Source organism: Mercenaria mercenaria, chromosome 11, assembly GCF_021730395.1.
Source record: "Mercenaria mercenaria strain notata chromosome 11, MADL_Memer_1, whole genome shotgun sequence".
NCBI lineage: Eukaryota > Metazoa > Mollusca > Bivalvia > Venerida > Veneridae > Mercenaria > Mercenaria mercenaria.
The window spans coordinates 59,966,534-60,073,869 of NC_069371.1; the positions used below are offsets into that span (position 1 = coordinate 59,966,534).

At 33.7% G+C, this 107,336-nt stretch overlaps 7 protein-coding genes and 1 non-coding gene across 10 annotated transcripts; all 8 read left to right on the top strand.

Annotated features, from left to right (window-relative positions):
* The first annotated feature begins 2,273 nt into the window (after positions 1 to 2,273).
* On the top strand, positions 2,274 to 21,396 carry LOC123531723 (solute carrier family 23 member 2-like). 2 transcript variants are annotated; one of them, XM_045312939.2, is made up of 13 exons: positions 2,274 to 2,679; positions 12,638 to 12,795; positions 14,339 to 14,439; positions 14,823 to 14,896; positions 15,299 to 15,480; positions 16,003 to 16,123; positions 16,566 to 16,722; positions 16,964 to 17,111; positions 18,458 to 18,563; positions 19,051 to 19,215; positions 19,817 to 19,925; positions 20,116 to 20,211; positions 20,784 to 21,396. In XM_045312939.2, the coding sequence occupies exons 1-13, from the start codon at positions 2,509 to 2,511 to the stop codon at positions 20,999 to 21,001; spliced, it is 1,806 nt and encodes a 601-aa protein (XP_045168874.2). In that variant the 5' UTR covers positions 2,274 to 2,508; the 3' UTR covers positions 21,002 to 21,396. The 2 variants fall into 2 exon arrangements, with proteins under 2 accessions (XP_045168874.2, XP_045168875.2); XM_045312940.2 differs by lacking the exon at positions 2,274 to 2,679 and adding an exon at positions 8,527 to 8,827.
* A 1,586-nt stretch (positions 21,397 to 22,982) lies between these two features.
* On the top strand, positions 22,983 to 30,450 carry LOC123531724 (uncharacterized). The gene is made up of 7 exons (XM_045312941.2): positions 22,983 to 23,361; positions 24,536 to 24,626; positions 25,763 to 25,896; positions 26,664 to 26,748; positions 27,405 to 27,487; positions 28,089 to 28,215; positions 28,917 to 30,450. The coding sequence occupies exons 1-7, from the start codon at positions 23,192 to 23,194 to the stop codon at positions 28,971 to 28,973; spliced, it is 747 nt and encodes a 248-aa protein (XP_045168876.2). The 5' UTR covers positions 22,983 to 23,191; the 3' UTR covers positions 28,974 to 30,450.
* Positions 30,451 to 39,855: 9,405 nt separating this feature from the next.
* LOC128546902 (uncharacterized) lies at positions 39,856 to 45,754 on the top strand. Of its 2 annotated transcripts, none has more exons than XM_053518307.1 (6): positions 39,856 to 40,204; positions 40,570 to 40,672; positions 41,535 to 41,668; positions 43,799 to 43,895; positions 44,433 to 44,696; positions 45,310 to 45,754. In XM_053518307.1, the coding sequence occupies exons 1-5, from the start codon at positions 40,017 to 40,019 to the stop codon at positions 44,694 to 44,696; spliced, it is 786 nt and encodes a 261-aa protein (XP_053374282.1). In that variant the 5' UTR covers positions 39,856 to 40,016; the 3' UTR covers positions 45,310 to 45,754. The 2 variants fall into 2 exon arrangements, with proteins under 2 accessions (XP_053374282.1, XP_053374281.1); XM_053518306.1 differs by having other exon boundaries at positions 39,858 to 40,204; positions 44,433 to 44,692; positions 45,310 to 45,747.
* A 9,170-nt stretch (positions 45,755 to 54,924) lies between these two features.
* LOC128546604 (uncharacterized) lies at positions 54,925 to 64,835 on the top strand. The gene is made up of 7 exons (XM_053517525.1): positions 54,925 to 55,277; positions 55,617 to 55,734; positions 57,503 to 57,636; positions 59,484 to 59,580; positions 60,184 to 60,299; positions 62,299 to 62,355; positions 64,108 to 64,835. Exons 1-6 carry the CDS (start codon positions 55,084 to 55,086, stop codon positions 62,351 to 62,353), a joined length of 714 nt encoding a protein of 237 aa, XP_053373500.1. The 5' UTR covers positions 54,925 to 55,083; the 3' UTR covers positions 62,354 to 62,355; positions 64,108 to 64,835.
* Positions 64,836 to 69,347: 4,512 nt separating this feature from the next.
* On the top strand, positions 69,348 to 88,648 carry LOC123531016 (uncharacterized). Its single transcript, XM_053518125.1, has 14 exons — positions 69,348 to 69,583; positions 70,063 to 70,159; positions 71,753 to 71,862; positions 72,369 to 72,444; positions 73,710 to 73,819; positions 75,948 to 75,975; positions 77,046 to 77,619; positions 83,056 to 83,242; positions 83,556 to 83,658; positions 85,024 to 85,157; positions 85,809 to 85,905; positions 86,682 to 86,782; positions 87,388 to 87,514; positions 88,230 to 88,648. Exons 1-14 carry the CDS (start codon positions 69,414 to 69,416, stop codon positions 88,284 to 88,286), a joined length of 1,971 nt encoding a protein of 656 aa, XP_053374100.1. The 5' UTR covers positions 69,348 to 69,413; the 3' UTR covers positions 88,287 to 88,648.
* Positions 72,693 to 72,765, top strand: Trnat-ugu (transfer RNA threonine (anticodon UGU)). Its single transcript has one exon. It is a non-coding gene; the product is annotated as a tRNA-Thr (tRNA).
* A 531-nt stretch (positions 88,649 to 89,179) lies between the features above and the next one.
* On the top strand, positions 89,180 to 97,925 carry LOC123532653 (uncharacterized). The gene is made up of 7 exons (XM_045314172.2): positions 89,180 to 89,714; positions 91,627 to 91,726; positions 92,248 to 92,381; positions 94,157 to 94,253; positions 94,903 to 95,012; positions 96,439 to 96,565; positions 97,198 to 97,925. The coding sequence occupies exons 1-7, from the start codon at positions 89,539 to 89,541 to the stop codon at positions 97,264 to 97,266; spliced, it is 813 nt and encodes a 270-aa protein (XP_045170107.2). The 5' UTR covers positions 89,180 to 89,538; the 3' UTR covers positions 97,267 to 97,925.
* A 493-nt stretch (positions 97,926 to 98,418) lies between these two features.
* LOC123532140 (pancreas transcription factor 1 subunit alpha-like) lies at positions 98,419 to 104,692 on the top strand. Its single transcript, XM_045313499.2, has 2 exons — positions 98,419 to 102,430; positions 103,633 to 104,692. The coding sequence occupies exons 1-2, from the start codon at positions 101,986 to 101,988 to the stop codon at positions 103,875 to 103,877; spliced, it is 690 nt and encodes a 229-aa protein (XP_045169434.1). The 5' UTR covers positions 98,419 to 101,985; the 3' UTR covers positions 103,878 to 104,692.
* Positions 104,693 to 107,336: the final 2,644 nt, after the last annotated feature.

Genomic DNA, 107,336 nt, shown 5'->3' on the forward strand with positions numbered 1-107,336 from the left:
GGTACTGAAGCGGCATTCTTCTCCCTAATTTGCTGTTCGGACAAAGTGTCTCCAAATCTAGTAGCGACTGAAATAAAAAACAAATCTTATAAACTATGTAAAACAATGGCACGGAGAAATGTGCAAAAATTAATACATTTGTACTATCCAGAAAGTAATGCAACACGGCAGAAAGAGAAAAGGAAACTGAATTTCGTGTTAGTGTATTTAGAATGCACGGATCGATGAAATCCTAAACATGTAGTTGCACATAAGTTTTAGGGGCATTTTCCCTTTAATACATTAAACAAAGTTACTGTTAGACGGATTGGTAACTGTTGCAGGCGGATTGGATATTGATGCTTGGTAATCGCAACTGATGGTTGATAATGGCTTACGTTCGACAGTGTTGACACAGCTGCACAACTGAAGGCTTCGACTGCACTGTCGTGGTCCACAACAGTAACAGGTTCTGCAGATCAAACAAGAAAATGCATTAAAGTTTCATCATATGGCTGTCTAATTTGTAAAATCTCTGACAAAATGGTGGCAAGTTTCAAGAACATTGTAGTATTCGGCTGTGTTACTGAACTTTAGAATAACTTTTTTGTTTCACTTGTGCAAACAGCAAATGACAAAAAAGAAGAACTATTGATGGAAAATGGGTAAAAATCAAAATGACTATTTCGTCAAGCGATCCTGTGACCACGGAGGAAGAGACTCATTGTAGGAAAGTGGAGTGTTTAACAGCGAACCTGCTATAGGTCTTAGTAATTAGATCTTTTATTATAACGGTAAACTGTTGGTTTTTGTGGCTTCCATGAACACGTCAATTGTCAGGCTTCACAATTTGAGATAATGGAAGACAAGGAACAGAAACGGCATTACATTCTGTTCACTCCTGTCCAACGTAAAAAAGCACAGGGTGGGATCAAGGGCCGGAAATATATCCAACAATAAGTGCGACATTACGAGCAGCCGGATAGGCAGCACAATTTATTGAGCTTATATGAACGGTATCTATCACTTATCCCAAAAGAAAGTCCTTTGTACCGGAAGCCACTTGAGGATTTGGATGAAAACAACAATTCGAAGTTTAGTTCCAGTACAATCTCTCACAATGGAATTAAATCTATGTTGAAACGTTTCTTTACAGAAGCTGGAAGTGACGTAAGTGTCCATAAAATTACAAATCACTCGGCAAGAGTTACACTATGAACTACACTATACAACAAAAAGTTTGCATATAAAGCAATAACAAGCCGCAGCGGTGCTCTGGAGCCGGATACTAAAAAAACTGAAATTGAATTACCAGTCACCGCTCCGGCGGCAACTGTTTCTTCTGTGAAAGATGATAATGTCCTCGTCGTAAAGTCCGAACAAGTCTCTGAAATGCCGGAAATGGATCAACAAGTTGTGCCACGTAAGGATTGCGTGAATGATGCGTTAGTGATAAATGTTCCTAACTGTGCAAACAATCTAGTCATTATTAAAAATTACGGGAAGAAAGTGATCTTTGAAGTATTAATATTGTACTCTTGAACCGTTGACAGTTTAGTTGACCTGTTTTGATTTTTAAAGTTATAGTTTCTGCATTGCGCTGAGAAGGTGACACTAACATGTTCTTTTTTTCGGGTGCCCCTTTTCCGTTGTGGCAATTGTGGACTACAGCAAGTGTTTTTCACTTGTAATTGTCGGACTGAGATTACTATTGCTGTAATTTAACTAGATCTACTGTTTCGTAAGCAGACATTCAGTTGGTTTGTTTTCTTTTTTTTTTTTAAATTGTGACGATTTTGCATTATATTTAAACTAGAAAGCGTTTTAATTTCTGTCTACCTCTGTCAACAGAAAGCGTTTGTGTTTACGCTTTAGCTATTTTCCCAATCTGTGTAACATTTGAATTAGACCAACTTAGCATTGTAAGGTCCCTATGTGGAATCCGATTAAAATGGGTCGATCGCGGATGACGTCAGAGCGAGTAAAATCAATAACACGCCTCTTGCCCCTCCTATATGTAAATCGTTTCAGTTAAAAGTATGCGACTTACCGGATTAACAAACGACTGGAAGTTTACCAAAATAAATGTCCCGATAATTTGAAAAAATACTGCAATGCCATTGGACAAAAAATACTTTCAAACATGAATTTTCGGTTAAACATCCGTTTCAACAGTATTTGAATCAATCTTTTATAAAACCTTGTAAAACTCAGTCATGTGGTCAACATAAATAAGTTCATTCAGTTTATTTTACCGACTTGTAGCGTAAATTAACCTTACCTCGTATCTGAAAGGGCGGAGTTACCTGTATTAGACGAGGTTCAAAAATAGCTTCAGCATCGCCGCTTCTGTGACTCAAAGGTAAAATTCTATCGATTTAAAAGGTTGATCTGCAAACAGTAGTAATAAAAACCTTCACCGTAGCAATACTTTTGTTCTGGTCTACTTCATGTAAAAGTGGTTTACCTGCAAATATATTGAATCGGAATGTGATAGTAGATGTCTTCTGTGTACCTTTCCTTCATAAAATGGAACCGAATGGAGAGATAGAAAATATAAATTTGGAAAATGAAACTGACACAATTAGCGAGATTGAAACTTTTATCAAAGTGGAAGAGGAAAATAGAAGCAAATATTTGATTTATGGAGTATTAAGCGAAACACCCCCGATACATATAACTGTACTATGTGCATTGCAGGTAGGACTTTTTAAAACGTCTGTATCTATTTATTTGGATGTTAATATTAATGGCAATTTCATGTATTATTCTGATTTTGAGTTAAGATTTGGTTAAGTATGATTCAAATAGATATCATTAGTAAAGTTAAAATAATATATTATAATTTTAATAAAATGATTACAAACTGACAAAGTTCGTTATCTATGATTATCATAAAAATAATTATAAAACTCTGAACAAAGTTCGTTATCTATGATAAACGTAAAAGTGATTATCAAAATTTTTAGAAATGTTCGTTTTCTATGATTATCGTAAAAGTGAGTATCGATATCTGAACTTTACGTAATTTTACTATTATTTGTATTACTGACATAAAATTACAAAGTTAATTATGTATCTAAAACATATTTATAAAACTCTAAAAATTACGTTATCCTTAAACTATTTATCAATTTAATGTTGTATCCTATTTATTAACTATTATACGATTATTGTAACTACAATTTCCTTTACTGTATACATTCAAATATTAAGTTACCTATAAATTTCATATTAAGTTACGTTACCTGTATACATTTACATATTAAATTACGTTACCTGTATACATTTACATATCAAGTTACGTTACCTGTATACATTTACATGGTAAGTTACGTTACCTGTATACATTTACATATGAAGTTACGTTACCTTTATACATTTACATATTACATATTAAGTTACGTAACCTACATACATTTTCATATTAAGTTACGTTACCTTACATTTACATATTAAGTTACGTAACCTACATACATTTACATATTAAGTTACGTTACCTGTATACATTTACATAATTAGTTACGTAACTTATACACATTTAATACATGCATATACATTCACATATTAAGTTATGTAACCTATATACATTTTCATATTAAGTTACGTTACCTTTATACATTTACATATTAAATCATGTAACCTATATGCATTTATATATTAGGTTATTTAACCTATGTACATTTACATATTTAGTTTAAGTACGGCTGCGTTAATTTGTTGTTACACCACAACTCCACAAATTAGAAATGAATGGTTCTTAACTTGTTTGCTCTCTATTCTGAAGCAAAACATTTAGTACCTGGTGACTATTTTCTGTTAAATCAAAACATTCTGTATGAATAAAATCAAACGATGGATTTTTAAGACTATGTTAGATAGAATGTGGATAATCTCTGAGTTATTTTCTCTCCCTGATTACTGCATAGAGCATGGTCTATATGGAGTTATAAATAAAACTTGTTTTAAAACAATTATTATTTTGTTGAAAAGACGTCACTGAGCATTGCTGAAAGTTTTGCTACATGTATATGTTTTTACTAGCGAGCACTTTTAAGGACTACCACAGAACTTACATTAATATTTGTTTGGTCGACTTTAAAGTTGATCCTCCTCTATATTCGGTATTTGGCTTTAAAAATAACCCGCATATGCGATTTATTTCGAAATATTGCGATGGTATACTAATATACGTATATATACAAAAATGTACAAAATGGTGCATTCTGACGAAATCATTTTGTTTATGAAGACATTTTATTAAATTAACAATTTAGTATACACAAAGTTGTAGTTGTAGAGGTTCTCTTTTTTTTGTAATTTGAATATGTTTTCTTGACATACGATTACCATTACCTTAAAACTTTTTATTAATATACTGCCACGCTAACCTTATCTACATGTATGCTCAAAACTTCCGTACCAGTTAAGACTAATTTAACACTAGCAAGAAGTAATTTGAATATCAAATTTCAAGATTCGTAAAATAGCCAGTTAACGCTGTGAATTATCAGATCCTCCAGCGGCTATTTTGTCTTAATTTCTTTGCAGTCATTTAGACATCTGTAAAAACATTCGGATTCACACCCGGTGTCGGCCCGGTATCATTTCTCCTTCTTTGCTGTATAGTGAAACAAGCATTTTTGGATACGAATAGAGAATTTCACAACATAATTACAGCAATGGCATTTCTAAAGTTCAATACTATTAAACTCATTTATGACTAGAAAACAATTGTATTCAACAATGAACATTTTTGCTACATTTCAATGTTTACAATGACCGTAAAATTCCTCATGCGCATCTGTCAATGCCGTCTGGTTTGAACAGTACTCTTTTAATCCTGCCGCACGTTAAACTGGTCCAGCACAACTGTTAAAGACATCAGAAATGGCACAAAATTTACACAATGTCAATAAATACATTTGAAATGTAACCAATCAAAATAGGGATGGCTTCAAAATGGAGACGAACTACTTCCTAGGATACAACGACCCAGAAGTACTTAAATACCAGGATGACACCATCTTTGCATTCATGTTGACTGCAGATAAAATTCACACATTCTGAAAATTAACACTTGACAATTTGTCGGATGTTCTAAGCCATTTTTGTATGATGGGAAAGAGTAACTGCGTGAAATTTGCAATTAGTTACACTCCACTGCATTTTTATTTGTTTTTGTACTCCGTCTCAAATTTTCAGTATAGCTTACACATATTACCTGTACCAGACAGAGAAAAAAGATATAAAAGATTATTATTAGCATTATTATACCACATGTAAATAGCACGCTTATCGTGCACATATGTACGTTCGAAACATCATTACAGAATATAAAAACTGCCTTATTTAATTAACAAAACCTGTGTAAGAATACATTACAAAACAAGATAATTTTTAAGAACTGAGTGTTTATTGCTTGTGCATTTATGCAGTCTGATCCACACTGGGACTTCTGGCAAATCCGTTAATCGCGCAAGTCTTTCTTGTATGATTCACCAGAAGTCCCATTGTGGATTTTACCTGAAGGTACAATGCCTTCATTTTTTTTATCTTTACAATAATAGATAGAACAGCAAAAGCAACAACCAAAGTTAAATTGTAATTCGCCGTCCGATAAAAATATAGTTTCTGATTTAATACATTCGCACATATCAGAAGTCTACCATGGTTCCCTGGTTGAGACAAACCTCTGGAGGATAATGATTTTAATATAAAATATCTTTATTTTGAAGGAAAAATCGAAAAGTCGTGTCCGTTCAGTTTTGATATTAACCGCGAGAAGAGGCGTTTCAGCTATCATGGCAAATGCTTTTTTGACATTTTGATTGCCGATTTTCAATGTTTGTTTTTTTTTTTTTTGGAATGACGCTATTTTGTTGATATTTTGTGAACGACGTCATGACTGCACCAATATTGTTTATATGAAAATAGCTGTCGTTTAGTTTTCTAAACAACATACATAGTGAATGTAAATATTATAAACTAAATGACTTATAGGATAAAGTACTGTTCTACGCATTCATATGAAAAGTTTTATCAGCCAGTTTGCAAAATGCTGTACAAGTAAATGGGTTTTTACTTTTAAAGGCAGCATGTAGGCCTCTCTAATCTTGACGAGAAGAGGTTTACAAAGCTTAGGGCAGTGAACGAAAAGCTTTTATTGCCATACATCAAAGTTTTGTTGAGTTCAAATGTTGAGTTCTGCTCAACCCGGAGCTAGAGAGCGTGGACGATAGCTTGCATTTCCACTACCCGTTCATTAACAGGCTCAATCAAACCGAGCCTGCAACATTTTCGTTTATGTCGTGTTGGGCGACCTGTGGTTTTCCACTTTTTTATTTTACTCTTTAGCACATCTAGTGAAACCATCTCTTGTGACCTTAGGTTTCCCACCCGTCTGTGCACTTCTATCATACATTTAATAAAAGAGCCTTATAGGTGCGGGTAAGAATTTTGTAGTGTACCTTGTATTTTACTGGTAATCAGTGGAGCTCCTTCAGTGCGAGTGTAACATGATTTGGACAAACACTATTATTATAATCACTAAAGGCCGCCCAAAATTTACTTGAAGAGACAAATAAGATGTATGAAAGCTAACACATACTCAAACATGTGTATCTATTTTAACCTGCTTGATATTTTGGATAATGTACATTATTAATATTTTATATTGTACATTACTTTGACTAATGTTGCCACATAAAGTGACATAAAAATTTGATATAGACGCTTTTATACATACATATAAATTGTTTACATTTTATACATACATATAACTTGCAGCAGCCACTTTTAAGTGCACCGTAACGACAGCCTTTTCTGTCATCATTATAGACCATCAGTTCTTCACTGAAAGTCTTAAAACGAAGGTTAAAAAGAGCACTTACCAACATTTTAAAACTACTCGTCCACAATTTGGGTGAAATTTTTCAACATGTTCTGATGATGTCCACCAAGATTGGCATAGAATGTACCCGGTATATATGACACTGAAAAATGATAAAAGTGGGTGAAAATAAATGTTAGATATTGGTAAAATGCTGAAAGAATGTAAATTTTCTGCATTATTTCAAAACCGTTGCAACGGTTTACTGCCTTCTGCACAACATTTCGGGTTATTTATAAGAATATTTTGCAAAAATTTTATGTCAATAAGTTTGTACCACTAGTCACTTTCAGAGTACTCACTTTTCTTATGGATTTTTGAGAGAAATTATTTTTCGTCTAGTAAAATGAGTTGGTCCCTTTAAATGAAACAGTTTCTACGGAAGAATTAGAAATAACGACGTAATATATCTGATACCTACTTGAAATGACAGCCTACGTAAAACCTGTGCTCACGAATAATAAACTGTGGGAGCACAGCTACCTGTACTGATAAGCCCCCAGTAGTAAATTTCTACGTTTTTGTGATCAGCTTTTATAGCGGTGATACATTTATATTATATAAAGTCGCAATACAGTTCAAAACAAAAAACTAATAAATCATCTTTTGAATATAGATTTAAAAAGTTGAAAAAATCACACACTCTGTTACACACGATAGGAAAATATAAGAAAACTAAGCTACCATTATTTTGTACGAATAGGTACTGGCCAAGATTAGATACCTTGTGTAGGTCTCAGGTCGTTCTGGAGTATCATATAAGACGACCGGGCGGTATATTCAATCTCAACGAATAACATGATTTAATCATGTTTAACTCTGGAATGTTAACGACCCTGTTTGAGCAAGTTTGACTTGATATGATTGACATACTCCTTGAACGTGTCGTTACATGTCCTGGCTACCCTGTGTGACCAAAATCAGGCCCCTTGAGGTAGTTCTAGACCCTACGGAGAGACCATAGAAAGCTGTGTTCGAACAGAGACTTTTTTTACTGTTTTGACCATATATGCTGGTTTGAGTCACATATCATTTCGATATTATACATTTTTTATGTATTGACCAGCGTGATAGTACATTTCATGTTTCTGTATCAACAGGTATATTCTCACTGACAGTGAATGAGTAGGTTTCTAGCATACCTTGTGGAAACTGAACGATGTTCACAAAATATGTTTTGGTCTCAGGTGCGTTCGAGTTTAAAATCTTGATTTTAAAACTTCAAGATTAACTTCCAAATGAGACTGACCATAAATACTGAATAGTCACTTCAAAATAGTTATGAACTTAAAATTTAGTTTTAAACATGCAATTCAGAAATAAATTGCAAATAAAGTTTCATTATCAAACTCAGCTGAGACTAAAATGTTTTGTGAATACGGGGATTGATGTTCATAGATATAATTCATTCACGTAGTACTTAAGATTCGGTGCTTTCCATAATTAAAAGTTTGATCAAATATTGCGCACCAAGTTATACAACTCAGAAATATTGAGCAGAATCTTAAGATAAGTTAAGATGTGTAATGGCAGTTATTTATGCGATTAAGCCTGTTCACCTATTAGTTACCAAACTTAAACGTACGCGAAATATATCAAGCTTATTGTATTTTTTTTATTTTATGTTTAAATTAGCTGAAGTATGTGGTGAAAATGTTGACACCACATTTCGGTAATGAGCTGTTGGATATGCACAAAATATAAAATCATTTGTGTTAAACTTTACTGATTAGGAAATTTTGTTTTGTTTCTTCAAATCTCATTAATTACTCCACAAGATAAGGTGTACTTAAAATGTTAAAACAAACCGATATTGATAGAATAAGTGACAAACAAGATGCAATCACAGAAGAGGAAAATGAAACTTTAGTAGAAGTTACTGCAAACAAATATTTGCTTTATGGAATACTAAATAAAACGCTACCGTGTCACGTGACAATTCTGTGCGGACTACAGGTATCACAACATTTATTTCTTTTGACGTTATATAAGAAATGATAAACTGTATATTTTTTTACCATTTGCAGATTTGTAATGATATCATTATGTCCTGGTAAGGGGATTGTCTTACCTACTTAACCTTTAGCCTGCTAAATTTCTATAATGGACTGGTCCATCATTCAATATGGGCAGTACCATTTATCATTTGAAGGCCATCTGATAATTTACTGACTAAATAGCGAACAGTGCAGACCATGATCAGCCGGATGTGCAGGCTGGTCTTGGCCTGCACTGGTCGCAAAGGCAATATCACCTGCCGTCAGCAGGCTAAAGGTTAAGGACAAGACGTTTCAGTGCAACCTTTTGCAGATTTTAAAGGCACAATAAATCGTGTACATTTCCAGCTAATCGTCACAGAAAAGTGAATTTAGTACCATTTCCTTACACCATTAAGCAGCATTAAGTTTAAAGTGCCGTGTGACAACCGTTAGAAGTCGCTCTGTACTTAGACAAAGTGATGTTAACGTTATTTCTTCTATAACAGAGTTCCGCTATTACAGCCTGTACTAGGCGTTAGGGGTGCATATTTCAGAACTTCTGACGTTCTCGTGCTCAGAATCCATAAAGAACGGTCGGCTAATATGTGCACCAATCGATCTTTTTTATATTCGCTTTGTTCACCAGTGGCAATGTCACCTTTAAAAGCCTTATATTGGTAACATGGAGCAGCAAAGTTTACCTCGAAGGAACATTGTATTCCAGCTAGCTTCCAAATTTTCCTGATCCACACTCTTTTGATGTTTTAAGATTTAGATATGATTCCGATTGTGTCGAGTATAATATGTACTTTGCACAGAGCAGTATGTACTTTTCACTGTGTAATATGTACTTTGCACAGAGCAGTATGTACTTTTCACTGTGTAATATGTACTTTGCACATAGCGGTATGTACTTTTTACTGACAGTGTGTAATATGTACTTTGCATAGAGCAGTATGTACTTTTTACTGTGTAATATGTACTTTGCATAGAGGAGTATATACCTTTTACTGTGTAATATGTATTTTGCATAGAGCAGTATTTACTGTGTAATATGTACTTTGCACAGACTAGTATGTACGTTTTATTGTGTAATATGTACTTTGCACAGAGTAGTATGTACGTTTTATTGTGTAATATGTACTTTGCACAGTGTAGTATGTACTTTTTAATGTGTAATATGTACTTTGCATAGAGTAGTATGTACTTTTTACTGTGCAATATGTACTTCGCATATGACGATCTATTTCGCATGAAAATGAAATGTTGTGGTATCTCTTTTGGTATCTTGATGCTCGATGAATTATTATCGTATAACTCTTATTTCATGAAACAAAAGGAATTAATATGAAATAAGGCACTGTCTCAAACGGGAATCGTTACAGTCCATCAGTTTGCCCAGGAATATGCGTTAGGTAGATTTTGGAATAAAAGAACAATGATGTGATGTGAAAGACGTTGCAATTTGGACAAGTTATGCGGACGCTAATTACGCACAAGTAAAAAGCGTATTCTTCCAAAAAATCCGAAGTCAGACGCACTGTGCACGTGCCGGAAGGACACATTTTTTAATTCGATAGTATATCTCATTCGGTATATATCGCATGTTACCGTAGAGGAATCGATCCCGATTACCGATAGGATCGATTCCCTAATAAATAGACTTTGTATGTGATTCTATTTCAGAATTGGATAAAACAATAACTAAATATTTCCTTCCCACTATTTTATTCATATGATAAAGTGCAAATAAATCAAATAGTCAAACACGTGGAACGGATTTCACAACATTAATTTTGTATGATGCTATTATACGTTATCTTTGTAATTTCATTTTAGCTCCATCACTTAAGTACAAAACCGTAAATATCTTATCTTAATTACCATATATTTTCATGGCGTTGAAAAACACCATAAAAACTTCATTGAAAAGTATAGATTTTCTGCGTTTTGTACCTTTAATGTTCAAATATTTCACACACTGTTGAATTTATCAAATAAGTTATATAGTCTCTGACAGCGCTTGAAATATAAAATATTCGTACATACGTGTTGCCCCTGTCGTTTAGGCCCCTGTCGAAGGATAACGTAAAGGTTACGGTCTCGTATTTATTTCCCATGGCCAAGCCATGAAAAGTTACAAAGACAGTAACTTACTTGTTGCGATATCACTTTAGTTGACAGTTTATCTAGATTGGATTGATCTATAAAAATAATGTGTTTTGAGGACAACTGCTATCATTTTTGTTACCTTATAGGTGTCAAGTTTACTCAGTTAGTTGCACGTGCGTAATGAGCTAGGGTATTGTGACTGATTTTGTGTTTAAAGCAACAAATTACAAAAGTAAAAACTAAACGGTAAAATAACCTTACAAAACTGACAAAATATTTCACTTTTACACGACTTAAATTCCTAATTTGCACAAATTTTGTCAAATTATGTATTGCATATGGTATTAAAATTATAAAACCGAAGTATTCAGTTGCTGTACTTCAATTCTGACCCAAAGTTTAATTGAGCTCTTTGTTTTGATAGGTTTTATCAAAAAGAGGCAACATTTGGATATTGAAGATCAAAAATAAGAATTTTCTCTCGACCATCTCATTTCATAGACTTTGTAAGGAAATCAACATATCTCGGTGCGATGCGCCTCTCTTACACTACTCTACACTTTACACTTTTAATGTGTCTATTCCAAGTTCAGTTAGTAGAAACTGAACACGCACTGTTGAATTTATCAATAAAGTTATACATTATACATTTGCGCACGAAGCCCGATTGCACACAAAACCCATTCTAAAGTAGCTTGTTGGTAGCTTTTCACCAAAGTAAACTTATCTAAAGGCGTTGGTGTTTCCTACATTTATTGCCCCATAGGTTGTTCACATCATGGTAGATATTAAGTCTATAATGAAAACTTCCGCGAGGTCCATATCTTTCCCGTATCAGTGTAGTGAAAATACGACTTTTTTTGCATTAAATCTGCCGAATAATCCTAGTAATTTTTGAAGTGATCTCATCAAAATTTACATTGTAGAAAATATTTGATTCAAATGTACAGATTCGCCTTCAGATATATGAGAACATAAAAATGTTACTTAATATTGCTCTTCAAAAATATGTCATGCTTAATATATAGACCATACTGTGAAACTGGAAATACTTTAGCATTGTCGAGCTATGCATCTGTATTTTTGTCTCTAGATACGGAAAAAATAGGAAACGTTACTTTAATAACGTTTTTGTTTTGACTTGCACTAAGATTTATTAAACTTTTTGTCGAACTTTATCTCGGAATTGCTAAGCAATTTCATCGTGGCTATGATCAGGTAGTTTAATTTAGGTTGAACGACTGTATAGGTAATGACTCACATGCCAATATGATTTCATTTCATTTTATAGTTAAAATATTTGATACTGTAAACACAGTTGTATCTGTTCTTGAATATTCGCCAAAAGTAAAATTCAGCCTAATAATAGTCGAAGATATTTATAATACATGTGAAATCCTACATAAGTAATTATACATGCTTTTCTTATGTCTCAGGTATAGTAGAATTTTTATGTTTTGTAACTTGTTTCGCAGGATTCGTTTACGAACAATACACCTTTTTATATCTCATGTTTTGCTATCGAATTCAAAATGTGGTTAATATAAAGATCCGCCTCCCGCCTATTGTTCTTTGTGATCTACATGTACAAACGCCATTTCAGGCTTTTTTCGACTGTAATCTTATGAGTGTTGTGTATAGCACGCTATCCTATATTATTTTGCTTTACTTTCAGCAAGCACTTCTGGCCCTTTCAGGGTCACTGGTCGTGTCCCTGCTCGTTGCAGAGGCTGTTTGCGCCGAGAATGATCAAAACGTTAAAGCAAAACTTCTAAGTTCTACTCTCTTTATGAACGGCATTACCACGGTGGCTATGAACTTGTTTGGAATTAGGTAGGCATGTGTTATTTATTAACCCTTAGCCTGCTAAATTTCTAAAATGGACTGGTCCATCATTTATTTTGGGCAGTACCATTTATTATTTAAAGGGGTGTTCACTGAAAATTTACAGACTGAATAGCGAACAGTGCAGACCATGATCAGACTGCACGGATGTGCAGGCTGATCTTGGTCTGCACTGGTCGCAAAGGCAGAATCACTTGCCACCAGCAGGCTAAAGGTTAAAATACAATTAAGTCAGTTTGAACTGTTTCGCTTATTAGTATTACATTGGTTAGATATCTGCATTTAACGATCAAAAAAGAGATTGTATTTATATTTATTCATGAAATATTTCTTTGTATTATGATTTTTGCAATAACTTTCGATTTTCCCTTTACACCTTTATACACGGATTTCCCTAAATTCCTGATAAAAAGAATATTTACCTAAAAGGTGTGGCGATTTTTTGGGGGGTGGAATTGACAGTGTATGACTGGCTTTGTTAACCTACGTCGCGTCTTTATCTGAGCTTTCTTAGCATATGTACCGGTTTTACAGTGATGTATTTTTAAAGAAATTCGCTTCGTGACTCGTCATATATATTTTTTGGTTTTTTTGGGATCATAGAGTCCATTCAATATCTTTGTAATAGAATTCCGCTTAAGCCGGTGCTAGGGAGCCAGAGATGTTGCACTTTCCATTACCTCTCATGAACAGACTCAATCAAACCGAGTCTGCTATTATTTTGCTTGGTTGCATTCTATGCTTCCAAAGGATCTTTTTACAGATTTTATCATATTATCTATTCCTCCAGTGAATCGCCAAAAAAAAAAACCGGGTAACATACAGACTGTTTAACACATTTGTCCTCTTAGATTTTAAATTAGGACAGTATAAGGACTGCTAAGCTAAGCTGGATCAAATTGGAGAAACATACAAATTAAACCCCCAGCTGACCAAACTTAATGAAAAACCTACAATGAAAACAGGTCTCACAGGTCATTAGTGTTAAGAATGAGAGTATTTAGAATAATATTGTTTCCAATCTTTTAAAGCGATCCACTTGGTTAAGATAGAGCTGATTGCGAAAAATTACAGACGCGGTGGTGCAGCAGCATTTATGTATTGAGTTATGACTTAAATCGACTAACACAACTATGGTATTACATACTTTTTTTAAATCGACACGACCAGGGATTTATTTACGAGACAACTGCTTTCCCGGTAGGAAAATGTAAACCATTTCCAACAAACACACATGGAATACGCTTACACGTGGCAATTTTAACAGCGGGAAAGTTCAAATGGATTGAGAGCTTTACAAAATGCGCTAATGATCAAACAATATTATATTTCGAACAATTTAAACATTTTCATCCTGTTTTACTGCATTTAGATATATGTTCTCTAACAAAATTTGTTCTATACTGGGTGCCAGGAATGAAACTTCAGTTATAGATGTATATAGTGAATATTTTAAAAACAAGTCCAATTGATAGGAATATTGTCAATAACCTTGTATATTACTTACTTTATTATACTTTTTTTTCTTCAGGTTACCTCTGTTTCAGGGAGCATCATCTGAATACATCGTCCCGCTGTTGCTATTAGCGAACGATGGTAGCTCATTCTGTTCCAGCATTAAGACTGAAAGAGGTAAGCTGGAAGATGACCAACCTACCAGGAAGCAAATTCTCAAACACGCATCTCCCTAGAAACTGTCTGTCGAAGCTCCGATACTAGAAACAAATATCATTTTGTCACCCTATTGTAAACATTCACATTATAATTTGACATTAAGTTCGCAATGCAAATTGTGAGATGATCAGAAATATGTATGTCCAGAAATCACATGGAAAAACAAGTATACACAAAATGTTGCCAGTATGAGATAAGATCTCAATAATGTACGACTCTTTTAACAATCAAAGAAGATATCTGGATGTGATCTCTTTGTGGTGATCTTTAGGTCAAATTGTTAAAATATCATTAGAAAGATTAAAATTTCAAGAAACTATTTCGTAACTTTCCTGCTTCAGCTATTGAAAGGAACATCACGACCAACATGACAGAAGAGCAGCATGAGGAACTGATAATGTCAAATATTCAAGCGGTAAGGCTTTGGTTTTCGAAAGTTCTTATTATAGCCTTAAATGAATCCAGTAAATTTCTAATTGTATATCAAATATAATAAGCATTAAAAGACTTCGGTACTCAATAACGATGCTACAAATGTGATAAATACATTGATTGGTCAGTGTGAAGCGGATCTCTTCAAACCGATTAATCTTAACTAACGAGGATTCAAGTCTTGCTTCTAACATTCATTTGAATGACTGACACTGATCTCTGAAGCCAAATGGGCGTTATGTGATACTAAATGAGAAAAGACATGCATAACAGATGTAGTTGTCTTTTTCAAGTTCGATGCATTTGACTAATGTACATTTGTATTTGTACACGTATGTTTCTATAGAAAAATAATTGCTTTCTTGTGATTATCAAATATCAACAGTTGCAGGGAAGCCTGATGGTTGCCGGTTTGATACATGCTTTCCTTGGCCTCACTGGCTTGATTGGTGTATTACTCAGATATATAGGCCCACTCACCATAGTCCCAACTCTGATGTTAATCTTTATCTTCATTGTTAAACCGGTCATCAATTTCGTTCAAGAAAGCTGGCCAATAGCTCTGTCGTAAGTACAAACTTCGTGTTTATTGTTAAACCTGTCATCAATTTCGGCTATAGCTCTTTCGTAAGTACAAAGTTCGTGTTTATTGTTAACCTGTCATCAATTTTGTTCAAGTAAGCTGGCCTATAGCTCTGTTGTAAATACACACTTCGTGTTCATTTTTAAATTTGTCATCTATTTCGTACAAGAAAGCTGACCTACAGCTCTGTCATAAGTGCACACTTGTGTTCATTGTTAAACCTGTCATCAGTTTTGTACAAGAAAGACGGCTAATATCTCTGTCGCAAGGAAACACCTTTTCATTGTTTAATCTATCAGTAACATTGTAAAAGAAAACTGTCTTTATGAAAGAATGGTTATTCGTAGATAAAGTATATGCAAATTATACATTAGACATTATATCTTTTTCATGATATATAATTACATCAAGCACTAGGGGACAATAAAATACAAGACAGTATCATACCTACCAGCTGTTTGTTATCTGTTGTTGTTTGCTACTTACTTTTTATATGACGTTTGCAGAACGGTAGCTGTAGGAGTAATTCTGTCACTTTATCTAGCCAAACACAATATGCCACTTCCGGTGTGGACACCTTCAGGAGGGTGCCGAATAATTCGCTATCCACTTCATCAGGTGTTTTCGGTACGTACCTTAGACTTAGCTGTCTGAAAAGCTTTGTTCTATAGGTGTAAAGTCATTTAGTGCATCTTCTATTTCATTAATCAAGAGATATTGATCTGCTCTACTATGCGTGAATGATAGAATTGATCCGTTTCTCGCAAATAACATTTAAACTGCAATAATTTCGATTTGCTATCAATACGATATATAGATTTTGAAAGTCATGATAAACTCACTTTGTAAAATAAAATATAAATGATGTATGGTAAGGCGTATTGATTCTGTACGTAGGACATGAGTGCATGTTCTAGATTGAATTTTCTGTCTTGAATTTTGACTTGTAGATTTTATTTTGCTACAGGCACTTTCTAGTTTGTCATTTTGGTTGATTTTCTGTCTTTGTTGTATATATATATATATATACAGCTCCATTTTGCTTAACGCTATTGATTTCAACTTGCAGATACTAATATCCATAATATTCAACTGGGGACTATGTGCAATACTTACGGCGGCAGGTGTGTTTCCAGACGATCCAAATGCTCTTGGATACAAGGCTAGAACTGACGCGCGCAATGACGTCATACGGGATAATCCGTGGTTTAATTTTCCGTACCCAGGTCACTATGAGCTTTGACATATTGTATCAAATTGATGTAATGGTCACTTATAGCCAGTATATAATTTTTTTGCTTAATGCGTAAAATAAAATTTAGTATTTCGAAACAACCAAAATACATTTTCAATTAGTAATACCTCTCTAAACTAACTAACAACAATATATAACTTAAATGGCGATAGTGAATCATGTGCCAGTTTTCGGAATCACTTGCATTTATTGTCATTTTCTTTACTTTATAGGACAATTTGGTCCAATCAGTTTCAGTGCAGCAGCTCTCATATCATTCTTAATTGCTACACTGATATCCGTCCTAGATTCCATTGGTGACTACTACGCTTGCGCAAGAGTATGTCGCGTCCCAGCTCCTCCGAGCCACGCAGTGAATAGGTAATGTGAAAAAGTTCAATATCTTTAATTAAGTTGTGTTCTTCATGTCATCATTTTGCCCTCTGTCTCTAATATCTATATATATATATATATATATCAATGGTTACAACGCGTAAAAATCAGTTTTAAAAAGCTGCAAAACAGTCTCTAGACGTATTTAACAAGACATCAATATAAAAGCAACAATGTAAGACATATCCTGGCAGATAATGTAATGGTTGCTGTACAAGCAGTTTATAATATTTCTTGCATCAATTTGGTAAACTAGAAGGTTATCTTAGAAATAAAAGTGATGTCTCCCAATGTATTCAGTTTTGAGAAGACCGGGTGTGTAATTTGAACGAAATCATCAAATGGCAATAATATTCCATGACAATCATACAGCTGGAACAGACCAATGATATACATAACTAGGCTTAATACCATTTACTCCTGTCAAGCTTTACGGTTATAAAGAGGAAGAATAAAAAGCTCATAAAATCATCCAAACAATATGCACAACAAGGATTTGCACTGTTCATTTCTTTGAATGTTCAAGCAAATTAAACAAAAATATGAAAGAAGCAGACGACTTTTTAAAGGGCCATAGTTCAAATCTAAAGGCTTTCATCGAGTGTCTTCGGATTTAGCCTAACTAAAGCAAGTGTCTCTGACGAGACCCTTGCTAAAAACCAAAACACCATTCACCCGTATTAATAAGTTAAATGTGCGTAATTAACTTGAAACAAATCATTTCATTCCAACAGTTACTAAAGGATAAGTAGTGTGTACAATCATTAAAAGGAAAAGACATTTAAGGAGACTTAACCCCATATAAATAAACCGTGCGGGACGTGACTTCGATAAGTACACTTCAAACCGATTTATGCTGCAATGTTTATTGAAATCCGACATTCAGACATAGACACAGATTCAGACAGACGGATACGGATCAAACAATATTTCTCCCCGAATCAGGGGAGACGTTACTCCTTGTGATGATTATACAGACATTAAAACGTAAAGAAACTTCAGATTTAGCTTTGATGCATATCTTTTGAGCATTAACGCTTGACGTTTGATAACCCCAAGTTAAGCTTTTACATTTCAGTCGCTTATTTACGTAAAGACATTAATTTTATTATAGTAAATACTGCCTTTACCAGAGACCTTACAAGAATGATATCTCAACAAATCTGTTATATTACGTCTCGTTTATTTTTTAATACTGAGTTATCAAATCGAATCTGCCATTATTTTGCTTGGTTGCTTTCTATACATCCAAAGGATATTCTTACAGATTCTGATATGCATTTTCGTCAGTTAATTGAATAGTAAGCAGATATTTTGGTTCTGACTCATTTCAGAGGGATAATGATCGAAGGTCTTTGTAGTTTCCTGTCAGGTACGGTCGGTTGCGGACATGCAACATCAACAAACGGGGGTTGTTTAGGAGCTATAGGAGTTACAAGGGTACGTTAACCTTGTAAACAGTAGGTTTACTTTGTACAAGTGAGGCAAATCATAATTTTGAGTATATATTAGTGTATACCATATTTACTCATCTTTTTATTAAACACCAATTGCTCGTTGTACACTTTAAAAATAACGTTTTATTCCCCCAACCTATATGTTTGGGCGGGCGAGGATATAGCGTTGCTGCTGTCTGTATGTACGTACGTCCTGAAATATTGTGTGTCCAACTTCTCCCACACTATTAGCATGATTTGCTTCAAACTTCTGTTAATTTCACTATAAAGGGTATAGTGAAGAAACTTTGTGTGTTCAACCCCTCATTCTCTTTGGAGGAATGGCTTCAAAGTTGCATAGGTGAAGGACCTTGATAATGACATTGCGCAGTTTGTTGGGACATCCGTGTCGTGTGGACACAATTCTAGATAAGATATATTAAAGATATACTATGCCCAAAACTCCATGCCATTGTATTTTTTTGTTCAAGGTTGCAAGCAGGCAGGTGTTTATAGTTTGTGGTATATTCTACATTCTGTTTGGCGTTTTTGGAAAGTTCTCGGCCATCTTTGTAACAATACCATATCCTGTCCTAGGTGGCGCTGTCATTGTACTGTTTGGTATATTCTTTGGCGTTATTATATCTAACTTAGAGGTAAAGTTATATTATTTTAGATAGTTAACCATAACATAACTTTGGAATGTCATTTTTTGAGACAGTTTATCAATAACATAGTTTTGTCATATTGTAAATAAAGATAAGAATAAGCTTTGTTACTTTATTGAAATGTTCAGATAAAAGCAGATATTACTAAATCTGTTCAGGCATTGTAGCTTTTTTATGATTTATGCTTCATGTTTCACATGCATAAGATATTTAAAAGCAAATCGTTTAGGCGATAAAAGTAAATATTTATGCATGACAACACATTAGTATCCGATGAAAAATAAGAAGTGTTACTGGAACATCTTTAAATAAATCTGAAATGCTAAAAGAACTCAGGTAAATGCAATATTCTGGAAGAAGCAGACATCATACATGTACTGGAGTAATGAAATATAAAACTACAAAAATTCTTGTACCTTCTTTTAACAATTTCCAGCCATTGAGTTAGAAATATTACTGAGTATAGTCAAAGTTTACGCAACCGTACATATTGTTTGATCTTTTATGTAAAGCAATTAGGTTTTCCCCTCAACATCTATATCTTTATAGTTATAGGATAACATACATTTGTATTTTATTTTTTACAAAGGTGACTAAGATGGGATCATCAAGGAATATCGCTGTATTGGGCTTATCAGTTTTTATTGGCTTAACAGTACCAACATGGGCACAATCAAAAGAAAAGCCTATAGATACAGGCATGTATAACTATCTTTTTTTCTATCTAAAAGTATGCATTCACATTTGTGCGGACTAATTGTGAAAGTGACCATTACCATTTTCCTTACCGGAGTTTTGTTCCTAAATTGGTCTAATATGGAAATAAAAATCAATATGTTTGGTAAAGCGTATATATGTGCTGATGATGTTTTCATTCATTACTTACAGGAGACGAAGGTGTTGACAATATACTGACAATGTTGTTGTCCAACCCCAACCTAATTGGTACTCTGTTGGCATTTTTTCTTGATAACACTGTTCCAGGTTAGTTACAATGCATTTGTGTTTCATTAGTATTATCTGGTATTCTATCAAATATATTATAAAGAATATAATTTACAAGAAGTTTTATTGTATTTAATTTGATAAAAGGTCTTAAGCTCATTTCATGGTAGAGTTTTCATATACTTTAAGACCAAGTACGAATATATACAAATAAAATAAATAACTCATGTAAGACTTATTATTTGATGTACCTTTTATCTTTAAATGGCAATTAATACATAGCGCCAAGATCCAGACTGATCGGTCAGACAATAAATGTTATATATACAGAATACGCCAGGTATAATGAAATAAAATGCAGGAATGCACTGAAATAAAATTAGTTAAACAAGAAATATTTGAAATAGTGTTACCCGACTGTGATATTGTACCGGTGAAAATCACACAATATAACTCACAAATATTTAAAGCTTACATTAATTTTCCAAGTCAGAAACTAACCGTAGTATTTTACTTTCTTATTTTGCCGCAATTTTTCGTATTTTGTTCACGTTATTTTCCAATCTCTAGTAAGATGCGATGACTAAATCTGACATATTTACTCTATGTAGGTACTGCTGAGGAAAGAGGGATTGCGGCGTGGCAAGTGCCAAAGAACGAAGAGACTATTAAAGTAGATCCAGACATGTATGATGAAGGCTACGAAGTCTATGAACCTCTCATGCCTGAGTCCATGATGCAGTGGAAGATTATGAAATATTTACCATTTCTCCCATATAGACCAAAAAGTGCTGACCAGAATGACACAGTTTTATCGAAACAAATGTAAACAAAAACCATTCAAGATCCGATTCATTTTCCATTACAAAAGAAGACTGAAACTGTGTTACTATGCAATAAAATCACCTTTAGTATTTCACAAGAATTACGTCATAGCGACAAAGGTCATAGCGGCACAATGAAAAAGAAGACCACGCATAACAGACAAATATTTGATGGATGCCGACAATGATGTAGATAATAGTCCTTGATATAGAGTTAATATTGAAATAAGTGATCTCAAAAAATGATTTGCTCTTGAATGAAATCATTGTTTGACGTTCAGATGCGTATTATTCTGTGCTTTGTTACAAAAATGAAAAAATGGTCTTTATATACCATTCAGTCTGAACCATGTAATGTTGTAGTCTTGTATCGTAGAAAACCATATATTATTATATAATACATAATTATTATAAAATGTTGCTGTATAATAAAATATGTATTTTTCATTTGTTTTGTTTTTGACTGATTAAATGTCATAGCAGATATTATTAGATGTTATTAACAATTAATAAATCTAGCTGCTACAAATGTCTTATAAATTTCCAAATGGAGAGTAGATGGTCGTCGTGTTTTTAAAGAGATCACGTCGGGTACAATTTGTAATCATTGAAATCGTCACAGAAACGGAATATCACATTTTACTGACATGTTACGGACATGCTTAGTTAAAATATATAGTGCGCATGTTATCATGCTTTTTTTGCCCACGTATACCACATTAAGACAACTTACAATTGCTATAAAAATACCTTCCTGTTTTTGATTGAGGTTACTCAATTTTGTAATGGACACGTTAAGGTAATGACAAACAAAAATGTGAACAATAGAGTACAAAGATGAAAAAAGATCAATAAAATCTGTAAAAAGATACTTTGGAAGCAAAGAATGCAACCAAGAAGAATAATACCAGATTCGGTTTGATTGAGTCTGTTCATGAGAGGTAATACTTAGCACGAGAAGAGTTATGGTTCTTGCGTTTGACACTTTCACGCTGGGACGTACTGTTGTACCAAGTTTCAGTAAACTCCCTTCAGTGGTTACAAAGTTATTATTAAGTCAAAGCTGTCAGGAACTAATAATGAAAGAGATATCAACCAATAGTCATTTAAGAATTTTTGTGTATATTGTAGGCATTGTAACTGAAAATACAAACTTTAAGTAGGAGCTATCTATATTATATGTATGTGAAGTTAAGTGCATCAGAATACGAGGACTGAAAAAATTATTAAAATATCATTTCCTGAAAAAGAGTTATTTGAGCTGAAAAAAAATGATCCCGGATGAAATATTTGGAAAAAATGCAGGCAACTCCGCAAAGACTTTATGATAGGCTTAGGTGACAATTGACCTAGTACCTGCAAACTACCTACTTTTTACCTCTAATCAGGAAAAAAGCATGCCTACTTGCCACATGAATTAGCAACCTGAATGCAAAACTATGTAAAGATCAAATAATTGATTGCCCTGGGGAAAGTAGGACATGTTTTGTGGTGAAATTTGTCAACAAACAGACGATTTTTTTTTAAAAAGTCAAAACCCACAGAATTTCACAAGGTGAAATATGTTGAAAAGGCTACTGATGGAAAGAGAACAATCTCAACTACCCATACATATGCGTCAAAGTATGGGAAAAATATCTAGAAATATGAGAAAATCGAAGAAATTTATTTCAAGACTGTTAGATGCATAACTGTGTAATCATACATGGCATTTATCATAGATAGGTTACTTTTCCTTTGCACTGATATAACAGGGACAGGATTAGGATTAAGAAACGGTGTTCACTCAACAATTTCACCATATAATTAGATTGTTTCCCTTGCGTAAAGAAGGCTTAGGGTAAATCTCTATATATTGCGAATAGTTTGGTATCATACTAGCCAGGCAAATAGCTTAAATAAGGGCGATCACTTTTGTTGCTATGGCAAAAGGGAATCAAGAGTTTTCTTCCTTTGCTGGGTTGCAACGGACATTGATATTGATAAAGACAGACATATTCACAATATCAAACTAATTTTCAGATAACATATTGATAATAATACTCTACATGTAAATGGAGGATTTAAACTATTTATTTAAGCATAAAATCATATCATACACAATACAAACATTTTGAAAATAACTTTGTGCTGACTTTTATTTTCAAAAACAATGAATAAAATAGAAGCATGTTCTATGTAAAAGAATAGTTAAAATGATTACATTAATGAAAGCTGTGTTTGTATTCAGTGTTCTTATACACTTTATTCCCAACTGTTATGCTCAAAAGGGAAAATGCACTAAGGTAACTAGTTGTAAATGCGCGTATGAGGACGGAGCAATTGTTGATCTGACACAGTTAGCAAGTACCGACGGAGGTGCGAGGTATTTATTTCTATCATGTTTCTATTTACTTTACTCACCTTTCATTTTTCTTGTATATATACTGTGTTTTAACCTTTATCATGCTGGGCACGACTGAGTCTGCCTTTGCGATCAGTGTAGATCATGATCAGCCTGTACATCCGTGCAGTCTGATCTGCTCTGTTCGCCATTCAGTCTGTATCTTTTTGGTAAGCACCCCTTTTGACAGTTAATGGTACTGTCCAAATTGAAAGATGGGACAGTTCATTATAGAAATTTAGCAGGGTTAGGGTTAAAAAATATACATCTTAACAGCCTCAAATGAAACTAATCGACATCCTACGTTTGTATTTAGAAGGAAGTTTATGAGACACTTTTACATCAAATTGTTGTGAGGCAAGCATTACATAATTTACTTAAATACTTCACTAAAACAAATTCACTTACTATTGTTTTCAAAGCAAGTATGGAATTTGATATATTTTTTTGGCAGTTTTTTCCCTAAACTAGCATGTAACGACACGATAACTATGACATTATCATTTAGAGGGCCGGGACATGTCTAGGGTTGCAACATCTAATTGACTACATGTGAGTCAAGTCTTGTGACTGAACAGGGATGTTTTTAGTCTAGCTTGAGTCATAGTCATTTTCAATATAATTATATTTGGTCATGTTTATTAAAGGAGGTTTTGATCTCACTGTTTTATAATTTCTGACGGAACAGGTGGAGGACTCCATGATAGGAAGTTTTTAAGACTCACTAGGATTACGCTCCTCTGTTTTCTGGAAAATTTTGTCTAGTCATTAATGCTGTTTCTCTTGATTCTATGTCATTTATAAAGTCATTGAGTACATGCGTTTACAGTTCTCTAGAATTCTTTAATAAATGTACAAGACTATTTTTGTGGTTAACGTAAGTGTCTACGTCCCTGTAAAGGTTTAGACAGTAATGAAAGATAGATAGATATGAATACTTACCGTACGTTCTGATTGTGTGTAAGGGATTCACGTGCTGTGATAACTTTGATTTACAATTGACCTGTAACTCTGGAACAAGGCCGGGAATAAGTGTAACGTTGGGTGCATTATTAACAGTTTACCTATGGCCGCTTTAAGGTGGTGCCCAGCTGTGTTTCTTTAAACAAGGTGAATAGCAATGAGCCTCTACGATGATCCTTTATATTACGACCAGGTATGAAGATGTACCCGGAAGTGTCGCTACGACAGTTTACTCATGGAATCCATGTACCAGTTTTACAGAAGGAACATGTGAAAATGTTGCGGTAAATTCCTTATCTTTTTGAAAGAGAAAGCAGGGCACTGAAATGGCGGAGTAGCAGTTTTATACTTTCAAATCTATATCCCCCTACCGCAATTTAAGTTTTTGTATAAATTTATTTTCAAAAAGCAAAATGGACATAAGCCATTCTTAACTAAAAGAGAGCACTTGAAAAATATCTACTAATGGGGATATTGCTTTTATTTTCATATTCGTAAGGATCAGTGAAACAAAATTGTGGAACTGAATGACATTATTGGATTTTGAAACTTGGGATACAAGGAAACTTAACACTCACATTCCCACTAGTTTCGAGAGGACATAACTTTAATTGAACATCTCGCTGCCAAAGTTGGAATTTAAGTGGCCGGAACATCTCAAAAATTCAGATATCAATTTTGTTTAAATTCGTATTTCAAAAGTTTGATTTACTGCCTTGTTACATCTACGCCATCTGCATATAATCACATACTGCACCAATTTTACTATATGAATTTATATTGCGTTTTACTTTTTATTCTTTATTACGGAGCTATACAAACACATCGAAATTTGTAAAGAAAAAATTCTGAAGATGTGTGGCGTACGATACAGAGGGGTAAACTAACTTCTTTTTCATATGTTACTGGAAAACCTGGACTTCACGCAAAGTATCATGGGAACACGTAACATTTATGATGATTATCTTTAACCTGCTGAACCCACATGGGAAATGTTTTACCATCCGAATATACAGAATCATTAGATACAAAAGATATATATTATTCCTTAAACAACATACTTGTCATGCTGTTATAAATTACAGTTTCCCTATGAAGTATGCAATCATCTTATTTCAACCGGATAAAGCAAAGTTCATGTCCATTTCTTACAGTCCAGTGCTTAAAATAATTATATTCTTCCAGTTTTTACATATTAAAATATCTAAAATATGATTTTGTGAAATCTTAAATGTTTGTATACATGTGTATTGTTGTTATTGTTGTTAACTGAAGGCCATACTGAAAATAAGTTTACGTTTCATTTTCATGTTATGTACACTTTGTATGTAACCTTCATTAAATAAAGATTTTATTATTATTATTGTTATTATTATTATTATTTTATTATTATTATTATTATTATTATTCTCCACTATAGGTATGTCAAACGACGGAAGATTTACCTCCGAATATTTATACTTCACTCGGCAGCCAGGAATCCGCCTTGTTTACCACCGATGATGACGGAAAATTAGCAATACAGTACAGTGTTGAGAACCAGGGTGTACTAACGTTTGTATTAGCATCTTATAGACATTACTATGTAATACTAAAATTGTCCAGAAATTAAGACAGTTTACAAACATGAATACATAATCATTGAGATACTTTAAATAGAATCTTTAAAGCAGTTTTTTTTTAACTTTTTTTTTATATTCTTTGACTCACCATTTTATCATTATACACATCACCGTGCTTAATCGGCTACGTTGATCTATGGCCGTAACATACCACAGAACAAATGAAAAACAATCAAAACACAAGTTTGCATCGGGAAACCCATTTGTGTCCTGCTTATAAGAATATACTAGAAAACTGCAATTTATTTCGACAGCATCCTTTTCATAGCCATGACTATTTGATCCGAGGGGATTAATCGATTATTTCGAGTGGATTAATAGATATTTTCGTGTGGATGAATCGATTATTTGGGTGGATGGATCGATTATTTCGAGTAGATTTTTTTTTGAGCAGATAAATCAATTAATTCGAGTGGATTTTTTCGAGTGGCTTAACCGATTATTTCGCCCAGATTCTGACTAAACGGCATAACTCTCGGTTCTACTACGGTATACAAAATCACATTATGTCAATCAAACATTTTCTGTTTCTCGGAACTATGGAGATAATATGCTTTATTTAAGGGTTTCTTGGGTTTTATTTCCCCATTATCTTTTTGCAAAAAGTAGACATGTAGTTATTTTGTTATTGCACAGATGAGTTTCAATAGTTTTGTACATAATTAGTGAAACGCACCTTTACACAAAATTTTGCTTCAGGACAACATTGGTCACGTTAGTGTGTGATGAAAATTCACAAGATTCATTTCAAGTTACCGACGAGGAAAAGCTAGACGCAAAATATGTAAGTTTTATGTATTGCATAATCTTTGTGTAGCATGAAAGGAATCTTATAAGAAGATCCTTGAGAGCATAAAACATAACCAAGCAAAATAATGGAAGCCCCTCTTTAATTAATTGTGTTTATAAATGAATAAAGGAAACTGCAACACTAGAAGGCCCCTATTGCTGATTCAAACGGAACTGTATTAAAATCAATATTGACTGAACTCCTTGATACTAAAGAACCAATTATGCAAAAGGAGACGCAGGTAAAATGTTGAACAAAATCAAAGATTTTCAGATAAAAAGAGCATCCTTATTTCCCATCTTTGGCAGTCACTTTTTAAGACACACATATTATTTCTGACCAGGATGATAAACATTGTTTTCTGACTTTCTCTATGTAGGTCAAATGAGGATAGTAGAAATTACTAGAGAAACTATATGTGAAAAATTACAAGAAATGTTACAATTGAAAAGATATGGAGATACCATATGCTAAATTGATCAAGAGTTTGCATGGGGAAAATAACTTGAACAAAACATACGAAAAATTGCAGTAGTGAAAAATTACTACAGAAATTATGCATTATAATACCAGATGTATTACCTATGAGAACAAAGTGTAGTCATATATTTATGTCTTATCTTATAAATCATACATCCCTTTCATTTTAGTTTTTAGAATTGACCAGTCCACATGCATGTCCAACTGGTATAACATCAGACCATCTTTCCGTTGGAACATATATAATTATAATGTAAGTACTGTGAAATCATTAATATTCATGGGGTACTAATTTTCGTGGATTTCGTGGTTGAGTCGATCCATGAAATTTAATCCGAACGAACAAGTAAGATTTCAATTCATTTTATGTTCAGAAGTTGAAATCCACGAATTCCTATCCCAACGAAATAGCCGTTTTGATCAAAGTCACGAAATTTCATGCCCACGAAATTAAATGATATTACACTTGTAAGTGTTATAATTTTCGGATTCTTTTCCTTACAATTTTCCTGTTAAGCAGTTTAAATAGCTTGTTTATTTTCAAATGAACCGGTCCGTGTTGTCTAACATGCACGATTAATCTAATACCATAGCCTTAGTAGGTAATTCTTTCAAAGTTCATGTGGGATTTTTAACTTGCTAATACAAATTAGTTCTGGTTTAATATGGAAGACGCCGGATAGGATCATTTACTGTCGTCGTCTGTGTATAACTCGAATTAAGTTGAAATGACGTTTAATAGTGCGTACCAAGATACTAGACACAGGTTTTTCCAAAGTTTAATTCTTATATTTTTCAGGCTGGTCTTATCATATAAACCAACCCTGAAGTCTTTTGATCTTTTTCTTTTACAGTTTTTCATCATTTGTTGCCGTATTCTTCATTGTCGGCATAATTATACAAAAGTTTGTTAGAAAGAAATCTGGCAAATATGTTGTACCTTTTGTGGAATTTTGGATGCAGCTTCCAGTACTTATAAAGGTAAAATATTCGTTTAATGTCTTATTTAGTTCACTTATATCTAAGAATGTAAGATTGCCATTATGTAATCGCATGCTCCTAATGACTGTTACAATCCTTATATCCGAAGAGACTATTTAGCAGGCTTGCTAAAGGTCCTAGTTGGTGGTTCTACCCAAATGCCCGCTCGTGCTGAAATAATTCACGGAGGAGCATCTAGGGTCTTCATCCATTATAAAAAGCTGTAAAGTCGCCTTTTGACCTATTACTGCGTCGACGCGATGTTAAACCCAACAAAAACAGATCTCCAACAGTAGACATGTTCTCTTTGTAATACAGTATAAAGCGTAAGGTTATCGTGGTAAGATTAATTTGAGTTTGCCGCAATCATCGTCATCATACTATTAATTTAAGTATTTCGATGCATCAAACTTTATAGAAAATGTTATATAAATTGAGTTACCCATGTTATTGACAATGTCATAACCTCTTGTAAATGGTCTGATAGTTATGTAACTGTACATGGCTTTAATCTGTTTTACCTCTGCATTATTTGTTCACCTCACAACGTCCTTGTACATAAACACATTGCGACGATGCTTCCAAACAATATCTGCAGGCTACACTGAAAAAGATGTTACGAAGCAGTGTATCAAAGACATACATAGTGAACGCAAAGTTAAATATAGCTGAAATTTCACCTTCTTATGCAACTTTTACAGGCTGGTGTATTACTAATTGTCTGTCGTGGTAAACATGTTGGATACGAGCATTACTAACTCTACGAATGGCTGGGTATCTCAAGCTTAGTGAGAAGAACAATAAACAGAATAAAGGACAAATTTTAATACAACTGAATTAAGAAATGAACATTTATGTTACATGGCATATTCCATTCCGACCCTTCTGTTTCATAGTGAAAATGGAGAAAATTCAGCAAGTTTTTTAGATGAAGAGATAATTTTGATGTTCTGCACTTTTGCTCGTCATCATCTTACAGTATATCGCTAAATGCAGTCTTAACATAGGCCCCTACAGAAACTGAAAACCTTACGTCAAAGGCTTGGCGACTACGAAACGTTTATACAGTTGTATATCTAAAAGGTGGAATCACACCTTGTCATTCTTATAGGAAATTATGACGAATAAGGCTGTTACTCTAACTATCTCAATTCTCATAAAGTCAAGTTTAATCAATTCTACTTATCGCCAATTTGTTTTCATCATAAATACAAAAATATGTGTATTAGAATAAATATAAACTTTTATTTAAAACTATACCCACTTCTGAAAAATGATACTTTGTCCTGTCCTCATGGTGTCATGATGCGTCCCCGCCAGCACAACAGAAAGATAACACGACAAAATGCTATTTTGTCTAGTCCTCGTGTTGTCGCATAGGACTCCGCTAGCATGAGGACACAAAATAAGGCGCCATCATGACAGAAAAATATGACTTGTTGTCGTATCTTCAAGTCGCGTGCTGGCCGGGTCACCAACACGGAGCCATGACGAAAATTATTCATCGTTCTGTCGTGTTGTTGTTCTAGCATGTCGACATCACAACATGGCAAAAACGAAACACCAAAAATTTCCGTCTGTAATTTGTAGTAAAGACTTATTAGCAGAACCAAGCGGTGCCGCAGCATCGCACTACAGAATATGAAAAAGAAACAACTATCAAATTCTTTCTATCCGCGAAGTTAATCAATCTTGCCTTCCGGTCAGTCTGAGTTGTTTGGTTTCATTCCTACATACTCTTTCTTGGTATCAGAAGACGCTTACAGTTTACGGAACGCACTTCCCATGAACGCAATTAACTTTCATATCCAAGGTACCGTTTGATTCTGCACTCAACAGTACTGGGGTTTGATTCAAATCAGTTTCTTTTTTGGACTTTTTACTTGAAAAATAACCCATCAATTGTCATTTTTGAACAGAAAAAGTGTTTACGTGTATACGGTGTTTTGTTTTGCTGTCAGGTTATATTCCAAACTGTTGTAACGAATGTGCAAAGTTATCTCCCTTTAATTTAGTTACGCCATTTATAAATAAAGACGCAATTATATATTTTTATTTTTAAATTGCAGTCATTTAGAAAAGTGATAAACCTGCGTATTATATGTAACCTTGTTTTGTATTTGAACACGTTTACGTTTTCATGGTATATTTGACCCATAATTAAATGTTACAATAGGTGCTCTATAAGGAAATACATGTATAGTCAAACGCTCAAAACAATAAAATTAGATCTACTGTATGAGTCAGTGTTAATCATTAGCCAGTCAGAATGAACGGAAGAGAGCGCTGTGATCGTCGGTTATTTAAACATACGCTCCTGTTGTAAGAATAAGTTCTGTCATAAGACATCAACGGGTAAACAACAGGTTTGTTACAAGCTTTTAAAGTTAATTCTACCATTATATCCGTCATCCGTATTCTCTTGCGGGCACCATTACCTTTAGAGGGTGCACGGGTAAATAGTAGACAGTAAACTAGGCTATACACTATAAGCATTGAATATATTGGCATAGAGACCAATATGCATCGAACCTCTGGGCATCGAGACTCATTGGCATCGGGACAGGTACAGAGGCAAAGAGAGCACAGATACTCTTTAGGTACGATAGAGGCTTTGGAGCACTTTTGAAGTATACAGCAAAGGGTAGCCCGACAGAGTGGGCAGGGCAGTAACTGAACAAATGAGCCAGACATTTTTGATTGATTTCAATCATACAGAAGCATAGTTAACTGTTGTTTGATACTAAGCTTTTACAAATAATTTGTCCCTTTTTCTAGAGGCAAATATGTCTAGAGAAAAGAATCTATATGTATTTGTAAATATAGTTTAGCAGTTATCGCACATAACGGTCGGTGCAGTTACACTGTCTAAGTTACACTTTAATAATAACTGTTTCTGCCTATGTTTTACATAAACAAAGATGATGGAACCCGGACTTGAAGAAAAAAGTATTTGCTTCTCTCCCCTTCCCGTATTACACACTGTTGCAGTAATCTATCAGTAGTGTGTTGAACCGCTTACCAGGACTTGGACATTCTGTGCGTCGAACCACAGAACAAACTAAAAGAGATGGAACGGAAAAGGGCTATGTTAAGGCATATCAAATGTTGCTGAGCAGTAACTGGCTGTGTGAAAAAACAAATTTAATCGTATCAACAACCATTTGTTTGTTAATACGAGAGCCTAGCACTTCTTTCACCTTGCTTATTTTCACACTAATTGTGGAAATTGAACAATGGAAAAGGGATAACAATACTTGATTTTACAAAAAGTAGCAACGAGGTTTATCATATAGTGTGTCATAAATTGAGACCTGTGATTTATATAGATAGCGTTGTCATTACTAATACTTAACGATAAACTTTTGATAATTTCGATACCTCTAAAGCATGTAAGGTTGTATATAAACGACAATAATTCAAAAGGAATGTGAATTAAATTACTTGTATGTATATATTGCAGCTCATTTTCAGGTTTGAAGATGTTCAAGGTAGTCTCGTTACAGCTATGTACTCTTGAATTCTATTTACCATTTTCTTAAAGTATTTTGAAAAGATGTTGCGGTAAACAAATGATAACAATCAATACTCCGTTAAAAGTCCTTAATAATAGTCCATAAAACTACGTTAAACAGTATGATATCGTATTCGCAATGACATTCCGGAGTCTTGTATAGCATTTCGTGACTACATGTAATGTAAACTATCATTAGAATTGTATCACTTTTTTGGATGGATTATTTTACTAGTTGAAAACATAATAGTAATAAAGTTCATCGATATAACCTTGAGGCAGTATGCGTTTTGAGATATTCTGACATGGTTTACCTTTAATGTTCATGAATCTATATGATAAGATCCCTCCATTATATTACAGTGCATATGATGTAAATAAACGAATAATTCATGTGGAGATATTGACCACAGAAAACTCACTTAGTTTTGAAACTGTATTCTGTATACATATATAAAAAACATCAAAGGTGCATGTCCATCTATTGTTTATGATCGCAATTTCCATAAACGCATACGTGTATGTTTGTGATCGTTATAATCATAGATGCACAGGAAAATAACTGCTATGCTAGCTAAGATTGTAAAGACGCCATAGAAATCTCTGCCTTAAATTGGAGGATACACCGGCTGCCTTCTACAATAGCAGCCTATCAAACGAATCCTTGCCTCCCCAGTTGCTACAGGTTACTTCCCTTTTTCTTACATCAGAAAAACACTTCTTTTTTATGCCCCAGTGCGCATAGTGATTAAACTGTCCGTTTGTCCGTCCATCAGTACGAACCAGATTGCCTACAGCCCACATTAATGACCCGATTTAGTTCACACTCACACTCAACAAACCTTGTGGCAAGACCTACAAACTGACCTTTACACAGATGACCTTGACCCTCAACTGACCTCACCTTCAAACTTTAAACCTTAATAAACAAATTTTAGTCCTATAACGTGCATAAAGGACACAGTTCAGTTCATAGTCATCCCCGACAAAGCTTGTGGCAAGACCTACAAACTAACCGATATATAGATGACCTTGGCCTTCATATGATCTTCACCTCAAAAGAAAAACATCTGTTGTCTTCGATGTTTTAAAAATGTATTGAAATGTATCGTAAAAATGAGAATGAGCAAATCATATAGTCAGTGTGTTCATGCCACAACAGGGACTTTAATAAAAACCCGTCGTCACCTTCTCGCGACCTCTTCGCTGACCAATCACCGCCTTGCTTTCACGTTTTTTAAAGTGAAAGGAGAGGTACAAATATTGCAACCATTATACAAGAATTTGACGCCATTTAATTTAAAATAAAGTAATATTAAAATAAATAAGATAATATTTCACTTATACACATATAACAAGTAATTAGCTTTCATTACCTGAGGTCGTACTGTCATGTAAAAATAAAGTTTCAAATGACAATTTATTATTTTTAATTTTGAAGCCGTTGAAAACGATAAATGCAAATGCTTTTGTCGTAGTAATGCGACACCATTTCAGTAGCTTGGCATATATAGCAAATGAATTTCTTTTGCTTTCTTCAAGACAGGTGAAATTTAAAATAGATTTTCAAAAGCTTAATCATTTAAAGAAATAATAATAAAGATATAATCAATCAAATGGCTTTCATTTTAGAACTATATCTTAATTTAAACAACATGTATGTAAAAGATTTATGTAGTAATTACATTTTTTTCTTCATAAAACGGAATAAGATATCAGTACCTCTCAGTTGCAACGTCATTGAGGTTTGTTCCATTTTCTCCCATTATTCAAGCACATTAAACAAAACTATCTCCAGATTCATCCAATTGTTATGAAACTTTATCCTACCCTCATACAAGATATAGCATAAAATCGGCCTGCCTAAAAAACTTTGCTTTATCTTGTCAGTGTCAAGATATCACTTTTGCGGGAATTTTTGAAATCACATATTTTATCAAAATTTTGCATTGAAACCGTCACCATTGTATTGGAAGTGCTTGAACTTAGAAAATGAGTGGTCAGATTATAGGTTTTTATCCAGAAACAAAAATGTTATTGCTATTTTTCACTTTTACAGCACTTCTGCCGGAAATTTTGAAAACACCTTTTTTCCGAATTTTTCAAAGAAACCGTTATCATTGTATTGGAAATGTTCTAACTTAGAAAATAAGTGGTAATATCAAAAGTTTTATCCGGAAACAAAAAAGTTATTGCAATTTTTCAATTTTATCCACAAATAGAATCGCACTTGCAAACGTCGTATATGACGTCAAGTCTAGACGCTGTTGCTCTTTCCAACGACTTTTTTTCCCAATTTTCTAAACAGGTAGGATAAATAGAATATTAGATTACTGTCTGAAAATTTTTAATTTATTAGACTCGTCTACGAAAAAATATAAGGCTCGGCACAGCCTCGCCTAATATATTTTCTTCAACTCGCCTTATAAATTTAAATTTATCAGACAGTAACCTAATATTCTCCATATAACCTGTTCAAAACGAGTTCTGATTCAGGAACTTGGTTTCTTTTATCAAAAAATAGAAGTCTAGAACGTACGTTTTCGTTTTCAGGTATGACAGTGTAATAATACGTGGATACAGTTACACTGTCGGAATTAGTTGACATCAGCATCTTGGGTTTGGGTAAAACTTATCTATATTTATTATTTTTGTTTCTGAGTAATGGAAACGTTTTTCTTTTCTCATCGTCTCTAAAAGTTCTAACATGTGGTCATAAGGCATTGTGGCAACACGCTTAACTAGACATAAAGTACCTTTATACGTGTTTGTCATGAAAATTGCAAAAGATATAGGTGAACATAGCATCAACATAAGGAAATAACTTTCAATTTTCAGAAAATAACTTGCTTTAATAACATCAACAAGTTATGATAAATGATGTCATTAACTGTTAATACAATGTGTTTCTAAGCTACAATTATTATGTGTCACTCATGACTGAAACAAAAGCATGAATCACCCTCTGCTTTGCTTCCAAATGCACTTTTCTGACTCGTTGCATTAGTGGCATTCACACCAACGTCCTCCTGGTTAATCACCTAAAGCTTGGTCTCAATCATTTTTTAATATCTGATCGGATAAAATCAAAGCGAACAGTGAACTGTTGCTGAAATTTAACTCCTTCCAGCTTTTTATGGCGTACATACATTTTGGTAGAGCCAGTCGAATAATAACCTCATATAAAAATTCCATATAACTCTGGACCTACGGGGGCAAGGACCTAAATATGAGTCTTTTATGCAATAAAAGTGTTAAGCATTGAGAGATCTATGTTTCTTGCATACCAGACGGGGATTTCCGGTAGTTTTACCGGTGCTGGAAAAATCCATCTTACACCCCGGGGTGTAAGATGACTCTCGTGCTGTAAATGACGTATTACGAACTACATGTATGTAGAAGATTTATGTATTAATTTACATTTTATTTAAAAAACGAAATAAAAATCCAATACCTTGACAGTTCCTCTTTGTTCCTGATATTATATTTCCCAATTCAAAACACATTATTTTATCATAAATTCATAACGTTACGCTGCAACTGATAAAACAAAACCGGAACTAAACATTGTTATTTGTTTTGAAACGTCATCACGTCTTTCCTGTTTACGGACGTTGGTTTCCCGCGCTTTGTTTAAATACACTGCCATAAGATATACATGTAGTTCTAAAAGTAAAGCCGTTCGATTGATTTTATTTTTATTATTATTTCTTGAAATCGGCATGCAAGAAAAAGATTCTGTCACTGGTTATAGGTGCAGATGGAAATATCCGGCTCTCGGGTAACTGTTTAGGCGGTAACTCGGTAGGAACCTCGTTACCACCTAAACAGTTACCCTCGAGGCCGGATATTACCATCTGCACCTATAACCAGTGAAATAATCTTATAATATAATACATACTTATATTCGTAACTATGTTTGCAGGCATATTTCTTCTACAAACCATGTTGAAAAAATAATGTTTTCTGAATTTTTGCAAAGACTAAATTATGCATGTGCAATGTATAATAATTGGGGCAACTGAGTACTGTTAAATTGTTCAAAAACAACTTGATTTATTGAAGGACGGGCTATATCAATGTAAAATATCTAACCTTTGAATGGAACCCTGAAATCCTTATCACACCATTCACCCATAAAGAAGTGGTTGTAAAATAGCATAATATGATATTTAAGCATTATAAAGGATTAGAAAATGTGTTATATTGGTTCTATATATTATCATACATGTATTTGTGATTTTTAAGAGATACAGAAATAAAATTGGTGTGTCTCCTTAACAGCTGAGGGAGAACAATCCGGAATTTACGAAAGATTATTATCTGCTCTGAAAATGAAACAAACAACGACATTTCACAATTTAAATTCTAACGGGCATGTTATATTACCAAACTAAGTGACAGTTGTCGTATGTGCACTACCTTGAATGCAAATATCATATTGATATTCATAATCTTTCTTATCATATATTAACCTGCAATATTAAATGGCAAAGGCCTGCCTTGCATGGTTATAGGCATGCTGTGGTATCTTTCTCTTTGTATTAGTACAGAATTCTACAAGTAGCAACGTTTTTCGGTTTCGGTTTCAGAATGGTAGGTATCACTTCGTATAAGTACGTATTTTGCTCTAGGCCAATGACCTAAAATTTTTAGATTTTATGTAATAATCAGAATACTTCGGTTATCACCTGAAAACGTGTGTTACATAGAGACCAGTGATAACGCGTTTTGATCGAAAATTAAGTAATGCTATGTAAGGCATTTAGGAACAGTGCTATGAAGAAAACAACAATTTATCAGTGGTGTGGGAGATTTTAAAGTGGTCTGTATAACATCGCTGACTACTCGCGCATTAATAGGTCTATGATAGCGTTATGTCATGCCATGAAAATCAAAGAACTTTTTGATAACGATCTTCAAATCAGATTACAGTGACAAACATGCTCTAATTAATGCTCTAATTTATAATATTTTTAATCTAAGGAAAATAGGTTTAGAAAAAGCTTTTGAGAGGATTAGTCTTGGTATTTTTTGAACATCCCTCGTATATGAATAACATGAAAAAGAATTCTTTTCAGTGATCAGTTGTTTTTATTTTGTGATTTGTCACGTTATTTCGCGATCTCATATAATATCCGATGGTAGCTGCTTCAGTGGTATTTTTGTACGATAAAAATGTTATTCTGACTACTTCAATCAAAATTATTCAGTTGTAGTATGGATTGATTTCATGGAAACATTCACTTCATATCGCCTTAATTCAACCTACTTTTGAAACAACATGGTGCATTGCATAATAATTATTAAGCATCAGTATGTGCAGGTTTTATGAAGGTCTGGAGCTGTATTGGTACTTAGCTGCGTGTGAACAGGAACACTGTATTAGCATGTTCATCTCTTAGCTAGCTTTTGATCATGCTTACTTGATGAGTTTTACTAATTGTGATAAAGAATAATTATTTGTATTCTAGTATTTCAATAGATATATGTGTACCCAGACTGTAAAGTAGCTAACTTAGATATCTTACTGGTCAGTGGTAATTATATATAGTTAATACTATTATACAACATCTCTTTAAAATGCAGTTTTGCTACTTTGTGTTCCTATAACAGATAATGATCATATGTGTTTGCGTATTTATTGTTTTGTAGAATTGGTGGACGGAAAATATGAAATTTTTCTTTGACTGAGAAAATGGCAAATCTGCCATTAAATGACGTCACTCAAGAGAATATATCTTTAAAAATACCTTTAGAATGCATTAAATGTATACATTACATTTCACCTTTGCAAGATATTGAATTTCTAAATGTATATAGAATATATGAATAGGACATATTGTTGTGTGAAAATGAATTATATACATATAATTTTTTCTCACCAAAGAAAATTTAAAAAATGAATATAACTCGTGTAATGAAACTTTGTAATCAAAATTATTTTGATTTGTTTGTGAAATCAAAGAAATACACAAACATGTTTTTATTTCATTTTTGACGTAATATCATACAGGATGTTTAATAGTTTCCTGACCCCCTCGTCAACGGCTGGTTCAATTTATTTTGACATACAGATTTATCTTACATGTAGGGCAGTACAATATGAAGATTTACATGTAAAGTACGCGTGATTTTCAAAATATCCTGTCATAACATACCTATCAAATAATATGGCTTTGCATTTCACTTGTTATTGAAAAAACGCCTAGATATAGAAAGTTACTTGAAATTTCATCATTTGAGAAAGGCCATGAGGCAGAAAAAATAATGAAACAAAACAGAGTGAATTAATTATGAATTAAGCCCGGAACACAAAATGGAGTTATTAAACATGTCAGGAGGGCAACTGTCTTCTAGGCCTATTTGTTCTTTTCTTGTTGGTTTTAGAGTCGCACAGACACAAGTATAGGTCATATGGCGACTTTCCAGCTTTGGCGGTGAAGGAAGACCCCAGGTGCCCATCTAGGCATGATTTCATCATGGGAAGAACCACCGGCCTTCCGTAATCCAACTCGATGGCTTCCTCACATTTAGAATTCAACGCCCCGAGTGAGACCCGAACCCACATCGGAGAGTGGCAAGCGATTTGATGTCAGCGGCCTTAACCACTCGGCCAGGGAGCCCCAGTTTTTTTTCTTTTGCATATTTGTACCCCCGACAACAAAGTTGTAAGGGGGGAGGGTATACTGGTTTCAGGTTGTCTGTCTGTCCGTCCGTCTGTCTGTCCGTAGACACAATCTTGTGCGCACCATCTCTCCTCATCCCCTTGACACAATTTAATGAAACTTCAGACAAGTGATCAGTAACAACAGTAGTTGTGCATGGGGCATGTTAGGTTCTTTCAACGACAAAAATTGCAGAGTTATGGGACTTTGTTTCTTATTACAGACTATGTACATACATTCTGCATATGCAGTCTTGTGTGCGCCTAATCTTCCGAACCCTTGCACACAATTTGATGAAACTTCACACAAGTAATCAGTGCCAACCCTAGTTGTGCATGGTGCATGTTATGTTCTTTTAGATAAATATTCTGCATAGTTATGGGACTTTGTTTTTTGTTACTAAACTGTATACATACAGTCTATATACATACAGTCGACATAATTATGCAATCTTGTGTGCGTCAAATTGCAATGTACTATGTCAGTGCATGTGGGGGGTACATTCATCACCTTTAGTGATAGCTCTAGTTTTCAAAAAGGATTAGTGTTTAATCATAACGAGTCGATAAAAAAATGTTACACCTTATTTTGACGAAATAGCAGAGAAACTAAGACTAAGACTTCGATTGAAGTGCATTGCCTAGGGTCACTTTTAAAATGGTGTGGGAGGTATACACAGGCACGTGAGAAACCCGGGACTTGAGCATCTTATACATCTTGATTATTTTATACATCTACACTTATAAAAAAGAATCTAAATGCAAAGTTAAAAAGTAATTATACTGTAATTATTTCATGATAATGAAAAATTACTTTAATACAAAACATTGACCTGTGCTGTGATTTCAGCGAATGAAAAACGATATCAGCTTTAAAGAAAAAAATGCTGTAAGAAGCATAGTAAATAACTTGGAAGTATTTTTATATCTGCTATTATTTTGTCGAAATTTTCTTATTTAGTATTTGTAAATATAGTGTAATGAAAATATATGTGCATCGAACTTATAAACGAACTTGACGATTGGAAAACGCCATTAAATGAGTTAAATTGTTTCGCAACAACTGCCCAATAATGACCGGCGACTGACTGAGTGTATTGAAGGACAGAATGAATAGTGTAGTAAAATTGGTATACAGACAAACAGAACGTAGGATTTTATTATATTTAAATACAAAAGTGTAAGTATATGCAGGTTTGAATGCTTTTACCGATTTGCTGAGAGAAACATATGGGTCAAGTTAATTTACGAGCGCGTTATGCAGCATGTACCTTGTTTTGTCTGTAGCTAAACCCTTAAATTCGTTTATTATGGGTAGCAATATTTTATTTCCCTGTATATCTTTGATAAAACTTTATATCAGTGATTAATATACATAGATAGTATTAGTTTATACAAGCAGTTTTTAAATTAAATTCCCCTCATCCGTATCAGTTAAATATGTGATAAAGCCTAAACTACAATATAATTTAAGGGATTGTTTGTGTGATTGTGTGGTCCATTTATCTTATATAGAGAGAGGAATGTAATATTGATATTTATTTATGAGATGATTTGAAACAGGTAACGATATTTTAAAAAAAATTGTTTAAATCTTTAAATAAGAGCTAATATATAAGAATGACATCACAGAGAGCGCGTTCCGTGACCCTCCTGCTTGTAGTACTAGCGGGATATGTTGTCGGAATAGTAGCGCATGATCTACTTCCAATTAGACAGTGTACAAAAATTGATGCATGTTCATGCGTGTTCGATGATGGAACCATAGTGAATCTTCAAGCCCTAGAAAGAAAAGACGGAAAGCCAAAGTAAGTATATCATTGCAAAAAGCTTCAACCTATTTTATTTTCCCCTTCTTTCATTTGATTTTAATTTTAGTAATTACAAGCAAATATTGTAACGATTTGAAACGCCCTATGTTTTGGGCGTATGACATTAAAAATATTTGTATGGAAACTTCCGATTAGGGTAACTTCCCCTGTTAATGATAAATATGAAATAACAAGCCGAGAGACGACTCCATGGTAACATAAACATGTTATTAATACTTGCTTACTAGACTTACCTAGACGTAGCAAATATTTCTCAGCAAGAATTAATCTGTCATGACTCAATAATGTATACTTTGTTTAAACCCATTGCTTTTCTTTACAGAACTTATGTTTTGTTTCAGTTTCAGTAATGCATCAAACGCAAACAATACAGAGTATTACTCCTGGAACCCTTGTACACCATTTTCATACTCTTCAAACAACTCTGCCTGTGAAAACGTTTCTGTAAGTACAACAGTAATCATCGGTAATTTCCCGTATGAGGCTAATAAAAATATTGAGCAATATTACATGAAATTTGGTATATTTCACAAGCATTATTTGCCTAGGTGTATTAAAGTTTATGTATGTTATGTCAACTCTTATTTCGGCGACTATGCAAAAAATGGCGACGGGGGGCTTTCTGATGTATACTAAGATTTGTTTTGTGTTCTATTAATTAATATGTTTATTTGATACAGAAATGCATCCAGGAAAATGATACAAGCGCTATGCAAGCATCGTGATTGGGGTCAATATACAGTTTTATCATTCAACTAAGTATTGGTGGACATAATATTACATACATTATGTTCATCTCTTGAATCAGATCGAGCTAATTATATAATTCACTTTATACAAGTAATCACTTGTGGAAGTGAGTAAACTTGGACAGAAAATGTAGGTTTTTTTCAAACATGAAATATAAATATTCTAGGGAAAAACAACAATAGATAAATGTCAAAGAAATACATACATGCATTCATACACACATGTAAAGATAGCATATGTTTAATCAATACAAAAAAAATCACTGAACAACATAGTGAGAAAAGTTTAATCTGAAGCAGATAATTCAGAGGTGATAATCTGCATTAAATACATCAAATACTTCTTGGTCGTCATTTTTGGTAAATATTACTTCTATGTGATCAAGTTAAAACCCGCAGTGACTAGACAGCCACTGTTTGCTGCCTACCCAGCTGATGTGGCAAAAGCTCTTTGCTAATAAGAAAAGTGCATGTGGCTAAAGTCTTCACTGAATTTACAAAAGTCGAAGGTGCATATTAATATTATAACATTATTTGTATTTTATGCGTTTCCATAGGTATGCATGATCCGTAAAGGCATCCCAAACGATCTGTTATATGATCTTGGAAACCAGGACACGGCCCAGTTTCTTGTGGATAACAATGGCACATTGAAACTTACTTACACAGCTGACCAAGGTGACTTGAAAAGGTTAGAAAAAACATTTTAATGTTTCAACCATTTTCATAACTTCTTAATGGTATCGTTTTGAAAGACGGTTTAATATCACTCTGTCGTGCTACATGTGATAGAATACAGCTGTAATTTTGAAATATGACTGTCTGACATCATTTATCATCTACATATAAATATCACGGAATCTGAACAAACGTTAAGTTTTACTCGTATAGGTAAAATAAGTCTTATTTCAAACCGGTGTAATGAAGTATTTCGACCCCCATAGAATAATAACCCCCCGGTCATTATTCTATAGACAAAGTGACCCCCCGGTCATAGTATTATGACCTCCAGATCATAGTACTATGACTCCCCCACATGAAGTAAACTGAACCTCACGAAGAATATCGACTCCCATAAAAAAAACGACCCCCGGTCATTTGATCAAATTCAGTGATAACTCCTGTATCTAAGGCCTAATTGCTGCATTTTATGCCCCCACTCGGGGGAGGGGGGCATATAGATTTGCCCTTGTCCGTCCGTCCGTCCGTCCTTCCGTTTGACCATTAGCCCCAGGTACCATCACTTGACACAGAAATCAGAGCATTCCGCAACGGGAAAAGGGATTTTATTTCTAGACGCTGTATCTTGGTGTATACATTTTTTCAGGAAAATAACAATTTACAATACGTTCACAAAACACACCATCCCTGCAAACTTCGATATGAAGTAATTCTTCAGAAGAAAACTGCACAAGAAACTGCTAGCATAGAACTTAGTATTAATAGAAGTTGCAATACTTAGCAGTGGCAGTAAAGTACGGTAGTGGTAGTAGTAGGAGTAGTAGTAGTGAAAGTGGTAGTGGCAGTTGCAGTAGCATCTGCAGCAGCAGCAGCAGCAGCAGCAACAGCAGCAGCAGAGGAATAAGTGACAGCAACAACAGCAGCTGGAGAAGAAGCGGTAGATGTACAAGTCGTATTAGTGGAAGCAGGTATAGTAGTATCAGTAGTAGCAGTTGTAGTAGTAGTAGTAGAAGTAGTAGTTGTAGTAGAAGAAGAAGAAGTACATGTAGTAATAGCAATAGAAGTAGCGGCACCAGTAGTAGTAGTACAATCAAAATGTTAACTATTGGCAATGGAGGGTATTAGAGTTGTAGATCTAGTAAAATTGTCCGTTAGGTTTGGTGGGGATCACTTTTTAATAGATATTATCGTCGAAAGTCGTTTTAGGAGCCGGTGTTTTACACGGAAAGAGTAACTTTTTTAAATAGAATAATGTCCGGGAATCGATATTGTATGAGAGTTCGAATGTAGTAATTTCGGCAGTGAGTATTTTACATGGAAGGAGTCACTTTTTCTATAGAATAATAACCGGGGTCGTTATTCTATGAGATTCGAAGGGAGTCATCTTTAGGGAGTCAGTATTTTACTTGGAGGGGTCAGTTTTTCTATAGAATAATCACCGGGGGGTCGTTATTCTATAGAGTTTTCAAAGGGAGTCAGTTTTTTATAAGGGGAGTCAATATTTTACAGGAAAGGAGTCACATTTTCAATAGAATAATGACCGGGGGTCGTTATTCTATGGGGGTCGAAATACTTCATTACACCGGCTAGACAGAAAAACAGTACAACATAAGCGACAAGCGTTTTTGAACCGACTATACAATTACAGCTTGTTATCCAAATACCCCTATCATTATCAGAAAGTGTTTTAACACAAAGCTTTATTGCATTTAATTTTTGCACTTTGTGAAGTTGTTACTGTCTGACAGTCTTAGTGAACTTATATGTTTGTTCAACGAGATTTATATCTGAAAGCTTAACGCATATATTCTATACTAAGCAGAATATTATGCTTTGTATCATTTTGCTGGGTTTAAAATCACACTAACACATTTTATACTACATTACGTTCTTTAGGCTTTTGGTTTTATGTTGGAAAGCTCAAGTGCAGTAATTGTGTAAACAACTGGACGAAAAAAACGGCGTTTTTTGACTTGCTAACATTCAGAAGTTCAACTCTTATTGAAAAGAATAACAAGACATTAACTCAGAGTATTGATAAAATATTACATTACTGATAACGTTTATTTAGGAATTAAAAAAATAAATCACACAAATTATGTTTTTCAGACTATATGTACATTTGATCTAATATTTCCAGGGTAACAGAAATAACATTACAGTGCATGAAAAATTCGAAATTTGACTTCTTTCTAGCTGAGGGCGAACAGGATGTAACTAATGACACGGCGATATACGTAAGACAACCTAAATTTTGAGCATTCAAACAGTAATTTCACATAAGTAATCTAATTCATGTAACATGTCAACTAATTTTGTATTTGATGATGTTAAATTCACACGTTTAGGTATATGTTAATTTACATTCATTTTTTTTTAATTTTAGATCTAAAACATTCATTTGATGAAATTTATTTAACAAAGACATCAGTTCATGTTTTGCTTTGAAATGTGTACTTTTTATGCGTATTCGCCTGGTATGCCTTGACGCTTACCGCATCATGAAATACGTTTCTTTCTGTAATTATTTCGGGCGGATACATACACACTCCAAAAGAGGTTAATATATATTTTCCCATGTTGTATAACTTGTGTCATTGTGTTTTTCGTATTGCTACACAGCTAACTTTGTTGTTCTAAAAATATGGCTACAATATAACTATATTATAAGTTAAAATAAAAAAGACAAGAGGCATGGAAGTATATTATGTTTATACGTTTCAACTGTTTAACTCAATAAAACATTACAATTGCACAAATATTCCTTATTCCAGAAACTATTGCTGGCTAGTAAATATGCTTGTGCTTATGCACCAGCTGTCGAAACGACAAGCATATCAGAAACAAGCACGGCAGTTTATAATGAAACGTCTGAACCAACATTTTCGACAACCTTAAAACCTACTCCAAGTTTTACTTCAATCTTTCCTGACCATTCCGACATTAGTACACACACATCTGACGGCAGTACTGCCGTTACTACTAGTCCACCAGATAATAACTCGCCTTCTATGATCGGCTCATGGACTATTATGTAAGTAAGTCATCGAAATTAAGACGAAAATTGAAATGTTTCGATGTTAGCAATTTTGAACAAGACGCACACATTTTGTTTTGATAATACAACTCCACATATAATAAATAAAACGAAACAATGACACGTGTTTATTAATTCTTTAAATCTCAACGATATCGCAAGGTTATTCGTAAAATACTTTAAGCATGCCAGGTACCTGTAAAATCGAGTAAATTATATTTTACAGTAAGTTTCTATCAGTACTTGGAATCACTCACCTTTCACCGCTGAGGGTTCGAACCCCACCAGGAGCTTAGAACTGAATACTTAGCTTGCACATGAAAGGTATTTAGTTCCCCGGCACCTTCATTCCTTCCAGGTATAAAAAGCTGAAAAATTAGCCGTTGGCATGAACTGTGTCGACAAAACCAAACTTCTAAGAATACAGAACAGAACAGTGTTAGGTAGCAATTATACTGTTGGTCAAGCAGATTGAACTATACGTGTTTGTATTATTGTTGATCTTAACAGCGCTTTGCTCTCGAATCATACAACTTATAACATATATCGTGCATTATTTTAGGCATTTTATTTATTATTATGAGTGTGTAACAAACGTATTTGTTTTCTTTCAGATGTCAAGTGTTATTTGTGCAAATCTACATCCGTTAAAGAACGCTGCTTGGATAAATGTATTAAAGATTCACGCCTCCAGGTTTATGTTGGGTTTTTGGAAACGCTTTCGTTAATTAGTAATGACGATAGAACCTATCTTTAAAACGATTCCGTACCTTTCAGAATGGCTGTATTTATGAAACACTCAGTTAGTCGATATCGAAATTGTAGAAAACTGTCAGTAGCGTTAGTCACGCTTTTGATATATGGAATGTATCGGTGTTTTATATTCTATACGTTAATACATGAAACAAAACTCATTTTCGCCATCCATATTGAGGCATGTCTCTTTTGATTGTTTCCGAAGTTTGTCTTTGTACAGTTTAACACAATTGAAAAACATTAGCCTCTTTTCACATACTGTCTCGTTTCAGACTTACGTGGATCGAAGTAAGAGCATAATTATTAAAGTGAAGATAAACACTACGTCATAAAGACACGCTGATCAGTTGCAAACAGTTTATTTGCTCTTTGAAATATAAACACATATGACAGTATAAGATATAACGTGTATTTTTGCTATTTGATCTACCTTAAAATGAAATGAAATATTTCTGAGTTGTTACAAAAACCTCTTTATATTTTCCAGAAATGTCTTTATAACTATTTGATAAAATGGAAAGTTTAACATGTAACATGATAGGCGAACATGTAGCAAATAATTCATTACTTTCAGTTTATATTTTATGAAGTCTTTGAAAAATGTAGCACCTGTTAAGGAATTTTCATTAATTAGGTACTTCTGAAAACTATATAGAAACGTGGAAAAAGATAGTGGATTCATGAGCAGCACTACTAGAATAAGAGATGGACAGCGCCAGATTTTATGTACAAATGAATGTTTTTATGAAAATGTTACATGTAAACTAACTCAGTTATATTACATTGATAATTCAGTTTATAATTAAAATGTCATATTACTTTGAAGCATGTTTCACAGTTTTTCGATGTAATACGTGGTTCTTTCTCCACACAACTTGCAATTCAACACGACAAAACTTAATTCTGATTTACATTTTTCTGTACACTATGTCATGTTGTAAAATAAAAATATTAAAATAATACAGTCGTTTAAATAAAGATACATTCTATTTTGCACACCTTCGGGATTTCTTGTGCGGAATAACAAACAAGAATTTCCCTGAAGACCATTTGTTCTTATTATTCTCCCTCTGGATATCAAAATGCCGGCATGTTCTAATTTCTGGCGTGCCAGTTCTGACCCGATCACCCACTTTTTCACGAGGCTAAGCCAGGACAGGCCATGTCAAATATTGTTCAACTAAAAATCAGTTCACCTGTACAGTACAAGTATCAATATTTTATTCCCCATAGTACACACTAAAATAGATATTGTCTATAAAATACATTACACTTTAGTAAATACAGAACTGCAGCTGTATGTTTCTTCGCCAGGACATTACAGATTCGTAGAGCTAACTGTAAAAGTACAAATTGACTCTTACTGACCCCAGCATTCTGCAAATCTGAGAAGTTTGTGGATATGCTCTGCAATAAAATTCTCTTTGAGAAAATTACAATAATTAGACATTATTTAAATTATGACAACACATTGAAATCTTTGCTCTAATTATATAAATCGTTTCCGATTGACCCTTCGCTCATTGTTTGTAAAAAAAATCACAAAACAATTGAACTTGCATCTTCAGCATTCGTTGAAAAGAGCCCTACGTCAGGAAACATTTGCTGCCCGTTTGTTGTTCAGAACTAATTATTTATGAAAAACAATAGAAAGTTTAGACGAAAGGTCCCTTTCTAACATGCTTAGAAGATGAAAGTCAGTCGTTAGTCCGGACTTGTTGACTTTGTCAGCTAACGGTCATTTTTGTGTAAAGAAAAATCATTATTTAATTTCGCCAATATTTTTAAACGGCCAAAACTGCCCAAATTTCTCTGACGTGTGTTTCAGAGTAGGAACTAACTAGCCTGCAGTACCAGTGAAATATATTTTACAGCGATTATTTTATATTTCCCTTTTTAGCCGGCGAACAACAAAGACAGCTTTGTCAAAATTTAAGCAGTACTTTTATAAGTTTCGAGATAATTTCAATCGTCACAAACTAAAGACGTTTCTGCATCACATGAAGTCATTAGCATTCGCTGTCAATCAGTATTATGACTAAGAACGACTGTCATTCATTCATTCAAATGTGTCATAGACAAACATTTTTACTCGTTACCGGTGCACTTTAAAAAGCCATTATTTACAAAAAAGTATGCGATTTCCCGAAGAAATCTGTACGGTCTCTAAGGTACGTCTTCCGGGTTAATATGTCTACTCCCCCTACTAGGTTATGAGGTAAAGCATGGACAATTCGAACTCGTGCTGTTCTGCTGTAGAGATTTCAGATTACATCTGACTGTTCAGTTTGTTCGGTCATCACCTTTTATTATTCTTGCATCTCGTTGCTAGTTGGTTTGTCGCTACCTGTGATGTGATGTTCACATTTAGCTTTATTAAAAGTTTCCAGAAAGTGTTGCTCGCAGATGTAGCTTCATCTTGGTCTTTCTGAGTTCATGTCTATGTATGAAGCAAACATCACTAGATTGATTAGGTCTTCTGGAAATCATCCGAAATGTGCATAAATGCGCAATGCATTGCTGGGGTCGAAATATCTTTGTACAGCACCTGCAGGCTGCTGCAGTTTTACCTTTGCAGTACAGGAAGCTGTGATTTTCAATGAATTGTGTTGTAGAGTTACGTTAATATGCGGAAGAAAGAGTAGGGGGCCTTGAACCTGATCCATGCCATGAAGTTGATGAGATCTTAAATGGAACGTTGGAATCTGTAGTGTTGTTATAAAACTTTTTGAATGCATTCCTCAAAACGTCTATATCTGTTGATGGCGTGTTTTGGAATGTGACGTTATATGAACATTCTTTGGTGCTTTCCCTTATGCTGTTCTGAGCCCAATCCATAAATGGTGTTTAATAGAAGCTGGTTGATCAGAGATGGGCTTCTGTTACCGCTGAGGGGAAATGTCTTCCAGTCAATTTCCGATAGGTTGAAGTTGCCTGCAACCAATATATGGCAGACTGGGTGTATGTAGTATACAGGGACTTCATTTGATTACTCTGGTCTTTCATGTTTCAGTACTGTCACTGATTGGTGAAAGGCATGCTGATTCTATTATCAGAGACTATTTGAAAGGACAAGAAACAGATGCTCCACGGTATTCAGCACAGGTGTTAAGGTAGTTGTGCACTATCGGATCGAAATTTTTTCTACAATGTAGAATTTAGTTAAACCCATTAAACCCTGATTTTTCAAAACTTCAGAATATACTATGAAAATCCAGCAACTAAAAAGATAGCGTCGTATGCTTGTTTTTTTTTTTTTTTTGCTAGACTGATTTGAAAAATTTGGATCTCACGCTATTTTTCTTAAGGAGTCTAATCACAACTTCATAACATTTTTGCGAATAGGAATTTTTCTACAATGTAGTTTTTAATGAAACTTCTCAAAGTCGTAAATAAACATATGGCTTATAATGTGGTGAAATAAAATGTATAGGCCCATGTCTTATTTTTGAGATATATGACCATGATTAAAGTGAACATTTGAAGCTAATTTTAAGACGTTGTTTTGAATTTTTTAATGTGTCGGATGTTTTAATATCATGTTTTAACTTTAGAAAAATAGTGATAGTGCCATTGTAATAATAATAATAATAATATCAATTTACTCAGAGTTGCCATCAATTCAAAAAATATTTTTCATTTCCGTACGTCGAATCCATGCTTAATTCTATGTTCTCCGGATAAATGACGTTACGCCATCACTTCCGGTTTATCAAACGTGCATAACTACATTTATGGAGATTGCTACACATGTGCTATTGACTTCACTTGCGATATTTACCACACCGTGGTGACTATGATCTATATCTCCTTGCGACAAAGTGGTAGTCTGCTGGTAATACTTCTTTCTCAAAGTAACCTTATCTAGCGAAGTCTTGCAACCATTTATATGTCTGAGTCAACCTTCCTTTAGTGAAAGCCATAAATCTGCATTATTCACCCTCAAACTCTCGGATTGGAAGTGTATGGTCAAACACCGGAAGATGTTCCTGTCTTTGTCGTTAGGACTATAATGTGTAGACCTGAGAAGGGAGGATGTATTCTATGGAGTTCAGATAGAGCTGTACAATGAGCTGAAGCTGTGTGTTCTTGTTGTAAGAGTGCTGGGGGTATGGGCAGATGTTGTAGAATGGATGCTGTGAAGAATTTTCCGATGCATTAGATGTAGAACCGGAGTTGTTGCGAATGATATCAAACAATGTGCTTGAGTAATTTGGAAGCCGACAAGAACAGCATAGCCATTGCATTCTAAAACACTTCAAGTGGCATTGTACTGCATTGTTTAAGACATATTCCACAAGAAAACCTATAGTTTGGACTAGGGTTAGGGTAGCAATCTCCGGAACAAGAGATTTTATCTGTCTTTATGATAGAGTCGTCATACCTCGTGACAACTGGTAGACGTTCGGATAATACTTATTATTTTATTAATAAATAATAATATTTATTTTGGCGCATCAAGCTTGGTGTGTATCCAAGGTTACCAATCTATGTTTGGTATTTGGATACACTCGGCATTTTCCGTACTAGTAATCATTAGCGTGTGACCACTGGTCATTCGATAGTCGGCACATGTACAACCAACACAAAATGTAATGGTTTCAAAATATATCTGTCAACATCGTAATTTTGCTTCAAGTATAATGTTCAGCTGGGTCTGGCATTTGTACAAAATGCTTTCAATTATCGGGAATCTGGATATTGGAGGCGGAAACCTCGTAAATTTGGTTTGTTCGTATTCGTAAAATCACAATTGAGGTTATGAAAATGGCATGGCACCAAGAATTAACATCGTTAAGATTATCGAAGTTGTATGAAACATAAATTTGATGTAAGAGTTCAGTTTCAAATATTGACTGTTCGGTAAACTTAGAAATTGACGATGAACGTAACTAAAAAATGTTTCGCATTTTTCACGGGACTCATTTTCTCGGTTGTCGTAATCAAATTCATTACATTGGTGACTCACGTCATTCAGTAGAACCATTCTACACAAAATATATATTCTTAAATGCCCGAGAAAATGTGCTAAGTTGTCGTTCGAGTCGAGTTGTCAGATTATGTCTGTCCGAAAGGTTGCTAGTCAGATAAACACGCAGAATCTCGTTGGTAAATGCATGTTGGAAAAATGTAGATTATTGTTCTCAGGTGGGATAGGCATGGGTTATATCATTAGATAAGTATGTTAGGTGCAATTATCAGTCTAAAGTAAATTTTGTATCGATTAAAAGTTGTTTTTGCTCAACAATTGTTGTTGTTAAATTACAATAACCACAGGAGAGATAAGTCGCACACGCTTGTTACCAGCTTAAACAGTTAAACATGATTTAATACACTAACATAACAGTGTAATTGCCAGGCAATGTATGGATTTAAATTTCATTTTAAGTAATTGTTAGTGGTATACTCTTTCTAGAGGCTGAAAGAATGTTAGTACGGATAAACTACATGTACATCTGACAGTATATAATCACAGTACTGCCTAGGGTCAGAAGGTATAACAATCTGATGTAAATGTCAACATTGAAGTTTCTAATTTACTGTCTTGCATTTTAATTTATTAAACATCCCGCATATTCTTGGCCTTTAGTAAAATCAATGTGATAGAGAATTGAGCGGCTTATACAAATATAATTTCACTTGAGCCGCATCAAACGGAAAAGGGACATTATAGTATTTTGATGACATTTCTACATTTTTGCATACTTGATAAGTACATGAATTTCTTTACATAAAATAGAAATTTCAGATTTCAACTTAAATCATGTAGTGGAGAACGAGACTTTAATTTAGCAGATTTCTATGATAAAGGAATAAAGAATTTGATGACGCTTTGATCGTTATTTGTTCCATGACATAAACACGGAGAAGCAAGCATTTTGAAGGAGTGTTCAGTTAAAAGCTTTTGAAAAGATTAATTAAGGAAAATAAAATTAAAAGAAAAAAAAAGCAACAACATAGAACGAAGTACTTGTCTGAAGCAAAGTATCATAGCATTTGCTCTTTAAAAAGGCGCACCGTCATGTTAAAACGTCCAAGTGACGTCATATAACTTGGACGTCATTTAGACAAAACAACATTAACATTAGGGATCTTTTTAGCTTGTCGCGGCTCATATAGTTTAATTTTGTGTATGTTTATTTAATACCGTAGATAAATTTTATTCGAGGTCAGTAATTGTACACTTAAAATCATTGCAATCGGTCTTTAGGAAGTAGGGATTGTAATTGCTTACAGGCAGTAATTTTGTCAGCAGTTATTAAGCCAGTTCTTTTATATGACCTAAAATGTGTCTGTGCGACGTTAAACCCGACTAAAAAAATATCATGATAGTTCTTTTGTAGATATTTTAGAGCTACTGCCAACTTGGGTGGCATGGTTTAATGAAGTAGCTGCCCAGATCAGTTTTTATATTAAATAAAAGCAGGAAGAAGCTGAAATGTTTTACACAGTGGAGTTTGAACAGGCTTTCCTATTGTTTGTCAGGTTACAAATTAGCTTAATATAACTGCAATTCATATAAACAGGATAATAGAGTATTAACAAATTTGCTTACTAAGGAAATAAACTCTTCATGACTGCATATAAAACGCTAGAAATGGGTTGCACTTGATTGGACGGAAAAGTGGAATAACATTAATTATGGTTGCATATATTTCAGCTGAAATATTTTTTTTTTTTAAAAAGTTTTCGTTCAGAAAGGTATGTAAAATTGTCAAACTATGCTTAGCTTCAAAACAGTTACATTAAGTAATAAACCCTATATATGGGAATAAGTCAGTTCAATTTTACATAGTATTACAATGCAAAAATCTCAACTGCTTAGGTATTTAACATGGTACCAACATCAAGTTATATCTTGGAAGATGGTTTAATTATAACTTGCACAATTAGTTTTAAGTGCCTTTAATGTGCACACTTTTTTAATCTGATTAACGTTTGGGATTGATCGCGCAAGAACGTTCCTGTGATCTCTTGCTTGCAGCTTAAATAACGGTATATGAATTTTGAAAAAAGTTAAGCCTTATTAGGGATATGGAGAAAAACAGAAAATTTATTAATCTAATGTTGCAAACATAGAAAATCCCAGTCAGTGTACCAATTTAAATATTTAAACTATGATTAAAATCGTATTCTTGACAGGGGTAAATAGTCCCGAAACAGATTAGACCAGTAGTTCGGGAAACCAATTTTAGCATTTAATATACATATTATGGTCAGCAATAACAAACATTCTAGTGTACAAATAATGATATTTGTTAACAACTGAACAAGAGTAAGGCTCGAAATGCCAATGTTTAAGTGTGGCAATCATGTGAATTTTCATGACAAATTCTGTAAGGTTTTTGATATCAATTTGTCTTTTATGCTGAGTCCATAATTTTTATGATTAAAAAAACAAAACAAAAACAACAACAACAACAACAGATCTTACATGCTTCAGTTGTGTTAAAAATAAATAAATAAATAAATAAAATGGGGCAACAATTGTAATGTAGCATAAATAGTAGTAACAGGTCAGATCTTGAAGCCTGCATTATGGTTTTACTATTTAAACACGAGCTGTTTCACCATCAATGGTAAATATATAGAATGGATCTGACTGAAGAGGTTTAATTAACAGAAATTATTGAATCATTGCTTTACTTAACTGTTTGCATGAGAAGGAACCAGAACCACAAAATTGGAGCACTAGAAATATCATTTAAGACCAAATTTAAGCAATAGACAATTTATATCTTGTCATTACGTCAGTCTGTACATCCATAAATATTGTAATAACAGAAAAGGTATAATGAGTACGTATACAGTTACTACAGGTTCAAGTAAATGGGCAGCAAAACTGACTTTGCCCTAACTGCAAGAACCTGAAAATCTGATAATGCACGATAAAAGATGTTATAGTCATCGTCGTATGGAATAAATGGTATATTAGTAAGTCATGAAGATAAGTCGTCAAGGACTGCAGGTTTCTAAGACAACTTAAATTCGGCTTGTAGTAGAATTTAGAATGGGGAATAAATTCTTCAAATTTATTGTGGCGGAAAATTCTATGACTGGGCGAGCAGGCAGGCGCATGTTCTTGTAGGATAAGTCAGATTTAATGTTACAATATTCTGATGGTTGTAGGTTGTTGTTATAGTGATGTATTCCGCTAGGTTGGTTGACAATATATGGAACCATTGGTTGCTTGTCTGTTGTTAAAGTGATGCTAACCGCTAGCTCAGTTAACACTTTAGTGTGTTAACCGCTAGATCAGTTAAATTGTGTTAACCGCTAGGTCGGTTTAAAGTGTGTTAACAGCTAGGTCGGTTAAAGTGTGTTAATCGCTAAGTCGGTTAAAGTGTGTTAACCGCTATGTCAATTTGAAGTCTGTTAACCGCTTGGTCGTCTGTTAACAGCTAGGTCAGTTTTCAGCGTGTTACCGCTATGTCGGTTAACAGATAGGTCCTTTTACAGTGTGAACTAGGTTTTGCCCATTACTACGTAGCGTAATTTCTAGTTTCACAAGTCCGCAGTTGCTATTTTAGTCAATTTATTGATGAAAACATGCGCTTGCTTGCTCGTCAGTCAGTGGGCCTGATATCATGCGGCCTTTTCTGTCACTAATTTATACTATTGATATAAAATTTTGTTTGATACCTTTGGCATAACTTGTTTGTATGTTGAAGTGTTGACCTGGAATAAAATGCTATTGCTTATATGCTGTTGTTAGTTATTGCTTGAGAAGTCCTCAAATAACAACAGAATAGTGACAAATCAATGTTCAATAACCATGATGTTGAGTGGATAAAGCTACTAAAACTCTATATAAATCCGTAGAAAGTTCTGTCCGGAAGGTGGCTACCCTGACCGGTAGTCGTTGATCATTTGTTTACATTTTGAAAAGCTGGTGATATTATACGAAAATGATGAGAGCGGGTTGTGGGGGAAAATGCACCTGTTTCTTGGGTTTGTTCTCTCAAGTAGATATGGATGAACCTAACTGCATGGACGATGAGTTTATAGTTTGACAATGTGATACATAAAACAAAATATTTTCGTCATCGAAACCAAGCTGACGTCTGCGTCTCACGTATTGGTGTACCGACGTCAAATGAAATTCTTTTAGTTGTTGTTTTATAAAAATAAATATATAGATCTGTCATTTACATCTCAATCATTCTGCCCGACTATCACTTTAGAATGACTTTCTACATATTTAGTTTATACTTTCGCGCACGATACCGGCAGAAACCAGTATATGTATCGTATTGACAGACTTCAAAGATGTTTCAGTCTCTACAGTGCTTAGAACTCGTCAGAATCACCTTGTTTTTAACCTTTATTTAACAGTACAAACAACTGGAAAGGACACATTTAGAACGTTTAATCTAGTGCATACTGGTATATTATCTAACTTTGATTGTTTGCTTTGTCAGTATCAGTTAAATGTGTGATGATATATATATATGGGTATATATATCAGTTAGATTACGGGGTTTGTCTATTGTGTTTGTTTTGTTTCAGTTGCTGAATTATCTGACTACTAGATTACTTGGACGTGCATTTTAAATAAGAAATATTTTATGCTACTATTTGAAAATCAATCATAGACTTACACGTTTTGTTGTAAAAAAAGTAAATTCAAAATGTTTGGACAGAGTGCTCGTGCTTTAACGGTACTGAGTCTCGTAGTTGTAACGGAACTTATTATAGCATCAGACCCGGTACCAGACCCCGTACCAAATGGTCAATGCGCGAAAATCGACGAATGTTCGTGTAAGTACGATAACGGAGCTGTCGTGAATCTTCACGCTCTAGACAGAAAAGATGGGAAACCAAAGTAAGTTAAAACTCGCATTAAGCAATGGAGATTCATCTTTTCGAAAATTACTTTATATTACAGTCGTCGTATGATTAGTAGGACAACATAAAGTAAGGTGAAGACTTTTAACTTAGCTGATATTCTGTTCAACAAACTGACATGATATTAAGGAGCAAAACGATGTCTCCATTTTCCAAAGTAAACTCAAAATATCAAAATCATTATATTATAGAATCGGTTGTCATATATTATCTACTGAAAATAATCTTAATCTGTTACTCTGGGTAGCAAATAGTTTTCAAACTTTCACAAGTCATTGATGAATTTACTTTTAAAACTGAGTTTTCTATTTTGTAGGTTCAGTAATGAAACAAATACGGCAGGGAACGAGTATTACTCTTGGAATCCATGCTCTCCGTTCTCATATTATTCAAATTATTCGTCATATCACAGATTCTATTGTCAGAATGTCTCTGTAAGTGTTTATATGGTGCCATGTTTCTGCCACAAGAGAGCTAGGTAGCTACCATGATAATATTGTGAACTTTCCAGGAAATATGTTCATTTTTCTGAAACATTACAACAGTAAACGATAATTTTGTAGATACTTTAAATTATTCATTTCTTTAGATTTTTTAAGCGCGAAACAATTTCGCGTTAATGTTCGAAACTTCCACGAGATGTTTTGTAGCTATCACGATAGTATCCTAAACTTTCCATCAAAGTTGTGCATTTTTCTGAAAAATTTATCACAATTTTTTTTTTCCAAAATATTCGAGATATCAAGATAAGTTCTGAAAGTATCGAGATGCATATCTTGTACAAAGAGTATCGAGATAATAATCTAAATTATCGTAATAATATTTCCACTTTCAACTATTAAGATAATCATATTTCAGAAAAACCGCTTTATCATGATAATATTTTAAGTATCACGATAGCTACCTAACTATCTCATGGCCTACATTCCACCATATGTTTAATCTTGATGCTGTACAGTTACCCCCCACTGAAGGACGTTTTATGTCTGAAATTAAAAATGCTATATTATATTTAGTTAGAAGTTGTTTTGTCATAAGCTGAAGTGTATATTCGTTCGGGCTTAGCATTTTAAAAGGCGATATAGAATTTCCAATAAAGTGCCTATCTCAAGAACCTGATAAGCACATTTTAGGTGCGAACTTCTTATATGAACGGTGTTTGCGCGTCACAGTCATTACTTTGCAAATACGACCTAAGTAAAAGTATTTTACATACATAACAACAGAATAAATATAGATGGCTGTGTCATCAATTAGATAGGAGTGGTCAGTTTCTATATTTAACGATTCGTCACACACATGTGTTCGTGATGTCACTTTAACTCTGATAACGGATAGCAAAGTTTCATTCAGTTTCCTTCGATACATCATAATATATATATATTTTATGAACATCCTCACAAACAAAAGATTTTTATTTTTGATCCATGTTTCGACTTGTAGCTCCTTTTCAATTGGTATATATAAAGTGTGAAATGTATCAATAAATAAATGATGTCACGTAATTGGATGGCACTGCCGAAACGGCATCTTTTCTTTTCATGATTTAACGATCCGGGGTTTCGCATGTTTAATATCTGAATTGGCCTTTACTCTTAGCCAATCGATTTACACGAAGGAAGATGCGCTTAAATGAAAAGTGTCTACTCATTTGGTTCGACTTGCCTCTTTTACTTTTCCTGAACGCTGTCTGAGTTTTCCCGCCGATATACGACCACATGTAAAATATCTTAGTTCTCGGTTTCATAAATGTACATTCGGACTTTAGCAGAAATTGTTAGAATCAAATTTTTGCCCCAAAAAAGTTTCATCCAAGAGTGCCTTATTTTAAATCAACCTACATCAAAGTTTGCACTTATGGAGATGATGACACTCAATATATCCATGAAGTGCATTTTGACCTATCTAATTTCAAACTTAAATAAAATTCCCAGCTTCCAAAGTACTCGATCTGAATATATCTTTGGGTTTTGGAAGAAATGGACTGCTCTTCTTAGCAAACTGTAAATCAAAGAGGTTATAAAATAACACCACTTACTTTGTATCATTTCTACCCATAAGTATCACTCTCGAGAAAATGCCTTAAAGTAACTTATTGCTGAAATATAAACTTAAATTACTGAAAACACCTTTCACAGTCAGTACTTTACAATCCTTTATATTTACTTTTCTTGTGACTGAGAAGACATATAATTTCTCTAGGTCTGCATGATACGTCAAGGCATTCCAAGAGAACTGTTTTACGATCTTGGATACCAGGGCACAGCCCGGTTTTGGGTTGACGGCAATGGTACTTTGAAACTTACATACACAGTTGACCAAGGAGACTTCAAAAGGTTTGATGATATAGAATAGTCTAAATATTTTGTTTAACTGTCGCGAAAATAAACTGTTTAGAGTTTCTGTAATAATTATGTCGTCGTCTCATCAGTTTAGAAATAATACTGTAGATGTGTTATACAAGTATAAGCTTTGATGTGTATAAACATGTATCACTTACTAATCACAGTATGTTTCAGAAAGTATGAAGGCAAATTGTCTGAAATCATTTGTCCTCCACCTCTGGTTCATGTATGGGGGGAATTGTCAGTTACATACAAAACAAAAAACGAGTCAGTTCAAGTAAAGAATCCGAGCTATTATCTGTTAATTTTGAAATACTGTTGAACTAGCTGATGCATAAATAAAGCATAATTGTGAAGGTTATTTTGTTTCATGATGTAAACTGATAAAAGGTTTATCAAAATCGCTTATAATTGTGAAGAAGTGTCTAGCCTTCCAGTAACCAGACGCCTAGCACGCCAGTAGGCTTTCTAGGCGTCCGGTAATCAATTTGTTCATCAATTAAGTATATTTCAATGAAATTATTGTATCATATTTTACATGATAAGTTACAAACTAGATCTATCAATATTTGTGTTAAAATGCATCGGATTATAAATGAATTCCTTTTGCTTTTAAAAGCGTTCCAATGTTATTGATGTGTGGTAGATGTGTCAAAAAGCAAGGATAAATATCCAACATGTAAAGCTATGTTTTCCAAAAACGCATCCTCCCCAAAGCACAACCCACAGCATACGAACGTGCACAAGACTGACACACATAGACAAACACACAGACACAAACATACGAGGACAAAAGGAACAAAGGAACACAGTGGAGAACCGCCTTGGAACGGTCAGTGGCAAACCACTGGGAAGCTTACCGGTCTATGGTTCACACCTAACCTCACTCTTACCCCCAACATGTTCCAAAGTCACAGGACAGCGTAAATAAAAGTTATTCCCGCCAGACGAGTCCCTAACACTCGCAACGGTAGCAGAAGGCATGACATGTAAAACACACACACACACAAAAACTCTTGTAAATTTACATAAAAAGCAAACAGTTGTATTACACAATTCATAAACAAATTGATTACCGGACACGTAGAGACCTCCTAGAGGATAGACTAGGCGTTCAGTTACAAGACGGTTTGGACAGAGACTAGGCATCCGGTCACCTTCCTAAATACAAAATTATTTTATTGGTTACAGCATATTTATGCATTATTCACAATTTAAACAATATGTTTTTCTATTACTCATAGTTCGATGTAATTTGTCGCATAGATGGGCCCTTAAGTTCCAGGCTGGCTCCTTTACTTTGGAAGTTACGAGCCAAGCTGGCTAAAAACTGCTGAGTGATAAATTATATCCCTGTTTAGAAGATCTGAAAGATAATGTGGTTCAAATGTAGTGAATTAAGTTCTTCTGTAGTATTTACACAATGCATATCAGTCAGTGTTTTACATCAGAAGGCTATGTCCTGATCCATTTAATATGTGAGAAATTGACAGTTCATATGGAGAATAATACTTGTCCATTCCAGGAATAATGTTATAGCTAACTCTGCAGCTGTGTATTACTGTAATTTTGTGGAAAACCAAATACAAATAATTATTATCTGAAGTAGCCCAAAGGTTCATTGTTAACCAACCATTTTGAAGGTCACAGATTTTGAAAGTGGCAGTTATTTTGAAAAAGTAGTTGAGGGTTGGGGTGGGGCTAAGCTCGGGATATCTAAACAATTACAAAAGATATTACCAAATGCAAAATATATGATTCCAAAACGAATTTGATCAGAAATGTTAGAAAGCTCGGATTTTGTTTTTATGAAACAAAGTTTTAAATCTTGTTTTCAGTGAAACAGAAATAACCTTACGGTGCTTGACCAATTCAAATGTTGACTCCTTAACAGCCTATGGCGAACAGGCCAAAACCAATGACGTAGTTTTATACGTAAGTCAAATTTATTTTTGAATATGCTATCTTCAGTAATCACCAACACTTTTTCTTTTCGCAATACTTTGTAGTTCAAACATTTATTTGATGGAATTGATGACGCAGGAACATCCGTTCTTATTATGTCTTTAATGTGTTTGTTTGTTTTGTTTTATTGGGTTTAACGTTGCATCGACACAATTATAGATCATATGGCGACTTTTCAGCTTTGATGGTTGAGGAAGACTCCTGGTGTCCAGCCGTGCATTATTTCATCATAGAACCTTCTGTAAGCCAGCTGGATGGGTTCCTCACATGAAGAATTCATCATCGGTGAGGGGCAAGTTACTCGAAATCAGAGACCTTAATCACTCGGCCACAGAAGCCTAGCCTTAAATTTTATTCTTAATATGCATACTTGCAGGTATGCCTTGCTAAATACCGTATGCGTTTACTCAGTTATGAAATACTTTTCTGTAATTACTTAGGACGGATACAAACATATGGCTACAACATAACTAAGTTATATTTTGAAATAACAAAGGAAGAGGCAAGGAAGTATATACTTTTTAATTGTCTAACTACAAAAACATTAGAATTACACACAATTTCCTTTTTCAGAAACTAGAGCTGGCTAGTAAATATGCTTGTGCTTATGCAACTACAAGCATAGCAACAAGGACATCGACCGCCTCAAGTAACTCGCCTTCTCTGATCGGCTCAGCATGGACCACAATGTAAGTCATCGAAATTAAAACTAAAATTGAACTGTTAAGACTTTAGCCACTTTAATCAAGATTCACACATCTTCTTATGAAACAACAGCACAACATATGTTAAGTAGAACGAAAATATGACACGTTTGTATTAAATCTTTGAATAATCTAGACGATTTCACAAAGTTATCGATAGAAAACTTTGAAATTTTGAAGTACTGCGAAATTATGTGAATTATACTTTAGCTTAATTCTCTCTTAGTATGGTTAAAACCGCACCCGGTGCTGGGAACTTTCTATTAAGCTTGAACATAAAAGGGTCGTCTTTTGTTCAGTGAGAAGATACCTGCAGTTGCATCTAGATTCTTTCCCAGAACTGAAAGCAGGAAAATTTGCATATGACCTGCTTGTGTCGATGCTACCAAAAGCTTAGGAATACAAGAAGTACCATTTATAACTATACTGAAAGGAAAAAGAAACGCATAGGTTTTAATTTTGCATAAATTTTAAGTACCAATAACAAACAAATTAAAATTTGCCCATAGACTAATATCGTGTACACAAATTGTAACAACATGTCGAAGACACTGAACCGTCATAATTTCGCACCTGATTCGCTGATTAGTACTTTTCACCCTCTTCACGTGCAATTCGTGAGCCGCGGCCTTTACACAGTGAAAAATCATATCGGACAGATTCTTTACGTGTTTGGTTTAATTCCATAAAAATTTGTTTGGATACGTAACGTCGTGAAATGCCACGGCTACCCGAAAGAAACAGAGGACGTGCAGTTGACTTGTTAATTCAAGGTTTCTCACAGTCATGCGTCGTAAGGCGGCTTGGTGTTGCCCAGTCAACCGTCAGCCGACTTCGGCAACGTTTACGTGCGACGGGGCGGTTAGTGGACAGACCTTGAAGTGGACGTCCCCGTAAGACAACCAGACGTCAAGATCGTGCGATACGTTTGGCACATCTGCGTTACCGTTTCAGGACGGCGGTGGAAACAGCAGCAAGCACGCCAGGACGTCACAACAACAGGATTCATCCCAAAACTGTGCGAAATCGTTTGAAGGAAGTAGGCTTGTACGCCAGACGAACTTACGTTGGACAACAACTAACGCAGAGAAGACGTCAGAACAGGATGAACTGGTTGCGACGATACAGCCTTCGTCAGTTTCCTATGCGCCGATAGAGACAAGCCCTGTTTAGTGACGAGTCGCGGTTCACTCTTCACCGTGCTGACGGACGTAAACGCCTTTATCGACGTCGGGGCGAACGATTCACGGACGCTTGCGTCATGGAAAATGACAGATTTGGTGGCGGCTCGGTAATGGTGTGGGGCGGCATTGCCCATGGATTCAAAACGCATCTAATTATGGTCAACGGAAACTTAAACGCCATTCAGTACAGAGACAGAATTCTCCGTCAGTGCGTGGTTCCGTTTAATAGGCAGCAGCACAATCTGACATTTCAACAAGATAATGCCAGGCCGCATGTCGCTCCAGTTTGCCGCGACTTCTCAGCCCAGAACAACGTGATTCCGCTTGATTGGCCACTTTACAGCCCTGACCTTTCCCCCATAGAACACCTATGGAACACTTGACAAACGGGTTCGGTCACGACGTCACGTTCCCAATAACGTCCAGGAACCGACGGCTGCTTTACAGCAGGAGTGGAACCACATGCCTCAGACATTGTGCATTGCTTTTGCTTTTTGTGATATTGAAATTTTGAGAATTTCTTTAAAAATGAATTTGGAATAAAATGAAGTCAACAGTTTTAATTAAAACACTATTCTTTATGAAATATATACTTAAATGAATTTAGTTATGCGTTTCTTTTTCATTTCAGTATACAAATGTATTTACAATAACACGGTATTTATTCTGTTGGTCTACTAGTTTGAAAAAATATTGTTATTAAATTCGATTTTTGTTTCTTAACAGCACTCTCGTGTAGCTTTATGCAATGTATTTATCATTTGAGTGTTTTTAACACACATAATTATATTGATTTTTAGATGTCAAGTGTTATTGGTGCTAATCTACGTTCGTGCAGGAATGTTGTGTGGATAAAGGTATTAACACTTCACGCCTCAAGATGTGTGTCGTTTCTTAAATGGTTTTTATTAATTAGCTCGTGAACCCGTACATTTAAGGAAGCTTTTATTTATGAAATACTTGACTTGTCGATACCATATACGTAAAAAAATTCAAAAGCGTTAGGCACACTATTGAAATATGGAATTTATCGGTGCTTTGTATTCTTCACGTTAAAATATCTATTTAAACAAAACTGGTTTTTCATTTTAAATATCAATTGCTATCTGTTTAAAAATTGAAATGATGATGTTTCTCTCGAAGTATTTCATTTTAATTAATATTGATAGCAACAGTTGTTTTTGTAAAGTTTTACACAATCTTTTTAGCTCACCTGAACATTGTTCAGGATGAGCCATTAACATAGATGGATGGTCCGGCGTCCGTCGTCAACATTTTTACTTAAACATCTCCTCTTAAACTACTTGTCAGAATTATACCAAATTGTGGCATGGACCTCTATCAAGGCTTTTTCAAAGGGTTCACGTTGGCCCTTTTCAGGGACCACCAGAGCTAAAGATAGAATGGATCTACATCAAACTTGGCCTGTAGCACCAGCATGAGGTCTTGTCCCAGTTTCATTCAAAAGGGGGCACTTTTCCCCGTTAAGGGGCCGCTGGAACTGAAATTACCTTTAAACAACTTCTTCTCATGAACAGTTAGATGAACAAGATTAAAATGGGGGCGGTTGGCTCTTTTTAGGGGCTGCTAGGGCTAAAAATAGAAATACCTTTTAAAGACTACTTATTATGAACCGCTAAATGGATCTTCATAAAACTTAGTTAGTGTCCTCTCTGAAATGTGTTCAATGGAGGGGGGGGGGGGCAGGGTCGCTTGGCTCCCTTTAGGGCCCGCTAGAGATAAAATAGAAATACCTTTAAATAACTTCTCCTAACCCGCTTGATGGATCTTCATCAAAATTTATTTGTAGCATCATTATTATTTCCTTTAACAAATTTGTTCAAATTGAGACACTTGACTTCTTTTATAGGATGCTATAGTTAAAACAGAAATATGTTTAAATAACTTCTTCTCATGAACTGGTTGCTGGGTCTTCATCAAATTTTGTCTGGAGCATCATTATAAGGTCATTTAACATGTTTGTTCAAATGATGGCACTTTGCACCTTTAGGGGCCACTAGAGTTTAAAATCAAAAGTGTTTCTGCTCATGAACCACTTGATGGATCTTCATCAAACTTGGTCTATAACATCATTTCAAAGTTTTATGCCAAACTTGTTCAAATAGGGGCAATGTGGCCCTTTTATGGGTCACAAGAGTTTAAATAGAAATACCTTTAAATGATTTCTTCTGATTGTTATGCATTTTAGGTGCGCGACAGCAAAATATAAGAAATCAGCTCCGAATAACTTTTCATCAAACCTAGTCAGAAGCAAGGTCAGGTGGTTAAGTTTTTCTTCATATGAGCGATTTATGCCCATTTGGGTCTCTTGTGTCACTTATTGTTTAATCTAAGGCACAATCTACATCGAAGCAAGTCAAAACAGCACCTGATGTGTTTCTAAATAGGTGAAACTCTACGTCATAAATGAACGCTGGTCAGTTAATCAGCTTACATTTTATGTACACTACGGCTTATTTGCTCTTTGTATTATTAACACAGTCATGAATAAAAGCAGAATATTTCTATTTTTGCTAACTGATGTGCTTGCAAAATCAAATGAAATATATCTCTGGTTGTTATTACAGTATTACTATCATTTCTTGTAGAATATGTGGGCGGACAACAGACTTTTTATGGAAATTGGATATAATTATTATATTAAAATTCATGAGTTGTGTTTAGTTCTTGCAAGATGATGAAGAAATTTACAAGTACCTCTGAATCAGACGGAATACATGTTGTAAAGTGTGTACATAACATTATTTATATAATTTGTTGAAAACGGGAATATCAAGCATTTGATTGAAAAATAACAATGAATAATATGGTTTGTTAATGCAACAATGATAAAGAGGAAAGTATATATGCTTCAGGCGTTTCATAAGTGTGCATGAATTCTGCACAAATACTGACTGGTTCTTAACAAGTTATTGCCACCTTTACTACGAATGGACGAAAACATCTCAGATTACCTTTAACTTCTCTACATAAATGAGAAATGAAAGACGCCACAGGTCATTGTTAACTTAGCTACAAAAATGATTTTTGTGTACAAAGGACCACGTTTGATTTGCTTAAGAAAATAGTCCCGAATTTTCCGAAATGTAATGACAACATGTAAAATAACCCGATTTTATTACATATATGTCTTATTTAATTAAAATGTCATATTAACTTGAAGAAAATTTCACAATTGATTGATGTCATGTTTGGTTCTCACTCCAAATGAATTTGTATTACAAAACGACAGAAGCTTAAACTCTGATCTCCATTTTCCTGTACACTATGTCATGTTGTAAAAATATTTAAAATAAATTCATACATTCATTTCTTATATCCTCGTGATTTCTTTTGCTGAATAACAAACACGAATTTTCCCAGAAGACTGTATTTGTTTCTTACTGTTCTCCCTTTGAATATCAAAATGCAGGCACATTCTGCTTTCTGGCCTGGCCTGTCCTATCCTGGGCTAGTCTGGCTCGATACTTTTGATAGCTGTACGAGGCCGAACCATACCAGACAAAATGTTATCCCTTAACGAACAATTAACATATACACTGCAAATATTCACTTTTTGTTCCTAAAAGCAATGTACTGAAATAATGACTATAAAATACATTAAACAATAGAAATTACAGCACTTTTTGTGCATAGATAACGTTTACGGCTATTCCTTGCCACCAATGCTTAAGTATATCAAAATTCATCTAAATTGTAGTGTTTCACGTTCTAATGGCAAATTGTATACTGTTAAAATAGTATTAACCTTTTGTTGTTTTGTAATCACATTCTCAACATGAAGAATACTAAGTTTTAAGATTTATGGACTTTTCATTAATAATATAAACACCGTCTTTATTAAAAAAATTATGGCCATGAGAAAACCATTATTAGTAACATGATATAATTATTGCATAATACTGGAAATCATTGTTTTTCTTATGTTCATGCAGAAACAAGAAACAAAGATTTTATAATCAAATTCTACCATATTTTACAAATAAATGTTATTTGTGTGTTGTCATGGCAACGGAAATTCCAAAGCACACATACACCATGAGAATAAAGAGGTATGTAGATAAAAGGATTGTGATGAAACCAAAAATATACGATTAAGTTATTTTTTAGTAAAATCATTTTAAACTGTTCCTTAATATTCAAACGTATGACGTTTAGCAAGTAAGATGCAAAATTTGTTGCATTAATGACTTAAAATATACACGCCATGCACGCTTTCATGACTCTTCTTAATGTCAAGTCTTAAAATGCCTACTTACTTAAAATCATTAACTCTTTAAGTAGTGAAGATAATTACTTCAAATTTTCAGATTTGAATCTTCATGAAGATTTTGTTATCTCAATTTTGTGTCACCAATGCAGTTTTCTCATAGAACGGCCCATTTATTTTTAACCGGCAAGTCTACAACAAATAAAAATAAACTTCTATGGGCTTTTACAACCGATTAAAAATTATTTAATACAGGCATGTTAATCCTAAATATGATATGGTCGTAAATAAATCGTAGCATTAGTTGTAGTCTTAAAAGCCTTAACCCTAGAGCTGTTGAAATACACACAGACTCCCGCTGACAAAACTATGGGAAACTGGCAGAGATGCTCTGTATTAAAATACTTTTGAGAAAGGCAGCAAAATACAATAAATGGAAATCTTAGTTACAGTTTCATACATCGTTTAAAATGGACACTCTCGTCCATTTTTTTTTTGTAAAACAACACACCAAACAAATGGACTTTAAATGCATCTTCAAGAGCCCTCCGTTACAAAATATTTACCGTCCAGTCGATCGTTAGTTGAGAAGTGAAAACATTTTATGTCGAAGGGCCTCTTTCTTACACATTTGAAGATGAAGGTCACTTTTTGTGCTTTAATTCTAGTGTTTTTATGCACGTTTTTACCTGCTTAAAACATAAATTGTTTTGTAAATCGTGAGGCATTTCACTTTCACTTTATGATCAAGTGCTTTTTATAACACTGTTCTACTTTGTATAGTCACCCGTTCACAAACGTCACACCGGTATACTTATGCACAGTTTCCTGTAATAAGAAGTAAATTACTGATAAACACATTCTGTACTTGTAGCAATAGCCTGTCACTAAATATCTTTAAGTGTGTCGAGAAATAATGTTGTGACGTGATCTGTTAGTGTGAAATGTTTGAATAAAATGTTTATTATACATAAACTCTCATTTAAAGGTGATATTTATATGGACATTATGCACAATATAATTCTACTTAAATTGGTGCAAGTGGGGTGGGGCGGGGGGGGGGGGGCGGGGGCGTGAGAAGTGTAGCACATTTCATTTCATTGCCTCTAATGTTCACACTCAATCAAACCGAGTCTGCTATAATTTTGCACGGTTGCCTTCCCTGTTTCCAAATGATTTTGCTAAATAGACCTTATTTTTCTTTAACGATCACCCGAGAACTTTGACCACCTACATGTAGCATAAAAGACAAGTATACTTTAACTGACTTGAGAAAATATCAAAACCAATCGTTGGCATCCTAGATAATATATGTATGTCATAACCATAACTGTAAGTCTTGTATATTCTGCCAAATCTATATACGTAATAAGTATTTATATCGAAAGGAAACGTTCGATTGATATTTTCTTTCAAATATGTAAAATTAACAGAATAAACTTAGCGAATATGACCAGTTACTATCAAAAGTGGTATGTATGTAGAAATTCACAACATTGATAATATACTTTGAGTAGTTTTTGCAAAATGTAGAAGATGCCGAAGAACTTGCATTAGGTATTTTTGAAAACATTATAAAGACCTGGGATAATTACAAGTGGGTTACTGAACAGGTGTACCTTAACACAGTCCAGACACTTCTGACAAAAAGTGAGGGCGCAACTAAATTAATATGTGAACCTTTTATGAGGGTAAGTTAACTACTAGCAATTATAGAAGAAAATGCCAATCTCTTCAAGTTTATACGTATTTGAGCTGCGAATATCAATTTAATTCTTATGCATACTTCATTAACCTAAACACAAGTCTGTTGATGAATGTAGTATTCAGAACGATATTTCAATGTAGGGTGTTATAATATGTAAAACGTATAGAACAGTTCTTTTCTTCTTTGTAAACATTATTGTCTACATGTTTAAAGCTATGTTTAATCCGTGCCAAATGTTGCTCTTTAATGACATTCATTGTGCCACCAACTAAGACACAATCAATGAAATAATAACAGTAATTAGAATCTTGGTAGAGAATGACGCCAGATGTCACTCTCGGCATTTTTTCAGGAACGGTTACAATCGCCGAAAATTCTACTTACCGAGTGCTGTTCCAAATACACAGTGGTGCAGAGAAAATAATTTGAATTTATGAATCGTAACCTATTGGCGACGTAGAGACGTTTCCTTTCCCGAGTAAAATGCTTCTATAGATATAGTAAAGATGTGAAGCCCATTTGCGATTTAATTCCCCTCCCTCCAAAGCATCTCAGATACTACATATGTAGAAAGTGGACGTTCTAGATTACTGGCAAAATAACCTTTTGATCAAAACTTTTAAGCTACATGGCTAAAGATGAGATTTGAAATGAATATGTCCTTTTTCACAGTTTCGTATACAATGTTTGACTGTCTTTGAACAAAAACTCAGAAAGAAGAAAATATAAGTATCAAATATTTGCAAAAATAAACACATGTTGACCTCGGTCAGATTAATCCTTTCAGAATACTGTTTATGTCATTTACAGAAATATGTCGTAAAAGTCATTCCAGTACCGTAACGTTAATACAGTATAATTAAATAATACCATTTTAACATATTTTGATGCAACTTCATATTATTTTTCACTTAAATCGACCTTCTTGGAATAGAAAGTTGGTGTGTTTGGTTTTACTGCGCTTACATGTTCTCCAGCAAACGTGATTTGACTATCATGTGTTATAATTATATCAGATAGTGTTTTGAAATTACAGGTTACACATTTATTATCTAATATGCATATAAATCGTGATTATTTGATATCTGCATTATTTGAAGTTTGATTACATTGTAAATGAAACAACTGTTTGTAATCAAATGCCGTCACTGTTATTACATGAAAATATAGCGTATATAAGTAGGTATTTGCCACTCTGTTCATAGTTATATAAGACCTATTGCACAACCAAATACATGATACAGATAGAACAAGTCGTCTCTCTAAATGCTATTCAGTTATCTGTTTTAACTTTACACGAAAAGGGAAGATAACGAAAAGGTAGAGGCCTGTACTGGTTCTTCCAGGAAAGACGGCTTCGCGTGTATCGGTGCTATACACCGGCTTGAAGAACCAGACTGTCTATTCGCAAAGAGCAAGGCTAAGTTAGCCGGAAAAGTCTGTACCTAAAAAGGATTTCTCTCTATCTGTTCTGGGGGCTTTATCTCACTCTGTCCCTCTGGTCAGATCACTCCGTGGCAGTACTAGTAGAGGATGAATTTCGCCCACTGTGTGGCTGCGTTTGCTATATGTAAAGCGCCTTTGAACGTGTTTATCGTGAAAAGGGCGCTATAGAAATCTGGTATAATAATAATAAATAAATATGCGAACTTCAAGGAAGTTTCTCAAAGTACGTAAGACTATTTCAAAATGAAATACGTTTACGTTTGCGAGTGACTAATTCTACCCTACATTTGACGTAAATCTTATTGAAAGCATATAGCTTTCCGAGGAGAATCGTACTATAACGTACACGTTTAATATTTATCTGATCGACACTTAACCAAGTATTGAATACAGACAATAAGAACATACTACAAATTACATTCTTAAGCGTTCAAGTAGTTGATAGTAACATGTTAAATCCAGTTATCAAATTTACATTCTGATTAATTTATTACCTTTGTAATAACAAAACATCATAAACGCATATCATAATGGACTATTGGGGTTCTCTGTTATGTGCCTTGCTATTTGTTATACAAGTTGAAGCAAGGACTGACACACCAATCAGACAATGCAAAAAGATTAATTCGTGTGCTTGTAGGAACGACGACGGATCTGTAGTCGACCTCCATAATTTGGCTAGAAATGATGGAACGGCAGCGTAAGTTTCACTATTTTTACAACACCTTTCTTTCTGCCGAAAATCAATTATTTGTAGACTAAAAGGTCTTCTTTAAAGTATGTGAATTGTTTAATTTAATGTTATGCCCAAGCACATGGAAAGTTTTAACTTCGTAATGTTATTTATATATATTTCAATTTTAAAGAATTTGTCAATGGAAAAGCCGGTACTCATAGTCAATGCGGTAACCAAGGCGGGATTCAAATCCCCTTTCTTTAACACATGAGACTTATTGTATCCGACAACAGCATTTACTAGATTAAATAATGTTAGATCAAGTGGATAAGGAGTTGGTTGCTAAATACAGAGGTTGTGTGTTCGTTATTTATCAGCAATAACGTCTGCAACTCCCGATATGATATCATAACTATTTATTCAAATCAAGCGGACTTGATATCGATTCAAATGAAATCCAAGCTCTTTTTAACATTTAGGTTTTTTTTTCATGTTTCTTTCAGATATGTAAACGTTTCAGATGGCCCAGGAACTGACTTCTTCTTCTGGAACCCCTGTTCTTCGTTTTCACTGAGCGACCCAGCTTGCCATGATGTCGCAGTAAGGACATGAATAAAAGTTTAGATATAAAATCAGATGTAGAATCTTAGTTTAAAGTAATACAACACAAAGGTGTAAACCGTTAATCGAAAGAAGCTTTTGGAAGTTACAAGAAAATGATATTGCCATCGAAAACGGTTACATTCTACATTTACAGCTTATCGTTGCTCAACAATGATTTGATTCACAGAAATATGTCTTTTCTATGTTCGTCTACAAAACAACCCCTAGACCAATAGCATAAGATAAATAAGGAAAATGATATCAAATATCAAAGGGCTATAACTCTAGCCGTCATATAGACAGATCAAAATATTATATTTACTCACAACATAAGGGTTTTAAGGACTCTGATGAAAAGTCTTGGTTTATCGTCAGAGACAGTCAGGAAAAAGGCATTCAAGTTATTAGTGTTACGAGTTCAATAAACTATAATTCGTACAAAAAGCATATACTGTGTACTTGAAACAATCTCAGAAGAGATTATATCTCTTAAAATGGCTAATCAAAATATTTTCTTAGTTACATCAACAAAGCAGCAGGTTTAATAGAAAATTCGTGTACTTAAGACATTAATAACATTTGATACCCACACGGAAATGCTAAACCTCTATTTGTATAATATGTACTCCTATTTTAGCTTTCTCTTTCTGTTATGTTGTTTTAACATATCCGATGTTGTATACTTTCGACATCTAACGGCCGTTGTCGGAAATTTTCTAAGCACGCTTTCCGTGTGTAACGTCTGGTAGACTATACGTTTCTTCTATGACAGCATAATAGATGAGTCATTCAATTTTATTGTTGATAATTCAGCAAATTCATTTAAATATTTACTTAGAAACTTTCTTTTAATTAATTCATTGTAGAGTTTCACAGTTACTGGTATGTGACTGTTAACATGCCTTTGCTCTATGGAATGACTGTGACATTTTCATTTGTATGTGTAAATGGTTTCGTCTAATAGTATAATATTTTTCCTCTACATCTTCTTTTTGTTGTGAGCCTACTTTGGAAATGAGTGGCTCTTAGGCTGTGTTTCTGGTGCTCTGTGCTTCCGAGAAATCCACCCTTACCTATTATCATTTGAGAATGTTAGAGGGCCTCATTGAAAATAAGATTTGTATGTTATATATGAAACTTAATGAGTTTTATCGTCTTTAAATGAAGAATTTATTATTATTATTATCATCATCATTTTTATTACTTTAAATCGAAAGTACATTTGTAATGTAAATACTATGGTGGACCATGTAACCAACAATTACTTCATAAATACTTATCAATGTTGTGTCAAAATGTATATGCATCGATGTCTTAACCGACTTCATTTACCTGTTATTTCTTGATATACAAAATTTAATCAAAGTACAGGGGACGTTTTACGTCCGCTAAATGGTACTTCTGTTGTGAAATATAGTCAAATTTATGAAATGATCCCTTTGAAAGCGTTTATAACATGTAGGGTGGAGGGTGCGTGCGTGTGTGCGTGTGCGTGTGCGTGTGTGTGCTTGTGTGCGTGTTTGCGTGCGTGCGTGTGCACGTGTTTGTGTGTGTGTTTAGCCCTATTACAAATTCCAAGTTTCTTCACAGGTGTGCATGGTCAGAAGAAATAATGGATTAGAGACGTTTAATGATATTGGGCGACAGGAAAGTGCCAACTTTAACGTTGACAACAAGGGAAGTTTAACATTGGTATACACGTATGTAGGGGTTGCACTATTTCTTGTCCACAGTTACATCAATAATTTGCAATCCTATATTTCTTATTTCTTATGTAAATGCGATATCAAACAATAATGGACTAATCTCATCTATACTGTCTTTTAAAATAAACCTAATGTTTGATTGTACAACACAATTATACCAAACATTCTCAGAAAGTATTTTCCACAAGGATTTTAGGCTCAGAACTCGGATACATATAGCTATGATTCTTCCATTATTTAGAATGTGTTACACAAAAGCAATAACACTATGTTACATTGTATGTGCTTTATGAATTAAACCTGAATATAAATTGTAATTGTTCTGCTATAGTACTAGTTAATGCGACCATAACTCCTGAAATTCTAAATGGGCAAACCATAGTATGCCATATTCTTTTTAAACCATAATGTATGTTTTAAAATGGCACAAGCGTTATAAATAAAGGATTGGAAAATGTGTAATATTGGTTCTATATATTGTTATATTTATTATTTTTAAGACATACAAAAATAAACTTGAAGTGTTCCACCAACTCTGAATACTTAACAACTGAGGGAGAACAATCCGGACTTTACGTAAGATTATGCTCTGCTCTGAAAATGAAACAAATAACGATATTTCTTCATTTATATTCTAACGGGCATGTTATACCGGTATTACAAAACAAAGTTAAAGTTGCCGTATGTGCTATATTGTGAATGAAAACATTATATTTATATTTCTCATCTTACTTATCATACATTGATATACAATATTTCAATTTGCAATGACCTGTCTTATGTCACGATACGGACTTGGTCACGTTATGGGAGATGTGTCAGGCAGCCGGTTAGCTCAGTCGGTAGAGCATTCGCCTTGTAAGCGAGGGGTCCCGGGTTCGAGCCCCGGACTGATTGCACATTTTTCTCACCCTGTGACATTTGGCGCCCAACGAGGGACCGTGGCATGCTTGCTTGGTCAGTCTTACGACGCTTGCAATATTATGTACCTCCGGAATTCGAGGACGAATTTCCAATTTGTGGGGGTGTATGTCACGGTACAGACTTGGTCACGTTATGAGAGAAGATGTGTCAGGCAGCCGGTAAGCTCAACCTGTATAGCACTCGCCCTGTAAGCGAGGGGTCCCGGGTTCGAGTCCCGGACTGACTTCACATTTTTCTCACCCTGTGACACTTACATGTTTATCAGCATGCTGTGGTATCTCTTTGTATTAGTACATGATACTACGAGTAGCTATGTTTTTCGCTTTTGGTTTTTAGCCAAAGGTGAGCTATTGTCATCATCATTTGTCCAGCGTCTGTCGTCTGTGGTCTGTGTTGTGTTGGTATCACTTCGTATTAGTACGTGAAAAACTGACTACAGTGCCAAGTTTTATCATGGTAGACAATAAATGATAATTAAGAACTTTGTAACGCGACTGCACATAGTAAAATGAAATGACGTCAATAATGGCGTAACAAGCCCGTTGTATTCCAATTCGTCACTGGTAATTAGCATGGGTTATAGGATTTTGTCTTTTCTATCTAATATACAACACGCTTATTAAGATCTTTCAGCTTTTTGGGGGGCAACTGAATACATGTGCAATAAGGCATATGAATAAAATCTACTTTTATTGATTAAACCTATTCCATTCTGTTTGCATAAACTGTAAAGATACATAATGTTTATTTAATTCAGTTACTACAGTTTCAGAAAGTCTTTCTTAGATTTTGTTACATTAATAATTAATAAAAATTGTATACCTCATTAAGCTTATTTATATTTCAAAATGTTAACCTTAACAATTTATAATATGAAGTTGCAATTTATCATTGTTATCATTTAATTTTCCTTTCAGTTACTGTCGCTAGCTAGTCGATACGCTTGCCCAATCATACCTGATCATCACGACACTACCACACATTACAGTACGTCATCTTCAATGGGTGACCCTACATGGATCATACTGTGAGTAGTTGTGAATTCGACTAAAGTGTAAAAGAGATTAGAGCCAAAGTTGCATAGACTATGGACATGTATTAACAAAGCATTTTGATCAAAACATATTTTGAGTATCCTTTTATCTTTTCTTGTTTTTTTTTTTAAAAATACCACATCTATTACATCATAATTCCATGTTCAGTATTAGAAAACACTTACACTTTATGTATACAATTTCCTTACTTTGATATTGTATGCAACCTACATTGGCCAGGTTATGGTATAACCCTAAAGTCCTTATAGAATAAAGGAAAATACATTTCTTTTTCAATTTATTCCTATCATCACATTATCAAATATGGGAAGGGTGTGTTCAATAGATACCCGGAGAGGTGCTCCCGTTTCTTCACTTATCATCTCTTTGACATATAATGTAGATAAGGGAACACTGGCACCAGACCAGAAAGATAAAGCCACTGTACATATTTACCCTACCCCCAGGTAACTACAAAAACATGGTCATGCACTTGAAAATATATTTACCCATTTCAGTCGCGCATTTCTCACCAAAAACGCACGTTTTGGTAAATACGTACAATGTATACTGAACAAGTGGTAATTTATCTTCCATGGTGCTCAAGTCACATTGCATATCGCTGATACACTCCGCATATTTTATGCTTTCTTAAACGTTACAGAAAAAAAAACTCTTTTATGAACTTCACTTATCAGCTTCCGGCCAAGTCGACATGGTCATATGCACATGTTGGGTGAAATGTAAACAAACAAAACAATGTAGAATATTTACAGTTTAACAATGAAATTCGGCATGAGTAAGAAAGTTATCTAAGGGATGATTTTGAATTTGAAATCATACTCTAGTATACATTTGTATAGTACCCATTTACCGACCTACGCGATTTATGTGAAAAAGTATGATTTAAATGGGTAAGTATATTTTCCGTGCGTGACCATGGTGTTAAAGTATACCTAGTGGTTGGATATGGCATGTACAGTGGCTTTTTCTTTCTTGTCTGGTGCCGTTGTTTGGGAATAGTATATTCAAATTCGGAAAAAAAAGTCATTCCTTTGGTGAAATAGTAAATACTTGCCTCTGTGCCAACGTTATGTAACGTTACCAGATCCAATTTTGTGCTAAAGCCTTACTTGCTATTTACTTATTTTCCAAGCTATATTTGCCTTTACCGGAGTAAAAATTACGTGAAAGTTTTGCGCAACACCAATGGCCTCAAATAATAAGATTTTATGTAATGCTATCAACATACTTTGGTTTTCACCTGAAAACGTGCGTTGCACAGAGGCCAGTTATAAAACGCTTTGATCGAAAAACAAAAAAAATGCTTTTGAAGGCACTCGAATACAACATTTCTCAGCATTATGAGAGATTTGAAATTTGTCTTTATAATACCACTGACAACTCGACCAGCAGTAAATGACAATTTTAAGTCATACTGAAAATAAAAGACAGCTTTTTTTGATAACAATCATCGAATCAGAGATCAGTGCCGAATGTGCTCTGATCTATAATATTTTTAAATTTCAGCAAAATACGTTCAGAAAAGAAGTATTTTGGAGCATAATTCCTTGGAATATTGAACATCCTTCGTATATTTATGATATGAAATATTATTTTCAGTGATCAGTTGTTTTTAATTTATGATTTGTCACATTATTTCGCGATCTCACATAATATCCGATGGTTAATGCTTCTATGACATTTATTATTCTATTTCTTTAAATACTTTTATCATAATTATTCAGCTGTAGTATGGATTGATTTCCTTAAACAATTCACTGAATATTACATGAATACAGCCCCCATTTTGAACCGCACATCGTGTATTGTTTTATACATGTAATCATTAATCAGCATTATATGAGCCGCGCCATGAGAAAACCAACATAGTGGGTTTGCGACCAGCATGGATCCAGACCAGCCTACGCATCCGCGCAATCTGGTCAGGATTCATGCTGTTCGCTTTCAAAGCCTGTTGCAATTAAAGAAACCTTTAGCGAACAGCATGGATCCTGACCAGACTGCGCGGATGCGCAGGCTGGTCTGGATCCATGCTGGTCGCAAACCCACTGTGTTGGTTTTCTCATGGCGCGGCTCATATATTCTTTTTTTATTCAGGTCTGGAACTTTATTGGTACTTATCTGTGTGTGAACAGGAACAAACTTTTTTATAAGGGTATCAAGATTTTCATTTCATTTCTTGGCATAAGCGCATGCTTATTTGATGATCTTTTTACAAATAGTGAAAAAAAATGATTATTTGTATTCTAGTATTTCAATAAATATACAAAATATTGTATATGTAGAAAGACTGTGAAGTAGCTAATTGCTATACCTTGCTATTTCTGTAAAATATACATGCTAGTCCGAGGTAATTGCATATAAATATAATATAATATACATATACTAATATACAACAACTCTTTGTGAAATATATATGGATAATGAAATTTGCTGCTTCGTTTAGTTACAATAGATAATGATGATACGTCTGTTCTGTTGTAGAATTGGTGGACGGAGAGATGAAAATATTTTTAGACTGAGGGAATGGCAAATCTGCCGTTTAATGTCGTCACTCATTACGAAATGTATCTTCCAAAACATTTAGAATGCATTGCATGTATAACATTTAGCTTTTGCAAAATATTGTCGGACTGTATATAGAACATTATAAATCAGGCATATTACTGTGTAAAATTAAATCATTAAATACTTATAATTTTTCCTTACCAAAGCAAATTTAACAAAATGAATATGATGCATGTAATAAAACTGTATACATAAATTGTTCTGATTTGATTCGTTTGCGAAACAAGAGACTTCAATTAAATGCATTGTAACTAAATGTACTTGTTGTTAGATTTTTGAGGCAACCCATCTACTATATCTTTTTGCGGACCTACTTAGCGATGCATGGCTCTCTGGCAGTACTTGGTTGTTCTGTGCTTGTGTGAAATCTATCTTAACCTTTTATTTCTTTATCTTATATTTGACGTAATATCACGGTGTTTGATATTTTCCTGAACCATTCGTCAGCTAACTTATGCTGACAACTGGCACAATATTTATTTTAACATAATTATTTATCTTATATGTAAGGCTATACTACATGATTTTGCTTGTTGTTTTAGGCTTTTAACGCAGTTTTTCAACAGTATTTCAGTTATGTAATCTAACCAGTGTTCCTGGATTCTGTACCAATACAAATCTGTTCAGATCGGAGATTCAAATACAAACAGACTCGATATACCGGAAAAAAATATCCAGAACAAATCTGTGCCTGGGCTATCTTTAGAAACTGTTGAAAATGTAGTAAATTCTATCATCATTCCCCACGACAGCAGAATAGGAGGAGTGGTAGTTCACCTGGGCACAAATGACATCCCGAAAAAGAACAAAAACGATGTAGTTACCAGTGCAAAAATGACGCTTGACCTTATTTCTCAAAAATGGCCAAAATGTCCAATCGCCTACTCCAGCATCTTACCAAGAGTCGGGAATAGCGCTCCCGTCAAGCGTATAAATATGGACGCGAAGTACATTAACCGCCAAATTCTTGACTACTGTAGGAAAAGTAAATATATGCATTATTTGGATAATAATGATATGTTTCTTCAAGGGAAAAAAACAGTTAACTCTTTGTATGATGCTGGAGACCCGCGAGGAATTCACATTTCCGAGGAAGGGGCTGATCAGCTCTACTTAAGCATGACAGCGTTTCTGATCGATGGCGTATCAGACGAGGATTCTATGTCCCCTGATACAGCAACGCTGATGAGAAACGGGTCAAGTGAGTCTGATTTTACAGCGCCATCGTCGTCAAAAAGGTTGTCAATTTTTAAAAAGAAATAAGAAAGACTCAAAAATGAAAAATGTCTGTGTATATATGAAAAGTATTTTCTATCCAGATCTCTTGTATAAATGTAGAAGACGTATTGTTGTAATCGATTCAGCACTCCGTTTATTTGATTTGCTTATAGTACATGTACCCATAACGTGTTATGAGTTTAGAAATAGAAATTTGTATGAATATTCGAAAAAAAGTAAATGAAGGTTGTTCAAAATATGCCAAAGTCTTATACATATTACCAATATTATGTAATATGACTTGCAGTTTTAACTATTTTTCTGAGATTGTTCATTTACGAGTTTGCTGTTTCATTTTAAAAACGTTAGTAATAACTACTATTGAGAAAAAAATCAAACATTTAAAATGACACGAATACAAAAATTTATTTTTTAAAAAAAAATGCTATGCAGAAAAATGCTGAATAATATATACTATTTTTGTGTAAATTTCGTGTAGTTTAACTGTGTTTATATGTCATATCGTATTGCATCAATAAATGTCAATGGTTTGAGGGACGTGAAAAAACGATCCCTGATTTTTCAATGGTTGCATAGAAAAAAATTCGACATTATATTTTTACAAGAAACACATTGTAATAATAATTACGAATCAATTCAGTGGGGTAAACAATGGGGAGGTGATTCCTTCTGGAGCAGTTATAATAATTCGACAAGAGGTGTTTTGCAATTTTAGTAAAGTCAAAATAACATCTTAAAGTTAACAACATTCATGAAGATACAGAAGGTAGATATATTTCAATTACTCTTCAATCCGACGAAAATAAATCCTACCGTTTCGCAAATATTTATGCACCAAATGTAGGGAGAATCCGCAAGGACATTTTTAATGAAATAAAACATAAATTAATAGAATATGACATCCCAATTATTATTGGGGGAGACTTTAATTGTGCATTGAATTCCAAAACTGATAGAAAAAGTGCCATGTTTTATGATAGCAACGCTCGAGCAGACGATGGTTTGTCAGAGATATTAGAATTAATGCGCGAGGCAGATCTTGAGGACATATGGAGAAGGCGTAACCCGGCAGAAAAACAGTTCACTTTTAAGCGTGGCTGTTCGCACTCGCGTATCGACTATTTCTTATCCTCGAACATAATCGATAATGAGATGAACAATGTTAAAATAAATCATTTCTTATATTCCGACCATGAACTTTTATCTTTGGTATTAAACACAGAACTTGTTGAAAGAGCCCCTGGTCTATGGAAATTAAACGCAAGCATTTTAAATGATTTAGAATATGTAGAAACAATTGAATCTTTCTAGAAATACTGGGTAGGCTGTAAAAATATATTTAACACAAAACGAGAATGGTGGGATATGGCTAAACATAAAGTGAAATCAATTTCTATAGACTATTCTGAGGGGAAAGCAAAACCGCAAAAAAGAAAACAGATTTTAGAATCAAAATTTGAAAATTTAAAAAAAGTAAATAACGATATTTCTACTTCAGAAACGGAAAAAATAAGTCAAGAATTAAAGTTTTATTACAACAAACAGTTAGAAGCTGCAAAAATAAGGTCGAAAGCAAAGGATGTATGTGAAAATCAAGGTATTCTTTCGAATTGGAAAAGAAGCGAGGAAAGCAAAAATTATGGTCAAAAATTCGTACTGAGATGGGGGAAATAAAGCAAGATATTAATTCTATCTTAAGTGAACAACATACCTTTTACAAGTCGCTATTTTCATCAGAAGGTATTGACAGAATTTCGGCGGAAAAATTAATATCACATGTAAACACAAAAATAAATGAAAATGAAGCACATGCTTTAGAATCAGGAGTAAATGAAGAAGAAATAAAAAGAGTAATTATGAGCTTTTAACGTCTTAAATCTCCAGGAGAGGATGGACTTATTACCAATGGTACCAACAATTTTGGTCTCTGATTAAAGAAGATTTGTTAGATGTAGTTAGAGAATGTTTAGAAAATTTTTGTTTATCGGATTCACAATACAAGGGGATAATATCTTTATTATATAAAAATGGGGAAAAAGAAAATCTCAAAAACTGGCGTCCGCTAACTTTACTCAATGTTGATTACAAAATAATTTCAAAAATCATAGCCGAAAGACTGAAACCGCTTCTTCCAAAACTACTTAATACTGATCAAAAAGGTTTTATAAAAGGGAGACATTTAAATGAAGCAAACAGATTAATTCAAGACTTAATAGATTTTTCAGACCTCGAAAATCAAGACGGCATAATAGTTTTTCTAGACCAAACAAAAGCCTTTGACAGAGTAGAATGGGAGTGGGTTGATATATGTTTAGAAAAATATGGTTTCGGAACTAAATATAGAAAATGGATTGAAATGTTTCTTTTAGGCTCAAAAGCAGCTATACAAACAAATGGGTTTATATCGGAATACTTCTCAATATCAAGGTCTATAAAACAAGGCTGTCCGGTGGCACCGTTATTTTATATCTTGCAGGCAGAACCTATGGCATGCCAGGTCAGAGCATATACAAACATTAAAGGCATTAAACTCCCGTCTCGTAATCAAATGAATTTAGAAATCAAACTTAGTCAATATGTAGACGACACGCAATTCTTCTGCGAAAATGAAACTTGTCTACCGCCTCTATTTCAAAATCTAAAGGTTTTCGAAAAAGCTTCAGGCGCCAAAATTAACAAAGAGAAAACAACCGGACTTTTTATTGGTAAATTAAAGAACAGTACTCCGAAATACAACGAAATTAAATGGACTAAAAATTACATTAAAACATTGGGCGTATGCCACGGCTACAATATTGATGCAAATGAAATTTGGATGGAAAAAAATAAACAAAATAAAAAACTGTCTACAAGTATGGAAATCAAGAGATTTAACGTATCATGGAAAAATTCTTATTTTAAAGACTTTTATCGTATCGCGTATTAATTTCGAAATAGAAACAAGAGGAATTCCATTAAAATACATTGACGAACTAGAAATGATAATGAGAAACTTTTTATGGAATAATAAGAAACCCTTAGTAGCAAAAAGTACAATTTTACTAAACAAAGAAGACGGAGGTAGTATGTGTAATATACCAAATATCTATGCAGGTCTAAACATTAAAATGATTTATAAAATATTACATTCTGATCCACAAAACTGGAATGCAATTGGCAAATACTACTTACAATTATATGATAAGAACGTTTCACAACATTTTTCTCTCTGCAAATGCTCTACAGTAGGAAATATGATTGCATCAAAGAATATTAGTAACTAAAAGAATATTAGTAACTACTATAAAGTAGCATTGAAGCATTGGGCTAGATTTAGAAACTGCTTCAGTCCAGAAACAGCAGAGGACATAGGAAATACGTTCATTTTTTGCAATAATGAAATAAAACATCGCGGCGATCCTTTAAATTTCGAATCCTTTTTAAAGAGTAACATCATTTCGTTAAAACAAATCTGGGATTTTTCCAGAAATACTTTTATTTCATTTGAAAACTTGTTACAATTATTGAAAAATAAGCGTAACTGGATCTCCGAATGGAACATTATTAAATCGAGCATTCCGAAAAAATATATTGCAGCACTTAAAAGCACGGATTTCAGAGGTGATAAATTATCAATTTATCTAAACGAACTGCATTTAAAAGATAATTCACGAAAGTATATAAAGCCGGAAAATCTAAAACTAAACCAAATATCCGCGATTTTGAATAGGAAAAAGTTTAAACTCAAGGCGGAACATAATGGGAAATAGCACCTTACCTCGGGAAAAAAATCTGGATTCAGATTTCACGTTCTTACTCTTCAAAAAAGGCGAAACAGTTTCAGTTGAAATTTATACATAGGGCTATTTTTACGGAATACAGACTAAATCTTATGAAATTATCAGATGGGAAATGTATCATATGTAAACAACATCCAGAAACTTTAATACATTTGATGTGGGAATGTGATTTTGCCAAAGATATATGGAATGTTTTGACACAGAAATTTCAAGACCTTTTTTTAAATCTTAATTCTCAACATTTTTCCCTAAAACTTGCTGTACTTTTCGGCTTATATGAACAGTCCCCTTTAATATGTAGATTTTTAAATACTTTAATATTTGAAACAAAATGGGCTATTTGGAAGTATCGAAATATTATGAAACACAATAATACAAAGCAACCTCTTAAAGCGTTTTACAGAAATTTAAAGTCAGCAATTAAAGATCAAATTTTAATACAAGGTATTGAAATTGAAGGCTTAAATTTTAGAAATGTTATTGAAACTCTGTAGTGACGGATATTGTTTAAGGCAAGGGACGTAACTCGGATAAGATTTTGATTCAAGAAAGCAATCTTCGCTTCTCAACCTTGTCAACTTTCGCTTTCGGACAAGTCACTGATATTATATAGCGAATGGGTTGTTTTGATTTGTGTGTTTTATTATTATTATTATTATGTCTTAAAATATATTATAGCATACATGTACTAGTTCTATGTCTACTGTACATTAATAATTCCATTGTGAATATGTGTACTACTTGTTTAAAATTGTATTATACAAATTCTAATTATTTCATTAAAATAACTCATTGAACATTGTAAGGCTAATAGGCGGATGTTCCCCGACCCCTATTACGCCAATGACGGGGAAAATAAATGGGGTTACCTATGGGGCCTGAAAAAAAAATAAAAATAAAAAATAAGCGGGCGGTGGATTTCGATGTTCTCCTTGACTGATATTAATTGACGGAAGAAAATTTTGAAGCAGTTGATCCTGCACTTGTGATTTTACACCAGAAGTTTTGCGTGTCCGAGGATATCTTGACAGCACTCCAGCGATATTCATAGTACGGTTACTAAAGGTTCTTAGAAAAGGTGTTTCTTTTGAGGATCTGATGATTTAATGTAATAAATGCAATATATGCCCTTTTTCATCTGTAACTAAACTTTAATTTCGTTTGGTATAGGTTACAATTCGATTTCAGTTTCAGCAGGAGTTATCTCCCTTGTTTTTTCACATTATTACGGGTATGCCCTTGATAAAACTCTAATCTTATCAATTATTAATGTACATAGATATTGTACATCTGTATAATTAGTGTATACATGTAGTTTTAAATTTGAATTGCCAACGTCCGTATCAGTTATCATATATGTGATAAAATGTTGATGTTGTATTTACTCTGGTCATGTGCTTAGATTAGGGGTGTTTCTATAGTCTAGACCTTCAACTATTAAAGGGATTTTTTATGATTTTTTTTACTTTCTGTTTATCTAAACTCGTTAATTACAGGAATGTAATATTGATAGAAAATATTCATTTATGAGATGATTTGAAATAGGTAACGATACTTTACAAACTGTGTTTAAATCTTAATATAATATAATAATATAAATATAATAAAGACCTAATATAAAATGACCTCACAGAGCGCACGTTCCGTGACCCTGCTTGTGGTACTAGTGGGACTTTTTGTCGGAATAATAGCACAGGGTCCGGTTCCAATCGGACAATGTACAAAAATTGATGCATGTTCATGCGTGTACGATGATGGAACAATAGTAAAACTTCAAGCCATAGACAGAAAAGATGGAAAACCAAAGTAAGTTTATCATAACTTTACTCCATTGATTTCTGTCTTTCCCTTAATTTTAATAAGTATATTATGTAATATTTTGTAAATCTAAACCATTTAATTTCCTAACGACTTAATCATCCTATGTTTTGAGCATAAGGCAATATAAATGTCAGTATGGAAACTTCCTACTGGAGTGACCTCCAATGTTAATGATAAATATGAAATAACAAGCCAAGAGGACATGTTTGCTCTTACTTACACTTGCCACGGCTCAATAACGTATACACTGATTAAACACATTCCTATACTTTACTGAAATCGTTATGTTTTGTTTCAGCTTCAGTAACGTATCAAACGCAGACAATACAGAGTATTACTCTTGGAACCCTTGTACACCATTTACGTATCCTTCAAACAACTCTGCCTGTGAAAACGTTGCGGTAAGTACAACAGTAATCATCGGTATCTCTCCATATGAGGCTAATAAAATATTAAGCCTTTTACACGAAATTTGGTATATTTCACATCCAGATACTTTGCTTGTGTGTATTTTTGTTTGTGCATATTATGTCAACTCTTATATCGGATGGAGATGGGAAAGTTTGAATATCGACTTCCTGGTTTACATTAAGTTTTCTTTGTGTTATGGTAATTGCTAAATAATGGCAACTGATGATTCAAGCCTTAATTAACTTATTTCTACTGAGAAGATTTTGATAATAATGTTAAGATAGTTTGTTAAATAAAATGTTTATTATTTGATAAAGAAAGAAATGCATTCAGAATCAAAGCCTTGAAATGTCTGATGGTTGCGGGTTTTTTGGCAGATTTATTTCTGTTTAAATGCCAGTCTATGAGTATACATGAATGAGAAACAAATTCAAATTTAATGTGCCTCATATCTAAGATGAACTCTGCCTGACCCAGCTTGTGATGTAACCATGGGCTGGAAGACCTTATCATTGATAGATCTTATATAATCTAAATGGTCAGTGCGAGTGGATACAGGTTGAATAAGAACTGCTTGTTCATTGATAATTCATCCGCATTGTTCATGAATGGGACTATTTTGTGTAGCACATGAACATCCTTTGGTTGTGATTCGGAATCAAATAAAGATGCTATGATTGTCAGAAATACACTTTAACTTTGGTAGCGGGATAAACCCGCAACCAAAAATGATACAAGTACAATATAAGTATCATCAATGGTGTTGATCTATAGTTTCATTATTCAACTAAACAATATTGGACATAATATTACATACCGTGTGTTTATCACTTGAAACGGATCGAGCCAATAATATATTCACTTTATAAAGAAGTGATAAAACTTGGACAGGTTAACTGGCAGCCAATGCAGGATTTTCAAACATGTAGTTATAGATAATTTTAGAAAAAAAGACTACATGAAAAATAGTTAAATTACAAAAACATACAGACAGACAGACAGAAAGACATACATACATACATTTAAAGATAACATATGTTACAATAATACAAAAAAAAAGTTAAATCACTGAACAATATTGTTAGAAAAGTTTGTTTTATCTGTAGCAGATAACCCTCCAAATGATAACCAGGGGAGATAATATGCATGAAATACATCAAATACTTCTTGGTCTTCATTTTTGTTCGATCGTACTTCTACGTGAACAAGTTAAACTAGACAGCTCTCGGTTGCTTCCCAGCCCAGCCGATGTGGTAAAAGCTCTTTGCTAATTAGAGACAATGTGGCTTAAGTCATTGTTTTCAAGTCAAAGCTGCAATATTAGAACATCATTTATGTTCTATGCGTTTCCATAGGTATGCATGATCCGTCAAGGCATCCCAAATGCACTGTTTTACAATCTTGGAAACCAAGACTCTGCCCAGTTTCTCGTGGATAGCAATGGCACACTGAAACTTACATACACAGCTGACCAAGGTGACTACAAAAGGTTAGTAAAAACAATTGAATATTTCAACCGTTTTCATAACTTTTCAATGGCATCGTTTTGAAAAACGAAAATCACTCTGTCGTGCTATACTCCTGGAATTCTGAAATTGTGTAACACATTGATCTCACGCCATTTATCATCAACAGATAAACATCACGGTATTTTAACAAACGGTTAGAATTACTCGTATAAATTTACAATACAGAGCTACACTGGTTTAATATTGCATTAATTTTTGCGCTTTGTCAAATTTTACTGTCCTTAAAGTATAGTCTGACAATCACAGTGAACTTTTATGTTTGTCCAACGAGATTATCTGAAAGCGTTACGCATACATTCTATATATAGTAGGCAGAATATTTAGCTTTGTATCATTTTGACTAACACATTTTATACTACATTACGTTCTTTAGGCTTTTGGTTGTGTAAGCGTAAGTGCAGTTATATTAAGACATGTTTTAAAAGCAGTTGGACGAAACAACCGATCTTCCACAAAGGCGTGTTGTGACTTATTAAAAAGAGTAACAAGACATTAACTCAGGGTATTGATAAAATATAACATTACTGAAAACATGTATAAAGGAATTCAAAAATATACCTTACATAAATTATGTTATTCTTACTATATGTACATTTGATCTAATATTCAAGGGTAGCAGAAATAACGTTACAGTGCATGGGCACCTCCAAATTTGACTTCTTTGTAGCTGAGGGTGAACAGGATGAATCTAATGATACTGTGATATTCGTAAGACAACTTAAATTTTGAGCATTCAAACAGCAATTTCACATAAGTAATTTAATTCATGTAACATGTCAGTTGATATTGTATTTGATAATGTTACATTCATACGTTTAGGAACATGTTAATTTACATTAATTTTTTCTCCAGTGATTAATGTTTATCAACTTATTCCGAGTAATTCATTGTTGTAAAAGCGATATGAGGCTAAATTGCATGCTTCATTCCCCTTCGACGAAGAGCATTTAAGAATATTGGAGTTAAATAATTAATAATTGTTAAACATTTACATAGTCAATGTTTTTCTTCAATGCATGTTTTGATATGAGGGGAAATATGTTTTGTTACTATGAATATGATAAAAGTCCGGACTGTATTCATTTTCAATGCCCTTAATGGATTTACCATTAAAGGCCAACAATGACTTTGTTTGTAATGACTGAGAAATACAAAATATTCATTCGTGTCGTACATTTTTGTAATATTTGGTAATAGCTATCTGACTTAACACAATGAAAATGATTATTAAATCCATTGTATGTGGTTACCTCACTTTCTTGTTGTGACATTGACTATAAAACTAGCTTATAAGACATGTAGAGCTTACTTAATCGGGCTGTTCTGTATAACCTTGTGAAAAAAAAAGCTTTATCTCTCACTAAAATTTAAAAAAAGCATTATGGAACTTGAATTAAAGGTAAGGTTTGTATTTTAAGTCGATTAATATCAGATTAATCCTTACATAAGTGTAAAAATATGGTATACACATGTATCTGTTTCAGAAACTGTTGTTGGCTAGTAAATATGCGTGCGCATACGCTCCAAATCTCAATCCTTCAGTAGAAGTCTCTTCTCTCAGTGGTGGTGTAATCTTCGTCATTGTGTAAGTATATGTATAAAAATACTGTCACAGGAATTCACTGCCTGCTTTCCACTTTAATATATTATTCAATATTCTTTTTTACGGAAGTGATGGCCATAAAATCCATTTTCATTTTTTAAAAGGATGTAACGGTTAAACGTAAAATTACTTTATACAAAGATAATGCAAATGGGTTGTTACTTGGTCGGATAAACATGCTGCCTACAATTTGAAATGATCCTCACTTTTATTTGTTCTGACATAAACCATCAACGTAGTGAGGCAACTTAATTTACAATTTGGCCTATTCAGACCTTTTGCCATTTTGTTTTATTTTATTTGTTCTTGGAGAGCAAGCTAGAACCAATACCGCTTTTATAAGTCCAAAAAGCACTGCAAAATGTGATAAGCATATTATCAAAGTTGGCAGATTGGCAGACGTGCTATTTTTGAATTTTTGTTGATGCACCAATTTGTAACAATATATGTAATAGTCCGACCAAGTTAATCTGAACATGAACATAATCAAGCCGAGTCTGTCGTTACATGTGTGTTGCCTGCCTGTGTTCTATGCTTACAAATTTCAATAGCCTGGTTTTAACCATTTTTATATTTCTTTATTTCAGATTGTTCAGCCTAATAGGGGCTTATATTATATTCGGAGTAATGTTCCAAGCGTTTATAAAGAAAGAAACAGGGAAAAGGCTGTGTCCAAACCATGAATTTTGGTGCAAAATTCCAGAACTGTGCAAGGTAGGTCATACACATTACTCATGACCTAGCCGGCCATACGATGCTTTTTAATATTTTAGTTTAAGTTCAACAGACTGCGACAGTTCTTTTTTCACAAGGATTTGAAACTTTACTTCGAATCATATCTTTCTTCTCGAGTTACTAGTAGGAATTCCTGTATCGCATAAAAATCCACGGTGTCGGAAACTGGCCGTCTTGATAGAACTTCTAGTTCGAGTTTTTGAAATTGTTTCGGTAATCACCCGAGTGAGAGTAGAATGGGGTTTCGTGTGAGCAGATGCTATTTGATATGAGACGTAACTCATGCAAAACTGTTCTTTTACCATCGTGTTCGTTTTACCTCCCTTCTATCGAAATTAGTTAAATCGATGCGTAACGAAAACGTTTATTGTGAAAACTATCTCCTGCATGAACAGTTTTTAAAATTGCTTGATCATTTATAAGTTATTGAATCAAAATGTCGTTAATTCGTCAACGATTAAAATTTGGTCGACGATAACGCAGAGATATATAACCCGACTTTGAACTAGTTGACATTTTGTGATATACAATATAATGTACATGTATATATTCGACACTTCAATATGTTCTTTGACTTTCTTTATATTTGTATACAATTAGAAGATGGATGTACCTTTAAGGCATTGTGTCTGTCTGTTGTCAGGTTAGGAATTATATCGATTGTTTTGAAACATTCTGTTATTTTTGTTTTCAGGGCAGTAAAACAGGAGGATTGAAGTCGGAATCCGGTGCCAAATATGACAGTATATAGACTTAGTGTATAAGAACATTTTTTGTGCTCAATTTACATGTCCTGAAAAAGTTTAGTTAGTAGAAATGCATGAACAATCCCATAGAAAACATTTGATGTGTTTTGGATATAAAATCATATTTAAGGATGCAGTCTGAAATTGAATTTCGTTATGTAATAAACAAAATTGTTGGTTAAAGCAGTCATACGAACTTTCATTCTCTTGGTTTCTGTCATTTCAACTTTAGCTTTTTTTCAATGTAAAGGGGGTACATTAATGACCTCTTAAAGTGGGATAGGAAATGAAAAAATACATTTATGACAAGTGTTGAGTATCTTTACAATGTTTTATTAAAGTGGAATAGGAAATGCAAAAAAAAAAACATTTATGACAAGTTTTGAGTATCTTTACAATGTTTTATTTATATGATATAATCCTTCATAAGATATTTGCCAAGTAAATAGTTCTTTTATTTAACAAAATTATATTTCACATAAAGAGGAAGTCTTTCAGCTGGACAATAAAATGAAACCAAGAGCATGTTAAAGTTTCTCATCAAGCTTCGACAAAACTGGCTAAATCTAAAAACACAAAAATCTTTACAAGTTAGTTATTGCTATAGTCATAATTGTATGAACGTACCGATGTTTTGTTTTGAGTATACTTTCAATGGTATAATTCCTTTATTCCTTATGTAATCTGTACAGAATGCACGTTTGGACATTTGTATTGGTAGATTTTATATTAAATATATGTTTGAATGCATATTTCTATCAATTTTATGTACTACTCTTCCCCTAGAGAATGTATGGTATACTTATATATATATAAAAATGCGTTTTACTTTTCTAAAAAATTTGATGTTCATATGATAAATATTAGCTTAAATAAATTTTATCAAAACATGCAGGAAATGCAAAAATTGAGATATTAAGTCAATAATGTGTCTATACTTAGTTAATAAATGTTGAAGTATCAGCAACACTATTCGATGACTTTTATCTATTTTCAGTGGTTATAAAATTTATCAGTTGTATCCTATATACAAAGAAGTCATGTGCTTTTATCGGTGTTCACGTGTAGTCTAAAGTGTAATATCTTACCCTATCTAATAATTCAATTTTTCAATTCGCTATTCTAAATCAGTGATTCAGCTATAATTAATACGCCTTAATAATTTTTTTAAGAATCTTTTTTGTGTACTGTTACACGATATCTACTAAAAACGTGTAAGTTACACGTGTTTATAAAACAAATACAGTGAATTCAATTATGAAATCGAAACACATGTTTGCCGTTTTTATTTTTGCGGGAAGTTTTGTTTTGAGGAGTGTAGTAGGACAAGTTCCTATCGGACAATGTACAAAAATTGACTCATGTTCTTGCGTATACGATGAGGGAACAATCGTCAATCTAACAGCTTTGGAAAACACTAATGGTGTCCCACAGTAAGTATTATTTTAATGATCATGTTTTAAAATTTCGCAGATTTTTCTCTTGTTAATGCAAAAGTACGTCAGATATATGCTTCTTCAAAGATAAAATGTCGTGGATTTAACATTTATAATTTTATTCCAATTACCGGTTGATAACATACTAGTGTTATATTTAGACATAATATGGCCATATTATACCTCATTTTCTTGAAAGAAGTTGTTTTTCCCGTCTCCATTTCTTTATTGATATTGTCATCTTTTGAGTTCTATCTACAGCTTTGGACATCGAAAATTAGGGTTTATGTTTCATTGGTATTTATTTATTGTGTAACCCTGTTCATTCTTTCAATTTTCTCCGCAGTTGGTTATATTTATTTTTCTCGCAAATGAGAAATTGTATTTTTAATGAATGTTAATGAATACGAATTTCTTCAGTCATAATTACCCGGTGCGCAACTTAAGTTAAATAGAGATAATGGTCCGAATAAAATAAAAAAATAAAACTACTTCATCAACTGAATTGTTTACAGTCGGGCTGAGACAAGGCCAGTTTATATTTTATTCAGTTTATTAAACCATCTGTAGTTTTGAAAATTTCAGTGACATCTGCGATAATAACTTGTTCAAGTACTAAATCTGATTACAATGTCACAGAATGACAAAAAGTTTAAGTTAAAACAAAAATTTAAGTCTTCAACAAAAATCAATCTGACTAAAGTACATCTCCTATTACGCTGCGCATAGGATCTGAAAACGACCTATTCATTGCCTCGTTCTGACGGCCCTTTCACTAGCCAATCAGAGCCTAGCTTACAACATCTTGCAAATCTACCTCTAGCATTGACTTTTGATATTTACAATTCTTATGTCGTAATGTATCAGATAGCCGGTTAGCTCAGTCGGTAGGCCACTTGCTTTGTAAGCGAGGGGTCCCGGGTTCGAGTCCTGGAATGACTGCATATTTTTCTTACTCTTTGACAATCGAACAAGTCGCCTGATTGGATAACATAAAAATAGCAATAATGGAAATCCAAAATATACAGAAGACGAATGTGAATGGGTCGTTCTCAGATCTTCGTTTAGAAGATCAAGTACTTTAGTCAGATTGCAACAAAAATTAAGCTGGAGAAGTCATAGACATGAATAGTGTATACATGTTATAACTCAAAATAAGAGACATTATTCTAAAATCAGATACATGTATCTAGTTTTGGAATCGGATCACTTCACAGAAAGTTTCTTTCTGTCTAGTTATAATGACATTAAAATGCTCAGTAAGTTTTAAACTCATCTGGGATTTTCTGTATGTACCTCTACTTTTATGAAATGAATCGTTAGCTTTTGTAGTTTTCAAGAAATACTAGGAAATGTTTTAAATGAGATCGAGGCCAAAGGTATGCATGCTCTCATTGTACTTTAATGCCATATCCAATTGGAAATTGCTCAAACCTTGACTCAGATAGTACTACTCCGCACGATAATTTAAACGACAACATGTTTACATTATTGTTTGATTGTTATGGTTCTTTCGCATTGTTGAACTCAAAATGGTTGTCCATGATAGAAGTTAAATTCATACTGTAATGTTATACAAAAGTATTTTCTGTATTGAACGTTTAAAGGAAGACAAATCGTAACTTTCAAACATGTTATCGTCTGAATTATCGTGCGGGATGTATTGTCAACTGGTTCAGTTTTGTGTACTCACATTGTTCTTTACATGAACGCCTTTCGTTCTTTACATGAACACCTTTCGGATTATACGTTGTTTCATATTTAGTATCTTACTTGAATACTATAATTGAAATATTTGTCTTGTGCTAAAATGCATTTGCAACCTTAATATCACTTTGTTTTGTTTGAATAATTCAGTCTTCTCTTGAACATTTTATATTTACGTTCTATGTATTGTTTTTTTTCTCAGTTTTAGTAACGTATCGGACTCGTCACATGACTTGTACTCGTGGAATCCGTGCTCACCATTTTCACTTGGACCAAACAACACCGATTGCGTGAACGTTTCGGTGAGTTCAGTATCTCAGACCTCTAAAATTTGTGCTTCATAGTTTACCTATTTTAGATCCTACATTTGCTTTCATGAAATAAAGTAATTCTGCCAATAAAATATGTGTTAAAACATGATTTTAAATAGATCGGATCTTGGTGATATGAAGTATTCCAACAAATAACAAAAGCTACTTCAAAGGACGCAGTCTAACAGACAACTGTGTTTGTATGGATTTGTAGATGACATACATAAACAAATAATCATAGACAAAGGGAGACAAACAGACAAAAAGATCATACAAATTTATAAACGGGGGAACGCCAGGGAACGGTCAGTGAAGAAAAAAAAAACTGGTGAGATTATATCGGCATTTTTTGCAAATGCAAACTTATAGTTGCTAATTTGAAATACTTTAACGCCTTGGCGTTTTAATTTGCAGTTATATTTAACAAACTATCAGCTTCGGCGACAAGTAAACCTAATAATTTCCTGTTCATTTGCATGAATGAAATTTAATGTCTGTGATTTCTGATATAGGCGTGCATGGTACGTAATGGCTTGCCTTTCCCATTATATTTCGACCTCGGGACCCAGGAAAGTGCTGAATTTATGGTAGATGCAAATGGAACGTTGAAACTTATCTACTCAGCTGACAAAGGTGAATTCAGAAGGTATAGAATAATCTCCTTTACCTCTACAAGTATGAAATTCTTCATCTAATTTGTCTCATATTAATAGACTAGTGTGTCGACCTACTTCTAAACGCATGTAACCATTTGTGTAATTTATAGATAAATATAATGTGTTTTTTTTTGTGGCCATCAGTTTCAACTTCCATTTATATGACTCTCATGTTATAATCAAACCTGTCTAAAAGAACCGCACATAAAGCAGAGCTTTAACAGGTTGAAATACTTCAGTAATTCAGTTCTCCTAAGAACCGGGCAGACGCGCGTTGTCTTTAGATGTACCAAAGGAAAAGTTAAATAATGCGGATAAGTAAAGCTCCATTCCATCTAAAGACAATTTTTAAATCAATTATAATATATATTTCGATATTAAAGGATATCATATTGCCTTCATCCATGTGTTAAATACTTTGATTCCTTAAAAGATGATAGGCTACTTTATGTTAAATAGTTGAAGTGATATTTTCTAATACAAAAGACCAGCTTTTTTTACTAAATTACATTATCATGACTGTTCCGTCCTAACAGTTTTATTAATTTATTTTTTAATGGAATAATTTAATTGCCAGTTAATATCTTATCTCAAGAATGTGAACTTTTATGACACGACGGTCCATCTAAGGCCTGTGACATTTAATGCCATTTGACATGCTAACAAAATGCAGTGGTGCTTTTTAATCTTCTATACATGAATGATAGCATCATCCCCAGTCTTCTTCAGGTCTGATTTAAAAAGCGTTAAAATTCGAGTAAACAAGTTTAATTTATGACTATCTCATTGATCAGTAGCTGGTCACATGCAGTTCCATAGAAAGTAATATTCGCTGCTAAAATTGATATTCCTATAAACAATCCTATTCACTATACTAAATAAAGATTATTTCACATGGAAATCAGATTTGCATATTACAGCGTGAATAGGAATAAAACACACCATTACGTGGGTGCTTCATTTTTGGCAGTACTTTTCTTTTGCATTTTTAACTAACGGGCGTTTTACTAGAACTGGGTTGACTGTGTCTGTAAAATAAAAAAGTGGAAAACCACAGATCGTCCAACACGACATAAACGAAAATGTTGCAGGCTCGGTTTGTCTGAGCCTGTTCATGGACGGTAGAGGGGAACTCGACATTTACACATGTTATAAGTACTAGGATATAATTTAGAGACATCCGCAGATGTATTCATATGGCGGTGCACATGGAACCTCCAATGATACACAGAGTGCAATTCTATGAAAAGCGGCGTATGGTCCCCAGATTAATGGCTTTGCCCTAAACGAGAAAACAATAGACATAACTTAAACAATTGTAAACCGTTTTTTTCTTATGAACAATGTAACATTATTGTTTTATTAAATACTGACCATACTACTCTTTTAAGGCATACCTTTTACAGAATAATACCAATGGAGTCTATCGATCTAACTAAACCAGGTCCATAAACTTGGGTATTTGCCTCATCATCAGACAATAACTGTTTGATATCAATAGACTAAATTTTTATTTTATATAATTTCTATATACTTGTCTTATTGTAATCACTTTATTTTACAAATATTTAATGGACTGTAACAAAGAGACAATGACTAGATTTCAAGGGGTCAAGTGATTTCACTTTGCCAAAGATGTTATACTGTCTTTGATTTTTTTAACAGTTACAACATATTTGGTGTATCATTGGATTGCATATTTTTAACATGATTCATTACATGTATTGTTAGTCATTCACGCTTAGTGTCATACTTTATTGGCCAGAATCACTGAAATCAGTCTGCTGTGTGTGACAGCTTCAATATTTGATTTGTTCGTAGCCACGGGCGAACAGGAAGAGAACAACAACACTATAACATATGTGAGTATTTCGGTATATATAATTCTCTGTGAAATTATTAGTTATGTTCTTAAATATGTTTTAATTTACTATGTTATCTGTACGTTTCTAAATCCTACAAAAATAACAGCTAATATCTTATGTCTCTTTCTTTCCAAATTTCTCAAAAGTATAAAGATATTAGTATGCAAAGGGCAGCGATGTAACGCACGGATAGGCTGTCCAGGTCGCTGCGTGTCCTTTCCATCGCCTCTGTGATTTAGTCATGTGAGGGAGCCATCCAGCTGCCTTGAGGACGGTCAGTGTTTCTATGCTAGAGCCCGTCCATGCCTGAAATCATATCCCGCAGAGCATCTGGGTTCTTCTCCATAATTTAAACCGAAAAGTCGCCATATAACACAAGTTGTGTCGATGTGAAAATAAGCAGTTTACGAGATGAAGAACTACCAACGTCATTGCCTCCAAATTACAATACTGAAATGTAATATTTAATGAAGATTAAAAATGCCTAGTAAGAGAAACTTACATTGACAATTTCTCAGTGAGGTAAATTGTACTTTTCATGATTTCCATCTTTAAAGAACTTAAGAACCAAAGGATTCACATTTGAAAGATAAACTTAAGATAATGTCAATTTTATAGATCATTTATATCTCCATTTTGTTTCTAGAAATTGTCATTAACCAGTAAACACGCATGCGCTTATGCGCCGAAAATTACGCCGTCTAATGAAGTACAACATTCAGAGCAACTTAGCGGAGGAACTATATTTATAATAGTGTAAGTCGAATCTGTAGTTATTTTTGACGCAAAAATATAGAAATGTCGCTGCAGGTTGACAGATCAGTGTAATCGTACATATACTAACTGAATGGTGACATTTATGTAAATGATTTTGATAATAATAATCAAGATTATGATAATATCTAGAAAAGGAAGAATAAAAAGTTGAAGAGGAAAAAGAAGCAGCAGGAAAAGATGATGATGATAATGAGGAGGAGGAGGGTGGTGATAATGATTGTTATTAATAGAAGAAGGTTGTGCTGATGGTGGTAGTGAGAACATTAAAAACAATCACTTAATTGGTCTGTTTTCTTCAATCCATTCCATAATTTTGTGTGGTTCAGAATTTGTAAGGTAGCAGGTGCCAGTTTTTAGACATACAGCAAGCTGGCTAGGGACTATCTTTCTTCGACTGAGCAGAAAACACCTGAGTAAAATGACGCCTAAGATGGGATTGTTTTTGTTTCTTTTTAAAATCCATGAACTCTATTGGCCTTTTATATACAGCTAATAGTGAAACCTCGGTCCGCGGAAACATGAACCAATTTTCTAAAATATTACCATATTCTGTGTTGTGGCAAAAAGTATACCAAAAACTGTCTGTTTACCTATTATATTTCCCAATTCTCTTTGCTGAAGTAAGTCTCTGTTTTGTTGACATTTGCACGTAGAACAAGCAATCGAAATTTGTTGATTCGCATACGAGGTTTAATTCTATTTAGGTCAACTGAAAGCTTGTGAGAAGTTTTAACAATGTCCATTCTAGAGCATCAGATATTATTTTTTAATTCTACATATATCTACTTCAAGATAGTCTTATCAAATTATGCGATCGCTGGGCCACTATGCCCGTTTTTAAAGGTATGGACAGGATAAGTGCAGGAAACCAGTTTTTAATTAGTATTCATGAGCACCATGAACTAGGGGAATTATAGATTTCATGACAAACATACTTTATTTTCTCAAATGTTCACTACAGTACATAAAATATTACAAAGTTCATATAGATAATTATATAAAACTTCAACATTCATACGAAAAGGTATTTCTGAGACAATTTCTCGGATATACTAAACATGTAACAAAAACTGCACAATTGTATCATAAATAGTTTGGTTTTCTACGGTTTTTTTTTCTATGATAATTTGCTCTGCTTTAGACTCATTTTTACAAACGTTGCTCATTTCTACATAAAATGTTTGCTTTCAATTTCACACTCAGTTTGTTTTGATTGACGTGAATAGTTCAATACCGCCCGTAACTATTCACCTGTGGAAAGTGCCCTTAAGATTGTAACTTTGGCCAAGTTGCATCAAAAGCTGGAAACTGCCAACTGCTACCTTTGTATTGATATATGTGTGATGATTCTGCACTTTAAGATTTTTAAGAGAAATTATGCCAAAAATGAACTTTTTAAATACAGGTTATTCAGTTTAATTGGTGCCTACGTTGTATTTGGTGTGGCGTTCCAAGCTATTATCAAGAAAGAAAGCGGGAGAAAGCTATGCCCTAACCACGAATTCTGGTTCAGTATTCCTAGCCTGATCACGGTAACTTTGTTTAACAAATTTACTTGCATTATTTTATCTTACTACCAAAGTTAATTCGAAAAAAATGTTCCTGACCATGTATAGTATATACATAGTAAATCAGTCTTTTTTGGAATCAATCGCACTGGACAGAGCGGCAGCCGCCGTCGTTTTAAATTCAGTCAATTGTTTTTTTTTCTAGATAGAGCAAAACAAAAACAGCATATTATAGATTTGCTAGTAATCAAGCAACTTTGTAAGTGCGTCATATTTCTGACTTGTCTAACTGAGGGGCTTCCGTGGCCGAGCGGTCGTTGACTTCAAATCACTTTCCCCTTGCCGCTGCGAGTTTGAAATATCGCTTAGGGTGTAGAATTCTTTACCTGGAGTACACAAGTTCAGTGGTTTCTTCCCAGGTGCCTGTCCGTGCCTAAAATAATGCTCAGAGGAGCGCACGGGGTATTCCTCCAAGAGCTGGAAAGCCACCATATGGCTTATACTTTGCCGGTGTGATGTTTCACCCGAAACAAACAAGGAAGCGTTTTTAGTTGATCGAAGTTGATCGAAGCTTTAAATGATACATTCTTTGTAAATGTCTTTTAGGTAAAAACACATTCTACGTTATCTAATTGGCCTTTTTTCTGTTATTCTAGGGTGGCTGCAAGAAAGTGACATCACCTTTACGGTCGTCAGACAAAGGTACCAAGTACGACAGTATATAGGATAGAAGCCTTACTGTGATAATGACATAGATTGTGTATTTATCTAAATAAATCAAACGTAAGAAATGTCAGATATTGTCACTTTATAAAACAGTAACTGATACTTGCAAGTAGTTTTCATAGTACTCAATGTTCATTGTTTCATTTTGTTTGATATGAGTAAATGTGTATGTAATTTGCTTTATAATTCGATATTGTTGAGATCCTAGTTGCCCTTCTTTCAGATAATTGCATTTATTTTTTAGCATACAGGTACTAATGTCGTACATTAGACTAATCAGGTAGACTAACGATGAATGAAATTTAAAGTGTTTTGCAATGTTATCGTTTAATTGAGATTTTTTTCTTGTTTAAGTGTACCGTCGTATATTCATTTATAGCTCATTGCTTTGATGCACATTATGGACGTAAAATAGCATATCTTTATAGATCAATTTGTACAAATGCTGGTCTATCCAAACAAAGCCGAAAAGTGACGATTCATAATGTTTTGTGCACTGAACTAATGTCAGGTGTTATGACAACTGCAATATAAATTTTCCATTCCCTATTCAAGCTTCATTTGGTACATTAAAACAAAAATATTTGCGTGTGGATAAATTTAGAATGAGCAAAGCATCATTTTCTATTTTTTTTTTTTTTTTTTTTTTTTTTGTCAACTAAACTTATAAATGGCAATATCGAAGGTTCCAGCTATTGCGATAATATTAAATGTATTTGTTTGTTATTATGTGCCCTTAAAATAAACATATGTTATTTTGTTATGTTTATAGGGTAGTTTAAAAGTTTATTCTTGCATTAAAACTACTTTTTTCACTGGATCCCCGCATGTATTAACGGGAGAAAAATCGTCTGCATACAAGGCAATTCACGTGCTGTTAATACCCGATTTTTATTTTGAAATGCTTTCCCAAGGACATATATGTATTTCTGCGCAGATTGACACCTGGTATCTGCGTCTTGTTTCTTTCATAAAAACCTCTTCTTGTAGAATAAAAGATGCAATCTAATCCATAGAATGTTTTCCTGTATCAATTACCGACGCCAAATGCACTGCCCCCAACAATGTTCGTACTCGCTTCTCCCCTTTTGGAAGTCGGCGTCGATTCAGTTTATGTACGTAACCGTTAATGTTTAATAAACGCGTGTAACTTGTGCGATTGTTTGTTTTTAGGAATGATATAAATGATTTTGGCAAGTATCAGTCGGTATGTTTTAATTTAATATCTCGAAGAATTTACATAAAAAGCATGAAAGCTTGTCACTACATTCGTACTCATCGAATGTAAAGTGATAATTCTTGAAATTGTGCTCCTCTTTCAAATTTTTAAGTAATATGAACAGTTATCGGTAATGTCATGTTTGTATTAACAAAAGATTTTTAAAAAATCGTTTAAAAACATTCATTACGTACTGTTTGTAGTGCTGTTGATTTCTGGGCCCTGGTTATGAATATTTAAAAAATGTTTACCGTTTCCAAGAACAACAGAATGGTAATTTAAAAATGTACCGGAATCGTAAAGTCATCACATATGAAAACAATACATTTAGTCGTCGTGTTATGTTTTTAATCGGTCTCGGTTACAAACGTTCCCGCGGGCCTCTGCAGATGTTAATAAACTAAAAAAAACGTGTATTATCCCTACAATGGTGTTCCTTTGTTAGTCTGTCTTCTCTAAAGGCATTACGTACATAATTATATATGCAGTCCGTTATGTTATTTTTAAGATTTCTTTCACGAGAATGCTTTTGTTTATTACATACAGTGTCTTGCGTTACTCACTTATGTGTCAGAATTCACGTGTCGTGAATATATACATGTATGTAATTTACAATGACCCGTAACTTTTGAATATGGCGATAGGATACGAGTGAGGTTTTGAATGCACACTTATTCGGTTTAAACTCCTCAGTGGTACGTTTGCCACAAGCCGCTTCAAGGCGGTGCCCCGCTTTCTTCCATTACTTTTTGTTTGTTCTTGATCTCTAATAGTTTTATTTTGTCTAAGTATGTTGTGTAATTTTCAATTTTTTTATACATACTTACATACACCGCTGTAGTGTATCGTTTTGGAGAGGCTGCATTTCGGAGCGCGGCTCTTTCCTATTTGATCTATATCATGTATATGTGATGTATGGTATCTGAAATATGCCACGAATTGTCGCCATCGCTCTCAATTGTTTATGCAGAAAATGATAATTTGGTCAAAATATGACTTGAATATTATTTACCTTATAGAGATAGCATTGCTATAATTGAATAAATATGTGAGTGGCGGGGAACACGTATACTAAAATATGTATACTTTTGAATTGTATTAATGTAATAGAATTCTGCGTATCTTTTTATTTGCATTTACTTTGTGTTTTGTAACGTTTATTTTCGTATAAAGAGTATTAGTGCAATAATGGCAAAAGGCGCCCTTGGCGTCATTCACCAAAACATACAACAATGGCATCGTTCGAAAAACAAAATCTTTCCAGTTTGGCATTCATATTTAAAAAGAAAACTAAGTTATAGCTAAAACTCATTTTCTGAGAGTAAAGATTAAATATGAACCGACATGACTGTGATTTATCATTGCATTCAATGATAGTTTAAATTAAATTCTAATATGCTTGTCTTTGTTAAAACACTCTTATGCTAGAATAACGTCGCGTTAACGTGCGGTGACGTCAAAGTTTTTGTTGCGACCAAGAAAGAGCGCTTCTAAATTTTATGTACTGTTTTAAATGAAGTGCATATTAGAATCGAAATAATTTAAAGCAAAATATTTATACACTCGGGCGATAATACGTCGTACAAATAATTTCACTCGGGCTGTGTCCTCGTGAAATTATTACGCCCGACGTATAACCGCCCATCGTGCATAAATAGTGTTAAACACTCTGTTGCTATAAATTATTTCTTAAATAAGGTACTGTATTTTATCGGAAGATGAATTACAATTAATCTTGGACGGGTCTTTTTGTTGACATTTATTTTGATTGTCAGATGCTCCTTGAAAGAAAACAATTACTCTTTATAGCAAGATACTTGTAAGAATGTAAATATATATAAGGATTGTGCTTTTACACTGGTATTAACCACATTGGGACTTCTTGTAAATTATCCAACAATTGCTAGGGCGAGTCAGATCTTTAATCCTTATGTACACTCATTAACATATGTTTGAAAAAGATGACGGTAATCAGGAAACAAATGTCTTCAGAGAATTTTACCTGAAATATTCTCAGAACCCGCCTAAGATTAAGTAGATACACAATTTGACATGTATATTGCTAAACAGAATGAGGGTTGCTTCGCCTACACCAATTTGCTGTGAATATCCTTATGCCATCTCGTGCACTACAAAAACTTTTGCGTTTGTTGGTCTTCTTGTCCGTGGAATAAATTACCGTATTTGTACATACAGATTACTCCATCTTCAAATTGGCTCGTTAATTCACAAAGGACATGGACAGCAGGTTATATTATTGGAAACAAGGTGGATTGGGCCTATTTCGAATTATTCATTAACGTAATAACCCTTATCATGTTGGACACGACTGATTCAGCCTTTGCGGCCAGTGTACATCTTGAACAGTCTGATCAAGATATGCACTGTTCGCTATTAAGTCAGTACCTGTTTGTTAAGTACCCCTTTTAACAGTAAATGGTTCTGTCCAAATTGAAAGAAGAACAAGTTCATTATAGAAATTTAGAAGGGTAAAGGTTAAACGCTGTAATGACGAAACATTCTCGTTATCAAAGTTTTTTGAGCCGATACGATAATTCCATAGATAAGTGATATATAATAATATCACTACATTTATATATTGCAAGTGAATACATAAAATTAAGGCACACGTTCAACCTTATAAACAGGGTGTAAACACGTTAATTAAATACAATGATTAATGATTGACGGGATAAAAACGTAAATGATTAACGATCGACGGCAATCGTCCCTAATACAGATATCAAAGAAAATGACAGAAATATGTACATTGCTTATCTGATTATTTAAAAGCGCGATATAACTTAACTCATCAAGACATTATTAATTGTTGAAAGTTAATAACTATAATAAACTCTGTACATATTTCATTTTAATTTCATTGATAAATGATATTTGATATTATGGCCACGCACGAATAATTACATGCAAAAACGAGCTTTTATACCTGGATACAATTTATTCAGATGAAAAGCGTATTTTGTGTGAAATTATAACATATGAATCGATACTTGAACTATATAATTTATCTCTTCATATTTTTAACAACTCTTTGCATCATAATTTACGCACAATTAATCTACAGCGCAGACTCTTTTATACACTATTGGGACCGTTTTATTTAATTTTCAACTATGTTAATACATGCCACGCCCCCTATTTGACAGCCGTTATTTCAACAAGACTCAAGTGTCTTGAACCCGCCCATGTATTTGATTATTACCCGTTGTCATGGGACGTTATCTTAACTCTCGGGGCCACGCGCCGGGTCGATAAGGGCAATGATGATGTTACCTGGGGAAACGCACGCGCCAAAGAATTTTCTCATTGGCTTAACATTTTTGTGTCACGTGCCGGGTAGAATTATGAAAACGGTATAAAAGCAAGCAAATATTGCTATTTTCTTCAAGAAAATAAGCGGGATGGAATACAAATATACACGCTGAGAATTCATAAGAAATTACGTTTGTTTTTATTTACTGACTTGAAAAGATTTAAAATGTTAGAAAATCTAGAGTTCGATTATTTTATAGACGATTATTTAGATGATTTGTCGGAATCATCATTTTCAAACACAGATGATGAAATATCAAATTCATCTGCGGACTTTACAAATTTTGGTACATACGTTTTTCAACCTGACAGTTTAGGAAAATGCAAGAGAAGTAGAAAAAAGAACTATCAGCATCAGTTACAACAAAGACACGCCGCCAATCTCAGAGAAAGAAGACGTATGCAGTCAATCAATGAAGCGTTTGAAGGTTTAAGATCACATATACCTACACTGCCATATGAGAAAAGACTGTCTAAAGTAGACACTCTAAGACTTGCAATAGGTTACATAAGTTTTCTGGCAGATATGGTAAATTCTAGTGACTCAACCGATGATCCATTCCGGAATACACTAGAGAATTCAAGAAAAGTGATAATACATTGCCATACTGGTAGGTTCTATTTATTTATTTATTATTATTATATATGTAAATACATTTGTATATATACACAATATTGTTATCCTACGTTCTTGAAATGTTAACTAACAATTACTAAGTATTTTAATAGTTCCACTATGACAAGGAGAGTTATCGGGTTAGCGATCCTATAGTGTGGTTATATTCTTATCTGTTAAAAATTATATGCAGTTGAATAATGAAAAAGAAACGTTTTTATATTAACAGTTTTGGTTGTGTTTTTTTTTTTTTGCTATTTACGTTCTTGAAATTTGCATGCATGATTTAATTTTTCCGCATTTTTTTAAAAATCTAGTAGTGGGCTTATTAGATTGTTATATTTGTACTAGTATGTGATATACAGTATATTGTTGTTACCTATATCAAAGCTTGGTGGACGTTATAGTTTACAAAAATTACTTCCAATCTTTTACTGTTTATTGAATCCTCATTGAAAAAAAGTCAGTGTAAAGTTCTTTTTGCGGTTTTGCGGAGATTCATAGATTTGTTACTAGTACACACATTATTCTCGTAGGCAACAGACCATTTTACTCGTTAAATCACAATGTATTTTGTGCAAAGTCATCTCAAAAGACATAAAAAGCATCCCAGAAGTCTTGATACCTTTATTCTTCTGGACTAAATTATTAATATAATGTTTTGATTTTATATGAAGGCACAAATGCACTTGCACAGAACTAACAAGATAGAATATTCAAATTGTTTCATTGTTGATAAATATTTCAAATGTTTGGATATATACGGCTGCATTTATATGTCTTGAAGTCTGTGTATATGGTCTTTGGAAATATTTTTGTTGGAATTTAAAGAAAAATGTCGCATATAAATGGGTGCAATTTAGCTTTAGATAATCACAGTTTCATTGTCAATATAAATAATCCAGTGACCGTAGACATGGCTGTCAGTTCTGCAATAAGTGATCATAGTAACCACTTCTTATGTTTGTCAAAAGTATAATAGAAACAAAAGTGATTATTTAATTTATTAATTCATTTCAAATACAGAACCATACTCGGTGTCAATGCAAACTTTTAATCAGTCTTTATAATACAATGAGAAAAATATCCAGTTTTCATTAACATGCCACTATAATATGTTCGCTTAGCATATACATTAGTTTAAATTACAAATATGAAATAAATTTTCTCATACTTATCTTTGTTTTCTTTCTTCAGGTTTTGGCGAGAACCCTTTTGATACTTCAACACTAGTTGGACACTCATTATCTTGGAAAAGTGAGAAATTGTCACGAGTAGGACCGGACAACAAAATGCACGCGAAAATTTGGCGCCCAGAAGACCCGTGCACATCACGTGATCAGCAAAAAGACAATAATAACTGTGATAAAAATATTGAAAATGAACTTTCAGGAGAGAAAATCGAACATATAGAGACACAAGAAGTAAAAATAACAGGCTAGGAATGTAGTGTTCCTTGGCATTGGTTGTTGACAATCACATTGTTTTACTATTTATGATAGCAAAAATTCAACAAGTGCAGTAAGCTGTTTGAAATGTGTAGTTTATATTACACCCAAGTACATTATACGTATGGTTATAAAAAGCATATTATGATATTATATGCCTGTTATCCTTACTAAGAGATGAAGCATTTTAGTTGTTTGATGAAAGATGTTTTCGAATCGAATCTCTATCACAATAATAACAAATTGCTAGATTGTTGGATGAAAAATCATTGAAGCCTTTGTGTGTCATTTCTGAAAAACAATTACTTTTATCCTTTTCACACGTGAATTGTATTACTTATCAAAATCATTTGATGAAACTAAAAACTTACGTCTACGTTCCGAATAATGAGTTTTGTATAGGTTTTGTTTACATATTACAAGTCTGACTACCATATTCTCACTGAAAACAGCCTTGCTAAATGTTGTAACAACTAAAATTACGTATCTTTAATATATGTCATTGTGTTAAGAAATTGTATTCATTTAACTAAATTATACACAAACTTGTTTTTCAAATATTCAAAATATGTTTCCATGTGAGACGGCTTTGCTTTCTTAGGTTCGGAAAATAATGTTTCATGGGAATGTTGTTTTTTTTTGCATTATCTTAGCAATGTTTTTACACTACTTCTAGTCCAGTTTGTGCTAATAACGTACCAAAAGTGTTCTAAGCTGCTTTCCTATTATTACTTCATTATTTATGTTACTATCGTTTTTATAACGATGTTGACTATGTTTAAGAACTTGTTAATAAACTCTAAAATGAATTATGTTTTGTTTTATTATACAGTACGTTCAGTTTTTGATTTATTTTGGTACACACCTTTGTTACTCTTTTACATTCTGGATAAAACGTATGCTTTATAGAGAGACAACCCTGCACAATAGTATACCCGAGAATATGTAATGAACCATTAAAGAATATGTGGACAACATTACTTGCATTTTATTAGAATTCTATCAAATGTTGCGAGTCTGTGACACTTCTTTATTTTCTTTGTTTTTGAAAATTGTTCCTTTTTCTACAATAAAATAGATTGCTAGCACTATGCGTCAAACTTTCCCAGACAAATGTATGTAACCGGACATAAGATGAAATGAATTTTGCAACTTTTACTGACCGGGTTTTATCGACACTGTATGTAACATAAAATATCGCTTTTTGGACTTTCTTAATATACAGTGTACATTTCTTAGTGTTATGTAAGCTTTGCCAAGTTGAAGTGTTGCTTATACGTAACGTACCAAAAGTGTTTTAAGCTGTCTTAATAAATATTGCGCAGTCGACACAGATCAAATGATAGTAAGTGGTACAGTCATCAAGTACTTTAGATATTTAGATATTAAAAAAAGCGAAGACAATCTTATTTCAAAAGTTATTATGAACATACTCTGGTATAAGTAAAACCCTTACAGCCAGGATACAAAGTCAGTAGTATTGTCTCAGTTCATGCTCAAAATTTCTTCCCCCATAAACAAGATTAGGTACATTTCAGACGACATATTGTTTGAAAATGTATAAAAATAACGGTCTTAATTTCGATTTTTGACATAAATATGTTAAACTGTTGCTGTATCGCATAAGTAACATAAACACACTGTGTTCCTTTTCAATGTAATGCTGAACTCGGATATAGGTATATGTCCAAAGTTTCAGCCAGATGCCGACTGTGATGTAGGGCTACCAATCCATTATGATTCAGTCATATTAGAGTTATATACAACTTTAGTAGATATCACACGCAAGTGTAAAACTGATATTGAACTATTGAATGACCGTACATAACATTATGTTTAATTATTAATATTGTATTTGTTCCACGTCGAGCAAAAAGTGACTTCAATTCATCAAGTTATTTTTTGTATCTATTGTTCATTTCTTTGATGATTGCTCAACATTAAACTTGTGCCCAAATTACTTTTAATGTCCCATTTGTTAATAATATTAAAGTTAATGATGGATGAAGTTTACTTATTTGTTTTAATAGAGTTTGTGATAAATTCAATATCAAATTAAGTGTAGTTCCAGTACTGAACAATTTAATGATGATAATATGGTGCAAGCTTTACAAATTCATATACATGTACACATTATGATGATTGTTTTGATAATGTAGCTCGGATTTAATTCCTTAAACCCTACAAATGAATATAATTGTACTTAAAGATATACTCAGAGTGCAGCAAAAGAGTTATAAAACAGTCACTTCTTCATCCAACTTCAATTCAAAATGGGTTTATTTCGTAAAACTCACAAAAAAGCTCAAATAAATAAAGATATTTACTCTGGGTAAGATTTCTTTCAAGGCCAACAAATACATTTTGACTTTTGAGGGTACCACTAATTTTGCTTTTGCTTCATCAAAAACGAACGACTGTTAAACCACGATGGAAATGCATGAAATCAATTAGAAACGAGATTGCTGAGTAAGAGTTTTAGGTAGTCGCAAACATATAATCAAGGTTGTAATTGGATAGTAATTTATATTTAAATACTAATCAAGTTTCAAAAAATAACTTAAATCTAACGAAAAATTGATTTCTTATACGGAAGCCGACAAAGAAATACAGACAACTATAGTAAAGTAAAAACATTGGCCGTTTGGTCCAAAATATTTTAAATGAAATGAGCGCTAAAATTGGTTCTGATCTCCTCTGAACTGAGGGTTAATAAATAAATTCAAGTACCAATTTATTTCCGATTGGCATCTTATTTGACGGTCATTATATCATAAGGTAATTCATGTGTAAAAGTTGATAAATCGCCATAAAATTCGAGTGTCCATTTCAGTAACTGTCCATTTTTATCGCGGTAGTTTCACTTATAATTCTAATAATATTATGATAAGATTCTCCTCTGTTGATATCGGTTTCCTTTTATCTTCTGTAATTATGCAAATGATGACCCTAAAATCTGACATTAATTTGCATAAGAGGAGCAAATGTCTATTTTATTTAAAATATTAAGGAAACAGTCTGGAATTCTCAAATGGCTACTGCTGAATTCTAACAGACTTTATGCCGGGCCGCCGAAAGGCGCCAGAAACCGATTAGTATATGGAATTAGAAACGTCTTCAGGGATTGTAACTTTCCGAACTATATGTGTAAGAATTTGAGAAAGGTAAACATATCCTATAACCTCGGCCAACACATAAAAGATAAGTCCTCAAACTTTATATAATTTAAGTTTTTATTATTCTAATAAAGGGATTTGTATTCATTTGTGTTTGCCATACTCTTAAAAACTAGCAATAGTGTGACCAGTTTACCGACATATTTGTTGTATAACAACTATTTTTGTTTTATATAGATTTCTATCATTAAAATCCTTTAACGTTAAATAAATTCTTCCAATACAATACTATTAAGCACCGTATAGTGTTGCTCGACCGGGGAAAATTGAAAGTGAC

What these genes read in the sequence shown, in the direction of transcription:
- LOC123531723 (XM_045312939.2), top strand. Translation starts at nt 2,509, where the DNA reads ATGGAACCGAATGGAGAGATAGAAAATATAAATTTGGAAAATGAAACT. An exon ending in ATGAACTTGTTTGGAATTAG is followed by an intron (nt 12,796 to 14,338) that starts GTAGGCATGTGT and finishes TTTTTTCTTCAG; the next exon opens with GTTACCTCTGTTTCAGGGAG. An exon ending in TTATTATATCTAACTTAGAG is followed by an intron (nt 19,216 to 19,816) that starts GTAAAGTTATAT and finishes TTTTTTACAAAG; the next exon opens with GTGACTAAGATGGGATCATC.
- LOC123531724 (XM_045312941.2), top strand. Translation starts at nt 23,192, where the DNA reads ATGATTACATTAATGAAAGCTGTGTTTGTATTCAGTGTTCTTATACAC. An exon ending in AAAAGCTAGACGCAAAATAT is followed by an intron (nt 26,749 to 27,404) that starts GTAAGTTTTATG and finishes CTTTCATTTTAG; the next exon opens with TTTTTAGAATTGACCAGTCC. An exon ending in AGCTTCCAGTACTTATAAAG is followed by an intron (nt 28,216 to 28,916) that starts GTAAAATATTCG and finishes CAACTTTTACAG; the next exon opens with GCTGGTGTATTACTAATTGT.
- LOC128546902 (XM_053518306.1), top strand. Translation starts at nt 40,017, where the DNA reads ATGACATCACAGAGAGCGCGTTCCGTGACCCTCCTGCTTGTAGTACTA. An exon ending in AGAAAAGACGGAAAGCCAAA is followed by an intron (nt 40,205 to 40,569) that starts GTAAGTATATCA and finishes GTTTTGTTTCAG; the next exon opens with TTTCAGTAATGCATCAAACG. An exon ending in GACCAAGGTGACTTGAAAAG is followed by an intron (nt 41,669 to 43,798) that starts GTTAGAAAAAAC and finishes TAATATTTCCAG; the next exon opens with GGTAACAGAAATAACATTAC.
- LOC128546604 (XM_053517525.1), top strand. Translation starts at nt 55,084, where the DNA reads ATGTTTGGACAGAGTGCTCGTGCTTTAACGGTACTGAGTCTCGTAGTT. An exon ending in AGAAAAGATGGGAAACCAAA is followed by an intron (nt 55,278 to 55,616) that starts GTAAGTTAAAAC and finishes TCTATTTTGTAG; the next exon opens with GTTCAGTAATGAAACAAATA. An exon ending in TCTATTGTCAGAATGTCTCT is followed by an intron (nt 55,735 to 57,502) that starts GTAAGTGTTTAT and finishes TAATTTCTCTAG; the next exon opens with GTCTGCATGATACGTCAAGG.
- LOC123531016 (XM_053518125.1), top strand. Translation starts at nt 69,414, where the DNA reads ATGGACTATTGGGGTTCTCTGTTATGTGCCTTGCTATTTGTTATACAA. An exon ending in AGAAATGATGGAACGGCAGC is followed by an intron (nt 69,584 to 70,062) that starts GTAAGTTTCACT and finishes TGTTTCTTTCAG; the next exon opens with ATATGTAAACGTTTCAGATG. An exon ending in CTTTATTGGTACTTATCTGT is followed by an intron (nt 75,976 to 77,045) that starts GTGTGAACAGGA and finishes AAATCTGTTCAG; the next exon opens with ATCGGAGATTCAAATACAAA.
- LOC123532653 (XM_045314172.2), top strand. Translation starts at nt 89,539, where the DNA reads ATGAAATCGAAACACATGTTTGCCGTTTTTATTTTTGCGGGAAGTTTT. An exon ending in GACAAAGGTGAATTCAGAAG is followed by an intron (nt 92,382 to 94,156) that starts GTATAGAATAAT and finishes TTTATTGGCCAG; the next exon opens with AATCACTGAAATCAGTCTGC. An exon ending in ACAACAACACTATAACATAT is followed by an intron (nt 94,254 to 94,902) that starts GTGAGTATTTCG and finishes TTTTGTTTCTAG; the next exon opens with AAATTGTCATTAACCAGTAA.
- LOC123532140 (XM_045313499.2), top strand. Translation starts at nt 101,986, where the DNA reads ATGTTAGAAAATCTAGAGTTCGATTATTTTATAGACGATTATTTAGAT. An exon ending in GATAATACATTGCCATACTG is followed by an intron (nt 102,431 to 103,632) that starts GTAGGTTCTATT and finishes TTCTTTCTTCAG; the next exon opens with GTTTTGGCGAGAACCCTTTT.